This window comes from Callospermophilus lateralis, chromosome 5 (assembly GCF_048772815.1).
Source record: "Callospermophilus lateralis isolate mCalLat2 chromosome 5, mCalLat2.hap1, whole genome shotgun sequence".
Taxonomy (NCBI): Eukaryota; Metazoa; Chordata; class Mammalia; order Rodentia; family Sciuridae; genus Callospermophilus; species Callospermophilus lateralis.
The window spans coordinates 146381670-146525848 of record NC_135309.1 but is presented as its reverse complement, the minus strand read 5'-3'; the positions used below and the strand labels follow the sequence as shown (position 1 = coordinate 146525848).

Sequence of the window (144179 nt, the reverse complement as noted above, 5' to 3'; positions counted from 1 at the left end):
AGCACTTAACGGGTGCAAGGTTATATGTGATGGCAGTATCTATCAGAGATCAGACTCTTCAAACGTGAAGGAGCCAGGACACCTCCCCAAAACCTGACCACCTGCAACCTTACCCCAAGCGAAGTCTGCTCCAGTCGTGCCGGGCTGGCCTCCAAGTATCCTTTGCAGGATCCGCGAGAGCCCGCCCCTGTCCCTTCTTTCACTGCCCCAGCGCCCACAGGTCTCAGAGTTAGAGGCAGAGCGCAGACACCGCTGAGGTGGGACTTCCCCGGCGTCCCCCCTGCAGACCTGGAAGACTGGTTTTACCTGTCCTGCTCCGGAGGAGACTAGGGACCCAACTCCAGACATCGGAGGCGGCAGGTGCCCTTGGGTCTCTTCCCTCCCACTATTCTAGCTCCTCTCTTAATTTTTCTACCTGACATTCTGGAAGCCGCAGAAAGCAAGTACCCGGCACAGCAGCTGGTGGAGCACCGTCTCCAGCGACGTGTGTGAAACTGTTCAGCTCAAAACACAAACACCAGCCACTGACATGTTTTAAGAAACGCTACAGTTGGATGACTGCAGAACCAAAACAGACCAAATGGGAGGCAAGAAGGGAAAGCAATTGGCCCAATTCGGTTGGAGCAGCGGCTCGTGTTACACTCCCTTTGCCAGTTAGCGTCGTGGGCGTTTGTTGCTGTGTTAATTACAGTTCTTCCCGGAGTCGGAGGCGAGAACAGCCCTTGTGGAACCGTTTCAAGTGGAACGTTCCACCAGGAAGAAAACAACTGCCTTCCTCCCCAGCTGGGGAGGGATTCCACCAGGCAGCGCTCGGGCTGCAGGCGACCGCGGGGAGACCGCCTTCCGGGGCGTGCACTGCGCCACAGCACACCTGGCTGCTGCAGCAGCTGGAAAGCGACACCCGCTGAGGTCCGAGCCAGACCAAGCGCAGATCTGTTGTCCTTTTCTCCCTAGGGCATGCTGGCGCGGGAGGAAGCGGGCTCTTTTCAGTTTTCCTGTTTGTTTTGAGTTCCTGGGAGTTCCCGGAGTGGAGGTGGGGCGCGGGAGATAACCTCTTTTATCTTTGGATGGGCCGGATGAAAACACGTGCCTGAGGTTCAGCAGGAATCAGGGATGAACGTGAGATAGCGCAGCACAGTGGGGGAAGTACATGGCTTTACAGACCCAATGACCTGTCTCCAAACCCTGTCTCTGCCCCTCATCCAGCATTTGACTTTGGACAAAGTTGTTCCACTTTTCTGAGCTCCAGGGGTCTCATGTACTTACATGACAAGAGGCAACACAGTTTGTGGTATTGACTATATTGTATTCTAATTCTCAGTTTATAAAGAAGTACTTTTAAAATTGCCATTTCGCAGATAAGAAAGCTGAGTTCTAGAACTGTTATGAGGGCTCCAGGTCTCAGAGCTGATGAGTGGTGGAACCGGGATTGGAAACAAGGTAGCCTAGCTCCAAAGTCCATGGTGTAAAGACAGCCCTAAGCTGCATGTTCAATGGTAATGTGTGTGTGTGTATGAAGCACTTTGGAAAGAGAAGGCTGGTTGGTGGCTATTTTTGTTTCCATTTCTGAAAGGATACAAACATCAAACTGATCTTAGCCAAGAGGCTAAGATCTGAGAGGAAAGTGCAGAGCTGTGAGGGTCTAGGTGACAGACAGGGAAAATAAGAATGCCGGTCCCAGCACCAAGGCCATCTCCTTGCAAGCTGTGTCCAAGGTGTATACATAGTTAAAGAGCCAAGAAAATCACTTAAGCAAAGCTACAGGGCGAGGATGGCTCAGCAAGAAGCAGGACGGGAGTTGGGGTGGGGTGGGGGTGGGGGTGGGGGGGTGGCTGTGAATCTATATTAGAATCTCCTATCACCTGCCTGCTCCGTGTCACTTACTTACTACAAAAATACTGAACTGTTGGTTTTCCTACCATTTCAAGAATACGTTTTTCTCTGGTGCTATTTGGGCTTCTTGAGAATAAAATTCTTGGAATTGACTCAAATACTGCTATCCAAAAACCACCGTGTGCACTTGCAACTGCATAAGTATGCACACTTAAGGCTGGCACCAATGCCTAAGATAATATATGGGAAGTGCTTTGAAATAAAAACACTAGGTAATGATGTTTTAAAAGGATACAGTACATGTTTTGATTGTAATAACAATTTTCCTGACTGAATTCTGTCACTAAAACATGTGACTTTCTTGTCCTTGGTAAAGCCAGTCTTAGAATAGTGCAGAGACAGGGTGGGACAGGGTCAGCCCAGGAAACAGGTGTTACTGGGGGCGGTGTGATCTTGCCCATGAAGAATTGTCATGGAGGTGGGAGGTAGATATTTGGGGTCCAAAGAACAGCCTACTTATTTTCCACTGGGGCAATGCCCATTCCTCAGGATAATTTAGGAGAAGCTGGGAATCTATGCACTCTGAATAAGTTTTCTATGGTTGCTGTAACAGATTAACACAAGTTGGGTGCCTTAAAATAACCAAATTTACCATTTTACAATTCTGCAGGGTTAGGACTCTGACACAAGTTTGTCTTACTGGGTGAAAATCAACATGTCCGCAGGATTGTGCCCTGCCTGGAGGCCATCAGGGCAAACTCCTTGCCTTTTCTTTCCAGCTCCCAGAGGCTGCCATCTTCAAAGCCAGCAGCACTGGCAGGTCAGATTCCTCTTACACTGCATCAAGCTGATTCTCTCCTGATTTCCCTCATCCACTTGGAAGGACTCCTGTGATGACACTGGGCCTACCCAGTGTGTCCAGGATAATCTCCCTATTCTAAAGTCATCTGATTAACAGATTTAACCATTTGCATACTTAACCCCCCTTTGCAATATAATGTAACATATTCACAGGTGCCTAGGATTAGGGTGGGTATATCTTTGGGGGGCCCTATTCTGTCTGCCACATACCCCATTGCATTTGTAGCAGGAGTAGCTATAATTAATTCCTAAAGGTAGGCTTAGCTCTGACTCTGTGAAAAGCACAATTAGCAGGGACTTCTGGGCTACACAGATCTTGGAATCTCAACTCTGCCACTTACTAGTTATGTTAATTTGGGCCAGTTACTTAACCTTTCTAATCCTCCATCATCTGTAAAACTGCGGGAGAATAATAGTTCTTACCTTACTTGATGGCTATTTTAATTAAATGAGATAGTGTTGGAAAACACTTAGCATTAGTGCCCTGCACATGGTAAACACTCAATGAATGCTCTTGGTGATTATAATAATAATAAAATTATTATTATTATTAATTAGTGTTATAATAATCATTTATAATTAATTATTATTATGTGTCATGGGGATTGTATGGTGTCTGCCCTGTGGAGTTTGGGGAGGAAGGCATACATGAAAATATGTTTGGTTGGAGAGTAAGACAACACAGTGAAAGCAGTGTTTACAAGGATTAATCCAAGAGGCACGTGCGAAGATGGGTTGGTGGAAGGAGAGCCTGGAGGCAGGAGAACTACTGGGGAATATTTTCAGTGGTCCAGATAATACCAACCAGAGGAGATGTGATAGCAATCGGCCTGAGAAATGGGACTATATGCTGAGACACAAGAAATCAAGAGCAAAAGCTCCTGGAAGGTTGATGATGGCAATAATAGAATTCAGAAACGAGTTCAGTGTGTATTTTTCTGTTCTGCAAGGTGCTGGCAGGTCATCAAGTGGCAGATGTCCAGCATGCCATTGGGAAAGTGGAACTAGAACGTCAGAGAGAGGTCATCGCTGGACAATTAGGTTTGAAAGTCATCAGCAGAGAGATGGTGGCCAAAACCCTTCACCCTTTGGTGCCTACCGCACAGACTCACAGCTGCACTCCCTTCCTCTCCCCTCCCCCTTTCCTTATCTCATGGTTTCCTTTTCTCTCCATGTTCTGGGCTGGATTGGGTCCTCCTCAATTCCTCTGTGAGGCTTATCTCCCACACCTCAGAATGTGACTACATTCAAAGACAGCAGTAATTAAGTTCAAGTGAGATAATTAGGGAAAGCTCTCATCCAAAACATTGGTGTCCTTACAAAAAGAGAAGAGGACTGGGGTTGTGGATCAGCAGTAGAGCACTTGCCTAGCCCACGTGAGGCGCTGGGATGGATCCTCAGTGCCACATAAAAATAAATAAATAAAATTAAGGTATTGTGTCCAACTACAACTAAAAAATAAATATTAAAAAAAAAGAAGAGGAGAAGAGGACAAAGACATACCCAGAGGTGCCCATGTGAACACACAGAGGACAGATACTCACCTGCCTACACCTACCTGTTGCAGAAGACACCCAGTCTATGGCACTTTGTTGTGACAGCCCTAGCAAACCAATTCAGTCCTCCAGGGACCAGGCCTTTGGGCCACCTCCCATCAGAGCTAAAGTCACTCCGTATTGCTAACTTCTTCCTCTGTGTACATTTTACCAGGTCTGCTTCCCAGCCCTAATGCCTGAGTATGTTCTGGGTGGTATTCAGTAGCTTTCAGAAAGGTCATCCCTGTGATGAACTCGGTGCTCTGCATGTGAAGAGGCTCTACGTGGGGGACTCTGGCGTCCAGAGCTGAGCTCATGGGAGAAGGAGTTGGTTAGAGATGCCTTTTTAAGCACAGGACTCAAAGCTGTTAGAGGACCTCTGTGCCACCTGTTCTCAGGGCTGTCTCTGGCAGTGGATTCCTCCATGTGCCCATCTCTGAAAGCACACTCAGAACAGAAAGAAATGGGTTCCTACTCATTAGTAAGCAGAAAAATGGTATTTTATTGCACTTATAATTCATACAATTTCTTCTTCTTCTTTTTGCATTAAATAATAATTTGAATATCAGCTGGGCCCTGTTTTTCAAGAAACAAAGTATCTTAAGAGTTGAAAACCAAGTCAGTGCTTACAGTAGCCTCCTAGAAACCAAATGGAGTGATGTATTCTCATAACCACCCACAAGGGTAGAATAGCTAGTACTTAGAAATCCTTTGTTAGTTCAACTGGGCAGATTCCAAGTCCTGTCTCAAAGACTTCTGTGACAGTGAGATATTCAGACAAGGACTGTGTCCTCGGTGACTTCTGTATTCATTAGAGCCTGGTCTTTATGACGGATCGAGGCAGCGATTAAGAGGAAGATGCTTTTGAACTGTTCTCCATCTTTCCAGAGGACAGAGTGAGAGCAACTGGGCAAGAAGTCTTGTTCAAAACTGCCTGCTTGCAAGGGCCATTGGAAGGTCTTGTTCTCCTAGCTCCCTCTTCTGGGAGGCTATGGTATTACCCTGAATTTTCACTTACCTATATTGTGAAATGATTTGTTAGTGTGCCTGTTCCTTACCAAAAGCTGGGAACTCCTAAAGTACTCGGCTCATGCCTCATCTATCTTTGTTTCTCTGGGTGAGCCTCTTGCTGACACCTGGTGAGTCCTCAGTAGATGGCAACTTAATGATTAGCCAACTCTTTGTCGCGTGAAAACTTTTTGGTGTCTTATAGACATGTGTGTGTGTGTGTGTGTGTGTGTGTGTGTATCTGTCTGTCAGTCAAAGAGAACAGAGAGAGCTAGAGAAAGAGAGAGAAGGAAGGGAGGGAGAGTAAAACATGAATATGTGTAAGATTTTGTTATTGTTATTTTGGATATCAAAAGAAGTGTATAGATAGTGTATTTGAATAGTGTATTTGAATGTATTTAGTATATGTTTATGATGGAGACATAATTATAAACTAATTGACTAATAAAGGACTGGGAAAAACAGATATTTGCCAGAGGGAGAGATGTGACTTCCTCTCTGAAGATTTTTAAGGAAATAGACAGTTATTTCTTAAATGGGGTGTAGGTAACCTGCTGAATGCAGTGTCGCTAGGACTTAAGGGGTGATTGGAACCATGGATATATGCTGAATGGACAGTGTAGTTGCCAATCATTGGTTTCTACTCTGTGTCAGGTGCTCTGTAATGCTCTCTCATTTAATTCCCACAAATATTTATTTTTTACTAGTGCATTACATTTACACATAATATTAGTGTTCATATTGATATAATTATACAAGCATGGAATATAATTTGCTCCAATTCAGTCCCCAGCACTTTCTCTTTCTCTCCCTTCCTCCTTGTTCCTGTTCCTTTCCTCTACTCTACTGATCTTTATTTATTTATAAGTTTTAAAATTAGTGCATTATGGATATACATAAAGTTGAATATATGTACATAGGAAAGTTTTGTCCGATTCATATTCCACTGTTCCTCCCTTTTTCCTGTCCCTCCTCTCACCCCCTCAATCCCTTTCCTCTACTCCACTGATCTGTCTTCTATTACATCACATACATATTTCTTTAAGTGAATATTGTTTGCCCAATTTTATAGAAGGGGCAACTGAGGTGCAGAGAGGTTTATTCATTTGGCCAACCTAAAGTTCATGTTATGTGCTAGGCTCTGTGATACAACAGTGGCAAGACATATGGAGCCCTTGCTTTCATGGAACTTGTAATCTAGTAGGAATGAGAAACCTAAGAGGTAAGAGAGATGGTGTACTGGGGTGCTGGTGAAGTTAGGGCAGGGAAGTGGGCCTCTTCCCATTAGGAGCTCACAGTTCTGTGAAACAGTGAGGAACAAACAGCCCATCACAACGGGCTGGTTTTAAGTGCTGCTTTGCAGCCAGGTTAAATGCATGGTTATAAATGCTCTATGGGAGTAAGCACTGGGTGCTGTAGGAGCACGCAGAAGATAATCAAGGGGGCTTCTTGGAGGAAGTGAAATCCTTTGAGACCTGAAAGGTGAGTAAGAGTTGGCTAGGTTAAAAATAAAGGGAGGAAGAAGGAAAGTGTTTCCGGCAGCGGGAAGAGAATGTGCAAAGGCCCAGAGGTGAGAACTAGTTTGATCCCTAAAAGTTAGTACTGGCTGGTAGAGAGTGTGAGTGTGAAATCAAGCTGGAGAGGTAAGCAGGGGCTGGATCCCATGATTGTCATAAAAAGCTCAAACTTGATCTCAAGGCAATCAGGAAAAGGACAGAGGTAGTGTAGGAGGTTCAGTCTCATGTCATGCTGAAAGAAGAAAAGCTGGAGACTCACTTCTGTTTTTCTACTACTCCCTCCTCACCATGGGACTTTCCATTTTCTATTTCCCCAGCAGCCGCAGAAGAGGGTGTTCCCCAGCTGCTTCTTCCTCCCCAGTAGGAGATGCTGGTGCCAAAGAGCAGTTCTGCGGGAGCACTCTTGCCTCCTGACCACTCCCCACCCTTTTTTCTGTCTATTGCAGATCTCCACCACACCTCCTGGGGGTGGAGAAGATGCAGGCTCCACCTGCACCTGGGAGCCCTTTGCTGCCTTCCTCTAGCAAAAGCACCAGGAGCAGGTGTTGGGTGGGGAGGAAAAGAGCTCTGTTCTCTTCCCTACCATTTGTGTTCTTGCTGGGTGGATTCAAGGTGCATATGCCTGGGTTTTGTTTTGCATTGTTTTCCCTTGTACCTCCTGGCTGGAGAGTCACCATGGTGCCAATATTTAACTAAATCTATACACCATTATTTCGTATTTTGGAACCCCAAAATGTTAAAATGCTTTCATGGTAAACAAAACATTTCCAATAATTGCTCAAGAGAATTTGGAAAAACATGCTTGTTCCCTTCATCTTGGTATTTTCAGGGAGATGCTGTCTTTGCTCATCCTGTTCTTTTCATAGTATGTGGTGGCTCAGGGTGGAGACTATCCCAGACTTCTGAGTTTAAATCTTGACCCTAATGCTTCCCAATCAAATGACATTGGAAAGATTATTTGACATTTTGTACCTTTATTCCCTTATCTGTAAGAAAGATAATAGCAATATGACCTATTCATAGTTAGAGGGTTAAATGAGTTAATTCAGGTAGTGCCTCAGGGTGTTGCCTTGTCTGTAATAGGTTCTTCATAAGTATCAAGCTACTGAAGGTTCTCGTGAATTAGCACCAGTAACTTTTGATTTTTAATTTTTGAGATCCTGGTTGTCAGCTCCAAATAGATGTTTAGGAAAGGCTTTGGATGGATAAAGAGCTGCTCTTCATCCTGAGCATTCCCTCCACGGAAAATTTGTCACCATACAAAAAGATGGTAATAGGGCCCAGACTCTCCTGAGGATCAAAGAAGGAAGGTATAACTCTGCTTTGCTAAAGTTTTGGGGTTTTCAGAAGCATTTGCAAAGAACAGAATAATCTTCTACATGCTAGCACATGTCACATCAATCATCTACAACACCTTCTGGGCAGCACAATAGCATACAGCCAGTGATAAATTGCAGAACCACATATGATTTTTTAAAATGTAGATAATGTACATTACATAATTAAAATTCCAGTTTTTTTTTTTTTCCTAAGTCATAGAGGAATGTATACAGTCGGTGAGCATTTTATTGCCATGTGCCTGGCTTTCTTTTAAATCCAGGTGAACTTCTAGTGTTTTGAAGTAAGTTTTCCTTTCAGGTCAGTTCACTCTTTAGTTCTGAATATGTAAGTGACTTTTATTTTCTTCTGAAACAACTTTAACCGTGAAGTTCATGTGCAGGTGGAAGGAAAAGGCTGCTTTTTTGATTCTTCTAGACAGAGGCTGTCATAAGCAAGGTCTCAACAGTCTGCACTGCCTGGGAATGTGCAGGTGACTATGGAGACAGCCGTGGAGGGACAAGAATGGGCATATGGTCTGCATTGGCACAGCATAACAAAGTAATTAAAAATGTCTTAAAATGCAGAAACCCCCCAAACTGTAAAGTATATCATGGTAGATGTCAAATTAGCATTTTCTGCCTCTTTTTAACAATGCCATAATCTCATTAATCTACAGAAGGAACTAAATGCATGGACTCAAACCAGTTGGCTGGACATATGTTGTGCATTGGACTGGCCATTTGGCTGGATCAGATTAAAGTAGAGAAATCGCATATTTTTTTGGGCACTGAACACAAAGCTGGGCCTGCTTATTACTTTTTGAGCTCCCTTTTTAAAGTGATAGATTTCTAAGTGCCAAAAATTCAGTACCAACTTGAGTTTAAAAAAAAAAAAAAAAAAAGGCCTGTAAAGAAACTCCATAGAGGAAAAGGACAAAGGACTGGAGACTCTAGAGAAGGCTGTTGGACTTGAGCATTCACATGCACATTCTCAGCTTTGCACACGAGAATCATTAAATCTGCAGGATCCGGCTCTGGCTCACTTATGAGCAAGGTGGCTTAGTTGATTGTTTTATTTTGAATGGTGTCATGTACTATTGAGCCTTTTAGCACATTGCATTGTCTTAAAATCTTTTATTAATAAGTATGAAAATTTAAAAATCTTCCAAATTTTCTTGATAGCAGAACAAATGTATATTGTTTGCCTGCAAAGATACACCTACAAACGTTTCTTGAGCACATGGCACTGTCCTAAATGTTGTAAGAAAACAAATTTGATTATGCTCCTGTAAGTGGCTTGTGGTTAGGGCGAGTTCACAACTAGCTCTCCTACTGGGCAAGGGGGGCATTTTTAGGAATGTGAATGTGCAGTGTGGATTCAGGGAAGGGTCTGACCGTCTCTTCATATCTGGTATATTATTTGTTGGGAGCCGATGGGTTTGGGTCAGGCAAACCTTGAGGAAGGAGGTAGAATTTGAAAAGATGGGACTAGGATTCTGATAGATAGAGACGGGAAGGGAGGTGATTTGACATTGCTGGAATTAAGAGTGGAAGGTAGAAAAATCACAGAAAGATGTAAAGAAGAGAGTTGGAGGATGAGTTTGGAAAGACAGACATTGGGCACCGTTTGGTACACAGTATTCAGTGGCAGATCAAGGGGTGATTTGCTAGCTTCCGGTGAATTTAACAAATACATTTAATTCACATTTGCCTACCTCAGATTCACAGTATCAAGCAAGTGTAGGGCAGTGGGGGCTAGTGAAATCTCTTAAGCACAGGAATGACAGAAACTGGACCTGTTTTTTTTTTTTTTTTTAATTTTTTTCTTTTTGTAGTTGTAGATGGACAGATGCCTTTATTTTGTTTGTTTATTTTCATGTGGTGCTGAGGATCGAACCCAGTGTCTCACGCATGCTAGGCAAGCGCTCTGCCCTTGAGCCCCAGCCCCAGCCCTGGACCTGTTCTTTAGAGCAAGTAACAGCAGCACGTGAAGCACAGGATGTATTGTCAAGGGCATCGGTGAGGAGAGAGGAAGGCAGAACAGGAGAGGGATGAAGTCCTCACCTGAGGGAGGGCAGTGAAAACCAGAGGGGAGGTACAGCTAGAGTTACTGTGAAAACAAGCCACAAGAAGCCGAGTGGCTGCTGGGTGGGGCAACAGGATCACAGGACCTCAACAATGATCATTTAAAACAATAACCATTTGTAGGCAGACCAGTTACCAAAAAACCCCCAAAAAACAAAAAACAAAACAACAACAACAACAACAACAAAAAAACCCCAGTGATCAATAGAATGCTCAGTAAACAAACCTTTGCTCTATTTAAAATGACTTTTCAAAACCTAAGTCTTTCAGTTCCTCAGACTAAGGCAAAATACGTTGGAGGCAGTACGGGTGAGGCAAGAGGAGGATGGGGGCCCATGTTCTGTTCTAAACTGTCCAACACTGCACCCCAGAGGTTACAAAATCTTGTGAACTCCCTCGAAAGATGCAGCAGAAACCTGACATGAGGACCAGAGTTGGAAATGTCCCCTGGAATTGATGCCACACCTATTTCTCCACGAGGAGCCCCAAGAGTTTCTTCCAAATCTTGAAATCAATGTTTTCCATTAGTTTTACAAGAATCTTTACCAAGGTGATAGATGGGATGGAGAAATGTGTTCATAAGGGTTTCAAGCATTGCAGTTGTACTAGCTCTGTAATACCTCTGTATAGAATTTAAACCTTAAAGAATGTTGCTGGTGGTGTGAGCTTAACGCAGTGGAGGAAGGGGATTTCCCTGTACACAGGGTGTACTCTTGACCTATGTCCCAAATCTACAGTTCAGGTATGAGCCAGCAAGTCTGATTCTTAGGAAAGAGTAGTCATTTAATTTCATTAATCTCTCTTTTTGTGGCAGTAAAATTTTCTGAACGGAAACGAGACCTCTGAGACTCTTGACATAGAAACGGTAAATTAGAAATCTATCCATGAAGACTTCTCTGCCTTTAATTAAATGACACTCTCCAGGGGTTTAGCAGTGTATGGAGTAATAAACCCATCGTACAGGATGGCTAAATATCTGGGCTTTAGTCCACATTTTTTAAATATTCTTAGCAAGATTCTGGTGGTCTGTGAAAATATTCAGAACTGATTGTTTTAGAAGAAATACCTACTAGCATTTTTGCTTGATGTTGTGACTCTGAGATAGGCAAATGTGAATTAAATGTGTTTCTTAAATTCACTGGAAGCTAGCAAATCATGAACCATTTGGCTTTTTCTTCCTATGGGCAAAGAAGCTACAGAGGAGAAAGAGTCCTTTTTTTTTTTTTTTTTTTTTTTTTTTGGTGCTGGGGACTTCAGGGACTCATGACTAATGACTATGTTGGAAGCATTCAACAAAGCAGAGAGATTGGTCTGCTAGTGCTATTGAATCTTTTAAGGAATCCCCGGGAGCTCCCTGATAATTCAGGGCAAAAAAGCCTGTAGGGGCAGAGGAGTTGCAATGCATCCTGGAATTTCACTTGATACTATTCAGTCCACACACCTGCCCACTTCTTTGCAGGGAGGAATCCCCATTAATTATAGGATAGTGAAGGTGTGTGTGTGTGTGTGTGTGTGTGTGTGTGTGTGTGTGTGAGTGTGTGTGTGTGCGTGCATGCACGTGCTCTCTCGTGTGTATCTAGCATATTTTCATGCAATGTGATACAATTCCATTTCAGGTTTTGTGGGTTCTACTGATTACAATAAACAACAGAGATGCATCTTTTTGATGTTGTGACTGTCTTCTTTAAAGGTGTTGCTCCTTTCCTGTGATAGGAGTATTATGAATTTATTGACAGCTTGGAAAACTTTGAAGTCTTTAATATACTTTTAAGAAATGCCTTAATACATTCCATCTCTATCGTAGAAGAAAGGAACTTATGAACTCACTTTGCAGTTAAAGAAACCTAATTAACTGAGGCATTAAATGGGCTCACTCCTGGTGATGTTAGTGGCAGAAAGAGCCCAGTTTGGGGGCGTTAGATTGAGACATAGTTCCTGGTGCTGTGTTTGACCTTCCTGCTTGAGTCACCTTGGGCAGGTCTTCCAGGCTTCTGAGCCTCTGTTGTCTTGTATGTAAAATATATAATAGATGAGAGAAGACACGTAGGAGCCTAGAACAGTGTCTCATACATACTTGATGCTCAGTAAATACCAAAAGTTATAGCACCATTATTATTATTAATAAATGAGGGCTTCCCATGTTGGATGGAAACTCACTTTCTCTGTCAGGACAGGACGCTTGGCTGCTAATCTGGGTAATGTGCTTTAACAGTCCTTCCCATCTTATTCCAGTCTCCTTCCAGTTCCCTGTGATTCCAATCCTTTGAAATCTTGCTTTGACTCCTCTTGGATCAGAGTGACCTATGTGGATGTATTTGGACTTAAAGGACCATTGTGGCCTGTTAGTGAAGATCCCCATTTGGGGAATTGAATATTCTTGAGCTGGAAAGCAGCACAGACTTTAAGACCAGATGGGCTGGGTTTGAATCTTAGTTTCACACTTTATAATCTCATGAAATACAGCCCAAACGGTGAGTCTCAAAATCTTTAATCCTTAGATAAATTACTTAAACTCCTTCAGCCTCAGTTTACTCACAGGGAAAATGGGGTTAAAAATATTTACCTCACAGGGTTAGCATGAGGACTAACTTGTATTATATTAAATGTTCAGCTAAAAATTATAGTAGATAGCCCCAAATATTTGCTACAGTTACAGATTCAGTTATTCCTTATCAAAAATGCTTGGGACCAGAAGTATTTTAGATTCTTTTTAAAAATTTTTTTTTTTTAGTTGTAGATGGACACAATACCTTTATTTTATTTATTTATTTTGATGTGGTGCTGAGGATTGAAACCAGTGCCTCACATGTGTTAGGCAAGTGCTCTACCACTGAGCTACAACAACAGCCCTTCAGATTCTTTTTTTAATTTTGAAATATTTATATATATGTAATGAGGTATTTTGGGGATGGGACCCAAATATAAATGCACAATTCATTTATGTTTCATATACACCTATACTTACAGTCTGAAGACAATTTTGTACGGTATTTTTAGTGTGTCCCCCTAAGAATCTCTTCCACTGAGCTACATCTCCCGTCCTTTTTATTTTTATTTTGAGACAGGGTCTTGCTGAATTGTCCAGGTTGGCCTCAATCTTGCTATCCTCCTGCCTCAGCCTCCCTAGTTGCTGGGATTATAGGTGTGTGCAGTCTTGCCTGATAGTGTACCTGAATTTTCACTGGGACTTGTTATATGAGGAAAGGTATGGAATTTTCCACTTCTGATGTCATGTCTGGGCTCAAAAAATTTCAAAATATAATGCATTTGGGATTTCAGATTTTGGAATTAGGGAAGCTTAACCTGCATTACTATGACAATATGATCAGGGGAAAATTATTTAACCTTGGAGACTTAATTTTTAAAAATTTGTATAATCGAAACAATTATATTTGTCTCATAAGCATGGGCAGAATAGATGCAATAATGTGCATCAAGGACATGATACAAAGTAGGTTCTTGGTGAAGGGAATTGTCATTATTCCTGCAAATTACCTTCTTGCTGGAAAGCCCTCATTGGCCAAGGACATTCCCGTGGCCAGCTTCACGCCTTTCATTCTGTGCTCAAATTGAACCACATTCCCCACAGAATTGACATCTTTCCAGAGTGGATTCCATCCAGGTATCACCATGCAACCTAACCCCTGCCCAGATTCAGGCCTGTGTAATTGTTCTGCACACAGACATTGCTCCCAGGGCTCCAGTGGAGGCTCGGCCGGTGAGACCGCTATATTTGATTTCTGTAGGTCAACAAACAAACATTTGAAATTAAATAAGCATGTTAGTCATGGCAGGTTCAGATTGCTGCAATTAGCTTCTGTCTGGCCTGCTGTAGCAGCAGCAGGTCTATGCTTCTTATTGCCTGTGTAGCAAGAAAACACAGGTCCTGGAGCTCTGAGGGTGCTGCTGCTGAAAGCACTTGACATTGATGTGTCAGGACAGATGCTGGCAGAGCCTTTTCCCGTGCTGCTGGCAGGGAGTGTGGGGCTTTTTATTTTTCAGGCTGCAGAGGGTTTCAGAGCAAGCTATTAGGTGCAGCACTATGGATACGAAGATGGGCTAGGCAGTCTCTGATTGCAAGGAACTCTGATGGGGACAGGGGCATGGATGGCAGCCTGAGGCCAGGCAAACAATGATTACATCTTTCTCACGGCTTTCAGAATTGAGGCCACTTCAAGTTCAGACTTTTCACGGGGGCTTGCTAGGGTAATGCGTTGCCCTTTGGAAATGGTACATTGTTAGCAGAATCTGCTTCCGGTGCCCCGTGTCACTCTGCCTGCCCTTCTTCATCCAGGTTGGTTACCTGCTTGATCCTCCACCAGCTGCTCTGTGAATGTGTCCCAGGGCCATCTTTGGTCTTTCTCCTTGCACAGTCTCAGCTATCCTCTCGGTTCAGAAACTGAGCTACCTGGGCCCCTGCTCAGCTCCCCTTTCTTTCTGTTTCCTGGAAGTTTATCACCTTTTAGACTGAATTACAGTCTCTGTGTGTCATTACCCTGCAATCTGCCAAAACGGTGCTGCATTTAATCATAGTGATAATGATAATAATAATGATAATAATACCTTGCTTTGGCCAAATCCTTTTCGTCTTTCAGAGTAAATTGTATTTATCTCACTTTTCCCCCCAGAAACTGCTACATTGCATATTCATCAACCTCACCATGCATTTCTTGAGAATCTACCATGTTTGTCAGCCTTGGAGGTGCAAAGCAGCTTAATATATCCTGTCCTTCTGCCCTCCAGGGGGACATAGTATGGGAGATCAGAATAACTGGAACTTTGTATCCCTCCCTGCTATTTGATAATTCTGTGACTTTGATATTTATTTAACCTCAGTTTTCATGTTGTGATATTTCTATATCACAACATGAAAAACATAATTCAGGAAATATAGAAAATAAAATATAGAAATATTTTAAACCTGCGATTACATATAGCACTTATTTGCATCTTTGTGTACATGAATTGCCACATGTAATCCCCATAAATGTCACTATTGAATGACAAACACACCAGAATGTGCTGTGGTTGTCATCCGCATAACCTCCTACACCTTACCACAGCTCTGCAAGCTCTTCCTGTTTCCATTTTACAGGTGAGGAAACTGAAGCCTTAGAGTCTTTCTGGAGAACACAAAACTATTATTTAGAGAAGCTGGGGTTCAAATCCAGCTTCTGCTGTCCAGATACCCCGCTCTTTGCAGTACAGCCTCATTGGAGCATATTGAACACTAAACCCAGAGGAGCGGTTCAAACAGAAAAAACCAGAGGATGCAGAGAAGTGAACCCAAGAGATAAGTCATGGTTGTTTGAACATGTTCTTGGTTCCACTCTACTTAAAATTTTATGCTAATTTTAATGAGACAACATGTATGCTAATCTGGAATAAGATGCTTTTAAACCTGCGATTACATATAGTAAGATATTTTGCTGCTTTCAGCCAATGCTAGAGTGAGATATTTGTATTCAAAGTTTTGCTGGAGAAAAAGGGGAACATTTTATTTAAGGAGGAGTATTTTGATGCCAGTAAGGTCAAATATCTCATTTTGTGACTCAGTTTGCATTAGGGCCCTCTGGTGGTCGATCTTGGAATGATTATTCACTTAGTTAAGTAGAATTGAAGAGGAAAAAAAATCTGAATTTACCCATAATCTTTCTGACATCTGTTGCTAAAATTTTAACTTTTCAACCCTCAAATCCCCCCCCATGAGATATCTTTATAAAGATCCAAAAGTTTAAAAAGAGGTGACTCTTACATAAACATTGGTTCCATTTTCCTCTAATGGTTTGTGTGAACAATATTTTAAAATCAAGTGTTTTATGTTATGCAAAATTGATGTCAAGGAATAGAAATGGTGCCTAAAGATTTTCCTTTGCGTCTTTTCCACAGAGTAATTTTAGAGAACGGGAATGGGAATCTAAGGGTGGTATTGAAAGTAAATCGTGTTTCTGAGGTGAATGTCATTGAATTTTTCATATTTCCCTTTATTTTCCCAAGCGTGTCATCTAATTCTGCAGCCCAGGGGATTATCATGAATTATATTTTTCTGAAAGAGTTTATATGAGCAGGTGTCTCAGGACAGCCCTTCTGTCAGATGCTTTTCAGCCTGTTTAAATTTCATGACGAACCTTTGAGGAATGATTTTAACCACATTTTCTACCAGAAAAGACTCTAAGAACTTAACTTGCCACACAGCTGTTGAGTGGCAGTACTGGGATTCAACCACAGGCTCTGACTTCACGGTCAATGACTCTGTTCATGTTCAGCTCAACTCTCAAGCAGAAACAAGTGAAATTGGCTCTGCATTATGTTCCCTCAGGTAAGAGTAGCCATGGGGGTTAATGTGCTTTTGTAAATAGAGCCTCCATAAATCCACGGGGATGTCATCTCCTCAAGACCATAGAAACAGCAAGCTCTGCTTTGCCCCCTATCAATAAATTAAGATTAAAAATTCTGGAGATCTGTACTCTTGGCAGATTTACATAGTGTTATACCCGTCCAGCCTGGCACAGCCTCTTTCAACAACAGGAGCCATTGCTTATGGCACAGGTTGGAATTCCTAAGGAGAGATTGCCCTCAAGCTACTACATACAGACCAGCGCCTCACCCGCTATCACTCTTGGGTCCTGACTTTGTTACTCATTTGCTTATCACATGATAACCAGTCCTGGAGACTTGATACATTTCAGGGCTTTCTGATGAATGATGTTGGCTCCCAAAGGCAATTCTGCCTCCCTTTCTTGCAAAAAGTACTTTGTAGGAAGATTTGCAAAACTAATCTTTTTCCTCACTGATACACTGTTGATCCGAGGGCAATTAGACTCTTTGGAGGGCAATTTTGCAGTGGCTCTCCTGCAATCTCACTTCCTGGAATTTAGTCTATATAATTATTCATGCATATGTTCAAAGATATATGTACAAGAGTGATCATTGCAGCATTGTTTGCACTAGTACAAAATGGAAAAAACCCTCCTACTACTCATCAATAGCTTTCTGATTAAACAAATTAGAGCTACTTTATGTGCTTATGTAAATGGATGTTTATATTATAGAATCAAGCAGTTATTTTAAAAAATGAGATAGTGCTATGGCTTGGACCTGGCATGTCCCACTCATGTGTTGAAGGCTTGATTCCCAGTGCAACAGTGTTCAGAAGTGAGGCTTTTGGGGATTGATTGGCTCATGAGGGCTCTAACCTCCTAGGGGGATTAAACCATTGATGGACTCACAACTGATGGATTCACACCTTCCCAGGTGATGGAAACTATAGAAAGTAGAGAGCTAATCGAAGGGAGTGGGTCCTTAAGGGCATGCCCTTGGGGCATACCTTGACTTTAGCCCCTTCCTCTCTCTTTGTTTCCTGGATGCCTTGAGGTGAGCAGCTCTGCTCTGCTGTCACACCCTCTCCATCTTTGGGCTCCACCTTGCCCCAGTGCTATAGGCAATGGAGCAAGCCAACCATGGACTGAGATCTCTGAACCCATAAGCCAAAATAAATCTTTTCTTCTTTGAGTTGGTTTTCTCAGGTATTTGGTCACAGTGATGGAAAGCTAACACATATATATGTACGTATACATATATATTTGTTTCATAAATATATATGCATATATATGTTAATGTTCCCAGAGGATAGGCTACAATAGACTGTTCAATTAAAAAAACAAGTTGCAGGGCTGTAGTTGTAGCTCTGCAGTAGAGTGCTTGCCTTGGACGTGTGAGGCACTGGGTTTGATTCCCAGAACCACATATAAATAAGCAAATAAGGGCTGGGGATGAGGCTCAAGCGGCAGCGTGCTCGCCTGGCATGCGTGCGGTCCGGGTTTGATCCTCAGCACCACATACAAACAAAAATGTTGTGTCCGCTGAAAACTGAAAAATAAATAAATATTAAAAAATTCTCTCTATCTCTCTCTCTTTAAAAAAAATAAGCAAATAAAACAAAGGTCCATCAACAACTATATATATATATATATATATATATATATATATATATATATATATATATATAATACACACACACATGTATAATATATACAAGCTGCCGAGAAGTCTACACAGTAAAAAATATATAACTTTGTATATTCATAGGGAAAATATCTGAAATGATAAACACCGACCTAATAACTGTTTGGGGAGTGGGATTGGGCAGGAGAAAGGAGTAGGATAGGGTGGCAGGAGCTTCTATATTTTACTTATGAAATTCAGGATTATTTGGATTTTAAAAAAGAATAAGTGTGTGTGAATTTTGGAATTAGAAATAATGTTATGTATGTATGCTTTGTAAAAATATTTGAAACAGAGTCTGCCAATAATGCAGATGGCATGTAGCATTTCAGATCCATTTTATCAACTCCTCCCAGGACTCTCTGTCCCAGACGTAAGTCCCACATCTGCCTTGGCTCATGCCTTTCAGTCTTCCCTTGGATGGATCTGAACACCAAAGCGTGTGAAAGTTGGACAGCCATCAGTATTGGCATATAGCCTCTTTCGCTGCCATACTTCATTTTCCTATCCCAAGTTTTGCATAGGTCTTAACGGATATCATGAATAGAAATTCATGGTGGAGAAGAAAAGTGATACGACCAGTGAAGCATGGCAATAAATTAGGAAGCATAGTGGAAGAAAGTCCAGTTCAACAAATCAGAAGGGGCCCTTGGAATGTTCTCAGGTGGGAATCCCAGTCCTAGAGAAAGACTGGTCCTCAGAGGTGGACAGAGTGCTGTGATTTCTAAGACTGGCAGGGGGCGTCAGGGACATGTTGAGTAGGTGTGGCTTGGGGGCTGACAACACCATGGCATGATCTAAATCCTGGAGTCTGGGGTACCAGGTTAATAGACGAACTTCAGATACAAGGAATAAAATTACACAGGCGAGGCTTCAGGGAGGGGATGTAGAAGCTCTCCAAAGGTCTTTCTGCAGAAGGTCAGAAATGGAAAGGCCCAGGCTTGGTGCTGGTCCTGATCAGATAGGGGAAGCATGAGGGGCTTAGGTTCTGCAGAAGAACAACTCACGCAGAGGCCGCAGCTGTAGATGACTCGAGAGGTGGGGAATTTTGCTGATTCTGGTTTCTAATCACCCAAGTTTCTTGAAGAACTGAGTGTGGGTGTTGGGTGGGGTGGACGGTACAGGAATAGCTTCATAAGCTGCCCAACGGCTGCCATCAGGACTGCCTTAGTTAAGAGTATGGGTTTGGAGTGAGACCAGGTTCAAATCTATACCTTTCCACTTACTAGCTATGAGACTTTGGGGAAATTATCCTCTTTAAGCCTAAGGATGAAATGTATGAGGGAAGCCTGCTTATTAATGGCACTAGTGCATATTATCATTGGTGGAGATGAAGGAAAGAAATGCAGCAGTGAATGAATTTTCAAAAGGTAGATTACCGTTGGTAGTCATTTAAGATGTTAGATGAAGATATTGAGGGAATACTCCAAAATTTCTAGTTAATTAAAAAATAAGGGGCTGGGGCTGTGGCTCAAGTGGTAGAGTGCTTGCCTGGCATACGTGAAGCACTGGGTTCGATTCTCAGCACCACATAAAAATAAAGATATTGTGTCCACCTAAAAAAAACTAAAAAATAAAAATATTAAAAAAAATAATAAGGAGGTTTTTATAACTTCCATATTTTCCCTTCATTGAGATGAGTTATTAAATAAAAAGTCCAAATAAACATAGATTTGGACTGGACAATGCCTCTGAGCCTCTGATCTTCCTCCCAGGAAGGTAACAGGCACCAACCAGGCACCCTGTGTCAGGGAAGGGGCTAAGCGGTGTTTCTGCGGTCTGTATGTACTGGAATGTCTGCAACTGCTGCCCCAACATCTGGAGCCAGGTTACCCAGTGCAAATGGAAAATAGCAAAATGCAAATTCTGTGGGTCCAGCTGAGGAAAACCAAGGCAGAAAATCTGAGAAGGTAGATGGAAAGTGAGCTAGAACTAAACCCTGGACAGGGGGCTGCAGTGGCTTTTTATCTAGAGTTCCTGGTCACAGGTAGAGACAAGGAGATGGGAGAAGGCACTTTTGGGCCTTATGGGCCAGTCTTCATGTTGATCAGCCTAACCCTTCCTTTTTTTTTTTTTTTAAATTTTTTTTTTTTTTTTTTTTTTTAGTTGTTGATGGACCTTTATTTTATTTCTTTATATGCAGTGCTGAGATTAAACCCAGGGTCTCACATATGCCAGGCAAGCACTCTACCACTGAGCCACAACCCCAGCCCTAACGCTTTCTTTCCAAGAACCCAGAAGGGTGCCTGCTGTGACCACGGAGCCTCCTTATGCCTCTGCTGGATCCCATGCCCACTTCACTGGCTTCTTCTCTGTTTAGCTTGGGTCTCTCCCTCACTTCTTCTCTGTTTAGCTTGGGTCTCTCCTCTCTCCTTCTCAGAACCTTCAATTAAGCACTTGCACCTGAATCGTTGACTCAGGACCTTTTTTTTTTTTGAGAGAACCAACCCCAGACAGAAAACTTCACACGGCCTCAGTTAGCTGCAACTCAGGAGAAGATTGGCAGCTGTGTTTCACTCCTACGTCCTCTCACACACCCTTGAGCTTCTGATTAGATAGTACCACCTGGCATTCGGGATGTCCTGGTGAGCATGGGGCAAGGGAAGAGAGCCATTAGTCAAAATTCCACACAGATATGTACAAACTGTGGTCAGTGCTAAGGAAAAGCTCAGGGCACAGTAATGAAAGGGGACCCAGAAAAGGGAGTGCCATCCTTCTGGCTGCTGTGTGCAGAGCAGGCTAAAAGGAGGGCAAGAGAGAGCCACAGCACGGGAGCCGGGCAGAGGTGAGGGTGGCCTGATGGGAGTGGTGGTCCTGGAGTTGGAGAGAAGTGGAAAAATTCAAGAATCCTGTAAGGACCGTGTCTGTACTTGCTGTACCTGGTCTTCATCCTTGTTAGGTTCCTGTCACTGCTGTAGGCTTAACAAACCCCCAGAACAAAACCACAGTGCAATTGCATTGCTATGCTTGGAAAGTTTAGAGGAGCAAAAGAAACCTGAGCAGGGCTCTGTGGTCTAAAGACATGTGCCATCATTCACCAACCTCCTCCTTCCCCTTTTTATCTAATGCATCCATCTCCATCCATCCATCCATTTCAAATTCATGCCTATTTAAAAGTTTCAAACTTCCTCAGCTTTTGAAAAATATTGCTTAAAATAAATGTGCACTTGGTTGTTTCCCCTATCTCCAAGGTTTTCTGTTCCTCCTGTGGGGTTACCTCAAGGATAATCTGACCAGTGAACCTGATCCTTGTTCTTGACTCTGTAGGTGAAAAAGAAAGCTATTTGCACGTGTGTATTTCATGACGTTATTCACACATGAGGAGAAGATGAAGTGTATCAGATGCTGCCGCGGCCTCTGTGCAGGCAAAAAACTGGGAGTTTCTGGGCCTCTGCCCTTTTCTGCTAACCTTGGGCCCAACCAGCACTGATTCGCACTTCCTCTGAATAACACCACGGATTTGTCTGGGGCTGCCAAGCATATTGAACAAGTTTGTGTTTCCAAGTAGTAGAAGGAACTAGAGCACTGGGGGAAGTCCCAGGTAAGTCTAGCCTCAAGGCACCTACCATGGCTAAAGAATCCAGTGGACTGGTAGACGTTGTTCTAATCTGCCAGATCATTCTTCCCTTTAGCAGTTCACTGAACTTATTAACAAGTATTTACAAATGACATTGCTTAGAATACAGAGGGGTGTCCTTGTGGCCTGTTGTAAGTCTTTCTTATTTGTCTTGTCTATTGAAGTCTTTGGGATCCTGTAGCTCGCAGGCCTTTTGGCTGTTTTAGTTCTTTCCTCCAGACATGCACGCCTCTGTCCTCCAGTACTCGGTCCTTTTTATTTCTACTCTTTGTTTTTCTTTCTCCCTCCCTCCCTGTCTGCCTCCTTCCTTCCTTTCTCATCTTCCCCACTCCTTTATTCCTATTCCACCTGTATGATTGTTTTTCCTTTATTATGCTGTTCTTTTGCCATTCTTTCTTCTCTTCTCCCTTTCATTTTTCCCATGTCGTAGTCTGCTGCTCCAGCAGATTTGCCCTCCAATTACCATGCATATGACCATCTATTCAGTGGCAAAGGCAGCTCCTGTTCTGGCTTGGAAGATGACAGTACCCAGGGTATTCCCCGTGGAGGCTGAACGGTCTGACCCAGATAGCACTCCCAGTTGAAATAATCCTGGCTTGGGCCCTTGAGACTCACCAATCATTATGTTGTATTGGAAAGTAAAACTGATTTGGCAACCTCATTAGATTATAATCAGCTCAAATCTTCCCTTCTGGCTGCTTAGAGCATACCATGTGTCCCCAGGAGCAGCAGAGGGAAGAAAACCACCTCCCTTCCCTAGCTTTCTATATTTCTTCTAGGCTTTTGGCTCAAATTAAATCTTTACTCTGTTGGAGCAGAGAATGACTCACTGGCCACCATGCCTATTACTTTAAATGGGGTTCTAATTAGTTTCAGAAGCTACTAGGGAGCCCCAGGATGGCATCTGCAGTCCCTAGAGTGCAGTTCCAGGCTAAACACATACAGGCACGCACAGGCGCGTGTAGGCTGGGGGAAGTTTGGACCACAGTCAGTAATAGTAATAATAGCTATCACTTACCAGGTGCTTGGTAAGTGCCCGGCTGTTCTGTATTAACTCATTGAATCCTCAGATCAATCCTATGGGGTGTGTTCTATATTATCTGATTTTAGGATCAGGACACTAAGGCACAGAAAGTTTCAGTAACTTGCCTAAAATAATAGGCTGATGAGGGTCAGAGTCTGGTTGGAGCCTGGACAGACTGACTCCAGAGTCTGTGCTCTGATCCTTGGCTATAGCACAGGCTGTTGGCTCTGGGGAAATGCAGGAGTTTGGTAAAGAAGCCTGACCAAGATGATGAAGCTTAGGAAGAGTCATTTTGAAACAGAGAGAGCAGCTGATGGGTAAATTAAGGATTTCAGTAACAATCTCTTGTACTAATGTATGTGAATATGAAAGTCTAAATCAGGGTGGAAACGGTAACATGGAAACCTATCTGTAGATGTGAGAGTTTGGTGCGAAACACATATTTGAAGTAATTTGGGACACTGGAGTACTCCTCCTGAGAGCATGGTGGGACCATTGTCAGAAGTAGGGATAGCAGAGGTATCTTTGATTTGGTTGTAACCCTGAGATGTTGGCCTAATAAAGTTTCAAAGACACAAAGTAGATGACTCCTTGACCCCCAAATGCTCTATCTACAAAAAAAGAGATGCTGCTATAACTTAAACTAGATGGGGCGGCATGCTGGAGGTTGGGGCTCTTGCTAGGAGAAGTGAAGAGACCGTAAAGAAACCACCCTGCCTCTCTTTCCTTCCAGAGGCACACTCCTTCAGGGTCTACCTTCCCATGTACTAATGATGGAAAGTCTGGCACGTGGCCCCTTGGGGCCTGAGAAGCCCACAGTTCCCTTGGAAGTCCTTGTGGGTGGGGCCAGGAAATAGAAGCATGGAAAGATGTGCTCACATTTTCGCACATCTGTATATTTCCTCCTCTAGAGGGAAGATAGCAAAGTATGCATCAGGGATGAGGTGAGGGCTGAGGAGAAGGTAAATAACAGGACTTTCCACCTGCCTTTATTCTAGGTCTGGTGCTGGAGGGCAACGGGCCTCAGAGCTCAGCTTCCTGGGGTAAGGCTGGGAGTTTGGGGCTGAAACTCAGGCCTTGGGACTCTGCATTTTCCCTTGAGCAGCGTCCTCCTCTGTACCACAGCAGAAGTCATTGGTGAGGTGGGATTCAAGGATTCAGGAACTACCTTTATCAACTACGACTACGAAGTTTCTTTTGTCTACCCAGACTTCAATTTCTTTCTCTAGTTTGTAGAGTTCTAATCTGCCTGTTTTCCCATCTCAATAAGAGAATGGTGATAAATACCTTTTAGGTATTTGATGTGAAGAATCAATAGGAGCTAAAAAAACAAAGGCACACTCTTTTGCCTTTCCAAATATTCAGCACCTGATAAAATGATGGCCTGATGTCCTGTTCATAAAAAGCTCTCACCGTCAATATGCATATAAAAACCAAGGGCCATGTGAATATTAATAGTTTGGAGATGTAGGTGGAGGTATCTCTATTCTTGAATAACATATGTTACCACTTCATCATCTTAATTAACAAAGTTCTTGTAATTTTAGCAGGAGGTATTGCAGGGTATGAGAATAAGACCTGGGTTTATGTGAATAGGATTTTTTATTTCATCACTGAATCCAAATAGCGTTTTCCCAGTATGAAAACAGATGGTAGAGACTTTATCTGTGGTCAAAGGCATTATGTCTGAAAGTGAACCTTTCTTTGGCAGGCTGATTTGAATACATTCAGGAAGTGATTCAAGATATGATATGTCTCCTAGAACCTAATCTATGGCAGGTACTTTTATTAACAAAATTTATGTACTCAAACATAGTGACTCAGAGGAGCTAATTTTCATTCTGGCAATTCATGATTTTTTTTTTCTTTTTTTATCCATTGGCAATATATGTGAGGATTAGGATTGTTTTGGACACTCAGTCTGTGAGTCAGAGTTAGCCTGTTTCTCATATCCTAGCAATCAGAAGTTTGTCTTCTAATCTGGTTTTCGAGACTTTGGTGTATTGAAAAGAAATTATTTGAGGGAGAGAAGCAAATTCTGGCTTCCTGCTTAACTTGTTAGTCTAAAAACTATAATTTTAGTATTTCCAACAACGCAAAGTTTCAATAAGATATTGTCCTTAAAGAATGTCTGGAACCATAAATTACGTTGCAAACGTAAGGAAGTATTATTATCACAGTATTATCATCTCCCATATTTTCAATGGAAATTAGATGGTGAGGTTAACTCTTCCATGCTTCCAAAGTTAAATTGGGTAACTATAGTTTTGGAACCCAAATGAGGTGTTCACAGGGGAGTTTCTGAGGGCTATACATAGATGTGGGAAATAACTGAAAGGCATAATATATTTATTGTGACTTTCACTGTGGTCTACTTTCACTGTGGGTCAATTTTCTTCTCTTAGTTCATTGGTGAACTTCTTCTTTTCTCAGTTTCTTTTCACCTTCACCAATGTATTGACTAAAAAATTCATATAATAAAGGAGGACTGGGTAACCCATGCCAGCTCTGGGCTGAGAGCTCTGAATTGGCAGAGGTGATGTGTACCGGTGACATCTTTGCTTAGTTATTTAAGGTCTTACAGGTCTCCATAGGTCTAGGGGGCAGGCCTCAAACTCTGTTGCAATGAGACTCTCCTAGTTAAGGTTCAATGGCCTTGTAAAAAACCAACACAAAGATCAGGTTCTGATCCAGCATTCTAGGAACGGACCTCAGGAAATCTATAATCTTATCAACCTTCCAGGGAATTCTGATGCAGCTGGTTGAAAGATCACAATTTGAGAAACACTGTGTAAAGTCCAAATTCCTGGTACCTCAGGGTTCAAGAAAATCAATTACAGTTTTTAAAGAAACTACTTTTCTTTGTGTTGAAATAAAGTAGTTCCGTTTCAATAAATATGAACAAATGAATGAAGGTAGCGTGTCTTCTCTTCAAGGCTTTAGTAACTTCTGATTCCTCCTTCACCAGGGTTGGGGGATGTTAGGTGAGAGTAGCTCTGAGAGGGACATAGTTCATAGTGACCAAAGAAAACAATTAAGTGTGGATCCAAGCTTTTAGTAGCCTGCACTTGAGCCCCTTTAGTTGTGTTGACTTGTCAATCAAGAAGAAACAACTAAAGTCAGTCAATCAGCAAATAAACACAAAATCAGTATCCCCCCCAGAGGATATAAATGATGACTTAAAGCAGTAGGGATCTAGGAACGAGATACAGTGACAACTTCGAGAGCTGTGGGTTATCATGCCCCAGGAGCTATATGAACACAAGGAATTGTCCATCTCATAATGTTATTGTGTGACTTTAATAATGCTTTTAGATCCTTATTATTCTGAGGCTTCACTTGTAAAAGGTACAAGTGGGACACAATATAGATAACAGAACTGTGTTGTGGAGCCTACAATGGTTTGCCTTTGGCAAGCATTTAGAGGAACGTGGAGCTCCACAGAGGTTCTAAGTGATTTGGCCAACGTTTCTTGTGCACCTACTGTGTGCTCAGTCTAGGGCTGCTGTGGACCTGACTCATGTTCTGTGTTGACTACCAGCCAGACAGCTGCCTTGTATTTCTCAGAGCCAGACTGAGGCTGGCTTTGATTTGGGTGTAGCAGACAGATACCAGTGACTTTCTAGTGTCTGGGATTTCATTCTTTTAGGGGCCAACTCAATCTCTCAACCTGGAGAGATTAACACACCAATTAATTTTTGTAGATCACTGATTTCTAGTTCAACATTTGAAAAACATTAACTAAAGTTCTATTGACACACTTGAGAGAATCATCTAATTCCATGAGTTAGATGGTGGGAGAGAGCATCTGTAAATGAGCAAGATATGGGTTCTGGGAGCCCTAGGTTTGATATCAAGTCCCAGTTCTGTTATTTTTGCTCTCTCTGAGCCAAGTCTTGTTATCTCCAAAAAAGGGATGATTCTAACTATCTCCTCAGGTTAATGTAACAATCAAGAATCTACAAACACATAGCACAGTGCTGGCCCCTAGGAAACAGAAAGTGTTTTCTTCTGCTACTTGTCCTCACATCCGGGACCTTCATCTGTTTTGACAAACCTCCACATCAAGCAGATAGATAGTACATTTTGTTTTTTCACTTTCCTGAGATGGTAAACTGCTTAGGGAAAACTCTATATCTGAGTTTACTGTAAACTAAGCACAAAATATTCAATTTTTAAAAAACAGGGCCTTGCTGAGTTTCCCAGGCTGACCTTGATTGACCTCATGGACTCGCGTGATCCTCCTGCCTTAGATTCTCAGGTAGCTGGCCCCACTGCATCTGGCTCTCAAGTTCTAAAAAACAGGAATCGCCACCTTTCTGAGAGCTTGTCTTAGCTTCTGCGTTTCTTCTGAAAGCAGAGCTTGAGACGAGGGTCTGTGTGCAAGTAGATTATTGTAGGAAGTAATCTCGGGGAATTGGAATAGGGGATGAGGAAGTGGAGGACAGGGAAAGAAGGGAAGTTAACACTTAAAAAATTTTATTATCAGGTTTGGTCACAGTTGTAGGAAACTGAGGCCTGAGCCTTCTGGGAATCCTGGAGGGCCACCAAAAAATATCTCAAAATTGTGCACTCAGGGTCACGATGGGGACAGGCATGCACAGCTCCCACCCTTGAGTGGTCAAGGATCACCCTGAGAAGTTAGCTCCCTCACACTGACAGGTTTGAACAAGTTATGGGCGGTTCCCACAGGTGTCCCAGGCCAGGTATCTGAGAAGCCCCAGGCAACATGCAGCAGAAGTGAGATTTTGCTTGGGGGGTCGGGGGGAAGGAGTAAAATGTTAGGTTCAGAGAATGCGAAGTGGACACAAGCCAAGGCTAGCACAACACAATTGGCAGAAAACTGAGCGAACCCTTCAGACCTTTTGTGAAAGTAGCCTTTGGGAATATTCTTGAACTTCCTCCACATGGTGTCAGGCAGCCACACTGTTCTCTGGGGTTTCTGAACTCTAATTACATATAACTTAGAACCTGGTGCCATACTCTCTTCTCTGTCCTTTAATGTCTTTACATGTTTCAGTGGTGTCCTCCTTTTCCATGAGAGACACCAGTCTCCTTGGGTAGCTTGAGATTGACTCTTCCAGTTGCCTTTCGTCTAATCAACATCTAACTATGCTCAGCAAAAAAACCTGTTGACTTGAGCTTGCTTGGCAGATGATAAATCCTTTCTCTGTAAGCAGAATTGTGTTTTCAGGGGTCTGTGGAATCCTCCTACTCCCTAACTATTGAGACCTTCATCAATTATTGGAGCTGGGAAAACAGCATTTTTAAAGAGGGGTAGGGAGCTAGGAGCATAATGCCGGAGCCTCAGGGCCTTGTGAAGCAACTTCATCAGCAACTAATTCCAACTCTGTATTTGCTTCCATTCTGATTGCTTCATAGCCAGCAGCACTCAGAAGGGACACATTTAGACTAAACTCACAGCCCTTCATTGAACCTTTCTGTATATAATGAAACACGAATGGTCTAGTCCTTTCTCTGATTAACCTTTTCCATCTCTGTGGCAGCCCTGTAGACATCATTAGGGTATGTGTAGTGACTAGGATGTGTATTGGGTCAGGAAGAAATTGGCATTTTCTGGATTCTTTTTTAGATGGCAAAATATCCAAGTTATCTTCAGTGTTTCATAGTATAAACCTTGAGCCTCTTATGTGAGAATTACTCAAGGCTGCCACATTCGTTTGGGTGGCTTGTGTACTGCACAACTTTAAGGAGGTATTCACATCCTGGTCAATATGAATGTACCCTTAGAAGAGGGCAGTCAACATTATTGTGGTCCTGTCTGAGGACTCACTCTAGTTCCACTGGATCAGAATCTCTATGGAGGGAACCTAAGAATCTACATTTTAACAAATTTCATGGATCCCTACTAAATTTTGAAAAATTAGCGCTTAGGAGATAGGTTTTAAGAGAAAGATATACCAGAAGGAAAGAAATGTGGGAAATTATGTCAGCATTGATGCCATCCCCTCTGTTTCCCAGGCTTAAGGCCGCTTCATGGGTAACTCGGTGAATCATTGTCATTTAGAATATATTACCCCAATGGTAGTCTGCTCCTCTTTTCACTGCCCCAAGCAGGCCTCTCTTCCTTTCTTTTTGTGTGTTTTTGTATTCAGATTTTCCAAGGTGAAGTTCTGAGGGTGGGGTGTCCCCATCCAGTGTGGAGTTCTCCAATTGCATAGCATCTTGGCAGGTCTTCTCCTTGGCTGCCTCTGTCTAGGGCTTTTTCCATCTTAGATTCAATGACCATCAGCTATGGCATCTTAAAAAAAAAAAAACACCAAAAAACTACCTATGACCTTTTTCCTCCAGGGGCATCCTGGGCATGGACAGTACTCAGTATTTTATTCCTTGATAGGACAGGTAAAGGATGTAGTTGCTCAATACACCATCTAGATGTCACATCCTGTAATTATAACAGCTGACATGCACTGGATATTGCCTTGTGCCAGACATTGTTTTTTAAGTAAATCATTAGCATTTGTACATTTAATACTCATAAACACTATTTAAACTAGATGTATCATTATCTTCATTTTACAGGTTAAGAAACTGGGGCATAGAACTTGCCCAGCGGTTTGCAAATGTCTTCACAACTGGAACCCACATAACGTGGCTCCAAAACGAAACTGTTATTCTTTATGACTATTGGGGTCATGACAGAAGATAAGAGTGTGTTTATGTATATGTTTATGTGTGTGTGGTTATTGTTTTTATAGAACAATAACAAGAGGGATAATGCAAGACACAAATTAGATCAGAAAGGCAAGAATTTGCAGAAATCCCCAATAGTGTGTACTGGGGGAAGGAGTTGGAAGACAAGGACAGATGCCACAAAGCAGCAGGATAGGCAGGATTCTAGCAGGAAATCATGGGGGACTTCTCTTATCCCTTCATTGACTTCTTTTTTTTTTAAATTTAGTTTTTAGTTATAGGTGGACACAATATCTTTATTTTATTTTCATGTGGTGCCTCATGCATGCTAGGCAAGCACTCTACCTCTGAGCTACAACCCCAGCCCTCATTGACTTCTTATAAAGCAGTAGAAATGGAATGTAATTTTCTATGGGCCCTTTTTAAAACAATGCCACAGTAAAAGCCTTCCTTTGGAGCCATAAACCTCCATCCTAGCCAATACCCTTGGGGGCCTGGCTCTACTTGATAGACAAGGCTTGAGAATTTAGGATTAGAGAAGAAAGCTGGGATTTGAGTGTGTTTAAAGAAAGAAGAAAAAGGGGGTTATATATACATTACTAAAGAGCATGAAATTTTCACTAGGAATGTAGGAATAGAAGACTAATGTACCCTTAAGATAACTCTTAGGGTTCAAGCCCAGAACAGCTACTAAGTCTGTAATCCAGGCTCCACTAAGGATTGAGGCAGTTATTGCACTAATTCAGGAGGAGAGGGGCTATCGAATTACTAGAATGATTATCTCCATTTCCTTTCTTTTTTGTTTGCTGAGAGTGATCTGGTTTGCTCATGTCAATGTATGCTACACTGCTGGGCTGGTGCTGCCTCCTGAATCCTTAACTTTTTGAGTAAATATAATTTATTCGGGACCAACTGGGCCTTGGCAAGATCTCCTTGATGCTCCTGAAACTCAACCTTTTCACCCTCATTAGCTACTTTTCTCTTTCAATCGATGTCTTGGGAATTAACAAGGGAAACTTGATTTGGAAAGAGAATGGTACTTAGTGTCTCATGTTATTTGCAAGTCACAACCAGTTTCTTGCAGATCGAGAGTGATTTTGCAAAGTCCTGACTGAAGGCAGGGGGATGAGTAGGATGACCTTTGAGCTCCCAAACTCTGAGCTGGCAGGTGGACTGTCCAGGGGTGGGTTCTACCCAATACTTGGCACCCTGTGTGAATTGGATATTTATACACCCCCATAGTCTTGGTGCTGAGAGCAGATTTTGAAGGAGGGGGCTGTAGAGACACAAAGATGTTCTCTGTTTCAGGCAGAATGATTGCTCTAGAGATCTTAGGCATTTAAAGACAACTGAAAGGAAGACAAGAAAGGGGATATCTTGAAGAAGACAGACTGGTCATCCCAATGGAATTCTTCTGGCATATTATTGACTTCAAGGCAAAAGGCCATGAAACTGCTTTTTCTTAAGACAGTAAACTCTCTGTTTTTGGAAGTGAATGGAAAGAAAGGGTGTTTTGGTTCCCCATATCAGTTTCCAGAAATGAGTATATTGTACAATGTGCTTCAAACTACAATACTACTGAGTGTCATTTACTGTTACTTGGATGATTCAGAAGCCCCTCTGGGATATCACCAAGATAAACAGCAAATATCTTGTGCTGCAGCTGGGTGGAGGATCCATTTCCAGTGAATTCTAGTAAAGCATCAGAAAAAAATCCTTCCTCTGTTATAATATATTTTAAATCAATCCATCAATCAATCAATGGAAACCTATAGTTTACCAGTAACTGTCAAGCGATTATACTAGGTGTGTGGGGAATATAAAAAAATGTAAGCTGTGAACTCATTGGTTGCGAACAGAGATAGACTGACATAGGTTCTTTGTCAGAAATGAAGACTAGAACTCAGTATTTGGGGTTTTAATAGGTTTAGTAGATCTGCCCCAGATGTCCACTCCCTCTACCTTGTAATACACCTTTCTGTATCTGCACAGCCTGGAGAACTAAACACCACATTTCCCTGATTCCCCGCCCTCAGGTTCTGGATGTGGTTTAAACATCAGTCATTATGTTGCCCTGGTGCAAGGTTGGGAAGGCAGAGATGAGATGGAAGCCATGCCTTTTCTCTTTCTGTTTTGTTTTTTGTTTGCACGGCTGGGGCTGGAGCCCAGGGCCTCACATACACAAAGCAAACACCATTGAGTTTCAACTGGCCCTGGCATTTGTTTCTACTGCAGCACTAGGGTAAGTGTGTGGTATCCACGGGTGGGTCATGGGGACCTCATTCTGCTGATAAGAGTCGAGGCACATCTGGTCTGGTGGAGCCAGCTCCCTCTCCATGACAGTTCCCACTGTGGTGGCTTTCTGACTTTGGTAGCCATATTGTGGTTTAGGAAGTGGAACATTTCTTAATCTTGGGTGAGCCAAGAGCTCACTTGGTGACCCAAATCTTCATGTGGCTTTGGAAGCCATTTCTGAAACCTCTACCTTAGTCTATAACCTTGGCTGTCCCAATGATTCAGTGAGCTATTTAGTACCTGATCATAAACCTCTTTACGCTCAAACTTGCTAGATCGGCTTATGCTCTCTTCAGCCAAACCCCGACTTTGACTGTTATTGGTACCAGAAGGGTTACACGCAACAGACTTTAAAGAAATTGGAAATCTGGATTTGTTTCTTTCTGACTTGATTGGGTTTGAAGGGAGAATTGATTAGGTCAGTGTTAGACTATGGAGTACTGGCAGCTGCATGACAGGCAGTGGCAAAATAGTTACTTACGATATCATCCACAGGTTGTGTGGAATGAAGTGCCCAGAGAAGGCCAGGCTTGCCTGAGTGCCTGTTGACCACAGTGGCGAGAATAAGGAGTACCAGCCCTGTGGAGTTGGAGGACTGTTTATATCCATGTTGGGGAATTTAAGAAAAAAAAAAAGTTGTGCTAAGGATTTTGGATTTGTTGTTATGAGACCCAGTCAGAGGACCAGAGAGTGTCTATAACTTTCTAGACGAATCATTTCTTTCATGTACTGCAATACTGATGCATTCTAACTTCAAATGCAATTTGATCCTGTGGGTTGATGCTTAACATTAATGGCCTGAACTCAAAGAATGTAAATGTTTGGATATTAATTGGGAAAGAGTGGGACCCTGATAAATGAAATGGGGCCATTTGGGTGAGTTCAATTAAACTCCAAAACACAAACCCCTAAGGCCCCATTGTAACTCCCTGGCCAGAAGAAGTATCGTCTCTTCCCCAGTTGGAGGAAGCTGGTTCATCAGTAACTTAGAGACTTTGTAATGATCTTGTCAAGAAGATCCTTGCAAGGGGATGCCAGCAGCCTTCCTGCTCCTCTCTCCCACCACTCATCATTCTAGACCTATAACTACAGTCCATCCCCAGCTTGCCCCAGAAGGGTAAGCTTTAGGCAAATATTGAAGAACGTAAAGGGTTTGCTCATTTAAATCAACAAAAACCTGGAGAGTAGGTGTGGGGATGGATTGTTAAAATCTAGGCCATAGAGGAAGAAGCAAAAATTTAAATCTATATTGATTTATTGGTGTGGGTGTATTTCCTAAAGACACTGGACTCATTTTTCAAGTTGGTATAGCTGGGAATGGTTGTAACTCAGCTGATTGACTGTAACAGACCAAATGATGGCATACTTGGAAGGAACTTGAGGTGTCAAAAGTTTTTTGTATGACAAAGTGAGAGGAATCCAGATACCTAGGAAAAATAACAATTTGAACAGATATTTCAGTATGATTCAGTTACCCACCAAAAACGAACTTTTCATTAGGGCATTGAGAACACAGCTGTGAGCATCACATTCTTAAACAGTGTTGCTGTGGAACCCTCTGTCGGTCGGCGGTCGGGGAGGTTGGAGCTGCTAGAGTGGTAGAAGACAAGCAGCAATTCTTAAATTTCAGAAGCAAGGTAGAATCGGCTTCTGGTAGCAGGACCAGAGTGGCACTCTGATCTTGGCTAGTGGTTTATTGATCACTGAGTTTCTAGAAAAGAATAGATAGTCCACCAGGATGGCACTTGAGATTAAAAAAAAAAATACTGTAAATCTAGAAATCCTAGGCCCAATTTGAGTCGCAAGGATGAAGAGTCTGAAGGGTCAGGTGGAGCTGGGACTACTACTACTTATCAAAATAGCAAAACAAATTAAAATACTACAACCCTAAGGAAAATCACAGAGATTCGTGTGGGAGACCAACCTTGCACGTGACTGAGTTACACTCTCCTGCTGGGTGCTGAGGCCTCAGGCAGCATTCTGCTAGACTTTCCCCACCCTTCTTGGGTTCGAAGGACAGTGTCTCCTGCATGGGTGTGTCTTGCTACAGCCCCATGGGTGAAGCTATGCTCACCTGTTCCTTTGTAATATAACCCCTTGCCCTGTTTAGGATAGAATTTTCCATGGAAGTGTCTTGTGTGTGTCCCCTTCTCTTACTGTGCCCTTGGGTGTGGCCTACCCAGGTGTCAGTCAACCTGCTGACAGTGGACATCATGAAGATAGACTCAGCCCCCTGAAACCTGACCCCTTGCCTCATTTGAATAGCTTCTTCTCAATAAAAGGGGTCAGCACGTGCTCTTTCTCTCTCTTTCTGCAGACCTTTAAGGTCAGAGGAGCTGTCACAGTGAACCCAAAGAGAAAGGTATTTGTGTCTCTTGTGTGGTTATTTCACGCAGCCCAATTAGCTCAGTTTCCCTGGGGTGACCCCTGAGCGTTTTAGTGAGGAACGAAACCTGGCAGATTAGCATTGTCATAGAAGGATTTTTTTTTTTTTTTTTTTGGTACTGGGGATTGAACTCAGGGGCACTTAACCACTGAGCCACATTCACAATCCATATATATATATTTAGAGACAAGGTCTCACTGAGATACTTAGGGCCTTGTTGAGTTGCTGAGGCTGGCTTTGAACTCATGATTCTCCTGCCTCAGCTTTCTAAACTGCTGGGATTACAGGTGTGTGCCACTGAGCCTGGCCATAGAAGGTTTTATAAAGTGTCTGGATGGTGATTTCTCTTATATATGTATTCAACTAATGTATTTGGCCTTTAAGAAAAACTATGGGTCTTGGAGATTGACAGTGGATTACTGTAAACTTAATCAGATGATGACTCCAATTGTATTGGCTATTGCAGATATCAAATCAATTTAGCTTCTGAGCTAGTATGGAACTATAAAATTGGCAATTCTCTTTTTCCCTGTTATAGTTGGTACTGAATACAAGAATCAGTTGTCTTTTACCTCACAGAGATGGTAGTCCATTTTCCCTATCATCCTTATCTCTGGATTATGTCAACTGCCAGGATCTTGGTCCAATTTTAGTTTGCAGGGACACTGATAATCACACCAAGCCATAGAGCATCACACTGGTTCATTCTATTAATGACATCATTTCAATGATAAAATAAGTATGTGCTCCTGGTACATGATAGAGGACATTTTCAAAAAGTCATAAAAATATAAGAGTTTGTCACCTCGGTAAAGTTTATGGAAGGCCAATGGTCTGGGGCATTTTGAGATATTCCATCAAAGTTAAAGAAGCACAAGTTTGGCAGATATCTTTATTATGTTTAGATATGCTGTTCAGACTCATTTATTGAGTGAACCGTAAGGCTGAATAAAGTATTAAAAGGCTTTTCAGATGGTCCAGACTTCAGATCAAGAAGTGCTTTCACTCAGCCCTAAAAACTCAGCAGATCTAATGGCTGAAATGTCTATATTAGATAAGTGCATGAAGCCTGTAGCAGCCTCTCTAGGAGAATTACAATGCAGTTCCCTAGGACTATAGAGTAAAGTCATATTTTATTGTCAGTTGATTATTCTCCCTTTGAGAAATGGGTCTGGTTTGCATTTCAAGAGCTGTCCTTATGAGTTCAGTGTTACCTTATGAACCACACTATAAGAACAGCACTTCATTGTTGGGTGGTCTTGAAGGTATAGTGCAATGCCCGGCAGGGGGTTCACACTCCCAGGGCATCACCTATTGCTGGATCTATACCTACAGTTCTCAGGGAGAGTCCAAGGAGCAAGTTACCTGGGAAAGAAAGAAAATCAAGTCTGGTTAGGGACCCACTCACATGACACGTTTGTATCAGGCAGAGGTCAAGTGACATGGCATTCTAGCCTGGAAGTACAATGGGGCAAGGAAAACTTTCCACAGACTGACATTTCTACTGTCAGTAGAAAATCAAGTGTTCAGACCTGCAGGCCAACACAGATTTATTGATAAAGGCTAATGGGCACGGATTAGCTGGATGCTAATTTGGAAGGAAAAATATTGGAAGACTAGTATCAAAAAAGAATGAGGAAAAAGTATACAGGTGGAACTTGTAGGATAGGCACAGAATATGAGGGGTAGGCGTGACCTGTGTTTTTTCACAATAGGGCATGTATTGAAGAGAAATTGATGAAAGATAAGTTGGACATGTTGTCTTGTTTTGTCTGTATGTCTCTTTCCCCAGTATGACAGATTGTTTCATCACAATCAGATCTGAGTTGTGCACTTTTGTCAGGAATGCCATCTAACCAATGTTGTGTCTTTCTCAGTGCAAGGTATCAGGAGGCACACATCGTCAGTTTGTCCCATTGAGTTGGAATTTGAGATTGCCACTGATCATTTTTGGCAACTTGTGCTAATGAACCAAAGGCAAAAGAGGGGTCACTACTATGTCAGCTAGGTGATTAATCCCAATTAATGAGAAATAGGATAACTGTTTTTTTGATGGCATAGGGAAGAGTATTTATTTTTTTTTTTGCAGTGCTGGGGATTGAACCTGAGATCCCACATATGCTAGGCAAGTACTCTACCACTGAGCTAATCCCCATCCCCTTAGGAAGGAGTGTTTGGGGGACCTAAGGGATCTTCTGAAGCAACTTGAAGTAGTGCCATATTCAATTGTAAAGGTTATCTATACTAGCCTTATACATTTAATAGGTATATATAGATAATTTATGTATTTAACATGAACTTGTAATGGAAGACTACAGAAATCTCGTACAATCAGGATCACCAAGGGCTTAGATTATTGGACAACTCCACTAGCTAAGTAACCTGGCCCAGCTGTGATGCTGACCAAGGGTGAAAGTAACATATCGTGAGTTATGGAAGAAAAAGTTATAAGTGCTAATTATAGCCTGGTGACTGAAACGAGAACTATCACAACTACCAATATTTTTGTCCTTACTTTGCTATGTATATTTTATATGTATTAACCAGTTTCCTCATTTCCTTTCTATTTTCCTCACAGTTTTATAAGTGGTCTACTGATGGTGGTAAATGTTATAAAGGTAATTTTCACATTACAGAATATGATGAAATTGTGACTGAACTAGGGAAGTGATCAGTAACACCCACAGTTAGGTACAGAGACTTTGGGGACATTAGCTCTCTCCTTTTGAGGAGAGGTAAGTGTATTTTTTTTTTTTTTTGTACAGGGGACAGTTATATTGATATTGCTTGGAAGTTTAAATATGTGGAGAAGGTAACTTTGGATATTGAATAACTAGAGGAACAGGCTATGGAATTTATGGTGGATTGGCACTCAAGATCCATTCAAGTTTTCTTCTGGAGAACTTTCCACAACTGAAGAAGTTAGAAAGTAGAGAATTACTTTTCCTGGACTCTCTTGTAGCCAAGGTTTTGGATCCACGTAAGTGGAGACAAGGAGACTCATTTGTGCAAGGTCTGAAAAGCAAAAGTGAGATGTTCTTGTCTTGCTTTTTTTCTAGGAATCATAGTCATGAAGCTTTTGCTTTTTCTCCTTTCCTTTTTTCCTCCAGTAGCAGCATTAACATAGACAGTACTGTCTGGTAACTAAGTTGGTGGGCACTAAGCAGCTTACCCAGGCATCCCTCCTGCTGGTGTCCACCACAGTGTGTCTGTGCAACTTCCTAATGGGCAGCTTCTCCACTGTAGCATCTTCCTGATCAGAGAAAGGTGAGCTTGCCACTGAGCACTGATTCTGGAGCCAGCTGCTTGATGATCGCATAAGAAGCAGAAGCATCTTTGATACCATCTCTACGTGGTGGCTTTATGTTCCTGAAAACTTGACCTGAAGACCATTTCTTCAGCTTTTCCAGTGATTCAGACTGTAAGACTGAACACTATTAAGACACCAAGGGGTTAATGACAGTGGCTCTCAAACTCACCTGTCTTGGGGAACTTTTTCAATTCCTCATTCCTGGGCTGTCCTTGGACCAATTAAATTAGACTCTCTGCGTTTGGAGTCTAGGATTCAGTATGTTGAAAGCCTCCCCCGCTCCCCCAGGATTCCAGCGTGAGCTGAGGTTGGGAATCACTATCATCAGGAGGAGAGAAGGGTGAGTTAATTATAAAGTTATATGAATTAGAGTTGGGAAGAGATAAAGTATAGTAAAATAGCAAATTTATTATCTTACAATCAAAAATAAGGTGTCACTGGCTGAAATCAAGATGTTGGCAGGGCTGTCTTCCGTTTTGGAGATTCCAGGGGAAAATTGTTTTCTTGTCTGTTCCCAGTTTCTGAAAGTGCCTGCATGTCCCCCTTCTTGGCTCCCTCCCAACTTCAAAGCTAGTGAAGGCTGGTTCAGTCCCCACAGTGCGTTCTCTCTCTCTCTCTCTCTCTCTCTCTCTCTCTCTTTCTCTCTCTGGTTCTTTCTTTTCTGCTTTCATCTTTCACATTTCAGGACCCTCTTATTACATTGTGCCCACTGGGATAATCCCAGATAATCTCCCCATTTCAAGGTCAGTTGATTAACTTAATTCCCCCTTTAACCTTAATTCCCCTTTGCCATGTAACCTAACATATTCACAGATTCCAGGGATTAGCATGTGGATGTCTTTGAGGGGCATTATTTTGCATACCCTGAGGAAATAAGGGACAAAATCATGGGGGAAAACACTCTAGAGATTCCTGCTCTGTATTTTCCAAATCAGAAGAGATAATTGGAGGGCTCACAGCTCTCAGAAACTATTATGCTATTAATTCAGACATGATGTGAATTCTGGTACACTGTATATTCATACTTCTACCAGAAGCATACTTAGCCAGAACGAATTACCATGAAAACAGATAATTATTTTTTATATTTATATATCTATTTTCAGTACTGGGAATTGAACTCAGGGGTGCACTACTACTAAGCTACATCCCCAGACATTTTTTATTTTAATTTTATTTATTTATTTTTAAAATTTATTTTTTAAAAACTAAATGACAGCAGAACACATTACAATTCTTGTTACACATATAGAGCACAATTTTTTATATCTCTGGTTGTATATAAAGTATGTTCATACCAATTCGTGTCTTCATGTATGTACTTTGAATAATGATGTCCATCATATTCCACCATCCTTGCTAACCCCCTGACCCTCCCTTCCCCTCCCACCCATTTGCCCTATCTAGAGTTTGTCTATTCCTCCCATGCTCCCCCTCCCTACCCCACTATGAGTCAGTCACCTTATATCAGAGAAAACATTTGGCATTTTTTGGGGGGGATTGACTAACTTCACTTAGCATGATATTCTCCAACTTCATCCATTTACCTGCAAATGCCATGATTTCATTCTCTTTTATTGCTGAGTAATATTCCATTGTGTATATATGCCACATTTTTTTAATCCATTCATCTACTGAAGGGCATCTAGGTTGGTTCCACAGTTTAGCTATTGTGAATTGTGCTGCTATAAACATGGATGTGCCTGTGACCCTATAGTATGCTGTTTTTAAGTCCTTTGTGTATAGACAGAGGAGAGGGATAGCTGGGTCAAATGGTGGTTCCATTCCCAGTTTTCCAAGGAATCTCCATACTGATTTACATATTGGCTGCACCAATTTGTAGTCCCACTAGCAATGTATGAGTGTATCTTTTCCCCCACATCCTCACCAACACTTATTGTTGTTTGTATTCATAATGCTGCCATTCTGACTGGAGTGAGATGATATCTTAGAGTAATTTTGATTTGCATTTCTCTAATTGCTAGAGATGATGAACACATTTTTCATATATTTGTTGATTGATTGTATATCTTCTTCTGAGAAATGTCTGTTCAGTTCCTTGGCCCATTTATTGATTGTTATATTATTTGTTATTTTAGTTGTTTAGCTTTTTGAGTTCTTTATATATACCCTAGAGATTAGTGCTCTATCTAATGAGTGAGGAGTAAAGTTTTGCTCCCAAGATGTAGGCTCTATATTCACCTCACTGATTTTTTTTTCTTTTGCTGAGAAGCTTTTTAGTTTGAATTCATCCCATTTATTGATTCTTGGTTTTAATTCTTGCACTATAGAAGTCTTATTAAGAAAGTTGGGGCCTAATCCTACATGATGAAGATTAGGGCCTACTTTTTCTTCTATTAGATGCAGAATTTCTGGTTTAATTCCTAGGTCCTTGATCCACTTTGAGTTGAGTTTTGTGCATGGTGAGAGATAGAGGTTTAATTTCATTTTGCTGCATATGGATTTCCAGTTTTCCCAGCACCATTTGTTGAAGAGGCTATCTTTTCTCCAGTGCATGCTTTTGGCTCCTTTGTCTAATATAAGATAATTATAATTTTATGGGTTAGTGTTTATGTCCTCTATTCTGTACCTTTGGTCTACCAGTCTGTTTTGGTGCCAATATCATTTTGTTTTTGTTACTATTGCTCTGTAGTATAATTTAAGGTCTGGTATAGTGATGCCTCCTGCTTCACTCTTTCTGCTAAGGATTGCTTGAGCTATTCTGGGTCTCTTATTTTTTCAGATGAATTTCATGATTGCTTTTTCTATTTCTGTGAGGAGGAATGTCATTGGTATTTTGATTGTAATTGCATTAAATCTGTATAGTGCTTTTGGAAGTATGGTCATATTTGATAATATTAATGCTCAGGCTGATCTTGAACTTGTGATCTTCCTGCCTCAGCCTCTTGAGTTGCTGGGATTACAGATTTGTGCTACCACACCCAGCAAAATAGATAATAATTTTATGCTATTTTTCCTCACCACTTTCACCTGTTTGCAAAATTACATTTCTATGATTTGAAACTTCTTTTCTTTTGCTTGGACACCTGTCTCTATAGATGATAGGAAACAGGCAAACCTTCCAGTTTGCTGATCTATGGCTTCTTGTTAGGGATCAGCTGATATAGGGAAAGCTGATTGGATCCTGCATGTCTTCCTTCTTTCCTTCCTTCCTTTTTCCTTTCTTCCTTCCAAGAACCGTTCAATATTAACCAATTTAAAGTGAAAATTACTCTTTTGGCAGATATCTTCTTCATATCTGGTAACTGCTTACTAATGTGAGCAGTAAATGCATTGCTTCATATCTTGTAAATGCTCACTGCAGACTAACTTACCTAGTTTTTCTGAGGGCATGTGCACAGTTAATTTATCCAAGCAGGTTCACTGGGAAACTGTTGCTCATAAGAATAGTTCTGAAAAAAATATTTTAAAAAAAAACTTGCGGAATGACTGGTAATACCTGCTTTAAGTATTTTCCATGCCAAGAGCAAGAGAGTCTTGATCTGTAGTACAGAATGCCACAAGCTTAGCACTTAACTTTTGGCATGCTACAGGGGACTGTTTCTCTAGGAAATCCTGGGCTTTACCCACAGGTACCCTGCCATTTGTTCATCTGATCCTAAAAGCATCTGGACCCACCCTTAAACAGCACCTCTGACTACCTGCACAGAGTCCTTGGCTACAAATCGTTCTCTGTGTTTCCCTGGGGCCACAAGAAAGGGGGGTGTTTAGGCTGCAACCACCAGAATGAAGCTGGTACCTCTGCCTGTCCCCTTTTTGGCCCCACCCTCTTGTGCGCAGGGCCCTGCAGTCCTCCTGGTGACACCAGTGGCCCTTGCCGATCCCTCTCTCCAGTCTGAGTTGTCCTCCTGGGCCTGACTCCTGGGTTGCTGCTTTGGCTACTGAAAATTTCTTTGGCTAAATTTGAGGCACAATTATATCCCCTGTGGTGGTCTGAGTCTTAGGCCAGTCTTGACTTTGTGTTTTTATTTATATTGTTCCTGCTGCTGTTGATTCTTTATTCTAATTCATATTCTGTCATAATATTGTACATGTTGTTGTTGAAAAGCTTTTCAAATCCTCTATGGACCAATACAGGACACAAATAGGTAAAAGAATATTAATGGTTGCTATCTCACTCCCCAGGGAAAGGCTGGCAGTGAACGTCAGCTGTTTATTTCACTCCAACACACTGAAAGGCAGAAAGGTGGCACAAATGTCACCCATTTCACTATGGCATTCAAAGGAGGTCTTGGTTGCCTGGCTAGGAGGGGGAAGCTTCACCCTGTCAGGCACTCGTTCCAGATAATGCAGAGAGGCAAATGGCCCATGAAGCCATAACACAGGGATTGACTCCCAGGGGCACGTAGGGAAAATAAATCAGCACCCGGGTCTTTCAGTTTTGTAAAGAAAACGAATAGAGCTACCTGCATTTCTAAGCATGGAATATGTTTTCTGACATCAATGAAAACTATGACAATTTTAGCTCAATTGGCAGCATCTAACAACCAGATAAAAATGGTGCTTTTGGATTGTGAGTCTAGGGCATAAGCTTATCCTGAGGGAAACTTGTAAATCTTACCGGTCTGATTGTTGGTCTCTCCTTCTCTTCCCTTTCTCTCCTTCCTTACCTCTTACCATGCATCCCCCCTCACTTCTTCTCCCTTTCCTACTACTGGATGGAGTTTCCACAGGGCCTCACTGTTGTGCTAATAATAGCGTCGCTGCTATGTATCAAGTCCTTGCCACTTGCCAGGCGCTGCACAGAGCACCCTGGATACATTCCTCCCAACAACCCTCCACGAGGATGGGCATATTTGTGTAATGAGCTTGGTCTGACATAGTGTTTAACTGCCCTATGATATCCTTTGTCAGTCCTTTAAATATTAAAGCTATTGGTATTGTCAACTGTTTTTTATGCTTGACTTAAAATATATTGGTAAATATGATGCTGGTTACTGGGGAAAAATCTAGCAGGCAGACTGTGGGGAACTGGAGTTATGCTTTCTTCTCCTTCTCCTTCTCCTTCTTCTTCTTTTTATTCCTGAGCAGCAATTACTAGTGGTGAATGAAAGTTCTGGGACTTTCACAATTATTTCACGTTGAAATTTAACTCTTCCTTCCCTGTAGTAAAACAGATACTGGTGAGGTGGAGCAAGGATGAGTACGAGCTAAGATGTGTTAAGGTGATAAGTTTTGAGCTCAACTTCTCCTGGAAGCTCTAGATTAATCATCATTTTCGATGCTTAATCACACGAGAAAATGGAAGCACCAAGGCTCTGCACGGTGTGTTCCCTAGGCAAGACCTTCCAGACTGTCTCTGGAAGATCCAGCTTTTGAGCTGGAATAAAGCAGGATAAATCAGGATCGGAGAGCAGGCCAGTGGAAGCTGGGGTTTTAGTTCTGTTTTTCTTTCCTCCTCCATCGTCCATTACCTCTACTTTGCTCTCTATCCTGGTGATCCCACCTGAGTGCAGAGTTCTTCTGCTTCACAGGTGAAGCCCTGAAGGCTCCTTCAAAGTCAGTATCTCAGGTGCTCCAGGGACTGGTGACTGTTCCTCAGTTAGGCAGCCTGGTTGTCACATGGGGGCAGAGAGCCAACTTGCTCAGGCATGAGGGTACCCAGGGAGCGGAGTCTTGCATCAGATGCGGAAGCTCTTTCATCATGTTGCTCTGACAAGGAGGCTGGAACAAGCAGGGTGGTAAACTGATGCAACAGGATGGAAGGGGCTGGTAGCACTGGGAGTTAAGTTATCCTTGCTGAAGGAAGAACCTAGGGGAAGATTATAAACAGTATCTTGAGGCACTGAATTTAAATTACCAGCTGCACATTATCTTAGGACATTCCACTTCTTTTAAGATGACCCCAAAGAGTTGTTAAGTTGGTTAAAGTAATTAAGTTGGTTAAAGGAAAAATGAGGAGCGATATTAGAGAAGGAAGATTCATCAGAATGTTAGCCTTTTGCAGTTTAGTGAACACAATTAAGGTCAGGACAAGCTGTTTCATTGTTGCCATTGTCATTAACTTGTAAATAAAAGCTTATAATTTGTCATAGTGGACTGAATCATAATAAAATAAATAAATATGTAATATTTAAACAAAAAACACTAAGGAATATACTAATATACATATTAATGTAATAGCATAATAATATGCCAAGTTCTAATCCTTGGACCTATAAATGTTACTATGCATTGAGAATGTATCTTTGTAGATGTGATGTAATTAAAGATCTCATGATGAACAGATTAGTGGCCCTAATTTGAACTACAAGGCAATTTAAAATTTTTTTCTATTTGTTCCTTTTAGTTATACATGACAGCAGAGTTTATTTTGACTTATTTACATGAACACAGAGTATATCTTATTCTAATTAGGATCCCAGTCTAATGGATGTGTGCGATATTGAGCTTCACTGTGGTGTATTCATATATGTACACAAGAAAGTTATGTCAGATTCATTCCACTGTCTTTCCTATTCCCATTCCCCTTCCCTTCACTTTATTCCCCTTTGTCTAATCCACTAAACTTCTATTCCCCCACCACTTTTGTGTGTAGCATCCACGTATCAGAGAGAACATTCGACCTTTGTTTTTTTGGGACTGGCTTATTTCACTTAGCATGATAGTGTCTGGATCCTTCCATTCACCAGCAAATGTCATAAAGTCATTCTTTTTTTTTTTCTTTTTTAGAGAGAAAGAATTTTAATATTTATTTTCTAGTTATTGGCAGACACAACATCTTTGTTTGTATGTGGTGTTGAGGATGGAACCCGGGTCACACGCATGCCAGGCGAGCGCGCTACCTCTTGAGCCACATCCCTAGCCCATAAAGTCATTCTTCATTATGACTGAGGAATATTCCACACAATGTAATTTTTGTAAGAGGAAAGCAGAGGGAGATTTGATATACAGAGAAGAGAAGGTGATGAGACTGTGGAGGCAGAGATTGGAATGACGTGGCAACAAGTCAAGGAATGCCAGCAGCCCCTCACTAGAAGCTGAAAGGGGCAAGGAACAGACTCTCCCCCAGAGTTTCTGGAGGGAGCATGACCCTGCTGGCACCTTGATTTTGGTCCTGTGATACTGATTTTGGACTTCTGGTCTCTAGAATAGTGAGATAATAAATTTCTGTCGTTTCAAGCCTCTAAGCTTGTGGTAATTTGTTACAGCAGTCAGAGGAAGCTAATACACACACATAACCTGAACATAATGAGTTAGATTGTTTCAGGGAAACACAACAAATAGTTAACAGGGCTGGCCAGGGGGTTGGGAAGGGAGAGAAGTGGGTGTAGGCAATTTCTATGATTTATTTTGTGTATTTCCTTATCATTCAAATCTTTTATAAGGGAATACATTTAAGTACTATTTAAAAACATATGGGAAAAATAATTTAATATACCTCTCTAAAGAAATTGAGAACAAGTAATGGCTGCAGGACCTTAAAGGATTTTTCTAGCATGTTTCTAAGATGCAGCCTTGATTACTTGGGATTGATATGAAGAAGGACCCTGTTCTTTCACATGCTGTCATAATATGACCAGACATCAGATATCAGCCTGTAGTGGGCCATGTAAGTCTCACCCAGCATGGCCATTTTATTGTGAAATACCTATTTATTTCAGAGTTTTAACATGCACACAAACTCTTCCCATCTTTCTTTTTCTCCTATAACTAGAACAGGACTGTGCTATATATCATGTGGGATATAAAGAGCATATATTCAGCTCTTGCTTTCAAGAAGATTACCCATTAGCTAGGCAAGCTAAGTGAAAAGGAAGCGGATGATGTACAATAGAAGAGATAACACCATAGGCCCAACATTATGTGATTAGGTTCCAAAACTGTCAAGCATAGGAAGTGTTCTAAGGTATCACTGCTGATGCTGATTGCAACAGGGCTGGCCGTGCAAGTGTAAATAAAATGGAATCCTACCTGATTCTTCCACACCCAATTGTTCTGAGTGGTTGCTTCAGTATCAGCTCCCCCATTTTCTAATTGTTAACTCTGAGATGAATTGGCAAACATTTACCCTTAACATAAGACATGCAAATGGATTCTTACCAAGTGATTTTGCTGCTGGCTCCCATTCCTGCTGCAAACACTGGTGTGCTCAGCTTGAGCTGTAATATGTCCACACTCACCTGTCACTTGGGAATGCAATGTACCCAATATCATGTAGTCAGAGAGAGGCAGTCAGGAGTTCAGCCAAGCAGCCTGCTCCCCAAATGCGTGGGCTTTGGGACAGAGAGCGGAAACTAATACCTGTTGAATAATCTGCCAGGCACTCTGTTAAGAACTTTCACACACGTTTTTTCATTTAATCTTCACAATATGCCTATGACAACCCCCAGTTCTGTAAATGGGCTTTTCTCTATCCACATATCCTGAACTGAGCTCAGAGAACTGGATAAATAATACTTTCCACCAGGACGCAACATTCAGTCCAGTACCTGCGCTGTCCAAGGTGGCAGCCACTAGCCACACATGGCCACTGAGCACTTGAAACATGGCTAGTGTGACTGAAAAAGCCATTCTGAAATTTGATTTTATTCTAAATAAAATCAACGAATTAACTTAAATAATTGATTTAAACAACTTATTTGCATTAACTGAAATCTAAATAGCTACTGCCATATTGGACACCACAGCTATGCACACATGGAACAAACAGGTTCCTCAATCTGAAGCCCCAGCTGGAGAACAGGCTCTTGCAAAAATCCTGCAGGAGTGTATTGTTGAGTTGACAAGAGCAAAGTCTGATGGAAACCTGTACAATTCATTCCCAGGCAGGTTGTGACTCAGCTTTGTTCTCAAGTTGTCTCAAGGAAGTTATCATGCAATCAATCCAGGGACTAAACACATGGGTACCACCTATTGTATACAGGTGTCAGCTCCATTAAAATAACATCCACATCTATAAGGGAATGTGGGGGACATACCTAAGTGCTCTGTTATTGATTGCACTAAAATAAACCATTCAAGGACATTGAGGTGCTAACTGGGAAGAAGAAAAAATATCTTTTTTTCTTCCCTTCATTTCTGTTAAATTTAATTTTCTTATTTTCTTTTCCTGAAACTATAGTAGCTGTCAAGAATGTATTGCGGGAAGCCAAATTTGTCATTTATCTTCAGCAGTTGAAGAACTTTGATTTTTCTTTTGAGGAGTAGCGCATCTCCACTTTGAGGGCAGCTAAGTGAAAATGCACTCCTGAAACAAGATTTGTTCTCTGGCTGCCTTCAATATGTCAAAGAGACAAAATCGCACCAGCTTCACTTTGTAATAATTCCCTGAAATTACTTAGAATCCTCTTCCACCTACTTTTCTTGTCTCTATTATTTTAACATGTAGAAGTCACGAAGAAAATGAACACATTTACAATTTAGTGTTCTGCTTATACATACATTGTCAAAGTTAATTGTTCTAAGCAAAGTGCTTTATTTTTTTATTACAGTGATCAGGGCTTATGAACATGAAAGAAATTATGAAATTATGGCATAGTTCTACAAGTCTTTTCAAAACATTTTTTTTTGTTACTGGGGATTGAAACAAGGTGTTCTCTACCACTGAGCTACATCCCCAGCCCTTTTGATTTTATATTTTGAGACAGGGCCTCCCTAAGTTGCAGAGGCTGGCCTTGAACTTGTGATGCTCCTGTCTAAGCCTCCTAGTTGCTGGGATTACATATGTATACCATCATCAGGCCAAACTCCCATAGTTAGCTCTTTCATGAGCTGACAAATAATGAAAATACAGTCCTCACATGGACAATGACTATTCTTCAAAATAGAAAAATGAGCCAGGTGCGGTGGCACATGTCTTATGATCCCAGCAACTTGGGAGGATGAGGCAGGAGAATAAGGGAAGAGAATGAGGCAGGAGGATTGCAAGTTGGAGGCCAGCCTGGGAAGTTTAATGGGACACTGTCTTAAGATTTTTTTTTTTTTAAAGGGCTAGGGATGTAGCTCAGTGGTAGAGTATCACTAGGTTTAATCCCCAGTTACCACACACACACAAACATGCACCCACAAAAGTGAATGGTACCTTCAAAAAATTCCTTGAGGTTCCTTCTTGTTCTATCCAGTTAAAAAAAAAAGAAAAAAGAAAAAGAAACAAAACCAGATCTCCATTTGCAGAGAAGGAAATACTTTAATCACCAATCATTTAATGACTTTCGCTTTCCCAACACAACTGGAAATCAGCAATGTTGAATAGTCAACATGTCTTGTAAACCTTCTAAATTCCAGAGCCATCTTCAAGCACATGAGGGATCTCTCCAGGACAGCCATTTGTTCCTGTCATAGACCTGATAGCTACAGCTTGTATACTTGATGTTAACAATGGATAATGAGAAAACAGAAAAATATTTTTATTATCTTCACAAAGTTGGTAAAAAAAATAAAAGAGCGAATCTATAGCACCACGTTGCTCTGTCAATGTGATAAACATTTTGTCTCTTAGGATTCCTCCTGCCCTCCTCTGCCTTCACCCCCATTATGGGTGGATTTATCATTACAACAGTATTGCAGAACAGCTCAAGTTCACTACCACCCAAGAGGGTCTCAGTTACAACAGGTAACTGAGAGGGAAACGGTGTTAAGAAATATGAACGTTCCATAAACATTGGCCTGATTCAAAGAAAAGTATTTTCCAGCCGGGTCTGGTGGTGCTCACCTGTAATCTCAGCTACCTGGGAGGCTTAGGCAAGAGAATCACAAGTTTGAGGCCAACTTTAGCAATTCCATGAGACCCTATCTCAAAATAATAAAAAAATTAACAGATAAAAAGGATATAACTCAGTGGTAAAGTGCCCCTGGGCTCAGTCTCTAGTACTGGGGGCAGGGGTGGGGTGGGAAGGAAAGTATATTCTGTCTGAATCAGAGCCACCTTAGCAACAGTGGTTCTTGACTTGGGGAAGATATTTTCCAGAGGACATTTAAAAAGGCGTAAGTGTGGTTTTGGTTGTAACAGCAATAGGGAAGAATATAGGAGAAGGTGGGAAATGGAGAGAGGTGGTAAGGAGGGCTAGAGGGGTGGAGACCTACCAATGTTCCGTGTCTATGGGTCAGGGATGCCGAACGCCTTAGGGTTTCCGTGCAGTCTGGCTGGATGAACTGTCTCGTCCAGATGTCAGTAACACCTGTACTGAAGAGCACTGCCAGGGGAAGGGCACAGTGTAGTGCCCAAAGAGATGCTGACACTGGCCATTTGGCCATATGTGACTCATCATAGTTACCTATAACCATATTCATGTCTATTATTGTCTACTCGTCTATCCGTCTTTATGTCTATCTATATCTAAACTCTGCTAGGCACTGGGGTACAACGGTGAAAAAGTAAAGGGCACTTTTTGCCCTATGGAAGTGTAGCTAGTATGGGACAGAGTGCATTCTGCTCTGTCCACGGGGTGTAAAGAGAGTCCACGGGGTGTAAAGAGGGGTGCGGAAAGAAATCCTGAGGCAGATACTGCCTCTATTGAAGCTGGAGTTGGAGTCGGCTAGTTGAAGGTGGGCAGAGGGTTTGGGAGTGAGGGAACAGTTGGGGTAGGGAGGTGAGGTTTCCAGGCAAGAAGTGCCCTGTGTAACTGAGGCCCGGGGTTAAGAGAACACAGTGTCTTGGGCATCATGCAAGAAGTTCAGTGTGCTCTCACTTCTGTTCTGATGAGGTGAAAATTGAGAATATGGGTGGGGAGGGAAGGAATCTTCTATACAGATGGAAAATACATGTAAAGAGCCTGGCACTTAATAAGCATTCCAGTAACAGGAGGCAAAGAGTCAAATTCAGTTCAAAGGCTAACAACGTGCTCTCACAGTTGAGTTTAAAAATTTAGTACCAAGTTTTGTGATCTTGGGCATCACACTTAATCTCACCTCCAATAAAAGGGGGCAAGATGACAGCTGTTCTTGAGAGGGCCCACATGACTTGATTTTGACCCTATGAATCTTTCAGAACAACACCTGTGTCATAGTGAGCTCTCCACAAACACTAACTATTATTTCAGTGGAGCAAGCCAGGCAATCAATGATGGGGGTGGGCTAGCAGTACGGCTCCAGACTTTGAAGGATGAGGCAGTGCCTTGGATAAAGAGAAGGAAACCATTATCTTTTGAATGCTGAAGTGTCTGAAAAATCAACATTGAAGGAGTTGTTTTGAGGGTCAATATAATAAGATGCCCCAGTTCCCACTGTAGATTGTTATTTCCTTATTTTTGACTTTGTAGCAGTTTTAGTTAACCCAGGACCATGTGACAGGTGATGGAGCTAGGTGTGACTAGACTAAATCCTCTTTATTTGCCTCCATCCTGCTTAGTCCAGCTGCATGGAGAAGGGAGGTCCCAGGAGGGATTTGGGGACACAAAGAACCATTTTGGCTGGAGTTGGTTCTGGGACCTGGTTCTGAGGTGGGTGCTTTGCTTTGAATTCAAGATACCGGGGTGCTGGCTGCTCCATGACCACCAGATGTCAGTGCTGACGAAGAATTCTCCACTCAGTTTTCCTCCACAGCCTAGTGCTAGCACTCCCATACTTCTTGGTTTGGCAAGCAGTGGCTGCAGATATGGTTGTCTGCGAGAAGTTTAGGGTTGTTGTGTGGGGCGATTTGGGGGCGCTGGGTCAGAGAATCATATTAGCAGTACCCTGCACTGAATTTGGAAAATGTGTGGTGGAAGAACAGTTAGCTCCTTAAAAGTCAACAACACCACTTCCTAAGAAACAATTTCTATTTCAGAAATGAACCTTCGTGGAAAGTAGTCAGTTCTGGAAACCGAAAGGCATGTGGACTTTTGAAAAAATTATCAATTGGTTACTTGTTATTGATTAGCAAAAGCTTAGAGCTGTAGCTTTAAACTTGTTAATTGTGAAATGGAACTTATTCAAGGTATAAACCTATACACCTATAAACAATTAAAAAAGTTTCCTGAAACAATGTTTTAATACGTGTGATTAATCTCGTCTTTCATTTTTAAAAAATGCTATTTGTACCCTCTAACCTATAATTTGAAAAACACTGATTTAGGAGATTATCCCACAGTATGTTTTAGAGTAAGGACTAGGTGTGTTATGCTTGCCCAGAGATAAAGTAGACTCAGAGGGGAAACACCTGCTTTGAATGTAGATGTCTCAAAGTGCAACTTTACCTGGAGTTACTGATCCACTGAACCTCAAGTTTCTGGTATGTGAAATGGTATGAATCATGCCTACCTGGGATACAACAGGTTTTCAATGTATGATTTCCCCATCTGTATTCGAAGGTTTATACACTACATGTGCTGTAAGAATTCTGCAGTTTAACTAAGTGAGGGGCATTCCTGTTGTGGAAGGGAATTTCAGTACTAAAATCAGCAACTAGAGGAAGCTCTTAAGCATGGGGGACACTGCTCCTAGTTCCAGCACAGGGGTGCTCACAGGCAGAATGTGGGACTAACTGCTTCTCAGAGGTCTGGGGAGAGGAAGACAGATGAGTTAAGGCGTTACATCTCCAGGAGGCCCCAACAGCCCTGTGCCCCATCCTCACTCTCACTATTACTCATTTAATTGCTTGTCCTGATAGGTTCCATGCTTGGCTCATAAATAGCAGGTGCTGCAAGTATTGGTGAATTAATGCATAATCATGAATAAGCCCAGGATGGTGGTTCAGACCTCCCACCTGGAGAATATGCTCCAGGAGCCTTGTGAGGTGAGGGAGGAGCTGGAAGCCTGACTCCCTAATTTTCAAGGTAATAAACAGCAGTCCCTAGAGAATTGGGATTTGTTTTATAATGGAGCTTTTGTAAGCTTTTTTTTCCAGAGTCTGGGAGAGCCTCATAGTTCCCCGAGAAACAGGATAATTTTCCTGCACTCCAGCTCCTCTGGACCCCTAACTGACAATCCAGACATGTTTTCTTGTGATATATTTACACATAATTTTCTTCACGGGGCATGTAAATTCCTTGAACCCGTCTTGTGGAATAATGCCTGTTGTACTGTGATTACCCACCCCAGGAGTGCATTGTCACCGACCTCGCAGTCACCGTGGCAAGGTAGATAGCATTATTAGACCCATTTTGCAGATGAGGTGACTGGGGCTTGGAGACGGCATAACACCTCCCTAAAGCCACATGCTCACTGAACACCAGAGCTGGGACTCAAGCCACCCCACTGAGGCCAGCGCTGGTATGTGCACTCCTAGAACTCAGCTCACAGCCTGGCCTCCCTTCTTGGTCCTACCCCACAGCTAACTCCATGCTGGGTGTGTTTTGCAGCACTCAACAAATATCCGTTAATGGTTAGTTAGTTGATGTGACCTGGGGCTCTCTGATCTGATTCCCTGTAGACAACTAGGAGCCTGAGTTGCTGAGTCCAGGTTGGAACGGACTATTCCAGAATCCTGGGCCTGGCCGGTGGGGAGCATGACATCAGGCACAGAGGGAGGGGCAGGATGATACTTTAGGGGGAATGATTGACATGCAAACCAGAAGCTCACTGAATCCTTGGTCTGGCGGCTGGATGGCTGGGGAGAGAGCCGTGTGTGGAGGGGAACTCCATGCAGTCGAGCGAGGGCAGCTGATGAGAGAAGGAAGAGAAAATGGAGTGAAGAAAGCCCCTGTAGAGGACACCTGCAGATACCTGCCTGGATGAGAAGGCACAGGTAAGGTTGCTCCTCCTGGCTCCCATAACTGACTTGTGTTAGAATTCAACCCTCTGCAGACTGACTTCATTTGTCTTAAGTAGATCATTTCAACAGCCTGATGGAACTTCAGAGCTGGGAGGCACAATGGAAATGATTTGCTGCCATCCTGTGGCAAGAACTCTCCCCCTCTCTTTCCAGTCATATGAGAAAAACAGGGTGAAAGGAAAAGCAATAATGATACTAGTAATAACAAGAGCCAGGGGTGAGACTAAAAAGCCTTACAGCTGCTGACCAATCTGAAGTGACATGACAGTAAAGAGCCAGGATGGTGGGTTTTCAGCTGACTTTCAGCCCCGGGAAGAGCTATAGTTTATTGACTACTTGAACGTGCTGGGTATGAGCTAAGTATGACCCAATTCTGTCTCCACATATCTCTGATGCCATTTCCCCAGAGCAGGTTTAGAGAAGTGGTTAGTGTCCCAGGATGTCCAGGGCATAAGAGGAGGGGTCTAATTTGGACCAGGAGCCTCTGACCTGCAAAGCCAGTGCATGGGCTCATCCACCTGGAGACTGGCTGTCTCAGGAGCCCACAGCAGGACCAAGGAAGTGCCTGGTCTGCATGGATTCTGAGAGCCTGAGACAGGAATGAGGAAGTCTTTTCCATTCTGCTCACGTGGATTCCTTGATTTCTTCCTGCCCAAATGGGAATCAGAGAGGAGATGCTATTGCCTTCCTGGTCTCTGCCTCCCATGGGGCAGGAAATAATTGGTAAATGGTGAGCTCTTCCCTTATACGATTTCCTTGATCTTTTGGGGGATTTTGAAAGATTCCCATTATTTCTACTTTAAGCCTTTTCTTTTCTTCAGTTATTTTTTTATTTTTATTTTTTTTAGGAAATGACCAGACTTGACCCAGGCATGACCCTTCAGGGGCTAGAAGACTGTACTGAGGCTCCATTAGTGTCTGGCCTCTGAAGCACCCTCTCTCCTTCTCCATCCATAGTCTTTTCCCTCATGGGGCCTCTAAAGCACAGTGAAGAAGACCTGGGTGACCCGGGGCGAGTCACAATCTCAAGGGAGGAAGAAGCAGAAGAAATTATGGGAGAAAAAGTAGGCCACACATAAAAGTCCAAAGTTGTTTGAATTTCATAAATGAATAAATCTCAAAGGGAGAGATAGACAGTGGAAAATCAGTCTTTGAAAACTCTGTTGTGTGAAAAAAGAACCCGAATGAAGATTTCTTTGCCACCAGGCCTCATATATATATATATATTTTTTGTAATAACAACATAATATTTGGTGATGGAGAGTTGGTGTGTTTTTTGTCTTTTGTTTGCCAGATGTATTTTCTGCCAAGCCAGCCAAGGCCACTCATTTGCCTCAAGAAATTAGGATAACAACAGCAGAAAGAAATTGATAGTGTTCAGATTCTGATTCTGAAAATTGAATCTCCCCCCTTTCCTACCACCAGTGCTGGGGTAGGAAAACACTTTGGCCTCACTTGTGCCAGGCAAGTGCTCTGCCACTGAGCTACACCCCAGCCCTCAAAATGGGATCTTGATTCAAGGCAGTGGGTTTAAGAGCAGGTATTGTAGAGGGAGATTTTTCTAAATTCCCACATTTTCTTCCTTAGTTATCCAAAGTTGGGCCTGTTGGGTCAGACTATGGGGTTTTTACGGGGAGGTTTATGCAGAAAGAAAAGTAGGCATGGAATCCCCGACCCTTCCATTGTAAGGGTGGTTAGAAGAAGAGGGAAAGTTTCTGGCTCAAGAGGAAAGAGTTGTAGAAGCTGAGAAGGACTCTGTTTGTGGGGACCTTGGAGCCCAGTCCTACTGTGCTGGCTGCCAGAGCCAACATGGAGCGTGGCTTCCACATCTGAGACATACTTCTGTGAGGTGGGGGTGTCAGATTGAAAGCCAGGTATTCTGATAGGGGCCCCTACCTTGGTGGGAGCAAATTCCAAGGCTGGATAAAGAATGTGGAGAAGAGGGGCTGGAGTTGTAGCTCAGCGGTAGAGCGTTTGCCTTGTACACGTGAGACATTACATTTGATTCCCAGCACCACATATAAATAAGCAATAAAATAAAGGACCATCAACCACTAAAAAAACATTAAAAAAAATAATTTGGAGGAGAAAGAGAGAAGAGAAAGACTAGGGTATTGTACTAAAAGAGACTTAGCGTTTAAATAGAAAGTGTCTGAGTTACCCAAAGGAGGCTACTTCTTTGGGCAACAACTGGGATTGTTGATTGCGGGACAAGCTATTAAGTTAGATGTTGTCTTAGTCTGTTTTGTGATGCTATAACAAAATATCTGGGACTGGGTAACTTATAAAGAAGAGAAACTTATTTTCTCACAGTTATGGAGGATGGAAAGTCCAACATCAAAGCTCTAGCAGGTTTAGTTGTAGGGTAAGGGCTGGGTCCTCTGGAGGAGAGAAACACTCTGGCTTCACATAGCAGAAGACTGGAGGGCAAGGGACTCAATGCTGTATGAAGGCTTTTAAATAAGGGCATTGATCCCATTGATGACGGAGGAGCACTTATGGCTTAATCACCTTTTGAAGTCTCAGGTCTTAATACCATCACACTGGCAGTGCCTGGATTTTGCAGGAGCCATTCAAGACAATTAAAGGATCTCTTATAGCTCTCAGTCCTCCAGAGGCATCCCATCACATTTACAATAGAGTCCTCAGCCTCACTGTGTCCAGAAGACCTCACCAGATGGGCCCTCGGTCCCTCCCCGACTCCCCCCTTCTTCCAGCCACAAGGGCCTCCTCCCAGGCACTCCCACGCAGCTCACACCTGGGCACCTGAGTTGGCACTTGCTGTTTCTTCCCGCTCAGTCCACAAGCAGGTGTCTCACTCTTTTCAGATCTTTCCTCACACAGCACCTACTCAGGAAGCCTTCCCTGACCACCCGACCTGAATAGTGCTCCAGTTCCTCTAGGCCTCCGCTGGACTCAGTATTATCATAACATTACACTTGACCTTTGTCTTAGTCAGCTTGGGCCACCATAACAAAATGCCCCCCACTGTGTAGCTTATACCCACAGACATTGAGTTCTCATGGTTTGGGAAGTCCAAGATCAGAGCCAGTGTGATTGATTTCTGGTGAGGGCCCTCATTCTGTCTTGTAGAGAGCTGTCTTCCCATGATGTCCTCACATGGCTTTTCCTTGGTATACGCTCACAGCAAGATCTCTCTCTTTCTCTCTCTCCCTCTCTCTCTCTCTCCTTATAAAGCCACCAATCCTATTGGATTAGGACCCTACTTTTATGATCTCACTGAAACTTAATTGCCTCCCCAAATCCCGATCTACAAATACAGTTGCATACAGCACCCTAGATCACACCTGTATTAAAATGTAGCTCCATGAATGGAGAGACTTCATCTATATTGCCATCATTATGCCTGGCACATAGTAGGCACTCCATAAATATTTGTTAAATACATGAGGGAAGGAACTGCATTTTCTCTGTATATTCTAGAAGTACTGTGAGCAAATTTATGACTTTATTATGATAATACCCCAAACAAGCACCCTTTATCAAGCACATATTCATGCCAGTGACTCTGCTTTTGTTTTTGATATAATCCTCAACGATCCTTAGAAAATAGGAAGGATTACCACAACAGGGATGAGCAAATTGAGGCTTGGGAAGGTTAAGTAACTTGTGCAAGTTCCACTGCTCATAGGCAAAGCCAGGATTAGGATCCCGGTCTCTCAACTTCAAAGTGCATTTCTTTTTATATTCTAGACCCGAGGTTCTCAAATGTTAAGGTGCCTCAAAACTACCTAAAATGCTTGTCAAACCAGTTTACTGGGCTCTACCTTTCATTTTCTGCTTTTGTAGGTCTAGAGTGGAATCTGAGAATTTACATTTCTAGTAGATTCCTAGAGATGCTGATACTGGTCCAGGGATCACATTTTGAGAATCGCTGACACAGGCAACAGATTGCTTCAAGTTCCTTTTTCCTTCAAATGTCCAAGTTCTTTCTGGCTCTATAACCCTCCTTGAGTCCACAGTAATGAAATTTCCAGAAAATGCTTTGAGTTTCCACATAGTTTGGTCTGCTCTGCTCTGGGTCATTAGCCCTTTGCCACAGGGTGGCAGCAGCAGCCCAGGCACCGAGGGTTTGGCCTTGACTGCTCTGGACAGCTCATTGGCACCCTATCCCCTGGGTTCCCACTATGTGAGCGAGGCCCTGCCTGGCTCCCCATTTCCCTTGGCTGGGCGGAGGAGGGCAGAGGGAGGGGGCCGAGCAGAGGGGGAGGTCGCTGGCACACAGAAGGACAGTTTTGTTCTCTTGGAGACTCTGGGAGAGGAAGCTGGGTGGTCTCCTCAGAGCGTCGAATTGTACCCTTCACAAAACCACCACGCAGCGCGGAGCTGCTGGGAGAGCCAGGCTTCACAAAAGCCTTGGAGGAGAGTGGCCGGGGCTGCTGGCCGCCCCAGCGCAGAGGCTGGGCCCCTGGGCAAAGAGGCTGGCAGACTCTCCATGCCAGCTTCCAGGGGCCCTTGAGGGCCTGGGCAAAGCCTCCCTCCATAAGTTGTAGGTCTGTGGCTTCTCAGGAGTCCCTCCAGGGCACCGTGGGCCCCTTCTCCAGCGTCACTTCCAGGCCTCTTCCTCTTTTGTGAAGTTGGTTTTGTTCTAAACGTATTAAGAAACTTCCTGAGTGCCAGGAACGATGCTGAGAAATTAAATCTATACCCATATATTTAAGATCAGCCAGCTGAAGTTTAACCTGTCATTTGCTAAGCTTAGTCGAACCATTTAGCTAAGTCCACTTTAACTTAACATCTTCTCCAAAGCAAGGTTCCCGATGTGAAAGTTGGTTTGGAGATGATGGACTTCAACCCCTGGGCAGACAGATGAGGACTCTGGGTTTCAGGGAGGCTACTGGTCAGGGATCACTTTTTAGCTTGGCTATGTGAGTTTTCTAACAAAGGCTCTGACTTTCTCAAGTTTGTTTTCTACTTCTTTGGCTAATAGATCCTCATGGTTTCAAGGAAAGAGTGCCTCCCTGAGCCACCTCAGTTGCAAGGCAGGGGACTTTGGTGACAGTTTTCAGGCTTGAGTTGTTGACAAGAATCTTTGTGGGTTATGTTCTCCCCAGGACATACCAATAATCCATTCAGTGTGCTGGGCTGAGCTGACTCCTGAATGATCTTTATTTTCTCATGTGACAGCTGTCACCAGAAGCTCCTGGCTGGCAGCTTTCAGGACTTGTTTTGATCCCCTGAACCTACAGAGTTGAGAAAGAAATTCCAAAGTTGTCATGGGACACCATCTTCTAGTAGGTTCACTATCGTCTTTATCATGGCTGAGCATAAGTCTTATTGGGAAAGAGTTTATGATTTTATTTGGTTTCCTTCTGTAGAACCAGTCGCCTCTGCTTCTCATATCCCCCAGCCATGGCTGTCAGAAGGGACTTTTGTGGGAATGATTCCCATACATGGAGTCTGGAGTTCCCTGAAAACCTTTGAAAAAATGCCTCATTCTTAATTTTACAGTGATGGAAAAATGATCATTTTTGAATAGCACAATATGAAAAAAATATGAGTGCATTTCTAAAAGGTGCCCCCAAATGAAAAGAATGTGTCTCTCCTTGCAAAATGGTAGGTGTGTGCCAATTTTTTCAGCCCCGTAATGGATTAGAGAAAATATTTTATTTTGGGTGAGGGATGGAGAGGCAGAAGGAGTAAGAACGGGAAAGGAGAAAATAGGAAAAGGAAGAAAAGAAAAACAGATGTGAATCTTAAAATATTTCAAGCATAGATAACTGAAACATGGTTTAATTTATTTAAGACAGTTCTGTGAAGTCTTGAAGGTGATTCATCAGGCTTTTTAACTGTGGCCACAAGATTTACAAGCACAGAATAAGTGCTAATGCCCCCAGAACAAATACATAGGAAATGCCAGAGAGGAACTTTTTAAAGCATGTTTTTGCCTTTAGAGAGAAATTCAAAATAGGAACGATTATATTATAACGAAGACAACTTCCTAACACACAAGCTCTTGTATTATCTCCTTTTCACTTTATTTTTCAGTTCATTTCACTTGTTCATGAGGTTTTTCTGATTTGCAAATTAAAATACAGGACCCCCTGCACAGTATTTTGCATACTTACACCAACACATTATTTGTTATTTAACACTTAAGATTTATTATTTATCTGAAATTCAAATTTAGCGGGGTGTCCTATATTTTACCTGAGTACTCTACTTACAGGTGAGGAATTCAGTAAGCCATGAATATTTCAAAACTGAAGATTGAGACAGATAGCAGGTTTGTGGGCAGGATGAGGCGTGACCGCTGGGGAATGTTACCATCCCACCTTCGGAGTCAGTGACTGGGAGACAGAAGGGAAAGACCAGAATCTGCAATAAGATGCTGAAAGGTGGTGGGGGGAGAGCATTCCCAGAAAAAAAGGGGACTCCTTTGAAGAGACTGTTGCATAAGCAGAGAGAAACGTGAAATGGAGGCACTGAGGAATTTTAAACCTCCTGATGATTTTCTCAGATTACTCCCTCTCTTCCCGGCGGAATTTGGAATCCCAGGTCGCTCAGGGCTCCCTGAGGAATCAGCCCAGCGCGAGCGCCGGGCTCCCTCTGGTGGCCACTGGGAGCACCACTCTCCCGGAATCTGCTTAGTTTAACCCACAGTTTTTCATCTTCGCTGTCCCCCTTAGGACACTACCCACCAGTCCCCTTCACTCTTCTTCCTTCTTTTTCTGTCAGGTTATTCAGAAGGAAGCTGCCCTCGGCGTGACACCTTTCAAATGCTCTGGCCCCAGGACGAGGCCACACAGAGCTGGGCATTGTTGCCCCAGTTCTGGGACCACCCGGGTCGGAAAAGGGGAAGCTCTGCGGGCTCTGAGGCCGGATGAGTGACAGGAGCCTGGGGTCAAGTGCCCAGCGGGCTGCCCGGAAAGAGGCAGTGTGCTTCCGACCCCCAAGCGGATCGTCCCCACAGGGCGCCCCCTCCAGCAGGCAGCCAGCCCTTCCTCCAAGCTTCCTTCAGAACCACGCAATGAACGGCACTAAAATTTCTATTTTCAGCGTTCTGTGTAGAAAAAAGGCATAAAAAAAGGATTTAACTAATACAATAAGATTTTTTTTTTAAATTGAAATAGGGACGGTGATGCTGATAGGATGAATATAGGAAGGATACAGACCCTAACTTCTGAGAGTCTAGGATTTAAAAATTTTGTTAAATGTACCTAGAAACATTAAAAAAAAAAAAAAAGTTAACCTGAACATTTTTCATAGTTCCATTTGTGAACAAATCTCTGACTACCACATGTAGGAACCAGCGTAGGAATGACCAGCTTCTCACATCTGCACCGTAGGGATGCGGGAAATCTAACTTGAGCTGCGGAAGGAAACCCCTCACCACAAGAGAAAGCACTTCCTAGCTGTGGGTTGATCTTTTGTGGCACTTCCCTGAATGCTTCTCAGTGTCCAGAAGGTCCCACAGGCACACAGATATTGATCCCTTGGGGGCGGGGGGGGGGGGGGGGGCAGGTTTGGTTCCCTCAGGCAGAGTAGCCTCCTTCCTATACCCAAATGGACTATGTGAACATCTTCTATGCCTTGGAAGAAGGTAGGAATGTATTGATCAAATACAATGATTTGCCATTTCCTTACCATAAGATCCTATAAGGGAAACTGATGGAAATTAGAAATTTTGCCCTAAAAAAAAAAAAAAAAAGCAAATGCATAAAACTTTCTTCACAATTTTAAGGACTATAAGCTCATAAAGTCTTCACATGGGCCACCTAGGAGTCCATGAATCCTATTTTAGAGCCTTTTCTCTAGGTAGCTGCCCCTGCAGAGAGAGGGTCAGATTTAAGAGTGTCTATACCCAACTTCAGTCTGGAAATCTCATGATATTGTCTGTCCTTCCTTCCTTCCTTCCTTCCTTCCTTCCTTCCTTCCTTCCTTCCTTCCAGGACTGAACCCAGGGGCACTAAACCACTGAGCCACATCTCCAGGTCTTTTTAAATGTTTCTATTTAGAGACAGGGTTTTGTTACATTGCTTTGTGCCTTGATAAATTGCTGAAGCTGGCCTTGAACTTGCAATACCCACTCTCCTGAGCTGCCGGGATTACAGGCATGTGCCACTGTGCCCCATGGCCTGTCAATTCTTTACTAAAAAGCATGGAAACGTAGTTGTCCAGAAGTTGTTCTGAATGAATATCATGGCTCACTAGTATCCTGGCTGTTTCAAACACCCCTTCAGATTTTTACTTAGTTCTTTTCACAAATGGTACTAGAAATCAGAGAGATGGATCTCCCTAAGTTGAAGGCTGAGCAGGATATCACTTTTTGGGAAGAGCTCCACGGTGGCATTACACTTTTCTAATCCTAACATGGAAATAATTCCATTTATCTGAGAAATCTGAATCTGACCTGGACAAGTAAGTGCAGGATGTTACAGCAAAGCGTTCCCTTTACCTCCTCTCGTTTCCACCTCCCACTTTAGGAGGTGAGCAGGAGAACCTGTTCTTGCTCATTTCCTTGTGGTTGTCTCCTTGGCTGTTTCCCATCAAGATTTCACCATGTGGCATCCATACCCAGCACCCACTGAGCTCACAACAAGTTTCATGAGTGGAAAGTTAATTTTCCTTTGGGGAAAAGAATGACAACAACATGCAAAGATACTAATGTAAAACTATTTTTTCTTTATTGAAAATACTCCTACAAAGTCATGCTTCCCATTCCATACCGGGTGCATGGATATGCAGAGCCTGTGATGGGCTGGCAAGAGAATCACTCTAGGGGACCTGCTTTCATAAGAAATGGTTAGTATAAAAAACATCACACGGTATAACAGAATTAATCTGACGTGATTAATTTTTGCTCTACTAGTGTCATAAGATGACAGCCGTGTACATTAACTTTTGTAGTGTATTTTTCAAATAGAACCTTGACATTAAATGCTTTACTCCACCACAGCCTAATGTTAACTTTTATATGTGCAGAATGCTTGGGGTCTCTATAAAAATCTCTAATTGTATATCAGAGGATGTATGTCTAGATTTTCTGTTGGTTAGCGTAATTAAGTCCATTCTTCATCATTTTCTGTCGGAAACTCAAACACAGCTGGTACTGTCTGACAGCTCCCACTGAGTGTCTTTGACTGGAGATTCCTTAGGGGGTAAAAATTAATCTCCTCTAAACCTGGGAGCTGCCTTGCCAGAAACTAAAGCTCCTGCTCCCTTTTCTTGCGACCTCATCGACATTATTCACACCGATTCATCTTCTACCGTCTCTCCTAGGGACACAAACAAAACTAAAGCAAACCCCACTCCAAGGGGAAAGCTTTGAATGATTTGGCAAGTGCAATCCCAACACAAAGAATTATCTTGCTTACCCACTGCTAAAAACTTCTGATTAAAATTTTCAGATGAGAGACCACCCAGCTCATGGACCCACACTAATGAGCTCATTTGACTTCTTTAATATTTGTAAGAAGTCACTTTTTGTGTGTGTGTGTGTGTATACCCTTCTTTGGGAAATGATTTGGAACTGAAGAGAAAAAAATGTTTCAGGCAAAAAACAAAACAAAACAAAAATATCAAAATGAAGCTCTTCTTCTTTGTTCTTCCGAAAAGGAAACTATACTCTTGGTGTGTTAAAAATCCTCTTTATATAGTGTCAACCATGTTCTGTCCTTTCCTAGCTCTTTAGTGTTCCATAGTAAGACCACAAGAACACTGTTGCTAGTAACTACTCTTCTGTTTATTTTCTAAGAGTCTGTTCTGTGGTGGGAGACATCCTTTCCAGTGGAGTCCCTTCTGTTTGGGAAGAGTAGAAGAGAAGGGATACTTCCTCTGTTGGAAAGAACTAGGCAAATGGTTTCATGAATAATCCTACTCCTGGAATGGCCTCCTACCTAGTGACTTGTGTAACTGACATCTTGGACAAAGGACTGGGTGAACCACACGCATCCTTATCCTACATAGAAATGTTCTCTCCCACTAAGTGTCCTTTCTGAGAGTTCCATGCTCCATGGAATGGAACCTGGTGCAGGATATTCCAAGGGGAAATAGAAGTCAGGTTCTTCCATGATGTCACAGGAGGTGAGGGCTGGAGGAACTGTAAAGGCATCTAGGGGAGTCACCTATTTTCTAGGTGAGGACACTTGGCCCTAGAGATGAGCTGTGACTTGCTCAAGGCCACACAGCAGCTTCACTTTCTGTCCCTCCTCACAGCTGTGCTCTGTGTGATGTAGGTTGTCCTGCTACTACTAAAGTGAGGATGCAAGTCAGAAGAGAAAGGGGAAAAGCCCTTCCACTGTCCAAGCCACAACTGACTGCTGCTCATCAAGTTGTTAACATTTTGAGACTAGAAGTCAAAACGTTTTTTAAAATTTGCAAGTTGACTTAAAATGATTTTAGCTCACTCTTTGTTTGACCCCAGTACCTTATTAGGGTACTTATAGGACAATCACATTTATAGGATGGTGTGCCACATTCCTTGGTAAGATCTGATCAAGACTGTTTTTGATCCCAGTACCTTATTAGGGAAGACAAATATGAAATTATTTTAAATTTTCAAGTATGGGATGAAAATGAAAATTATTCATTTGGGCACTGCAAAATCCTCCCTTATTTTTGGATGAATATTTTCCAATCCTAGCAGAGTAGGGAGGAGAAAGGAGGGAAAGCGCTCACCGGAGACAATGAGCTATGATGAGATGGACATGGTTCTTAACAGTTTGCAAACACCTGATGCTCAAGACAGCATTTCTCGGTGTTAATCTACATCTTGCTTTCACTGTCGATGGGTTTCTCAGTGTCATTGTCCTGGGCAATCAGCTGGTATGGTTTCTTCATTTCATTCTCTTCGATCACTGAGTTACCCATTTCAACATCTTGGTTCTTCAGCTCATGTCTTGACAAGTGTTCAACAATTCCAGCTCCCAGGGAGTCACCCAGCACATTGGTGGTGGTCCGGAGGCGGTCCCTGTGGGTGGAGGGGGAAGGAAGGAAAGGAGGCTCCTGTGAGCACCACGAGATCTCAACTTCTACTGGGAACTCTCCTGGGAAGTCTACAGAAAGCCTCTCTTAAAATCCAGGGGGCGTGTCTACCAACTGCACGGTCACATTCTGGACATAGTAGCTATAAAAGTTGTAAAAACACATAGACCATCAGTGTCCAGTGACTAGCTGGCTATGGCTACAGTCTCAGCAGTGGGGAAGAACCCCTCTCTTTCTCCTTTTTAAAAATAACTTTTTATTTGTTTCTTCTTCATTTTTTTAATGTGGTCCTGAGGATCGAACCCAGGTCCTCACTCATGCTAGGCAAGTGCTCTACCACTGAGCCACAATCCCAGCCTCTCTCTTTCTCCTTTTATTTAAAATTTCTCTTTCCTCTGATTTACCTTCCATTATGCCAGCAGTTCTCAAAATGTGGCCCTGAGACCCCTGGGGGTCCCCGAGGTCAAAAGTATTCTATAACAACACCAGAATGTCACTTGTCTCTTTCACTCTCACATTCTCATGAACGCGTAGTGGGGTTTTACAGACTACCTGCCACGTGATGTCAAAACACGCTGGGGGCAGAAGCAGTTGGGATGACTCCAGCTGTCTCGTAATAAGACATTAAGGAGACTTACAAGATGTAAAAATAGGCCCTTCTTCCCACTAAATTTTTGGGTTGCAAATAGTTGTTTCTCACAAAGCAATATTATTTATATTAGTACATAGTATCATAACTTTCAAGTGAATTTAAAAATTTTTAAGTTGTTCTAAAATGATAAGAGAGAGCCCACTTAGATAAAAAGTTTTTTGTTTTTTTTTTTAACTCAAAAAGTTTCAAGTGTAAAGTTAAGAAACTCTGAGCACAGTAGCCTCATGCTACAAAAGTGCTGGAGTGACTGAGTGCTGACCAAAAGCCAGAGTCAGGCTGCAGGCTTCCTATGCACCAGTCCTCCCAGGATCAGAAGGAGGTGGAGGACATGAGCACCATGTTTTACAGAGATGGAGACGAGGGTGTTTGGGTAGCCTGCCAGACAGGGCCAGGACATGATCCAAGTGACTAAGGAACTAGTGAATTCAGCATTTTTTCACTCTAGAACTCCTCTGTGTTCTTATAGGTATTCACTTTGGGTATTCCAAGGACAAATTTTTCAAAAATGGAAGGGGACTTATGAGCCACAAGGGGCAGAGAAGTAAGCTGGAAGGGTAAGGAAGAGGGCACAGGGATGGGCCCTGGTGGTTAGGGTCTGAGGGTTATGGAGGGTACATTGCTTGGAACTTTCCCCAGAAACCAAAATCAATCCCATGAAGTGACACTAGTTCCATTTCCCACTATCTTCATGGCCACCCCTTGTTTTGGGGGACTCAGATGGGGACAGCTGCATTATATTACACCATTGGAATGGAAAGCACAAGGAGGAAGGGCCTGAACCAGTGTGTGGGGCCTGCAGTTTTGTTCCAGTCACTGTGAGGACGTGTTGTGCAATTCAGAAAGGGCCTTGCTGATTTATGTTGGCTTTGCAAACAGCAGGTTTCCCAACTCTGAATGACTTTATGGAGTGAGAAGCACAGCAGCCAGATGCGCCCCACAGTCTGATAGGGGAGTCAGTGCACATGGCATCTTGGCTTGGTGTCCAGATCACAGCCCGGGATCAGGCAATGAGTTCAGTTTGATTCCAGGCCAAACTGCCCCCTTCCTCCGAGTTCTTTTGACAGGTGTGCCAAGCTACTTAGCACCCTCAAAGAATGGTGGTGGTGGTGGTGGTGGGGGGGCCCTGCAACATGACCTGGAACTCAGTGGACAGGTACTCACAGGAACCAGTCCACTGCGATGATGAGCGTGATGTCGTCAGTGGGCAGGCCCACAGATGTCAGCACAATGACCATCGTGACCAGGCCAGCCTGAGGAATCCCAGCCGCCCCAATGCTCGCAGCTGTGGCTGTGATGCTGTAGAAAGAAAAATTGAAACAGAAAACATTTTTTTTTTTTTTTTTACAAATCTCTCTCAGTCGAGAGTACCCTGTAAAACTCATGGTGCCAGTGCATGATTTGTCATGTTAAAGCCGAGGATATGCTTCAGAAAAATGGAAATGTGTCTAAAAAGAGTCAATAAGCTAATGATCATACCGACATTTATCATGTGCTGGCCATGTGTCGCCATATGCTAAGATGGCTTATCTCATTTGTCCTCACAACAACCCCCCTGAAGCTGGTCCTACTATTACAGCCATTTTTAAACGTTTTAAATGTGGCTATGTTCTTTTTCATGTCCTTACAAGAGTTTGTAAGGTAGAAAATGCTATAGAATTATAGTACTAATTTGGTACTAATAAGTCCCCAACCCAAGTGGAGGGGTGTTCAAAGAGTGAACTTGAATGATTAATGTGGTCAGAAAGAAGATGAAATTTACCAATTCAAAAGCAAAGTGGGTGGTGAACTAAGTTCTGTAGCACTGTACTTTTCTTGTGTGTGGTGTCAGTGTGAACCTGCCAAGTGTGTTACCTGTCTGAGACTCAGTCTGTCAAATGTCTATTTGAAGAGTGATGTGAGAATGTGATAATATAGTAAACATTACCTTATATCTAAAATGGTAGTAATATAGTAATAAGACTGTGGCAGAAAATAATCACGGTTCCCTGTACTGTCTCCTTTCTACGGTTCTAGATGTTTTGGCTGGTTTATGGACAACCAGAATGAAGACTACACTTCCAGCCTCCCATGGACCTGAGGCCAAGTGGAAATGATGGATCAACTTAGAGGCTGGGCTACTTCCCCACTTCCCACTGGTTAAAATTTGGAGGTGGAGATGAGCCGTCCTAGACCACCTAGACAAGGGTAATACCCTAAGTACTTTGGCACCAAGCCTTGGTTCCTTACTCTGTAGAACACCTACCAGCCATAAGGGTTTTGTGGAGCAAGCTGAAAGAGAAATGCATTTCTGTCTTGTTTAAGTCACTGGTACTGTTGTCATTATTTTTAACTCTAACACATGCAATTGAACCTTTTTTTCCTAACTTGGAACTATTTAACCAACAGGCCAAGGTATATTCAAGAATAGGTATTATGGTTTGGATCTAGAATTCAAGAATAAGTGTTATGGTTTGGATCTATGGTTATTCCCAAAGGCTCATGCGCTGAAGGCCTGGTCCCTAGTGCTGCAATGTTTAGAAACGGGGCCTTCAGGAGGTGATAGGATCACAGGCTCTGATCTCATCAGTGTGTTCATCCATTAGTGGATTCCTAAGCTGAAGTCATCATTGGGAGGTGGTGGAAATCACATAGGGTAGGGTCTAGTGGGTGGAAGCAAGTCACTGGGGACATGTCCTGGAAGGGTGTATTTTTTCCCCAGCCACTTTCTCTGCTCTCCTGCTGCCATAAGGTGAGCAGCTTTGCTATTCCACACCCTCCCCACCATGATGTTCTGCCTCAACAGGACCAGAAATAATGGAGCCAGTGACCGTGAACTGAAACCCTGAAACCCTGAGCCAGAATAAATCTTTCCTCCCTGAGGTTGATTTTCTTAGCTATTTTGTCACAGTGATGAAATACTGACTAACACAGTGGGTTAAGGTACGTTGAGATGCTGATCTGCTACCCTCAGTGTAGCTAGACTGGGCCTGGGGCTCCCAGAACACCAAGGTCAGTCATTGACCTCTGGTGGCCTCTTTTTATTTCCAATTCACCCTACAACAATTCTTCTCTAATGGCATAAACATTTATACAGAGTCTAACATAACATTTTTAAATAAACGTAACACAAACGTGGGGTTACTGATATAGATTAAAAGAGAACATAAAACCAGATGCAAGGCATAAATCTGTATTTAATCTTGGTCTGGGAGAAAAAAGCTATAAAAGGCAACTGGGGAAATCTGAAGCTAGACTGGGTATTCAGGAAGTACTTTTAAGATTCTTACTACAGTGGTGAGGTAGAAGAATATCCTTATTTTTAGTTCAATAGTTCCAAGTTAGGATATATATGACAAATGATATACAGGTGAAATATTATCATGGTGGAGAGAGAGAAGAAGCAAAATGTTACAAAATGTCACAAAACTCTTACAAGCAGCAAAGTGTCTAAAAACAATTTTTAGATCTAGGTAAAGGATGCTTGTCTTGACTTTTCTATAGTAGGGCAACTTTCATAATAAAAAGCTATGAAAGGGAAAGCAAAAAGCTGACCTATTTTGATCTTCAAACATATCGTTAATAATAATTAAAGCCAAACTCCATAACAATGAACAGCAGAAGCCAACTTGGATTAGGAGGTTTAAAGCCCCCTGTTGCCATTTGATTTATAAATCCCTTCTGCCTAGTAACTTCCAGTAGGCCAAAGTGGGAGAGAGTAGTATTTGCATATACACACAGAGAAGCATGGGCTGTCTCTGGAAGGGTGCAGGGGAAACTGGAAAGTTACAGTGGTTGCCTCTGTGGAAGGAAACCAAGATTGGGGAAGGTATGGAAAGAAAATTTCCTTTCACGAGACAACTCAAATATAATAGTTAAAAATATTCTCCACAAAAATAAAATTCTCAATCTTACGTATCAGCATCATCTATCATCTATTTTATACGACCTGAAAACTAACCCCAGAGAAAAACACCAATCCAGTTTTACAGGTGTATTTTTCATTTTCCAATATTGACTATAATAACTAACACATTAATGCTTTTTAAAGCTGAAGAAAATTTGAGACTTTTAAAAAAGAGAAATATCCATACTATGTCTTCCATAGACATTAAAAAGAATGAGCTAGATACATTTATAAATGGCATATTGATAAACAAACCAATCAAGGGGCACACAGTATATGTGATATGATTAATTATAAAAAAGAAGTGTGAGTGTGTCTATGCAAAGAAAAAGTTCTTTTCAAGCTGAACATGAATAATGGTTATTTACAGAAAGACGTGGAATGATATGGTGGTGGGTATATGCTTTACTTTTTACTTTCTATACTTCTATACTATTTACTTTGTTATTAATGAGGGTACATATCTGTAATAAAAAGCTAATAAGATACCTAAATCTAAAAACAAAACTAGTCTTCCAATCTCCAACCTCCGGTACATGTGGGATCTTCTTCCCAACCGGTTTCCTCAACCAACCTTCATCACCTTGTCATCTGCTAAAGTCCTTCTTTTTGTTTGTTTTGGTTTTGCTTTTTGGTACAGGGGATTTATTCAGTGGTGTTTACCTGGAGTGGAGGGGTGCTTTACCACTGAGTTACATCCCCAGCCCTTTTGTAATATTTCTCATTTTGAGATAGGGTCTTAGTTCCCAGGTTGGCCTTGAACTTGTGATCTTCCTGCCTTAGCTTTCAGAGTAGTTGGAATTACAGGGATGTGTCACCACATCTGGCTTGGTGTTATGACTTGCATATGAAGTGTACTCCCCAAATTCCTGTGTTAATGTAGGAATGTCTGGAGATGAAATGATTGGATTGTGAGAGTTGTAACTTCATCAGTTCATCTCAGTTTGAAGAGAGGAGGTGGTAACTGCAGGTAGGTGAGGTGTGGCTAGAGGAGATGGGTCACTGGGGGTGGGCCCTGGAATGGTTCATCTGTCCTGTAGCCCCTTCTTCCTGCTCTGTCTCTCTGCTTCCCAGCTGCCATAAGGTGAGCAGCAGTCTTCCACCACACATTTCCATCATAATGTTGCACCTCATCTTGAGCCCAGACCAATGAATTTGGATGACCACTGACTAAACCTCTGAAACTGTGAGCCAAAATAAACTTTTTCCTCTCTAAGTTGTTCTCGTCAGGTGTTTGCTCATAGCAACACAAAGTCAACACACTTGGTAAAGTCATTCTCAAAGAATATGTTGTGTAGAACTCTCCCTGTACCTGATAGTAATAATCTGTCCAAAGTTCAGGTCAAAGTTGTTAACTTGAGCGATGAAAATAGCAGCCAAAGCTTCATAGAGGGCGGTCCCATCCATGTTAATGGTGGCCCCCACAGGGAGCACGAATCTGGTGATGCGTTTGTCCACACCATTGTTCTCTTCCAGGCACTTGAAGGTGATGGGCAGGGTGGCAGAACTGAGAACAGGACAAAGAGCATGTCAGCTGAGGGTTCTGGTACTTCTGAGTAAGTCTGTGTTTGGTCTTTTGGACAGACAGTTCCTTCCTCTCCCATGTCCTAACTTGAAGGGAACTAAGTCAGCACTTGTGTAAATAAGGGAGAGAGGTTAGGAACAGTGTGGCCCCTCATGGGATCACTTGGCAGCTCTCCTGCTTCTGGGTTCCTCTGCAATATCACTTCTGATTATCCCCCTTCCCAGCAGCCTGTGCCTGGTCATTCTGCCATTTCTCTCTTAGGCAGATGTCAACTGGAGAAGGGGATGACTATAAAGAGGAAAGGAAAGTTGACTTCCATCTTGTTCCCCTCCCAAAGTATATATAGCTAGCTAGTCCCTGAATCCCAAATGGATTCGATCAGCATCGGACGTGAAAAGGCCTATTTATTGTTCCTGCAGTTTAAAACCCAGAACAAAATGCCTCCACCTGCCTGCGACCCGAGGGGCACAGGTTCAAGGTAAAGTTTCAGACACTTTTCTCAGAGGGGTAAGCCACGCACCTTGAAGAGGTTCCCAGAGCTGTGATGAGTGCCTGCAGCAAGCCTCCAATGAAAACCCAAGGGTTCTTCCGGGTGACCAGGAAGTAGAGGAGGGGCAGGACGATGACGGCATGAATGAGCAGGCCGACGATGACCGTCACCGTATACATGGCCAGCTGCCCCCCGATCACCCCCATGTCTTCCATCTCCACAATCTTCCCTGCGATCAGGAAGAGGATACCCAGGGGGGCGTACCTGGGGGGAAGCGACAGAAGACACCTGGAAGTCTAGTTTCCAACAAGTGGTCAGACAGAGGGAAAGAGGGTGGATTTCCAAACTTTTCTCCCAGGATGTTATTAGGACTTTGTAGAAAGTGAGTTTCTTTCTTTTCTTTTTTAGTTATAAATTCCCCTGAATACTGCTGAATCAGTCTTTCCTCTCACTTAGAATTGTTCAGCATTTCTCCTTATACTGTACCTGGTCTTCAGATGCCACCCATTCCCCTTGCCCCCAACCTCTGCTAAGTGCCAGGACTGCCACAACCCACTGTACTTAGATCCAGACTTTGAAGCATTTTTCACATCATAACCTGCACCCCAAGGTAAGGCAAGAGTCACACAATACCATGCTGGTATTTCAGATTTGCTTTTAGCCCTTTATTCCAGGACCTTGATGATTTTTTTTTTCCAAATTTACATGCTACTTAGAATATTACTTAAGATTTTTCTTCAAATCATCTTTTTACTTAAGTAAACTTAAGAGAAAATTTTGTGTTATAGCGCAAATGGCAAAAAAACTAGTACCATAAATAGGAGACCATTAAATAATTTCAGAACTATTAAAATTAATAAGGTGTATGTGTGTACCACCACAATCAGCTTGTAGGTGTTCTGAGTAAGTAACTATTACCCACAGGCTGTTACTGCCATTTGTGAGCTTTCCGCTGCAGATGATGAGAGAAAAAAACAACTGACCACAAAATGACTTGTGGCACTGAAATAACCCTGGTTGCTCAAAGGCCCCACTGCCCGGTTTCCAACTCCGTTTGTATGATGTAAACTCACGTTACTAAAAACAGAGAAGCCAATCACCCTTAAGGAGAAAGGTCTGCTGGGAACTGCGGAAGACTTATTGCAAACTGAAAAGCACAATGCTTCTTTCAAATGTCCTTTAAAAATACAGGCCAGGAAATCACAGGAGTACCTGTTTTCAGAAATGCAATAACTCAATGTTGAATGTGTAGTCAAACATACAGCTAGAAAAGCTGCATGTGAGGTTCATTCAGTGACCTTGAAAGGGCTTCTTTCATACAAGAGGTGAAAGGTGGAGGCATTTTAATAATATGAAGATAAATGTCCACTTTCAACCCTGTCAGGATTTCAAAGGAGTCTTCCAATCGGAGGCTCCTGTGGAGACCACATTCTGACCCGTCTTTGTGCACAAGTTCATATCCATCTTGTGCAAACTTCTAAAAAGTGGATTTCTCTGGGCATTGGTGGTATTAAAGACAAAGGACATTTTTAATCATGTTGGTGAGTGAGTGCTTTTCTTAGCAAATAGATGCCTTCCTGCCTCAGGTGCTAAGGAGGAGTCTAGATGTTAAAAATACAGGATAAAAGATTAGCAGCCCCCACAAGAGGCCTAAACCAAGCAGAGGATTCTCTCCCTGCTGGGCAAAGTTTACTTCCCAAGGTCAATGTTCCATTTTGGATTCAGTCTTTCCTTTTGTCTTCTGCTCTTGGATTCATTAAAGGAAGTCTTGTTGTTGTGTCCCAGTGTCCCATGATTCTTCCCGAGTCCTTCTACACATTACGGCAGATCTGCCGTGTATGTTTCTTGAGGCTCAAATGTACAGAGAAGACCTCGATTTTTCTGATGATCTGGGGCCTCTGTGTGCCCTTCCCTCTACTGGGATGCTCTTCTCCTGCCACTGCGTGACTGTTTTCTCTAGGTCATCCATGTCTTAGAAAACAATGTCACCCCAGAAGCCTTTCTATACCCTCCAAGGCAATTTCATGCCTTCTCCCAGGCACCTGCTGTCTTATGTAAGTTTTTCACAGCACTTGTGACTAAAGCATATGGTTAATTTATTTGCATATTTGTTGTTTGTCTCTCTTAAAAGCATGACAAGATCCAGGACATCCTCCTAGGTTCTCTTCATTGCTGTATCCACAACGCCTGGCATTCCATGCTTGTGATATATAGATACTCAATAAATATGTCTGAAATGAATAAATGAATAGATGGAAAATGAGGAAAGAGGAATGGGATTCCATAAACACTAGGGTATCACCTTTTGAAAACAAGGAAGTAAACTTATTAAGAGAGACTTGCAGATAGGTTTTAGGCCTCTATGGGCCCAGAAATGCATTACTTTTCTTGTGCTTACTAGAGTGAGATCAATTGCAATTGGCCATCCGGCCTGGTAGCATCTTCTGCAGTACAGAACACATGTTGATGGCAATAAGCATCTTGTATATAGCTTTACAGCAAAGGGAAATACATACCACATTATCACTGCTACCAATCTCATGATGGCTTCGTTAAGAGAATCAAAGAAGTCTTTCAGGGCTTGCCCCTGTTCCTTCATGTTTCCAATCACAAAACCGAAACACATGGAGAAGACAACTAGCCCCAGGGCATTGACCCCATTCACAGATCCCGGAACTGGGACCATCTCCTCTGTGATCCGGGAAAGGGTCTCCATGGCCTCTGACACATTGTTTATCACGGCACTCACGAGGCTTTCGTTGGACTGAATGGGCACTTTAAAACTTCTCTTCTCATAGTTGGTTTTAAACTTAAAAAATAAAAAAAACACAACACGAATTAAAAGAGATTTTCATTTTTTTTAATAATTTCTGTTCAAATTTTCTATGATGATATACATTGCTTTATTTTAAGAACATAATGTTATAGAAAGTACCTTATTATCTATGCCTATATCTATGCATCCATCTATCGCCTCTCTATGTGGCAAACCCCTATTCCTCAACCCACATGCACACATGTGCACACAAACAAATACACATAAATCATAACACACACTCAAATACATAAAAAAATCATGACATAAAAGAGATAACTGGGTAAATATATTGAACCAAACACACACATGTGCTTTTGCTTTCTTTTGAAACCCTAATAAAAAGACAATAATGGGATTTTAAAAAGCCATAAAACCCAAATATTCACAATAGTCCTTTTACTTCCTGTGGGGATCGTGCTATGGGACCATGAACAAATCACCTAACACCTTTTCTCTCCTATCCCACAGCTGTCAAACAGGGATAACTGTGCTGGTTCTACCTCACAGGGCTGTTGCAATGGTCAAATGAATCATAACATATGAGAACATTTTGTAAATTTTAAAGAACTATGCTAAGGTTGGCTCAGTGACAAAGCCTTTCAGGAATTAGACTCAGCTGGGGATTTCAGTGGACATTAAAAATGAAAAATCTAAAAACACCACTGTTTAAATAATTCCTGATATTATCAGTTCTTAAGAAGAGGTGCCTGGTGAATAGTTGGTGTCGTAATCTTCCAGTCTGGGTCTCCAAGTTCATGGTGGTATTTCTCTTCTGACTCAAGAGATGGCCTTTCCTGGATAGCTTCAACATAAATGTGCCAGCTGGGATGCTGACAACATTGCTGTGACCACATGAAATAATGAAGCCCAACCTTCTATGATATTAATGAGAGTGAGATTCCTGGCCTTGACAGTGATGGTAGCAAAGCATCAGTAAGAGTAATAACACATGAATGTTGAGAGCCTAGAGGAAGCGTGACCAGACAGGAAGTGCTTGGCCATTTCTTTGTCAAAAGTATGTGGGAGACTTTCTGGTCCATTGGGAAACCATTATTCCCAAAAAAGGACATGGCTGCTGTCAATTCTGGGGATGCATCCCTGAACAACCCGTGGTACTGCTGGGAGTTTCAAGCAACAAAGGACATCCTGTTCTAGCCAACTCTCAAATATCTTCACACTGTTGGGTGCTTATGCATTTTACAGATTGTCCATGGTAGATTTTCAATTCTGATCAGCTTTTTCTATGATTCCAACTCTTTCTCCTTAGACACAGTTTGCAGCCTACTCAGAAACTGTGACCTCATTTGCATTCTGGTCTAAGCCAAATAGATCTGGGAAGATATATTTGCTTCCCCTTCAAAATCCTGTAAATGCAATTCCAAACCAAATACAATAAATGTTCATGAATCAGCACTTTTCCCATCTGAAAGATCTGGAAATCAGCATTTTGATATCACCCAGTGCCAGCTGACTAACTAGAATAGTCAGCCCCGTGGTGCTAGGGTTGGCTGGTTGTATTGAAAGAGGTTTGTTATTTATGGTTATAGTTGCTTTTGAACAAAGAAAGTTGGATTTTTGGCCTCTCTCTATTTTTTTTTTTTTAAAGGAAGGATTCTGTTGAAAATTTGCAAGTGTGTGCATGCATGACCTATTAAAAATGGTCTCGATAAAAATTTTAAAAGGGAAAAAAACAAAGGGGAACTTAAATGTGTAAAACTTAGTTCTCCATGAGGTCAGGGTTTTGTTTTGCTGGTTTTATAGATCTCAAGCAGAAAGGTTAGGGAATTACAACAGAGGTGAATTGACACCATCTGGAGAAGTGTTTGCAACTATTATTTAATCCAGAATGTCTGTTTCCCTTTTCATATTTTGAGCAACAAAGCTTTTATAGTCAAGTGAGCTTAAAATGAGCTTTTCTGATTTTTATTCCCTAGTAGTAAAATGTATCAATATCTACAATGCAGAAGACTAAGAGTTGCTTGGATGTGAGGCTAGAAGGAACAGAATCTCACTACAGCCTTCAGGTAGGTGTCTGATCACCTCAAATACTGCTTTTTAGGAAACAGAATGGAATATCAGGAAGATAACTGTTATCATCACAATGGATCTGAATTCTGTGTCTGCCATTTATTACCTGTGGGAACTGGTGAATGTTATACAACCCCCGCCCCTCCATTGTTATTTATAAAAGAGTGGCCTCTTCAGTAAAAGGAAGACAGAGATACTCACCATATTTTCATGAGGGCTAAATATAACATTAGTACTTGGCATACAGCAGGCATTCAAAAAATGATACCAGTCCTTTCTGATATGGTTCTGTTTTAGAATCCCTAAGGTCTTTAGTAGTGATAAATAGTCCAATGATTTTAAAATCAAACCCAGAAACTACAGTAGTCTCTTTAATCTTTAAAGCAAGCTATTAATGCAGTTTATATTGGAGTTTGCTTTGCTTCATGGACTTTCACATATGGGAGATGTGGGACAGGGAAAGGAAAGGGGCCACTTGATTAGCCCTCTTAACAATAATAAGGACTCAATGTGCTATCTGTGTGTAGACACACAGTGCAAGACTTCAAATACAAGGTAAGAACCATTTCTTGGCCCAGATTTTCTAGAAAACACTGGTGCTTTCCATCTGGTTGGCAAGAGAAATTTTCTTATTATGGAGAAATGAGGTTTGGGGAATAGAGGGTCCCACCTGGTATGGTATGCCAAAGAGGAATTTCAAGGGTGAATTAGTGGCTATAGAGTGTTTACCTGTTTAAAGCAGGCTTCCACCAGATTTGGAGGGAACATATTCCTGCAAAGAAAATAGCAAGCAATTGAAAAATTTCCCATAGGAAGTTTGCTCCTTAGATAGTTTCATTGTGTTGAAGGTAGAGATTTCATTGAACCATGCAGCAAATGAAGAAAGAGAAATTTTGGTGAATTTTATGACTTGAAATGAAGCATATGGTTATCCCTAAGAGGGGCCCATGTAATTCATATTTTTCAGGAAGTACCACATTCACCTTGACTGTCAGCTATTGGGATTCTTTGTTCAGCCACTATGCCATCAAAACCCTGCTCCAGGGAAGAATCAAAATGAGAATGGAAAACCTTTAATCATTAGCAGCATCGCTGACTGAGGTATTATTTAGTAGTGGTTATTTGGGTTATTGTTCCATGTGTCTAGCTCTGAATCCAAAGTTAATGGTTGGACTGTGAAATTTTGTTCTCCAAAAAATCCTCTCAAAGGCTATTGGGGGATGGAACATTGGCAATGAATCCCTGGAGGCTCTTTGGTGGTCAATGGAAGATGGTGCACAAAATCCGAACTTGAGGCTTATGTGGCAGGGTTTGTCACTTTCTCAGAGACTGTCAGAGCAGTTGTTTGAGTTCACTGTTAGGGAGGGGCAACATTCTGGCTACCCAGTGTGACACTGGACAAGGCATGGCACCCATTTGTGTCCTAGCTGACTCATCTGTTAAAGAGGAGATTAGATTAGACCCTCATTGGCAGGAAACATGACCCAGGCAGTTAGATGGGCTCAAGATTCCAAAACTTGGGGCTGGGGTTGTAGCTCAGTGGTACAGCGCTTGCCTAGCATGTGTGAGGCACTGGGTTCAATTCTCAGTACCACATATAAATAAATAAATAAAATAAAGGTCCATTGACAATATATATATATATATATATATATATATATATATATATATATATATATATATATATATATATATAAGGTTCCAGAAGTTGTATGTATCAGAACCCTACATTGGGTTATAAACTTGTTTCCTTTCCCTTCATATCTCTGCTCCTTGTATTTGCTTCTATAACCTTGATAGAAGTTTGTGTAGACGAGATGCCAGGATAAAGGCTCAAGCCAAGTGACTGGGTGGAGGCTGGATATTCATACACTTGTCACTAAGGCAAAAGGGGCCAGGAATTCACAGTGCTCTGATGGACTAACCATATTGGGGATTGCAAGAGCCAACTCTGCAAATCAAGGTAGAAATTACAGGAAAAGAGAGTGTGATAAAATACCTCTGATCCAAACTACCTGGGGTCAAGTTCATGGAAACACAGTGAAAAGCTTTAATTAACCTTATGAACTAAATAAAAACATAGTTATTGGGTGCCAACTTGGTTTGAAATAATATGATAGGGTGGCTTGTTAATTTCTGATCATTGTGATTAACTCCCTGAAAAGGGCTTTCAAGAATGGGCCTCAAGGGTCCGCAGGGCTTACATATAGATGGTGCAAAGTTACCCACAGTGGGAATTGGGGGGTGCTGCTTAGGAGACCCTCATTCCCCAAATCTCTTTGGACCCTAGCTGCCATAGACCTGCTCCTTGAGATGACATACAAAATCAATCCCTTGGGGGAGCTTCCTTCAGATGATCAAAGGGAGTCCTTCAGAGTGTGTATCTAGGACAGGCAACCTAGCCACTGCGCAGGTGAATTGTGAAGAAGGGAAGAGAAGGTTAGATTTGGGGAACACAGTTTGGATGAGGCTACTTGGTGGAGGAATGCAAAGCAGATGGGGGATGTAGAGGCCTCTGCTGGGAAGTCATCCACCTGCCCTTCCAGACCCATTCTCCATTCTTCTCTGTGTCACTGGGCCATGGCAGAATGATTCTTTTGCCTTCTGGTTGCCCACTGGGTGTGTCTAGTGGAATCACTGGTAGGTCACAGGGTAGAGAGAGAAAGTGGCCCATGAATATATTCTCCTAGCTCTCTCTTTGACGGATTTGGTGGCAGCTCCTTTCCTTCAAATAAGCTAGAGCTTCAATCCGAGGCCCCCATCCCAGGGCTACAGCTTTTTCTGGGTTCCAGTAACAGCTCCCTTCCTTTGTCTATTCATAGCCAGGATGGTAACAAAACAGCTTCTATCAGTCCTCTGGTGCCCAGCATCCCTTGGAGGTTCCCTTAACCCTGCTTGTACTTTGCAAACCCTCTTCAATGTTCCTTTTGAGTATAGTGTATGCTTCTTGCTAGGACCTGACTGATCACAGGGCAGGTGTATGTGAGAGAAAGCAGGAATGCACTAGGATCAACCTCTGGCTTGCTTTACCTTTCTGTGAAAGGTGAACTATTACCAAGTCTGCTTTGAGTATTAGCTAAGACTTGCTTATAATCAGCTACCCTTTAATGTTTTATTATTGATCTGCCAAATTCTTTCTTCATAAATAGTAAAGAGGAAAAACTTGGGAAGGCATTGACCAGACAATCTCTAAAGTCCCTTCTGGAACTATATTGTAATGTATAATGAACAACGAAACAGATCACTAGTTCTAAGTTAGAAGTCCAATGATTAGCCTAAAAACCAGCCTGAAAGAATAAGACTTCTGGAAAGTAAATTACTAATATTCCAAGGTGAACTGCACAGTGGAGAGAACTGAGTGATAAGATTCTGAATCCTAAAAGCAGGGCTCTCAAAATCTATCCCTTCTCCCTACTCATCTTACATCTTTTATATGAGCTCAGATATTAGATTCTTAGTTCAGTTTCTGTTAAAAAAAGAAGTAAAGACGTGAGCTTTGTTCCAAGCCTGGCAAGGCTGGTTCAGTAAGACACCTCTTTCAGGGTTTGATTCTCTTCCCCAAATAAGGGAGGCTAGTGGTCAGCATATACCCCAAAGGATGGGCCTGCAAGGACGTACCTGATTAGATCCAGGAAGGCATCTGCAGCGGTCACTTGTACAATTTTGCCTTCTCTGTGCATGTTTTCCTTTGTGCCCTTCCCAGGGTGGATGATGATGACAATGATTATGCCAATCACCACAGCAATGATGGTGGTCGTCATGTAATAGACTACAGCTCGCATGCCCATCTTCCCTGATGCCTTACTATCTAGGGCCGCCATTCCTGGGGAAGGCAAACAGAAGGAGAATTTCAGGAGTCAGATGAAGGAATTCTGCAGTGGAAGACAATGGAAACCACATTTCCTTCTGTACTCCCCTTCACTCGTCCCACCCGGCAGTATGTGGTAGGAGAACTTGGCCCCACATGGAATCAGAGGATCACAAAAAGGGAAGGGAAAAGCCGTAGGATGGCTGAGTATCAGTGAACATGTGATCACCCATTTTCTGCCCCAAGAGTTGATTCCACTTGGCCAAATAAAACCTGCTCGGATGGTTTGAGAGTGCAAGTCATTTCTTCCCCTGGTTCCTACTGGTTGAGGAGCCTACAGGAGGAGTTGTGAGTAGTGTGTGTGTATGTATAGAGAAATAATAATATAAAAATTTCCAGTAGGATAATCTAAATTTACTTCAATTTCAAGTATGTGGTGATTCACAGTGACTAACTGCCATTCGATTCTTTCCAAAGAGTGACTATTTTATTAATGTTTTGGGGAATATATATTTTATATGGTGTATTTTATGTAACACGGAAGTTAATATTCCCATCACCTGTAGATCTATCTTCAATTTGCATTTTAGGTAAACATTTGTCCTAAAGTCAAAGTTCTCACCCAGTTTCTCTGCTGGTTCATCTCATCTCATCAAATTAAAAAAAAAATTATTTTGGTGGCATTCTTCACATTCCTGCCCTGTTTTCCTCTCCTTGCCCCAGAAGGTCTAGGATACATCATTGTGAGTTAAAATACCCCTTCCCCTCATTTTCAAGACATCTTCAGAGTCAACTTGAGAGAAATTTTCATCTTGCTAAAAAAGAGGCATGACTTTGAAGGTGGCCGGGTAGGACTAGCTAGTAGGACACAAAGTAGTGCTTTTTGGGCTGGAAAATAGTTGGAAAGGACACAAAATTCTCAAAAGACTAAATCGTCTTTAATATGGGCTCTTCCATATCATTTGCCGCTTCCTTACTTTTCTTCTTTCTTTATCCTCCCCAATTCCTCTGTAACACTAAAATCCTATTATATCCTATTCCAATTAGAATTCATCAGACTCTAGGAAATAAAATGTGTAGGTTTTAAATTTTTTTTAAAAAAGACTATTTTCTTTACTATTTATAATTATGTTTCCATAATGTATTAAAAGATTATTTTAAATGCATTTAAATGATAGATATCAGATTCTAATGTTGGTTCAATATTTAGGTAGTGACCATGTCCACATAAACATACTTAGAACAATGTGAAGCATTAAAACAAACAAACAAACGAACAAACAAAAAAAAAATCCATGATGGCCAGGTAACTGGTTGGGTTTGTCAAAAAATGATACTGAAGATATAAAGGTAAAAAAATGAAGCCATGACTTTCAATTTACAATTCCATTTGTATTCAGGTCATACAATCTGTAATCTTCATAATAAGCATATACTTAGTATCTGGTAGGTTCTTGTTTTTAACAAGAACCTATATAGCAGATTTTTTTTAAAAAAATTAAGCCTAAGACTAAGGTTTTAGAATCAAGTTTAATGGAGTAGAAACTTGAACTCAGAGTTTATGTAACTAAATTTACTGAATGTTCTGCTCCTGAGAAAACCAAATGCAGCTCCCACAAATGAGGAGGCCAACTTGGCTTTAGTGCATGAACATAACCTCCTTTGTCCTTGCCCACTTTCTTGAAACCCAGGGCTAAGTGTCTAGTTATTGAGATGGCACCACTTCAGTAATGAACTACATTATAAATGGGCTAATCTGTTCTCAGCTGAGGTGTCCCCTCCCCCCACTTCCATTCTCAGATCCGAATCCTTTGAAAAGATCTTGACTTTCTGTGCTTGTGATAATTTATCCTTCCCATGATTGCCTGAACCAGTCACCACTGAAGCCTGCAATTCTTCTGGCTCTTTCCCTCCTGACCCAGGAGTGGTGGAAGCACAATAGGCCGGATATCTCTGCTAGGAGGTACCGGGGCCATAGTTTTCTTCCTCTGAGACGCTTTCTTTCCCTCCTCCCATTCTGTGGCACTGCTCCGTTCTCATGCCTGCTCATCTCTGATGCTCCTGTCACTAGTTTTGACCTGTAGCTATCAGAGACAATGCTAAATGATCAAGAGGGCACTGGAGAACAAAGTGGCAGACAAAGAGGTTCCGTCTCCCCCCCAACTCCCTGGGGAGGTAGACAGAGAAAGTTATCCCAGTATCCACAGCTGTTGGGCTATCAACTCCAGGAAATAAAATGTGTAGGTTTTACATTTTTTAAAAATGAAAACCAATACTGAAGTATTTTCTCCATACTTTCTATCCTGAAAAAGCTGAAGACAACCAGCACAAAGCATTCTCTTAGCCATGAGCACAGAAGGAGAACCAAGAGTAAATTGAGAGGCCTCACCTACTTCTACATGTTGGCCCTTTCTGTCTGAAAGAGAATAAGACCACAGTGGCTCTTGTTTTAGCTAAGGAAGAGCAGGGGTGGGTATCTCCATGAAGGTCTTTGTCCTAAAGGGGGCTGAGTCCCACACAGGATACTTGCACACCTTTGCTCCTGGGGTGCTCCAGCTTGTAAAACTAAAAAGACCATCAGGAACAGGGCCATACATCATCAGCAGGGATGCAAGGGCCTTAATACTGGGGAACCAGGAAAGTGGAGAAAGAACTCTGGAAGAGGAAACCCCAAGTGAGCTTCCTTTCCCTCACCTGAACTCCCTTTCCCCCAACCTTGTGAAATATGAGAGACTAAGCTTAGTGCCAGAAACTAAGCACATGTCAGAGGGTCTGGAGGCAAGGTTAAAGTACTAAATCACTTTGTAGAAAAGGGAATTTGGGAAAGAATGCCCTAAATGTTTGCAAAGGAGAAAGTTTGCATTGAGCCTTGTCACTTACTTTAAAATATATGGGAGAAAAGGGCACTGGGGCGATGGGGAGACAGGAAACCACTTGGGTATGGGGTATTTGTGGGAGTGTGTTACAACAACCATGCATTCATGCATTTATCTAAGTGTGTATTTGAGAAACACATTCCAGAGAGAGCAGTAAAGATAGGGATCTTGACTTGTCTCTCTCTCTCTTTTTTTTTCCATTGGGTCTGGGCTTAGCCCCATTCAAGACATCATGGCATCTTTATTAGGAAAACAACCTGCCATTGGAATCAAGACCTTCGTGAGACCCAAGAAATTCTATATTGTACGATTGCTACAAGTACCATGATGGCTCTTGCAGTCACTACAATGTGTTTACATGTTTTGTGTTAACCAAAAGTTAATTCAAAATACACAAAACATACAAACACATTGTATATTTTTGTATACTTGCTGGTCCACTGACTCACCAAGTTTTGTGGGTGATGGTACATGTTCATTCGATTCAATGACAATTCTATAATGCAGATGTTATTGTTATTATTTTACAGGTGAAGAAACAAGAAGTGAGAGAAGCTAAGTAAACTTCCCAGTGCTGCACAGTTAATAAACAACAGTGGCAGGATCCAAACCCAATGTCCAAGAGTATCCTTACCACTTTACTTCTTAAGGACAAGCAAGGAGCCACCATATTGTACTTGCTTGTTATCCATGCTGACTCTCTTAGCCTTCTGAAATTGCATTCAATGTTGAGATGAGCCACTTGGCTTGAGGAAAATTCTACGGAGGGTTGTCATTGTAGAAAGCCTCTGTCCAGTTCTTCCGCATTCCCTAAACATACCTGAAGGCTGAGCTGAGGAATGCTGGCCACCAGAAGAACTAGCTAGAGAGCTGAAATATTAGCACAAACTCTTCACCATTCCAGAGCATGCATGTTGTAATAGAGGGTGGAGGGCCATGGATTCTTGCTGGCTGTGAGCACTTGAGTCTTATTTTCCTTTTTTGGAAATCTGCCTATCGATAACCAGTCATCAAGCAAGGAACCAATTCTGCAAACCTATGATATGTTTACCAATGAGTTAAGCCTTGAAAGGAGGCTGAACAGGCTTTCTAGAATGTACAAGATCAAAACTTTGCTTCAAAGACTTAAATAGTTTAGGCAGCAGTCACTTGGAAGATACAGAAAAGAAAGAGAATTCTTTGAAATGATGATGCAATTATGTTTTTGTCTTTGAAGACAGTCTTTGGGTGATCAGTTTAGCACAACAAATATGCACCGAATTCATGGGATTTTTTTTTCTTTTTTGAGGGGAGGGGAATGAATATGTATGTGGAGCTCTGTAAATCTGTATTGTAAATTAGATTCCTTTTGGTATAATATTTGATATGACTTCTTGGATAAGTGAAATATGTATTCAGCCAAATATTAAAGGGTAATGTAAATAATTCCAAGTTACTAAGGTTCTGCCATTTGCATGGATTTCATTCTCTCATCTGTTGAAATATTTATGTCTTATAAATTAACGTGTTTCAGTCTGCCTCCTCCTATCCCAACCCCAACACCGTCAGCACCAATTCCTGTCTCTGGTTTGGAAACGTGGAATCTAAAGCGGCAGACTTCTGTTTTGAATTGTCTTTCCACTGATCCTCATGACATTCCATTGTTCTTCCAAGGCCCCTGGATCAGGCCCAGAAAGAACAGAAAGGGATAATGGCAACTGCTGATGCAAGAAGATTGTTCTGCTTCAGTTTTTATTTTATTTTAGATGTACTCCTTCTCCACAATGCAGTTCTCAAACATCATCTAATGAAAGCCGCCTGTTCTCAGCCCTCTTAGAATTTCAAGATGGGCACACTTACAACCCGGATGAGCTCTAACATGTACCGTATTCATGTGAATACAAGGTGATTTTTTAAATAGGAAAATGAAACTAAATCTACAATATACTTCATAATGACAGATTTACAAATAGGTCCCTAAGTCCTACGCAGCTGCCTCCTGCTGGATTTTGGGCACATTGTCACCCCAGAAAGGGGAAGGAGCCAGGGGCCAGAAAACTCCCAGAGGAAAGGCAAGAGAGTGAGAACTTGACTTCTTAAGGACAAGCAAGGAGACACCACAAGCGAATTACTTTCTTTTTTTTTTTTTTTTGATAATATGTATAGTTTTTCTGAACTACAATATTTTCTTCAACCCCTTTGTAGAATAACCACTAAGAAACTAAAAAGTTCTGCGATTTCATGGGTTCCAGAACCAAAGGTGAATACTTAAAAGTGAGATTCCTTATTGTTGGTAAAGAATAACTGTACAGAATCACTGCACTACAACTTTGAACTACAGTTCCTGAGCAGGTAACAGCCTCAGAACTTAATTAATGTCTTTATTTTTAAAATATTTTTTTATTTGTCAATAGACCTTTATTTTATTTATTTATATGTGGTGCTGAGAATAGAACCCAGGGCCTCACACATGTTAGGTAAGCACTCTGCCACTGAGCCACAACCCTCAGAATTTATTTAAAAGACAATATTCTAAGGACTTAAGGCCAATCTCAGGCTAAGAAAATGAAGATGCTGATCTCTGGTACCTGGACAGAAATCACATCTGGACAGAAATCGTATGAACACTGTAACAAGGGGGAAAGTTTTAGAAAAAGTTTCACTTTTTGGGATTTTGAGAATTTTTAGAAGCACATTCCTTTAACTTAATTTTTTTTTTAAAAAATAGCTCAGGGATTAAGAGTGTAGGCTGCGGAGTTATAATACCAGGATTCCACTTTTGGCTTTGGTACCATATGGCCTCTCTAAGCCTCAGTTCTCATCTGTACTATGGGAATAATAAAAGCTCCCTCGTAGGCATTAAAAAGGGGCTTCTGTATGGTGCTTGGACCCTGGTAAGCTTTTGGCAAATCTTAGCTATTATTACTAATTAAGCAGATAAATAATAACCATGCTGCTCACCACATATTATTTCACCTCTCTCAGCCTCTGTTTATCATCTAGAAAGAAGCTAATCATACCTAGGTGGCAAGATTAAACATAACTAAACAGTGTACAAAGGAGACCCTGGATAATGACAGTCACAGTAAGTCTATGTTTTCCTCTACTAGAACTTAGTGCCCAGGGAGCAGAACCATCTGTTTTCTTCATTGCTGTACCTCAGAGAACAAAACCAAGGAAGCATTAGAACAGCACTGGCACCCAGGAAGCCCTCTAGTTATTTGTTGATGAAAACAGTTGTTGTTGTGCTGGGTAGAGGCCACACACACTTATTTTTTTTTTAAACACTTAGATTGGGTTACTATATAGATTATAAGAACTAAAGCTGCTTTTTCTAAAATACTCTGAAATTTAGATTCTTCAATTTTGATTGATCTTCCCTCAATGAATCTAAAATAATGAGGTTCATTCTATCTGGAATAATGAGAGATATACCTTGTGGGGAAAAATAGACCAAGTACACATGGCCTCATCTGGAACTTCATTTCTGGACCTGGGAGGTCATTACTGCAAGGTGTCCCCAGGCAGGCCAGGAGGGTCAGGATGCTGGCAGACCCCTACTCCGCAACACCCAGACCCCCGTCCAACTGGCCCTTTGTCTTCCCTCTCCCACTCTTAAATTTTCTAACATATTTGATAACATATTTCTGAAATCCTCTGCTAACATATTTCACTCTTTCAAATGAACCTATGGAAGTAATTGCTATTATTCCATCTATCCATATGTTCAGAAGAATGAGTGAATAAACAAAAAAGTAAAAAGGAAAGAAGGGAATGGCACAGAAGGAGTTAGGGCTACAAAGTGCTTACTGTGCATGTCATGAAATCAGTTTAGTGAATCATGACTAGTATTTTTATTCATTAATGAAAAGGTTATAGTAGAAAATACCAGAGTGTGTCACATTTGATAAAGTACTATTTTATTAAAACATTTTTTCAACCCTCTGGGTATATGCATATATGTACCAGGTCACAGTGCAAAATGTTTATTATTGTAGGTGCAGGTTTGCAATGCTGGTATATACTCCCATTCTGATAATAGCCCAGGCTTTAAAAAGAAGCTATGAGCTGTGGTCTTCCCTTCTCATCATTTTCACGTCCTGTGTCCTTGGGCTGCCCACCAGACCCAAGAACTCATTTCATCTCACTGGGGAAGGCCAAGAAAATGAAGGTGCTTAGCACTGGTACCTGATCAATTCATCTGGACAGAAATCTTATGGGGGAAACAAGGGGGAAAGCTTTAGAAAAGTTTCACTTCATGGAATTTTGAGAAAAGAAGGCAACTTACTTTTATCAGTGTTTCCTAGTGAAGAATTAAATCATCTTCACAAAGAGCTGAGAAAGATCTTGTAGCATTCACAGTCAATTAAATCACAAGTATTTTCACATGGGTATTCACGTGGGCCAAAGTTTTTCTGACATATGTTCATCATATCATAGAACTTGCCATTTCATTTACCTAGAACACCACTCAGCTTTATAAGATTGAATGCCACAAAAATGACAAGGGAAAGTCTGTCACGAACTTGCCACTTGTGAAGGCTTATGATTTGTCAGGCAAACGGATTTTTAAAATTTGACCCTTAAAACTTGTCAACAAGTCTTTTTCTTTGAGCTCCAGTGTTCCCTAGGAAAATGAAGTGCAGAAAAGCAAAAAGAGAAACATTCTCCTTTTTGAAAGATTGTATAAATGGAAAAAAAAAATCAGTGGAGCAGACAATATTATTAGTGGCAGAATAAGTCAAATAAATCACTTTTTCCCTCGGTCTGGTAAAGGCTAAGCAGACAATTCCTTTTCTCTGGCTACAGCTGTCCTTTGAGAATGAACTCCCACATAAGGAAGCACCGAGGGGAAACTGAGGCCCAACTTCCATCACTGCTACCTCTAATGTCCAAGAGTGTCTAACGCCCTTTGACTTAACCTTTGGAGAGGAGACTGCCTGTCCTGGCCATCCAGCAGTGGTGGCCTCTGGGTCTGAGGTTTTGCTTCCCTCTGCACTAGTCTTGAACATTCAGTGGACTTTCAGCTTCACACAGCCCTGTGATGGTCCTGTCATTTGGCTTGCCAGGGAGCCCACCGCAGGGACTTCCTCTCAGTCTCAAGCAAGGTCGCCAGAAACTCTCAGAAGGGGCAACCCTGAAATTCTCTTCTCAGAGGCCCACAGCTGCCGGCGCGAGACCCACTGGGAGGTGATTTAGATACCCATTTACCCTTCACATTAGCCCATCCTTCGCTCACAGTATTGGAATGTGCGGCACAATATGCTTTTTTGAAGAGGAACCAGAGAGTAATTCATCTTCTTTATGTGTGCTAAGCAGAGCAAGAGGGAGAGGCGAGCGGGACCCACGATGAGCTGGGGAGTAGTGATTAGTAACAGCTGACAGCCTCAGACCAAGACCCTTTCTTTGGTTACCTCATTGTAACAGCCGAGCACAAAGAAATGACTGTCCTCTTGCCAAGACTTAGAAACCCAGGACCACAGAAAACAGCAGCAAAAAGAAAAGTGTGTGTTGGGCAGTGGGGACAATGGGCTGCCCAAAGCGACTCTTGGTCATACCTGTAAAGCTGGCTTTGCAAAGAAACCTCTGTCCTGCAGGAACAGGCACCTCCCTGCCAGGGGGGGCCATCCATGGACACCATTAACTAGGAGTGTTAGCATTAGTGGGGAAAAGTAGGTGAATTCACTAACAGAAAGAGCCCGCAGAGAGCAGTGAATTACTCTGGTTTAATGAGAGGAAGTTCTGTGAGGCCAGAGCCCCAGCCCCCCCTGCCTTTTTACCCCAAAAGAATCAACCAACCACTGGATGAATAGTTTGCAATTTCCAAAAAAGCCGTCTTTACTTTGGATTGTGTTTCCCGCAATGCGAAAGGCCTCCCCGGGTGACTTTCTTAGGAAGATGGTCAAGACAGCACGTTTCCTAGCTGGCAGGGTGATGAGTGGCCACGACAGATTCCACAACTGGGCTCCGCTTGTCGAAAGTCAACCGAAGGGCGTCTGGAGCTGACTGTAGAGCATGTCCGGCTCCCAGGGGGGCCCTTTCTTCCCACGAAGGGCCTGTCCCTCACAGAAGAATAGGGATTGGAACGAAAGCCTCAGAGAAGTTGAAAGCAACATATGGATACTGAAGACCAATTGGACCTGGCCCCGCTTCCAAAAGAACAGCTGAAGCGAGTGTGGCTCCAGGCCCAGCACTGAGGCCGGGAGGCAGTGGACTCCCGGGCCAAAGGAACTGCACACCCCTGGTGAATGGTTTTCTGCCACCTCTCCTCTCCCTCATCCCCATGCCTTGGCATGGACAGAGCCTGGAACCAGAACCCAACCTGAACACTCTAAACTGGACTGAGGTTAAGGGTGTGACTTAAGACTGAAGTCTTGATTTTTCAAAAAGAAGTATTTTTTATAAGAAAATAAAAAGAAACAACCAGAGGACACAACATGTTCACCTTATCTATTTTCTAAATTAAATCCAGAGATGTGACTCTTATCTACTTTATAAAGAATATATTTTTAATAAAATTCAGGTCCACATTTTGGCCAGCTAGGAAATAGTTTGTGCCAAATTAAATCTTTAGGGATAGAGTTGAGGGATGAGGAGAGGACAAAGAGAAGACTGTGGAGATAAGAGAGTAGAGAATGACGGGAGGAGAGAGAGAAAGAGAAACTGAAAAGCAGAGAAATTTGGGTGGAAGAAAAGTTCAATCGGGGCTTTCCTTGTAGTATATTTCTTGGGCAGTGGCCTACAAACCTCTCCTTTTAGCTCTGATTAGTTTTCTCAGCATTTAAAAGCGCATCAATTGTTCTTATCTAATCTATAAAGGAATAGTCACACCCAGGGAGTCAGAGATTATATTCTCCCAGCTACCTGAGCCAAACAATAGAGCAGTATCATTTCACAGAGTGGGAAAAAAAAAATTGCCCTAAACTATGGAACTGGTTGGCTTGCCTCATCTCTGCCTTGTGTGTAGTAGAACATTTTCTCCTTGGAACAGGAAAAGCTACATTTTTTGCCCCCTGGTCCAAGGGCAACAATGGAATTAAATTATTCCTGATAATCCACAGGTAGTGGCCAATACTTTGAAAACATTCTTCCATCTATAGAAGGGAGCTGTTTCTGCATATTCTACTTAAAAAAATTAAGCAAACAATGTGCTTGATTTCTTTTGCTTCTCAGCTTTATATTTAATCTTTTTTCAAGGGGGTATTTAGGAATTCCCAAAAATTCTACAAAAAAAAAAAATTGTGTATAGTCACTTACATCCAATTTCACATATCTTGAATAGACTTCAGGGATCTAGGAGTGTGTCCAAAGAAAAGATGTGGAAGCGACATTTGATGGATTTGAGACTGTGATATTGCATGGGATGGGTTGGTAAAATGGTTCTTTAACATGGGATCCAGGAGTAGGCAGTCAATGTTTGGATGATGAGGTAGTCACCAATGTTCGGAACAAGTACAACTAGTGGACGGGTATACTTGAATAAAATATGCTCACACTAAATGATTTTAAAAGAGGAAAGAGAGAACTGGGGCCATTATTGTTAAAAGGAATATTGATAAGATATTTATAAACTAGGTAAATGGAAACAGGGTGCAAAACATGAATTTTAAATGAATGATTCAAAGGGCTATAATGAAATGAGTTAGTGAGGTGTTGAAGTTATATGAAGGCTAACTTCTAAATGTTACTATTAATTGCTTCTACAACTAAAAATTTTCACTTATTCATGCATTTGTTCAACATTTATTAAGGCCCTCTGAGTGGTCTGGCAAAGGACATAATTAACACATACAAGGTACAGTCGTCCTTCCATATTTTCAGGGAATACGGATCTGCAGATCTCAAGGTCCTCATATAAAAGGACACAGTGTTTGCATGTAATCTACGCACATTTTCCTGCATATTTTGTTTTCTGTTGATTATGTACAATATGCAATACAACGTAAGTACAGTGTAATTAGTTGTTATATTGTAGTGTTTAGGGAATAGCAACAAGGAGAAAAAGGTCTGCACATGTTCAGTACAGACTAAATTCATTTTGTTCCTTGAATATTTTGGGTCTCTGGTTGGTTGAATCTGAAAATATGGAATCTGCAGTTACAGAGGGTCATTTATTACAATCAATAAGACTTAAAAATTGTAGTTGTGAAACTGTCCTGAACAAATAAAACACATAAAATTTTCTAGCTGAGGGGTTTGGGATGGAATTGGGAAACAAACTGGGAAATCTGTTGGTATGTACTGCAAAGAAATGGTTATAATCACAGTGAACTCCAGAGATTGCTTGGTTTGAACCCTGGCTTACTGGCATATTAGCTGTGACTGGTCAAGATATGTAACCTCTCAGTGTATTGGTAAATAGGGTTGTTCTCAAAATTAAATAAATTGATATATGTGATGCCTTAGAATAATAGCTGGCACATGATGTCAGTGATGTTTTTATTTAAAAAAAAAAAAAAATCTTTAGCTCCGAATGCTCCTTGGAACAACACTGTAAAATGTGAGAACTTAGTAAAATTAGAGTCTATCGCCAGGCACTATACTAAGTGCTTTATCTCTTTTGATCTTCCCAAATAACTCTCCCAGGTGGGGACTAACAATGGTCAACTTTCCTTCACAGACTAGGAGACAAGGAGGTTCAATCCTTCCTTCATGATTACACATCCAGTAAGTGGCACTGTTGACATCTAAACTCTTTTATCTTTTATCTTTCTGATTCTAGAAACTGCAAATCACTACACTATTGCTTTGGAGATTCTTTGCAAAATAAATAATTTCCACTGGGCTTGTATCAACCTTTGGTCTGCATTTGATCCACCTAATGAGAAACCGTGACAAAAATCTATTTAAATTCATATTTGAAAGGATATCATGATATCACACATATCATAGTAAAAAGGATGACATATATGTTGTAAAACAAGGCAATGATGATAAGTGGCTATTGTCACAGCATGGGGACCTCTGCACTGGAGTCAGCCTGACATCACAACATGATGGCTTTATTCAGAAGGTGGTACACTAATGGATCTCCACAATGGAAGAAGAGGGAAGAGAGCAAACTCAGCCATGTGTAATTACATATTGCAAAGACCTTGGTAATTCCTAGACCTCCCTGGCCGCTTGGTGAACCTGCAGCATCTCCTTCTTTCCCCAATCAGTCTCAGTTACCAAATTTTCTCTAAGTCCATCCATGATGGTGCTCACAAACTGCTAGGTTAGCTCTTCATCACTGGGCAGCTATTATTAAAACAAACAAACAAACAAACAAAGAACAACAACAAAACAAAACCCAAACTAAAAAGTGCTTAGAAAAAAACCCTGTAATCTCGTTCTTTATAGCCCATTTCCCTTGAGATAAATTTTTGTTTCTGGAGAAAACCAAGGAAAGCCTGGTTCACATTCCCAGGTAGACTTTGGTCCTCTTTTCCTCTGACTACATTCTTTCTCCAACAGGTCCTTATGTGTCATCACTTCCAGATGCTCCTTGGTCTGTCATGCCTCCACGGCCTCCCACATGCCCTCCTGCTCTGGTCCAGACCTTCTTTTTCTCAGCTTCATTTCCTGCTCAGGCTTACCCTATTCTTCCAAGCAACTCAGACTACTCAGTATTCCCTAGATGTGCCTCTAGTTTTCCTGTCCCTGCATCTTTGTTTCCAAGGCTTCCTCTGCGCTTGTCCTCATTTCCTGTAGAAACCCTACTGCTGGTCCAGCCCCTGAATTCCCACAGCACATTCTTTGTGGTTCTTGGCTTCAGAGTCTGCTTTGTTTTATAGTCATGTGCGTACCTGTCAGACTCTCTCGGTTTTAAATTTCAACTCCTTGAGGCTAGAGACCTGCAAGGTCCCTTTGTGTCTTTATTGCCAGCCCTGGTTAGCACATTGCCTGCCCCAAACAGGAGTCCAATAAATGTATCTTGGATTAGAGTCAACACCCTCTTAGTAGCTACTCTGCCTTGTCAAAGTCTCTCCTGAATAGGCTTGGAACTAAACAAATTATTCCCAACACAGCGTGACTGGTGCAGACTACAGTGAACTATTAATATTTCTACCGAGGAAGCATACGGCTAGATTCATTCTTTTTCAGCCTGCACTTCCTACTGTTGGTTCATATTAAGCTTTTAGTCCCATGAACTGCTGCCAAGCTCCGTTGCTCTCCATCCTGTAGTTGCACAACTGCCTTTTGAATCTAAAAGCAGACATGTACATTTATTCCCTGCTCAACTTTGTCTTGTTGGTTTCCATCCAGCATTGCAGCCTATTGGAGTCATTTTGATTGTAATCACAGGCACATGTAGTGAAAACCATCCTTTTTGGGGCTTATGTCATCTAAAAACACTCATAGCTGCTTTCTGTGCCATTGAGTTGTTGATAAAAATATGGAACAGGACAGTTTTTTTTTTTTTTTTTTTTTTGGAAAAGTACACCCAGGGTACTTCCCCCATAGTCATAGAACCTTAAATACTTTCTAGGTCTAAACGTTCAGCCTCTTTTAAATCTACTTCACTATTTTTATCAGACCCTATTTTATTGTCCAAGGTATTAGGAAGGCTCAAACATTTTCAGAATAACCAAAACAAATTGTATCAGGAATTCCATAGCCAAAAAGTTATTATAGGAAGAGTATTTCTGAAATCCAAAAAAGATTCCTTATAGTACATGGAGTACAAGAATAATTCTGTAGAATACCACAGAACTGACTTTACAACTCCAGGAAATAAAGTCTCTTTTCCCAAAAGAACCAGTAATATAACAAACATATGTGTTCCATAACTGACATTTTAGAAATATTCAGTAATTGCTAGCAGGTAAAATAAAAATTGTCACCGATCATAGAATGAATCTGCAGTCAGGATGATTATTTTGTCATTTTAAGGTGGAAGAGTACACGTGATCTGAGTTACAGTACCAATCTTCTCAAACATTTACAGCTTCAAATGTAAACCACACACTACTGTAGTTAGCTAATAACTGAGGAGTGACCATGTGCCATGTGCCAGGTTCTGCTCCAGGCTAGTAAACCACGCAGCATTGCCTTTAACTGGCACTCAATTATTTTTATTTTTTTATGGTGCTGAGGATCAAGCCCAGGACTTTGTGCATGCTAGGCAAGTGCTCTACCACTGAGCCCCAACCCCAGCACTGCATGCTTTTTAATGATGAGAAACTGGATTGGAGAGAACATAATCCCCCAGGAAATCTGCAAACATCCTTGGAAACCAAGTCTGTCATCAAAAAACCAAAAGTGAATGCCTTAAACAGGGGCTGATTCATGGCTGAAGCCCTTCAGGTTTGAGGAGTGAGGCCAAGGAACCCAAGAAGCTCAATGATGTATAAAATGACCCCTCAGGTTAGTGGTGAGGCCAGAATGGAATTAAGCTTCAAGACTTTTTGTCAACACAAGGCAGTTCAAAGTTCTGCTTTAGTGGACCAGCTTAAAACTGGTTGCATTATGACAGATGAAGAAATGGAATATTCTCGCCTTGGAAAGTCAGGTGCTTTCTTGTAGACTTTTTTTTTAACATAGAAAATACAGTGACTTCATTTGTTTACTTGGGGTCACCAGAAGTGGTTTCTCATTCAGAAACACCTGTGACTGAGAAGGACTCCGTAGACAACAACCAGCTGAAAGTGGGTGAAGTAACGCACAACACCTCTGAGACTGGACACCAATGAGTGACAAAGCCAGGAGTGGTCAATGACAATGCCAACATTGGACCTGAGCTATGACCCAGGAAACGATCTTCTCTGGGCAGACCCAGATGCAAGTGTGGTGAGGAGCCTTACACCAGATTCTCTCTAGCAAGGCAGCCAAAGGAGCCTCTGAAGCTGATGTTTTAGTGCTGACCACTGACACCAGTCCAGTGCCTGCAGATGCATGTAAGGGGTGCTCTCAGCAAGGTCTTCACCAAGCTCACCTCCAGGTGCTCCCAACCCCAGGCTTCTACAACAAATATTTTTATCACTATCGCTATTACTTCCGCTCCATAAAGGAGCCCTGAATGCCAGTGATTTCTCCCACAGATAGTCAGAGCTGTCACTGACTCAGAACCTTCTGGTAGCTCCACATTTGTGTTCCAGGAATTACCACAAATATGTGCAGCTAACAGGAGTGTTCTCTGCACCCCTGGGCAGGGGACTGTTCAGGTTTTCAGATGTCAACGTCTCATCTTTCTGCACAGTGGGGAGATCCAGGGCCTCGAGTCCAGGATTAACAGCCCTGGGACTTCCTTCCTCAGCACCTAGCACAGCTAACTGAAGGAGCTCAATATTAAATGAAGTAACAACCTTGGCTAGACAACAGCAGCTGAGCATGACTCACAAGGTGATGGGGAAAGGAAGGGAATGGAGCAAGCATCCACAGGGTAGATGCTGTCAGGTATTTTTGGCAAACCCAGTGAGAGCACAGATCCACATGAGGGTTGACAGGGGGAATAAAGGAAGCGGAGGTGTCCGTGCCCCTGAGAAACGTATGGACAGCCTCATGGAGGCCACAGCAAATGTGAAATGCTTCACAGATACTTGGGGGATAGATTTCAAAGGAGCAGGAGTGTAACGTATTTCAAATAAGGACATAAAAAGGGTAAAGAAGCAGGGTGAATGGGCTATCCATCCATGGGGAATCGGTGTGTAAGGTACACAAAGCGCCTTCATCTACCACTGAGTGTTTTGAAGCCTGAAAGATTCCAACTGGCTCAGCCACTCACACTGCATTTTCTGTGCATCCAAACAATTTTTGGTATGTTTCTTCACATCCCCTGGAAAACATGAGCTCCTCTCAGAGATATACTCTGAGTCTTCTGAAGTTTAGCTGTTGTAAGAAGACAGCATTAATATTCTCTTTATTCTTAGTTAACTATCCTGGGCTCATTCGAGGTACACATACTGCACCCTTATTGCGTGCCAGGAGCAGGAACTATAGACAGAAATACAACTTAATGTTTGCTCTCAGAGCTCAGGAGCCCAGGAGACCACAGCATTCCATCAGACAGAGTAGTGTCTGGGATGGAGAAAAAAGGGATTCGAAGGGCCAGTGGAAAAGGGGACTTGGGAAATTAATAAACTATAAGTTGGAGTTTTGGCAACATTGTTGGGGGACAACTGGAAAAACTCAATCCAAAAAGGAGGAGGGATTTTAGTGCCAAATCAGATCTGCTCGTGCATGTTTACCAGATTTGACTTGGAGAGCCAAGAATTCAGTAGTGGTGTTGTCAGAACCAATAAATAGGTCAGAAGAACTGGTGAGAGGTAGGTAAATGTGGAGCCAAAAGTTAAGTATTTATGTGAACATAGGAACACACTGGAAGCTTAAAGGCTGTTGAAACTCTAATCATGAGACACCAAAGAACCCATATCTTGAAAACTAGTAGCCTTCCCAATGCTGCCAAACACCTAGCTAGCATCTGTTCACATCTATTATGAACCATTTCCTCAGAGGGAACGTGAAGGAATTGCAAGCAGCTGTGTGTGTGTGAGCAGGGGATGCTGCTTCTACACTGCAGATTTATGTGTGAACAGATTCATTAAGTAATATCATTCCTGACCACGCATATTGCAAAGTGGGTGAGGAATTTAATCACAAAGCAATTATGAAGTCAAGAGGTCATAAAACAATGTAAAAAGCGCATCTTTAAATATGCATTTAAAAGCAAACTAGCAAATGAAACTGAAGTTGCACATGAGGTTTTCAAAGCTGTCCCTGTGCTCTCTGGTGAAAGCATTTCAGTTTTCTGACCCCCTCACCCAAACCATTTCACAGCCTGCAATTTACAGTAGTCATGTCAGTTTCTCCAATTCAACTTTTTAGAGGCATTAACTTTATTTTGTGCATCCAAACAATTTTTGGAAAACATGTGCATGTTAAGTTTCCTAAGAACTGTTCTTGGTAAAAATTTCTTCTGTGGTGCATTTACATCCTAGAATCACTGTGGGAGAAGAATAATAGAACCACGTGATACAGCAACATTAGTAGTACATAGCTGTATTGGGTTACTTTCTTTTTACGAAATTAGGCTCAGTTCTTGCTCTGTGGGTAACTATGGGAATTCTCTGAGGCCTACGGAAGATGTGAATCTAGCTCTTTGTGTCTGTAACTGTACACCTGTTATTGATGCAGAGGATGAAAAGAATACACCAAACACACATCGTGCTATTTTTAAGCTGTTGTACTCAGCTCTAAGGGAGGGAAAGATGCCCTTTCCCCCTTGAAAGTTACCAAGAGCCGGCTCTTCTGCTGGAGTGTTAACTCGGTTTCAAACTTTGGAGACAGATGATCCTAAGAACCATGGGAGAGCTAGTGTGTGTGTGTGCCTGCGTACTCGCCCATGCCAGTTGGAGCTGGGGGTGCCAAAATAAATCTTTCCACACATCCGGAAATGCCTGTCAGGGAAGCGAACTAGCTGGCAAGCAGAGAACTTCCATGTCATGCTCACTGTTTTCATCGGCAGGCTCACACACTTTCCTGTCCCATGAACTGCATGCCATGACTTTAGTGTGCATTCCACCAAATATTAACTGAAAGATTGAATCAGTGAATCTTTCCAGGAAAAGCATGGTAAAGCTCTCTTTGCCTGTTTAAAAAGAAGTAGCGTGGGTGTCTGGAGAGCCAATAACGCAGACTGGCAGTAAGGCACAATCTTTCTGTAAATCAAGGCCCAGATTTTTTTTTTTTTTTTTTTATACTGCTCAAGGAAGCAGTATAACTGTTTCAGACCTTGAAACTTTGATCCTTTATTCCTCCTGCAATAATCTCTCCAAATAATGTTGCACAGTATAATAATACTCTTAAAAATGAAAGTGGAAACATGTACATCTTATAAAATGACTTAAGACTCTCTGGAATCTCAAAGAATGACTGTTGATAGCCCTCGGGATGGAATGCTAATGAAACGATCCTTGCTTTCATGACACTTCTATTTGGCTGGTGGAGGAGAAGATTGACTATGGGGCCATCTCAGTACACTGCAAGGGCAGGGAAGGTTTCCAGAGGAAGTGGCATGCAAGGGAAGAGCTGAGGGTAAGGAAGGGTTTCAGAGGCAAAGTCCAGGAATGCAGGGGGTGGGAGAGCAGGAGTGAGAAGTAAGGTGGAAATACATACATGAGAGCCATGCCAAACACGCTCAGATGTTTGGCCTTCATTCCAAAAGCAATGAGGGGAATAAACTCAAAGCTGAGTTTTAGAAACATCATATGTCATTGTCATCTTCATTTTCTTCCTCCTCCTCCTCCTCCTCCTCCCACTCCTCCTCCTCCTCCCACTCCTCCTCCTCCTGGTACTGGGGATTGAACTCAGGGGTGCTTAACTACTGAGCTACATCTCCAGCCCTTTTTTGTATTTTATTTAGAGACAGGGTCTTGCTAAGTCACTGAGGCTGGCTTTGAACTCACAATCTTCCTTCCTCAGCCTCCTGAGCTGAGCTATTGGATATAAGCATGCGCCATTCATACTGTCTTCTTATAACAAACAGACAGACAAAATCCAACCAACCAACCAACCAAACAAACAAAAAAAAATAAAATAAAAGAGCAAGATCCTGAAGAGTAGGGTGAGGGGAAGGCAGGGAAAAAAAGTAGATTAGGATCAATATGGTGTTGCCTGGACCAAGGTGGAGGGGTGGCCACAATCAGAGTCTATATAAGGACAGTCCAGGAGCCAAAGTGGGGGGAGGGGGAAGGAATTGAAGGAGGAGTCCAAGTGTTTGACTTCGCCTCTAGTTTCTCTATTTCCTTTGATCTTTAAAATAAACTTTTTAATAGTTTTCCTTATTCTTTTCTTCTAAATCTAAAATAGCTAAATTCTTCCATGTTTATATTTTTACCAGGTTATATTTATTTCACATGCCCTCAAAGACTTCAGAATGATGAATCGGCTCCATAAAAATCTGAGTAACCTGAAAAGTTACTTTTAAGCAGAATTTTGCAGTCTTTATTGTGTCTATGAGCACCTTATGACTTATTTTGTAGCTCTCTGCTGTTCTGAAACAAAAGAAAGAATTTTTGTAGGCGTCAGTATCTATGGCATTGTTAAAGGCTGGCCCTGCCTAACTCAGTATTCTTTGGCCAACTGATTTCACCAGCCCCTGAAAGCTGTGGTTCCTGGGAACTCTTCAAGGCCTTTTTCAACTGCAGAATTCTGCTGCTTCTCTGGCTGTGGATCTCATGACCATAAAACACTGGTGTAGAGAACAAGGAAAAAATTGTTAAATAGCACCAGAGAGATACCTCATCACAATCCAGATTATGGAGAAAGGAGATGGGGCTCAAACTAGCACCTACAGACTGAAAAATGTTGACAAAGAGATTCAGATAAAGGGATGTGCCTTGATTCATATCAATAAACCATTTAACATAGTTCTTGAAACTCTAGCCAGAGCAATTAGACAGATGAAAGAAATTAAAGTGATACGGATAGGAAAAGAAGAACTCAAACTATCATTATTTGCCAAAGACATGATTCTATATCTAGGGGAGCTAAAAAATCCCACCAGAAAACTTCTAGAACTAATAAATGAATTCAGCAAAGTAGCAGGATATAAAATCAACACCCATAAATCAAAAGCATTTCTGTATATCAGTGACAAATCCTCTGAAAGAGAAACTAGGAAAACCATCCAGTTTACAATAGCCTCAAAAAACAAACAAACAAACAAACAACAGCAACAAAAAACCAAAACTTGGAAATCAACTTAATGAAAAAGGTAAAAGACTTCTACATGAAAACTACAGAATGCTAAAGAAAGAAATTAAAGAAGACCTTAGAAGATGGAAAGATCTCCCTTGTTCTTGGATAGGCAGAATTAATATTGACAAAATGACCATAGCACCAAAAACACTATAGAAGATTTAATGCAATTCCAACCAAAATACCAATAACATTCCTCATAGAAATAGAAAAAGCAGTCATGAAATTCATCTGGAAAAATAAGAGACCCAGAATAAATAAAGCAATCCTTTGCAAGAAGAGTGAGGCAGATGGCATCACTATACCAGACCTTAAACTATACTACAGAGCTATAGTTACAAAAACAGCACAATATTGGCATCAACAAACTATTAAAAGAGAGGAAAGGAATGGAGATTTAAAAAAATGGGTTGGCTGATAATAATAAAGGACTATCACTTGATTTTAAAAAGGGAAGAATGATTCTAGACTATGAAAGGCCTTATCCTGTATTCAGGAAAGGAGACATTCCACCCTCACCTCAGAGTTACAGGTCAAGGTAGACAGTGGACAAATTCACTCATAATTTATTCTGGTTTCCCCCAGTTTCTACTCTAGGAGGCAGATGCCTCTCAAATAGTAAGATAGACTGACATTCCTGAGCCCAACCTTCACATTTGCTCAGCAAAAATATTCCTGAAAGTGAAATCAATGTTCCTAAAAACTTTGAATAAAATTTAAATAAGTGATCCATGGCAGAGCATTTAAAAATTCATTTTTTTTCCCTTGGAAAACTCAAGATGGTTTTCAACTGGGAAGGCACATCTCACTCAAGTGTTAAGGAGTCGGGGGGAAATGAGCATCAGGGTGTCAGAATAGTCTCTAGAATTTTTCTAAAAAGCATACAGGTTTACACAGCCCTGTCTGCTCCCTTCATACCAACAGTGAAAATCAAACAGGAGGTTACATTCAGTACTATTAATCACTGCAAAGAGTGATTTTTTTTTTTTTTTATTCCTCAAATAAGCTGGGACTGGAGAATTTTTGAGACCAATTGATAGGGTTTTTCTTTAGGTTATTTTCTCAAAGTGAACCGTATCTTCTCTTTCTCCTTTTAACACAGCCAGGATTTGTTTTACAGCAAATCTGTTGCAATGAAGTTCCAAAAAAAAAAAAGAAAGAAAGAAAGAAACATCTTTCTAACAGACAAATTCCAAGTTACAGAATGGCCACAGCCCACTCCTCATGTGGCTCTTCCAGATTGGATTTGTTAACCAACAGAAGACAGAATTGTTTTTTTCTTTGGGAATCCTAAGAGTAGGAATTTATGCCAACTTTCCTATTTTTTTCCCTTAGTGATAGAGATAACAAAATTCTCAGAGAATCTTTCACTGATGAGTCAATCAGATAAATTCATTCATCCAGGATGGAGTAGTGAATTTTACAGTTAAACATACATAAAGTTTCTAACAACTGCCCCACACAGTCAGGAATGTTCATTACACACAGTACAAAAGTATGTATCTGTGGTGATTTTCTTGAATGCTTTTTTGTTCTCATACTTTTTTCTTCTATTGAAATCTTAAGTAACTCTAGAATCAAGGTCATTACTTCAGGGAGGGTTCATGAGAGATCAAAGTCCTACACTTTCCCCCATGAAGTCTTTTTCAGTGTATATGATTGAAGGGGAAAATAGTGAGAGTTACTCTCTTAAGACCACTTAGGGGCCTGCTAATACCTCAAGAGATTGTTTTCAAGTCTCACTCCCAATGAGTCTGCACTTTTTTAAATGTGGACAATCTGTACATGTAGAAATTGATATCAGCAGTTCAGTGTCACAAGAGGGCCAGGGGTTAGCCTGCAAGAACATTGTGATTATGAACTAAGCCCACTAAACTCATAAACACCAAGGGCAGCCAAAGGATGTAAGAGCCAAACTCTCCAACCTTTCTGTGGAGTATGAGGTGTTGTACAGATTTGTGTGGAGGTTGTACAAAAGTCTGCCTGATTATGGGGCAGAAATGGTAGACCCTGAAGATCTGAATGGAGGACTGTATTCCACATTATATTAATCATCAATAAAAAGTTTTCTTGGGGCTGGGGTTGTGGCTCAGTAGTAGAGTGCTAGCCTAACATGCATGAGGCACTGGGTTCGATCCTCATCAATATAAAAAATAAAGATATTATGTCCACCTAAAACTGAAAAAATAAATATTAAAAAAAAGTTTTCTTGGAACATATCTCAAATTTCCTTGAAAAGTTTCTAATCCAAAAACTTGAAAATTGAGTGGCATAGTCCTGTCTGTAATTTTTTAAAATTTCCTTTCAACATTGAGACAGTAATTAGAAAAAAAAAAAAACTTAACAGAAAGGTATTTAGAAGAATAAAACACTATTTCCTATGCATCTATGTACTGTGCCCTCAAAAAAGAAGCACAAACTAAATGGTGAGTTTAATGTTAATTAAGGCCTTGATTACAGGAAATATCTTTTAATCATAACATCTTTTAATTGTAAGAGGCATTTCGAACTCTCCAATTCTATACAAAATAATGGATGCTTCAAATAATAAGACCCTAAAATGCTCATTACAACTTGCAGCTGATTTTAGCCTCCTCCAAGTAAGTACTGAGACAAATTAAAAACGAGAAACAAAAATGTCATGAAGTTACTGCAATCAATGGTGACAAAAGAAACTACTGGAAAGTCTAACAAATGTGGCAACTGCTTTCTTTTCTCAAAAACAGATTTTATTTGATAAAATAAAATAAAATGAATACCAGAGTCTGAATGTTTGTTAAGGAACTGTTTGTCAGTAAAAATCTGACCTGCCTTTTCAGGTGCTGAAAATCTTTAACTGTGGAAGAATCATGGAACCTATCTTAATTTCTATAAGTGCCTTTCAGTGTAATGCGACTGAGAAGTAGAAAGGCAGAAATAACATGCCAAAGTAACACTGATTAAAGTTTCATTGAGGTATTTGTTCTCCCTTCCTCCATCTCTCTTGTGAGAAATGCTTGGGAGCATTTCAATTGTCAAAGGAAATACTCTCCTTAACAACAACAACAACAAATATAGATAAACTCAAATTCAAATATATGTATATGAAATGAAAACATTTGTTTGGAAGAATCAAAGATGCTTTACTCCACAGAAATTCATGGCAGCTAATTTTGCCTTTGTATGTTGAAAATAGTTAAATGATTTCACTGGACTCCTCTTAAAAGAAAGGTCGCATTCTGAATCGTGTCTGACTGAAAAGAGAAATTGGTCAACTGTGAGTGTTTGTTGAGAACTAGCAGGGCTGGAAGAGTATTTTAAGAGGAAAATGATAAAATTAGATTCATACTTAAAAATGCAAAAATAAACAACTCCCCCAAACAAACAGCCAAAATCCCAAAAGCCAACACCTCCCCCCGCATACACATTTATAATAAGATAATTAAAGAAAAATAAATGGAAAGGTATTTTCTAATGTGATGTCATATGAGACATATTTTATTGGAATAATAGGTACAACTTGACAATGGACAGGAGGGATTTGGAATAGAGATGGTTTCTTTCTTCCTTTTTCTTTTTTCTTTTGGTACTGGGGATTGAGCCTAGGAGTGCTTCACCACTGAATCACATCCCCAGTACTTTTATTTTAAATTTTGAGACAGGGACTTACTGACTTGCTTAGGGCTTTGCTAAGTTGCTGAGGTTGGCTTTAAAATTGCAGTCCTCCTGCTTCAGCCTCCCTAGTTCCTGGGATTACAGGTATGCACCACCATACCTGACCCGCCTTCCTTCCTTCCTTCCTTCTGACCTGGGGATTGAACCCAGAGGTGCTTTACCACTGAGCTACATCCCTGGTTCTTTATTTTGAAATAAGGTCTTGCTAAGTGGCTGAGTCTTGCTAATTTGCTGAGGCTGGCCTCAACTTTGTGATTCTCCTGCCTCAACCACCCAAATTGCTGGAATACAGGCTTGCACTACCAGGCTAGAATAATAGAGATGACTTAAAAATCAGAAACATTCAAAGAAACCGACTCTGCCTCTGACCTTTATACCCTGTTAGCACAATTAACAGCAGGTAAACAAAGTGTGCTTTTCAATTCTACCAACAGCTCTGCTTCCCTCACACCACACTGTACTTCATGGAATCAGGAATGACTTAAACCTGCAAGACTCCCAGTTATCTTTTTCTTAGGTATACCTCTTTAAGCATTATTCGCAGGAACTATTGAAACAGAAAGTTTTCAAAGACTTGAACCACATGGTGGAATTTCCTCCTTCCAGAGACCACATATATGCCATTACAAGGAGTTTTCCCTGGGAACAATCCCATCTTCCGCTATGGGGGTAAGTCATCTGTATTTACATGAACAAAGGCTGACAGACCACCGTGCCTGGGCAGCACGTGTGGAGGAGCTTTACTGCAAAGCTTAATTAAAGCAGAGTCGGGCTCTCTGCCTTCATGCAGCTTGTGTTCCAAAAGAAACTCTGGCACTGAAACACCAAAAGCAAGTCACAGGGTCAAAGAACAAAGTAGACAGATATACCAGGGTGTGGTTGAACAACATTTTTGGAATATTTTGCTTACTTTCTTTGAGGGTTTGTATTTTATTATGCTCCTTGTGTGGCTTTTTTTTTTTTTTAACCCAGAAAAGATATGAAAAAGCAAAATAAAGAGAGGAAATCAATTGTTACTTATAAAGCAAACCAAAACAACCAGCCCTTGTTATGAAGGATAGTCTATGCAATATTCGATCAGTATTCTTTAGCATTCCAATGTATCCTTGGTACTGAGGTAGGATAAAAGCAATAATAGGAAAAAGGAGACATAGAAGGAGACAAGGAAATAAGATTTCAATTCAGAAATTCCACATACTTTTTGCAGTCTGTCACTCCCCAAGTCAGTCTCTCCTGCAATCCTGTTACTCCCCAAATTCCTGGGAAATCTGTAAACCTACCTTTGTACTATTAATTAACCCCTCAATGAATAGATTAAGCAGAGAGAGATATGATATCTTGAGGAACCTATAATCCGGGGACTTTTCAGCACTATCTATTGATCAGATAATGATGGCCACATCAGCCTGAGGATCCTGAGGCTGACCAGACCCCCAGAAACTGTCTTGAGATCCCTGGACTGATATTGTTCCTATATACCTCTCCATACCCACCCCCCTACCAGGCGCCCTTTCAAAGAAGAACCTGGAACCTCCAAACTGAATTCTGTCATTCTTGAGATGGTCCACATTCTGTTTCAACGTGTACTCACTTTCCTAAATAAACCTCTATGTCTCTGACTGGCGTGTGCTGAAATTCTTTCCCTGTCACATATGACAAGAGTCAAGTTGAGCTTCCCCTTTTCTCCCAGAACTCCATGAATCCTTATTAGGAGACACCTCTTCTTCTGTGACAATATGACTGATAGTCCATCCTGTCTCTGGCAGGTGCACCAATGGAGATTTTGAAGGAAGACAACCTGTCCTCCTTGTCATCAACTTCAAAAGACTCAACCATCTTCAGTTTTCCCTTACCAACAGAGCTTTGTTTCTTGAAAGATTATTCAGTAGCTTAAATTTAGTTTGCACCAAAGAGTCTTTTGGGGATTTCTTTAATGAACACAGAGGAGTCACCTATAGTCACCACATAGATTATAGTCAGCCCTCTGTTTCTGCAAGTTCTGAATCCACCAATTCAAACAACAGCAGAGAGAACATACTCTGAAAAAATTTTATCTTTACTGAACATGTGCAAACTATTTTTGGGTAATTATTCCCTAAACAATACAGTATAATGATTATTTACATAGCACTTACATTTTATTAATTTTTAAAAAAGTTATCCAGAAATGATTTAAAGCACTTGTGAGAAAGTGTGTAGAATATATGCAAATACTATACCATTTCATAAAGGGGACTTTGAGCATCTGTGCATTTTGGTATAAAGGGGGTCCTTGAGCCAGATCCCTTAAAATACAGATGGATGACTGTGTTCATATATCTGAAAAAGGATGTCAATGCCTGTGCAAGAAGATGCTCGGGCTAGATCAGGAATAAAAATTAGCCATAATCTGTACCATAATAAATAGACTCATCAAATAAAAGTAAAATTTTAGCCTCTGCTAAAAACTCAAGACATCAGAGAGAAGTGGAATGAAACAACTGTGCAAATTATTGACAACGATCATCTTTGTAAGCCTTTATGGCCAGCTTCACTTTGGCTTTTCCTTGTTGATGTTCAAAAGGCAGTAGAAGTCTTTCCTTAAAACGCAGAGTTTTAAGGACTTGGGTTTGAGGTCTTTACTAATGCTTTCAAAAGGGAAGGTCCTCAAAGAACACAACCCAGAGGGTCTCTCCTCGAAGACACTCAAGTTCAAATAGCTATGAAAAGTAAACATTTACTTCCTTTTGGAATTGAAAATAACTGCTTTGGGATTACAACACACAATAAAAAGCAATATAATGAATATACAATTCAAATCTAAGGTAAAGACCTAAATAACTTTCAGCAAGAGAGATGTTCTGGAACTAGAGCTGAACCAGGAGACCAGGCAGCTTGTACAATTTACTTCATCCCAGTGAGATTCGTATCAGCAGGCCAGTCTTGGCATCCACATTCCTTGGAAGAAACTGGAATCCAGAGGTCCTCTTGCTGTTGTGTCTTCCCCTGCCCAACCCTGGCCTCCAACCATCTCCTTAGGGCAATCCAGGGGTGGCTGAGGAATGTCTCAACTTAGATATCTGATCACTGCCCCCAGGAATGCAAGTTCTGGATAATTCAAGTATCTAAATGACTCAGTCAGAAAGTAAATTTCAGGATGGAGAGAAAGCTATCCAACTCAAAGCAGTGCTTTGAGAATGTGCTTTGAAAGCTTTGTGTAAAAACTCTAACGGTGGTAGGCTAGACTGATAAGCAAATAACCATTCAGAATCCCCATTTTAAAAAACTTGACATTAAAATATTACTCCTGCCTTGTTTTTTTTAAAAGTTTTAATTGTGTTAAAGAACATAATAAAATTCACCCCTTTAACTATTTTTAAGTGTAAAGTATATTCAAATTGTTGTATTACTTGCCTTATTTTTAAAGTTAACTATATTTTTATTCGCTAAAACTGAGGAAATTAACACATATTGCACTTTAATATAATAAAAGGTTATAACTGAAGAGTTTAGCATCTATGTTTTAAGTTAAAGGATTTCAGCAATTATTTTAGTGTAGCCAAAGACTAATAGTTTGAATTTTACCATTTTTTGAGGTTTAAAATACACAATTAGAAAATCTATGCTACTTGTATTGGGACTTCTAAGTTTTTGCTAAAACACAAATCTCTTTAGATAAAAGCAAAAATGTTCTTGCTTTTTGCAGCAATGGGAACTGAACCCAGGTGTACTCTATCATTGAGGTACATCCCCATCCCTTTTAAATTTTTTAAATTTTGAGGCAGTCTTGCTAAACTGCAGAGGTTGGCCATGAACTTGTGATCCTCCTGCATTAGCCTCTCAAGTAGCTGGGATTACAGGCTGGTGCTAATGCACCTGGCTACTGTATATATATATACTACCAGGAGGATTGAATCCAGGGCCACTTAATCACCGAGCCACATCCCCAGCCCTTTTATTTTTTTAGAGACAGGGTCTCATTAAGTTGCTTAGGACCTTGCTAAGTTGCTGAGGCTGACTTTGAACTTGTGATCCTCCTGCCTTAGCCTCCTAAGCCACTGAGATCACAGACATACAACACCACTCCTGGCCAAAATATATTTTTAATGAAGTGGTATTGTACTGAACACTGTCATTCAATTATTTTCTTTTTTGAGGGAGGGGAGAAGGTTTATTCCAATAGTTCATATTAGGATAGAATAGCATTTTTCACTAGTGTTTTACTGCTTACATTATACTTTGTAACAAGAATTTAAGAATGCTTATTTATAGTATTAACTATGGCAAAGAATCCTATTTAAGAAGGACCGTTATGTGTGTGTATGAATATGGTATGATGAATCTCACTATATGTAACTATAATGCACCAATAAAAAGAATGATCTAACTATGATTTATGACAAGCTACACAGAAGTTGCTGAATAATCTAGTGTTCAGAGTTGTTTAAAAAGTGCAATTTTAATATGGGAAGAAATACTATAATTCAACAATAAAAAGACAACCCAACTGGGCTGGGGTTGTGGCTCAGTGGTAGAGTGATCGTCTAGCATTCATGAGGCACTGGGTTCGATCCTCAGCACCACATAAAGTAAAATAAAGATATTGTGTCTACCAAAAAAAATAAATAAATAAAATTAAAAAAGACAATCCAACTAAAAATGGGCAAAGGATCTAAAAAGACATTTTCCCAAGGAAGACAGACAAAAGACTAAGAGCACATAAAAAGATACTCAGCATTATTAGCCATCAGACTAGTGCAAATTAAGTCAGGAGATAGCACTTCTGACAAAATACCCGTTCTGACAAAAACATATATAGTAATATAATTATAGGTAATGACAAGTATTGACAAGAAAGTGAAGAACTTAAAACTCTCTTATGCTTGTGGGGATGCAAATAGTGCAGCCACTTTGAAAAATATTTGAAATTCTTCAAAAGACTAAGTAAGCAAAGTTACCATATATGACCTAGTAATTCTATTCTGTGCCCAAGAGAAATAAACACATATGTCTATAAATATTCATGGAAGCATTGTTTAGAATAGCAAATAACAAAACAAACATGATAACAATTCAAATATCCACCAACTAATGAATGAATTAATAAAATGTATGTCCATACAATGGGATATTATCCAGCCATAAAAGGGAATGAATACAGATACATGCAACAATAGGGATGAACTTTGAAAACATTATGCTGAGTGAAAGAAGCCAGCCACAAAAGGTCATATTAGAGGCTACTTACATGATGTTCAGAATAGAGAGATCTACAGGGGAAAAAAAGTAGATTGGTATGGGCTTAGTGCTGGGGGAATGGAGGAACTGGATGATGATAACCAAGGAATGCAGGGTTTCTTTTAAGGGTGGGTGATGAAAATCTAAAATCTATTATGATGATGGCTGTATACTTCTGTAAATATACTAAAAGCCATTACACTGTACACTTTAAATGGTAAACTGTAAGTGAAGGATTTCTCAATAAGCATGTTAAGAAATAAGTGCAATTTTGAAATAAGATAAATCTAGGTCTACCAAAACCAAGAAATGACTTTAGGGACTTCATGTAGATAAAAGACCCTTTTTTTAGAACTGTGAAATAAGTTTCCGCCTTATAAGGAACAAGGGGAAGCTCGTGGTAGTGGCAAAGTTGGCAACAAGAAGGTTTCTAGCAATTGAAAGTCTGATGAGCATTGCTAGAAATGCACCTTTCACATAAGGGAAATGGGCTCAGCTGGCATATATAGCACTTTTCAGGTGCTTGACCTCACTGGGAGTTAAGTTAAAGTTCTGGGGTTTATTTAATGGGAAATTATATAGTGACTTCAAGTCATGTTCCCATAGGACATCTGTGTTCTGAAAGCTGCATTTAAACATTTTCTGGTAAAATAAAATAATGATGCCTTGTGCCCAATCCAGAGAAAAAATTTAATAGATTAAAAACTAACAGATTGATTTTTTTCCCAATTATAAGATTTTTCATTATGAATTGTTACTCAGCCTTTTTTGCCCTCTACTTTGTCTGAATGCTAACTGAAAAAGGGCTTGAAAGTTATGAAGTGTTATAAGTAAAAGATTTCAGAAAATTTGAAATTGCCAATCATGCTTAGATTCAGTAGCTTCTACTATTTATGGAAATACTCTTAGTTTTGTTCTTAAACTAAATATGAGAGCCATATTTTGTCATGAAGAATATATCTATATATAGAACCCAATATGTAAAACATTTTTAATAGTACTTGAAAGAATGTTTAAAAAGTTTATTTGAGAATTATTACATTGATGTCTGACTCTTTGGGGTCCTTGCCAAGTGAATGCTTTTAGATGTGTTGAGCATAGGGTTCCAAGATAAGAATCAGGATTCCAGAAGCTATTAACGTTTCCATCTTTTTCTTAAATTTTCTATGTGTAGTTCAGATATGTTGGTATTAAAGATTTTTTGGGGTGTATGTGTGTGTGAATCCCTATACTTCAATTAGGGAACATTTTGAGATACACTTTCAGGAAGTTAGTTTAAGAATAATGAAGCTTCAGCTCTTAATACAAACACTACTGAGAGTAATAAATTCAAATTATAAATCAGCTAGAAATAATCTAATATTATTAAATATTCTATCTAAAGCATAGTTTATGCTCTAACAATTCTACTTTTAGTAACCCATCATTCAAAAGTAGAACATGAAGATATGTATATAATGAACTTAATTATAGATTTTTTGAAAGAGCAAAATATTGGAGGGAACCCGAGGATACACTGGTAAGGCATATTTGTATAGATTAATATAGTAGAATAACCACAAGATATTTTTGACCAACTAAAGCATACTGCAGAAAAACACACTTGATTCTGTCGTTTTTAACAAAATCATATACTTGTATGTAAGCTTTTAAAGAAGTTGTGAAAGATTAACAAGTCACATTTTCTAGTAGGTATTACGTGTCAGGAAATGTTCTCAATGCTTTAGAGATATCACTTGGATCATCCTAACAATCCAATGAGGTAGGTGTTGATTGCAATTATCCCCATTTTGTAGATGAAAAAATGGAGGCAGAGACAAGTAGTTTGTCTAAGGCTGAAGAACAATTCATAGTGAAAAATCTTACAATTGGGAAAAAAATCAATGAGCTGGGAAGTGGCCACGTTGGGATTTGAACTCTTCCCCACTACCACCCACGTCTTCTCTGTCAGCTTCCACCCTGGGAAAGGTGGCTCCCTCTGTGCTGGAGCATTTCACTCTTCACCTTATGCACATCAATATTTACGTGTCATTTTAAAGTACACTGTTTATGGCTTTTGTAACTACGGGGTCTGCTGTCAGGCAGGATAGACTGTGCTCTAGTGGATAAAACATGGCCCTAGTGGAAGCCTCCAATGTAGGGCAAGACACTGGCAGTGTGTGCTGGTGACACACAAATAATGGCAACAGGCACTCCACGGAGGGGATCCTTAGGTTCAGAAAGTTTGAACAACTTTGTGGAGGACTGAAAGTGAAGCTGGACCTCAAAGGAGTTGGGGAAAAGGTCGTTTGTTTCAAGAGGGGAACACACCAGGGGGAAGAATGAAGTGCGGGGGGCCTTAGGACATTGAAAGAGGAAGTGGGGTTTCTGTCAGCGAAGCATCAGGCAAGGATGCTGGTAAAGCGGCTTGTGAAGGCTGTGATGCCAAGAATTCATACTCTGTTCTTTAGGCCATGCACAAAATATGCCAGATAAAGACACAGAACCTTCCAGAAGCTTTTCTGAAGACTAAGATGACTTAATAACAAATCACATTGTGGTGCAGAAACAAAGAGATGGAAATGAACCCATGCCTCTGGAAACATGCATCAGCAGGAGGTCAAGAGAGGTTATTACACTGATAATCAAGGGGAGAGTAGACTCCTATTTTTTTTTTTTTTTTTTAAGGAAGCTTTTAAATTTTCTCTCTTAAGAAAAAAAAAAAAATTCAAAAATTTCTTCCAAACCAGAATTGACCCAAAATACAGGCTATCTTGAAAGTGAAGAAATTCACAGATGAGACTTTCCTATTCACAAGCCCTTTGGAAAAGCAGCAGCTCTCACTGAGCCTAGAGCCCAAGGCTCTGCTCTTTCAATGGAAGAACTGCTTCGTTTTTCAGTACAAGACTTCCCAAGAGCACCCAACTCTCTGGGATTTCACCGAGTTGCTGCAGTTGGTACCAAACTGTATTAAGAAGCACTGGGTGCAGATCACTGTCCCTCCCCAGTCACGTGGCAGCTGGAGCACCAGGGTCAGTCCTGGGACCACAGAGGATGGTGGAGCACCTAGAGAAAGGCACATAAGAAGCACCAGGAACCCATCTGGGGCTCAGGTGTGCAAGAGACACCAAGCACTCTCCTGAAACTGTCTGAAAAAGTGTCCTCTTCTGTTGCTCCTATAGCACAATTAGGACCAAGAGGTGAATCTCATAGAAGATAGCCTTTGGGTTCAATAGTTGAGACCTTCTAAAATGGAACCACTGGGTGGAGTTGGATGGCAACCCTCTAGGGGTACTGGAGAGGGGAGGGGAATAAGGCAGCAGCCCATGCTACTTCCACATCCCTTTTAGCTCAGGAGCCATGAATCTCCTGGACCCTCTTGAAAGAGACAGTTTGTGATTGAAATCCTGTCAAGCATGTCTTCTCTCTGACTGCCCGTCTGCAAAACCACATTGCTTGTGGTGACTTCTGCTGGGGACTTCACACAGGTCTCTAGCTCTGGTTCTTACTGCATTCAATGGTGAAATACTCACGTGTCAGGGGAAAAAAATGTCCTTTTTTTCCCTGCTCAGAGCCATTTGATGGCAAGACGGCCTGAGTACTGGGAGCCAGGGGAAGAGGGAAGGTTACAGTGTGCCTTCCCCCTCGGTTCCCTCACTAGGCTCCTACTGCCTTTCACCCTGGCGGTTGCTATCACAGAACCATGAACCAGACTGTGAACCTTGGAGGACATTTGGGTATCCTTAGATCCTAGAAATTACTTGGCACATAGGAAGCCTCCCAAATTGTTTACTGAATGAAGTTGTCTGTAACAAAGAGTAGACTTTGTCTGCATCTCACCAAAATCCAAATCCATGGAGGGAAAGCAGCATTTAATTTTCCAGATTTCCTTTCTCCATGATACAAAGAAGTTGGGGGATTGCCTTACCCCAGAGACGGATTCTTCCACTATATCCTACAACCTTCCCCAGTATATAGGCATGGCTCAGCCTCCCTGCCCACAGTGGGATCAGTTCTGCAGACACCATCATGCAAGACCAGCCTACAGGCTTCCAATGTACCGGACTGGAGCTTCTCTACAGCTGACGTGTTCCAAGTGGCCATGAGGTGTGTTCCAGTGTGGAGACAGAGACACAGTTTGCCTTAAGTGTTGGTGAGCCGTAAAGTCTCAGCTCGCGGCGTGGGAGCTGCATGTGGAATTCGCTGCCTGGCAGAATGCAGGGTGCCACACACTGGGGCTGAGCTTCTCAGGGAAAACTGGGCAGTTGTATAACCAATGATAATATTTGGAATTATGCAGCTGCGATAAGGAAGTCAAGTCCCATGCTGCAGGGCAGAAACCAATCCCCTCCAGTGGTGAGCAAGGAATTCTCTCCGTTTCCCATGTTGTTACTGGGTTAACTTTATGGTTTCTTTAATTTACCTTAATAGGGAAGTGGTTGCTGCAAGGATCATAGACAAACGAGACTCCTGGAATCTGCAGCCTTCATTATGTGCTCCTGAACTCAAGCTCTCTCTTCTTGCTCTTGCATTTTCATTTGCACAGTGAGAACGGCCAGAGGCCAGCTGACGGCTCTTAGTGCCAGTGGCTACCACTGCTTGAGCACATACTATGTGCCAGGCATAAAACCTCACACCCATGGGACCATCTTCACCCCTATTCTTCAGAGAAAGAAAGGGAAGCCTAAAGAAACACTTCCCCATCCAAGATACAGTTTTTATTCCAACACAATACGTGTGTGACTTATAGCCTCTTTCTTGACTGTGACTGCTCAGATTATCCAAACTGGCTTGAGCTACACACCAGAGCCTTGGCAATGCATCGTCTAAAATATTAAATTTCTCCTAAGTGATTTTGGCTCTCATTTTTGCAAGCCTTAAACAAACGCTCACAAGCTCAAGAACCAATTATTTTTTAAGCTCATTTTTTTTTTTTTTTGGCCTGTTGTGATCAATGAAATGACAAACTTCAGCCCACTCTTATTGTCGTTTCTCTAAAGCCAAAGAGCCATACTTTGAGGTACAACACTTATTGCTTTTACCTTCATTATTTTCTCAGGTAAGAGATTCCAGCTTGTTGGCTTTAACTATTGTCAAGTCACACATTCCATTGAGTTCACTGGTTTATAGACTTATAGCCTTTTAATTTGACACAGTATAGAGCTTGTCACACAGAGAGGTGATCACAGGCAAGCAGGTGTGTTGTTTGGTTTTTCTTTAAGAAAGAATTGTTTGTTTTACTTTGGATACAAAGATACATGGTTACTTTTCTAAGAATAAATGGGTTTTAAAGAGCTCACGTCTTTGGACATGTTCGGGTGGAAGTTGGATAATCTTTTGGACAGAATGGCTGGACCACATCAGTGTTTCCCCGAGTGGAGGAGATACGATGGCTCTGGTGGCACGGAAACCTTTTCTTAATTAAAATTAAATCATAGAGTAGGATAGTAATTCTTTTCATCTCTCCTTCAATTCTTCAGATTGTAAGAAAGACAGTCTTAGCTACTCGTCACCCTTGAACACATTTGCTTACACCTCCCTCTTTTTTCCTTTTTTTAAATTATGAGAGTGGCGGGGGGTGTTTGAGTTTCTCAGTGTCTTTGTCAGGCAACTCTATCAATTCAAAATTTCATAACACTGCTATTTACTATCTGCTTCACAAGAAAAGGAACAAGAAGTTCCCATTTTTGGTAATGATTTGAAGCACTGTAAAAAAAAAAAAGTATGTTAAAGTAGAATTAAAGTAAGTGAGAACAGGAATGGTGCCTAGGCTGGAAAATGTTGGACTAGTTGGCTTTGGGGTGAAGATGCCATGACTATGAAAATCAGATTTGGGATCATGTTCTTAAGACAGTCAATGCAGTTGCCTCGTCCTTCTTGTGGGGAGTTCAGAGAACCAGTGTCATTAATGTAGAAATTTGCTTACATAGATTGCATCAGTTAAGCCATTTGGGAAGTTTTCTTCCTTTACAGCCAAAGTGCATATTCTCGGGATTTCTTTTGTATTCAGGAATCCCCAGTGACCAGCCCAGGTCTCAGACAGTAAACAGCTGTGAATGGATGTTACAGGATAAACTTCATCTATTTTACCATCCCATTCCAACGTGCCCTCCTGAAGGCCCCCACATGGCTACTGTAGCTACTATTGATGCACCCCTGCCATCCCCTTTCACTTATAATATGTCCCACTCCACAGAGACGGTCTGCCAAAAGCTCCCCACTTCCAGACATGAACCTTCTTTTGCAATGAGTGATTGAGGGGAAATGCATACTTTGAATGGAAGAGGAGAACACACTAGCTTTCTAAAAAAATTCAGAAGTAAAGAGGAGGTGATGGCCATGTCTACACTGTACAACCAGATATGTTGTCTAATTGTTATCCAGTGAATTTCAATCAGGCGAAGTCAGCCAAACCAATTCATATTTCTGGCATGAAATATCTAGTTTGGCTGCTTATCCTGACCAAATCAATAGAAATTGGTGCCAAATCCCTGTTTTATTGTGTGGTGTGTTGGCACAGACATATTCTTCTTGTTCAAAAAAATAGGTACTTGAGTACAAATGTAGCCATTAGGCTTTCTCCCAGCTTCTCCCTGGCAGCTTCTGGAATGGTAATACACACCAGGGATGTTTGGAAATATTTGAATTTCAATTCAGGACAAGGAAATTGTGGCTTACAGGGGTCTAGGAGCCATTACTCACAAACATAGATGTTTCAAGTACAAAACTCTAGCTTAGATTTCATGGTTTCAGGGCTGGTTATGTAGCTCAGTGGTAGAGTGCTTACTTAGTATGCATGAGGTTCTGGGTTTGATTCCCAGGACTGCAAAACTCCACTCAGTGAAACTAAACATGACTTCATTCAATTAAATATATAACCTGTTTTCTAGAATCTTCCAAAACAGAATGCTTAGTCCAAGAAATGCAATAACAAATTAATGGAATTTCATTTCCATCTGTGCAGACCCTCAGGCATTGAACTTAAAATCATTAAGTTTTTCCGCTAGGAAATACTTTCTATGGGAGTGTGACCTCTGAGTTCTTACTATGATGTTCTTGTCTGGTGCAAAAAAGACTAAAACAGCTTCTAAACAATGTGGTCATACCCAGAAGATGGAGGGGAGAGGCTTTGCAATAGTTATGTTAAGCCAGCAATAAACATGGCGGTCAGTAGCTAATTTCACTGTTGCAAATCAATCTTTGGCATGGAACTGCCATTGGTTGTGTCAGGCAAAATATGAAACCCAGTGACAGCCTGACGGGTGAATGAACTGAGCAGTGCATTTCTCATTATTACCACCGACATCCAGACCTGAGTTTTGATGCTGAACTGGCCTGATAGATACACTTTGCTTGTCTTGCAGTGTTTCGTTTAGTGAATTATATCAACATTTAAAAATGCATCAACATTGATAAAGAGCTTTTAAAAATTTGGATCACAACATTCTCTAGAAAACCAGGAAGATTTGGCCCTTGTTGATATGTGGCAATGATTGTCAGGAGGTGATCAGTCTTACTTTTCAAGTCCCAACAGTGTCCTTGCCTCTCTTTTGTCCACTTGTTCTGCAGTGTAATCACTTCTTACTTATCATTACACTTGTCCATGATCCTTCTCCCATTGAGGAGAAATATTTCTCTGTATCCATGACTCAATCAAAGTAAGAAAACAAAAAGCAGACTGAAAGGGCAGCTTCATATATATATGTTACCATCTTGAAGATTGGAAGAGTTTGAAATTGTTTTTCCATCCTAACAGAATGGAGCCTTCCTTTATTCCTTCCCTAGGCAACAGGTTCCCCAGTAACATTTCTCAACACACACAGGGATCCTCAGGGGTTGGCTTAATTTACAAAAAATTCCCCCCTGCCATTCCCAATAGATCATACCCTTTGGTTTAGAATGATTTTACTCAAAGACATGAAGAAAATTCTTATTAAATCAATCATGCATTTTAATTGATCATAAGTATCTAAATTACTGTGTAGCTTGGAAATTACTCCTTTGAGACTAGCACCTTAGAAAGAGCTTTGGCAAAGCTAAATTATGGTCCTCAGGCTCCTTGTCTTAACACAGTCCTGGGTAAGAGCTAAGACTCTCTTAATGGTCCCATGTGGCAACACTCCCAAAATGCAATTAGATTACATTATAAAAACCATTTAATATTGGTTGTTTGAAGCTTATAATTCCTTTCTGTTTAATAATAATATTGTAAATATTGATAATTTTTTCAAGGTTTGAACAAAATTTCTTTTTAACCAAGCAAAGGGACTGCATCATAGATTTTTTTTTCTTTCTGCAAAATGATGCAACAAATTCCTTCTATAAAGTTGATTACTAATCATTAAAAACACCAAGGAATCCTACTTCAAGGTAAATGTGGACTGAGTCTGCTACAAAAGTAGCACTTTAAAAACTGTATCATTTAAGGGCTTTTCTCTTCTTAACAGCAACACTGTGGGTTTCCAGCACAATTATGAAAAAGCAGAAACCTCTTGATACTGGTTCCACTCTGGAAGAGCCAGGATAAGGAACCCAAGACCCTTTGGTTTGTGTCCAGGAAAATTATATGTTCTCAGTTTGGATGCCTCGCAAGTAGGGGGATGAAGAGGGACTCATTGTTCTACTAAATAAAACCTTGGATGTGGGTTCTGACCCATGTTTTATGCAAATAATTTGTTTCCCTAGAAAAATGGTAACAAAATGAAAATATGCCCTCAGGTCAGCATTGAATACAGTTTCTGTGATAAGAATTGAAGCTGCTACGATTACCCCTCCTTAGCAATGGATTAGACCAGTTTCACAAACAAGTACCCCAAAGGTCTACAGGACTGGTTTGTGTGCAATCCATCCTCTAATACAAGCTGGTATACATGAAATTACTTGTTTAGGGCTCTGGACATGTGGGAGCCAGCTGAAATCTACAAGGCATTGAGGAAAAATCTAACTCAGTTCCTGTCCAAGTAATGGTCAGCCCTCCAAGGCATGTGATAGAACGTTGCCTCATGACTTTCGAGTTGCACTATGAAATTTTCATTGCACAGAGATCTTGAAAGGAGATTATAAATATCTTTGAGAACTCCCTGGGAAGAAGGGGAAAGATGCTCAGAGACAGCTCACACAGAGGTGAAGTGGTCTGCCTAAGGGGGAAAAGAGAACAGGGTCTGTAATACCTGAGTTCTGGGCTTTAGCTATAAACCCAGAAACCATCCTGCTGGGGCAGTGTCTAAGGAAATTCCTTCTCCGAGTCAGAGATGTGCTATGGGGAGACAGAAGAGTGGGCAGGGAGGAATTCACAGGAATGTTTCTCTACCACTTCTTGGCTCAGTCTGTATTCGTCAATCAATATGCCAGTGACTCTAGCCTTTTTCCATGCAGGGGTGAACTACTGTCTCACTGTCATGGAAAATCGAGAGGTATCCTGCAAAGCCTCCACTGGTTAAAAATTCAAGTGGCAACTAACAAAATATCCAACAGGGAAATCTCCCACCCCCTCCCCACTCTCCCCCCACAATAAAAGGTAATGGGGGTGAGGGGTAACTGGAGAAGGAAATGAAATCATGCGGGTATACCAGGAAAAGACAAAGTGTTGGTGGCAGCAGAATTGGTGAGTGTGTTGTGGGCATTACCTCTTGATGAGGCTTCCAAGAAGGCTCCCGCTCAAGTCCTGGTGGCTCTGAGAACAAGCATTCTTGCATCAATAGCTAATAGGCTGTCCAACCAGATGTTATCTGGGTGGGATAAGAGGGTGAGAAAACAGACCTGTTGTACGCTGTTGTCAACTACATCACTGTGGTCAGAGAAAGCTGGACGTGTGGTGTCTAGCAGGGCACCTCTTCCATGGTGAGGCAGACCAGATTACATGGCTGTTTGAATCCATTTTTCTCTTGTGATTGGTAAAATATGAGAGTTATAATCATTCATGCATTACTAAAGCCTCCTTTCCATCATTTTGAAGGGACTTTATTTTTCTAGAGCAGAGCATGCATCCAGTAGAAACCAAACCGTTTGCTTTTCTAAGTGATCTTTTGCAACAAGCACACTTAAAACCACAACAACAACAACAACAAAAAACCAATATCAAAATCTGCAAATGGTACCTGTGACAAGACTGGAGATAATGAGCGGTAAGACCAACATCTGTAACATCCTCATCAGAAGCTCCCCAGGAAAGGAGAAGTACTTAATTTCCCGGTAGTTCATTTTGTATGGTCGGAGGGTAAATCCAAGGATTGTACCTGAAGGAAGGAGGAAAAAGAAAAAAAGAAAGAAAGAGAAATTGAGCGTTTTGAAAACTAAAGCAACAGTCCTAGAAAAATGAGCAAGTATTTGGCTGGTGGTTACTCATGCCTGACAAGAGTAAATTTATTCAATCAGCAAATATTTGTACAGATTTGGGAGCATCTATCTTTGCAATCATTATTTGGAAGGGTTTGACTGGATCCATGGCTTCAAGTAGAACTTACAAAAAAAATGTTTTGGTTTGGGCAAATGAAAAATTTCTTTGTCTAACTTGAATGCAGTAGTATTCATTTTGACATGGCTTGAGAAACAATAATCAAGAAACAAATCATGTCCTCATGAACAAGGTGATCTGGAAAAAAGAACTTATTATAATGAAGTTCATTTACAACAACAGATGTTAGAACTGCTGGTATAACCACTTATACAGGATAACGTGATTTTATTTTTTTTCCAATTAAAAAAAAAAACAACAAACAAACCCTTCCTGCTCATACTGCTAATCCGTTTTACCATCTCCTGTCTGCACACCACATTTTCTTCCTCTGTCTACATGGTCTTGACATTGCCTTGGCAACTGTATTATACAGACTTGTTAGTTGCTGGCAAGAGAAGACTTCAAAGTGAGCCAACTTTTCCCAAAAATTTCCCCTGAAAACTTGAGGGCAAATAGGGAAAAGAGAAAGCAAGTTCCTCCTTAGTTTCCCTTCTGTTCCTGGAACCTCAAAAATATTCTTAGAATGAAAACTTCATATGTAAATCAAATGATGCATGATACTTATTGACATTTTTAGAAATTAATGAAGGCACAGAACAAATTGATTCTTTCTCTCTTCCCTCTCCCTAACTTACTTTCCTTGCTAAAGAAAATTTCCTTACACCCTGAGGCAGGAGGATTGCAAGTTCAAGGTCAGCATCAGCAACTTAGCAATATCCTGTCTCAAAACAGAAATAAAAAGGGCTGGAAATGTAGCTCAGTTTAACGCACCCCTAGGTTCAATCCCTAGCACCTCCTCAAAAATTACTTATATCAATATAGTAAAATTTGGTTTTTATTAAAACTTGATTTTATATTATATAAAATATGTATTTAAATATGCATATATATATATATATATATATATATATATATATATTTTTTTTTTAAAGTCCTTGTCAATTATAGAGAAAAGAAACTACTCAGCAGTGAGTTACCTAAAAGCCAGAGATTGAGGGTGGGAATGGGGGAGGAGGAAAGAAAACTGGGGAGACACAAGAATTTCCAAAAGATGCAAGCAGCCCTTTACAGAAATTGAGCTTTCCTAACTTGTTATGAAATGAGCTATTTCTCTTATGAAATGGGACACAAAGTTCCCCGCAATTGTCACTGCAACTCCACTTTCAATTCTTGAGCCTCAGCAACCATGAAGTTATCCATTCTCCAACTACAGCCTGTGATAATCTAATAAGGGTCTGAATGTGTGTGACTAGAAAATACAGCTGACCCAGTTTTCAGAGCCTTCAGGAAAATAGTGGTTGTTTTTTTACCCACAGTGTAACAGTAATATACGCAAGAGGGCAAAGCTGCTTTGTAAAATGCAGGAAGATGGGGCAAAAGGCTGTATCAGGTCTGCCACTAATATAAAAAGGAAATGGCTAATGCCTACCGAGTTCTCACTATACTCTAGGCACTGTCTAGGCTATGTCTGCTTTAGTAATTTAATCCCTGAATACAACGCCAGGAGGTAGGTACTATTTTACCACCAATCTACTTATGAAAAAACATAATCACAGTGAGCTTAAAAATTATCCAAAGTCAAATATTCTCAAGTGGCAGAGCTAGTGTTCAAACCTAGTCAGTTTCCACTCTAATCCAACACTCTTAACACCTTGCATCCTTGTACCTCTTCAATAGAGCAAAGTCAAACATCATTAGTGCCTTAGCAAGTTTCTTTCTAGAATGTTCTGAAATATAGCTACATATATGGGAATCACAGAGACTGTACTTTCCCATATATAGTCACCATAAATAGCACCTTTAGCTGTCATAATGTCAGATCCAAGAACTGACTCAGGATTTACCGAATCCTTCCTCTGTCATTTAATACTTGGGTGGTTTAGTCTGAAGAACATCATGGTGAATATGTGAAGGCTGCTTTCCATCTAGGAGTAGTTTTTTAGTGCAATATTAGAGAAAGGGGACCAGTACCTTAAAGGATACAATTGTTTCAATCCATGTTATCAAACTGTCTTTCTATCAGTTTAATATTCCTATAGTCAATGAGAATTTACTTCCTATTCTCCCTGGAGGAGAATACTATTGTAGAAAGATCGTTAGAACAAGTCTACATGATCTTTCGCTAATGGGATATGTAAAATTATGTGATGTTTTCTTCTGGGTTTACTTAATATTTAATGATGTTGACCATATCTTCTGATTGTATTTTCTATAAGCATCCAATTAATCTGAATAGATTGAGTTTATGTATGCGTGTATACATGTTTGGTATAGACTCTTTATTTAGTAAAGATAATTACTGTTTACCTATGTATCAAATATTTAACAATTTTTCTAATTTCTTTATATTTATTATTACTTTAAAATACGCAGGTATTTTTGCAAACTAATGTGTGCATTCCTTTTTTAGTAGGTGATTTCTTCAAGAGTTATAAGTTTAGGGCTGGGGCTACAGCTCAGTTGATAGAGTGCCTACCTCAAATGCACAAGGCCCTGGGTTCAATCCTCAGCAAAAGTTATAACTTTAATTTCCTTCTCCTTTCACGTTTGAGCAATCTTTAACTCATTTTTTAATTTCTTTGCTTGTTTGTTTGCTTTGTTTTAAAGTACCTAACCTTTAATCATCCTGGAACTCAATTTGGGGTAAAGCATTTTAATCTGATTTTCAAAGTCCATTATGTAACACAGCAGCATCCACAACACATAAGAATTAATGAAAGGCTTTGGTTGAATCTTTCCTGCTTGTTCACGTAAAAGCCAAGTCACACAGAGATAAGTTCTTTATCTTTTAATAAAATTATGAGCAAATATTTTGCTTTATTTCTAATCAAATGTGATTTTACTGGAATTGATGTTTATTTATATTCAAGCATTTGTCATTCAATGACAACAAAAAATGTGCTCAAAAGCTACTAGAAACTCATTTTGGTTGCCTAGAATTGCTACATATAAAGCTATTAGGAATTTCAGACATCCCTCAAATGTCAATTTAAGGTCAGACTTGCTTTTACAAATTCATATCTATGTTTGTTATTAGAAATGCATTTATTCACATATGATAATATTTCCAAGAGCAGGTAGTATCCTGGTTGGTCTAGATAACCTAGTTAATTTATAATCTAGTAATAATTGATAGAATGCTGCTCTTCTAGTGATGTACATTGTGCAAACAAGAGACAAATCAGTGTGAATGAAGGAAGCAATTATTCCTTCTAAATAGTAGATATGCTTGATTCCATCTCCCAAAGTCTAACTCGTGTCAATGCTGACTCTACTTCCTCTGTGGGGCTGGCTCAGTCCAGCCTCTTTCTTCCTGGGGTGTTCCACTGCCTTCTCTCCTCTTTGCCCCCAAAACCACATTTACTCAGGATGACCAATTTTCACTTGAGTGAGAGGAGGGAAAGAAAGCCAGCACAGTGAATGCATTCTAGCAATGTGTCTGACAGTGCCTTAGCTCTCCAACCTGCTGAACAAATATCTAACAGAACAAAGGCCAGACAGACAGGGAGGCAAAGTCTCCAAAGGTAGTGATTTTTACGTGTGTCTCCTTATAGTCAACAAGCTGGTCTTGCCTGGAAGTGTCGTTCTGCCATCAATCCCTCTATTACGTGTCTGTTTCTTGATATTCTCCAATGCAGAACACAGTTTCTAAAAGCTCTTCTTTATAGTAGGAATAGTAGAGAGGGTTACATCCCTAATTTCAAAGGCACAGTTTTAGGTCAAAGGTTTTGAAGAGTGAAGTGGTTTAGAGTGCCAGCAAGTTCAGATATAGTCTGAATCAGTTTTGTTCCTGTGTATGCTTTGGTCTTTTTGCAGTCGGTGGGTTTGCCAAATGAGTCAGTTATCTTCTTGGGAAAGAGGAGATTATGTTGGGGAGCCTTTATTGTGTGTTAATGGTGGTGTTTAACCCTCATCCCAACTTTATGAGGTAGATATTATCATATCTATTTTAAAGATGAATAAATTGATGCTCCGAGGTCAGTTACTCAGCTCAAACTTACCCAAACAGACCTGAGGGATTCTAAATAAAACCAAGTGCTTTTTCTATTACTCTTTTAATATCTCTCAAACACAAAAACACCCTTGTAGACAGGGCCTGAGGTTAGTTTTCAAAGGAGCCTGGTCCCCAGGTGTTCAGCATCTTTAACCCTATGTTGTGCACACCCTTGAGTAATGATCTTGGGTCCTCCAGAGGCACTTGGCACTATAAGTGTGGAACACATAATAGGTCTTCTTATTTATGAAGGAGCTATGCCAAATCCCCTTTTAATGGAATGATTTAATTACGCTTATATAAAGTTTGTTAACTAAAACAGCCTGCCTTTCCCCTCCACTGCCCACATTTTACTCATTGGAAACCATGTGTAATAGAAGTGGAAAGGACATGAAATAAAAGCCTATTTCAGGGTTCACCTTCTTTTTTTTTGGTATCAGGGATTGAACTCAGGGGCAGTTGACCACTAAGCCACATTCCCCAGGCCTATTTTATTTTATTTTGAGACAGGGTCTCACTGAGTTGCTTAGCGCCTTGCTTTTGCTGAGTCTGACTTTGAACTCTCGATCCTCCTGCTTCAGCCTCTAAGCAGGGTCCGCATACTTTTAAAAAATATACATATATATTTTAGTTGTAGGTGAACACAATACATTTATTTTATTTTCATGTGATGCTGAGGATGGAACCCAGTGCCTCACGTGTGCTAGGCGAGTGCTCTACCACTGAGCCACAACCCCAGCCCCAGGGTTCTCATTCTTAACAACAGCACCTAATCTTCACTGGGCACATGGCAAGTGCCAGGGCTGCACTAACACACAGCCTCACAAATACCATTGAGGCCAGGACTATTATCCACATCTCACAAAGAACCAGAGTTACTGAGAGGGTAGGTGAACTACCAAAACCACACAGCTGGCGCAGAGCGGAGCATGGAGGGGTCAAGCTGCTTGCTCAAGGTCACAGTGAGCAGTCAAATGAGCTCTGTCCAGCCCCAGAACTCAGACTTGTTACACCCTATACTGTACTCACAGTCTTGTGATAGTCATCTACTAATTTAAGGAGCCTAAGTTAGATCACAATATTTTGCTACTTTAAAAATTCTCTTTTGCCTTAAGTTAACTAAACCTAGAGCTTAAGTTGGGGAAAGATTTTGTTGCTTTTACTTAATGAAGTAACATCTAGCTCTTTTCAACCCATTTGTTGAACAAATAAACAAAAGACATTTTTCTTCAGCTCTCTGTGCCAAGCCAGTGGTAGGGTCAGCCAGCTATCAGCATCAAATCAAGAGGAAATTCTCTGAATGCAAAGGACTGCTGTTTGGGTAAGCAGTGCAGTTTTCTGATTACATTCTAGCCCAGCAATGCAAAAAGGCTTCCCTGAAATGTATTCTCACAGCCCAGTCACAGACTTCTGAGAGTGCTCTTCACTCTGCCTTCCCTACCAATGAGAGGCAGCAGGGTGAGGTCTTAGCAGTTCTGTTTCCCATTGGTAAAGGAGCTCAGTCTCTGAAAAACTGAACTCCATCAGTGGGCAATTATTTGAAACATATTGATAGATGACCCAAGAGCTCATAAAAAGCTCTATAGCCACAACATCCTCAATGCAAAAGGACAGATCTTCATTATTGATTACTCTGCAAAAATAAATGTGTAGGAAGTGTGAGAGCTGAAACAAACTTTCCCAAATTTTCATCTTGGTGACATTATACAACACATGGGTGTCATGAGCGATCTTTAGATTGCCTACTTTGGGTTCACATTCTTTTAGCATTGTTTTTTATTTTTAAAAATATTTTGTTTAGTTGACAATGGACTTTATTTTATTTTTTTTAATATGTGGTGCTGAGAATTGAACCAGTGCCTCATGCATGCTAGGCAAGTGCTCTACCACTGAGCCACAACCCCAGCCCTCTTATAGCATTCTTGCCGAAGTATTTTAACAAGATTTCCAGAGTCTAGAAAATATCTTAATTAAGATGTTTAAGGTCATCAAAATCAACTGTGCTAGTTGAGTGCTATAAACAAAGATTAATTTTTTAATTTAAAATGTATTTAAGTTTTAAATACTTTTTCTCGCCTATGAAAAACTCAAGAAGGTATTCCATCAGGGGTTCAGTGTTTCCCTGGGGAATCTACATAACAAATACTTCTTTGGAGGATTAAATGTCATCTCACTTTCTAAACTAAGACAAAATATGCTCCCTGGAGCCTCAGGAAGAATACATGTTGGGCTTGTTTTTAAGGCTATACACACACACCAAGTTAAAACTTAAACATCCATTTTAAGAATTTGATACAGATTTCACCCAATAAAGCTATTGGAAATATTAAGATCCAAGAAAACATTTTAAGAGTGAAAGGATGAGACACAGTTGGTAGTGAAATTTAGATCAAATCAACCCATTTAACTTTTACTAAGTGTCGAAGTTTCAAATAGTAAAATCTTGTTCGTTTTTCCTCCATCCACAACTTTTGTCCTGAGCATACTGGCAGACCAAAGACTTCTAGAGTTATTACTCACAATGCAAAATGCTCCAAAAAGAAAAACAAAAGAAAAGAAAAAGTGGTGCCCCAAAGGAGCTCAGATGCTGAGAAGAAATTTAGTTTGCCACAGTCTATTGTTTGGAGTGAGCCTTATGTCCCAGGCACACACATACATATGGTGGTTAGTGTCTGTCTAACCTGAAAAATCTCTGGGCCTCCTCACCAGGCTTCTAGTGTGGAGTAGACATACTTCAAAGAGATGCTCTTTAGATGTTTGGCGAATAAAAGATGTTGGGATTCTAGGCCTATCCCTGCCTTTAACTCTCTGGGACCCTGCATAAGTCCTTTGCCTCCTATGCCTGGGGTATTTTTCTTTTTCTTTTAATTTAGAAATGAGGGCTCCATGGTTTGAAGATCACCATCTTCCAGCTTGTAACTGGTTCCCTGTTTCCACTTTGCCTTTCTGCAGCCTATTCCCAACACAACACCCTGAGGGTCCCTTTTAACACCCAAGTCAGCATGTTACTCCTCTGCTTCCACCATTGGCTCTCCAACTCAGATGGCATGGACATGTCATGCCATGCAATGTCTGTTCCTGGCCTGCTCCCATGGGCTCCACCATACCAAGCGCTCCCCTGCCCCTCTGTTCCCACTTTGCCTCCTTGTTGTTCCTCCATTAATTCAGATACAATTCCACTGAATGTTCCTTGCACTGGCTCTTCCTCTGGCCTAGAACTCTCTTTCCAGGTATTCACAGGGTTTACTTTCTTTAACACTTAGTCAACATGTCACATTCTTAATAAGGCCTACCCCAAATTTCCTTCTGCCTTAGGTGGCTCTATTTGGTTCAAAAGTTCTTATCACTTTCCAAAATACAGCATAATTTTCTAACTTATTATTCATTGTCATTTCTGCCTATTAAAATGTAAGCTCCCTGAAATAAGAGCTCTTTTTTTTTTTTGGTCAGTTTTGTTCACTGATGTATATTAAGCCCTTAAAATATTTCTTGGCACATGATAGGTGTTTAAGGTATTGTTGAATGAATGAGCAAATAGCATGACTTATTCTCTTGTAGATGACCAGCATCTGCTAGTGCCTGGCCCCCAGCTGCTGTGGAACACACTTCCTGAATGCAGAAATGTTTGCACTGTGCTCCCAAGTAAGTTCCCATTGTGCTTTGTGAGCATAGTAGCCTATTCTAAGGAACATCCCCTCTAATCAGAACTGTGTGACTCCCTTCTCTTTCTAATTATCTGTGTAAATGCATCTTGAATGAACTACACTTTCTTATAAGCTTAGGTCTCTGGATTCCCAAGGATAGCTTCTCATAAGGCACATTTTTTGAGTAGAGGGGAAAGCAAGCGGAATGTTCTTGACAGATCTGAACTGAGTTAGAGATGAGGATACTGAGCCTGATTCTGTCAGTAAATTAGGCTAGTCGGTACTTTATGTAAATAACTTAATCTTCATAACAAATTATAGAATTCAATATCACTATATCATTGACAAAGAGCAGAAGCCTAGAAAGAATGAGCCATCTGCATTGATGTGTCAACATGCATTGTCTAACTTAGATCTGCTAGTTTCCACATCTTCAAATCATATTATCTCTTTGGGCTTCTTTCATTTTTTTTTTTTTTAATCTGTCAAGTGGGAGGGATAGAGTGGAACAAATGGTATTTAAAACCCTAATGAGCTTGCCTAGCATGCACGAGGCCTTGGGTTCTCTACACATGCTGTCTGTGCATGTTAGAGGTGGGGGATAAGGTCCTCTTGAACTTTCATGCTCTCAGCTAAAAGTTCTGAGTTTAAAAGAATCATGTAAACCAAAAGCATTATAGAGTTTAGTTGCTTTATATGAATTCATCTTGTTTCTTCTAATGAATTCTAAACCCCTTGATAATGCGTAGGAGGAATACCTCATAAATTTGGCCATTTCAGTTATTATGGCAAGTATGCAATAAATAATTACTTGACAAAGCAAATAAAACTTTCTATTTCAGGATTTGGTCCAATTTGGAGAAGTCATAAGTCTGTCTCACACCAGCCTGATGAACTTGGTAGACCTAAAGTTTGATTGGCTGTCTTACAAATGGGAAAAAGACATAATGGTGAGTTTACCTGCAAGAGTTCTGCTGGTCCCTGGTCTTTCCCTTGAGCCCAAACTTCCAAGCATTTTCTGGTGAGAAGCTGCTCTGTGGTGGAGGCAACCTCTCAATGCTCCCCCACCTTTCTGTTCCCACATCCTTGAGAGATTTGGGTCCTGGCCAGGCTTAATCTTTTGTCCTTTGGTATTTCCTGTTGCTGGAGGTGGAAAATACCTGCTCCATCCTTGCTCCACCAGAAGTTCCCAGAGGAACCAGTTCTGGTGACTGGTGACCAGGCAGGGTGCAGACACAAGTCCACACATGTGACTCGGAGAGACAACTATGAGAAGAACCTTGGAGTTCTGAGAAAAGCCTGCTGTTCTTGTCCTAAAACTGTGAGGCTGAGGATGTAGCTCAGTGGTAAGCTTAGCATGAGCAAGGTGCAATCCCTAGCACAAAGTAAAACAAAAACAAGCAAACAGAATCTATGTGACATGACAGTTTAATTCACAAATAATTCGACAAGCCTTTTATGTGTCTATTTCCCTGTTATTAAAAAAAAAAAAAACCTTTCTAGAAATAGCAACTGAAATAATCATAACCTGTTGTCTTTCTTTTCTAGAGAAAAAAATATTGTTATGAAGGAGTAGAGACTGGAAATGAAATATATTAAAAGATTTCCAAGTTCTCTGCTGCGTCTTTGGCTCCTATGTTGCATGCTTGGGTGCAGCAAGTATGTCCCATCTCCATCCATTCCCTCTTGTTCCTTCAAAGCCTCTGTTTTGCTCACTTCTGTGTCTCCATGAGATACAATAATTAAGCTTGCTCCAATTTCCTGATTTCATCTTGCCCTGGCATCCAGTGGAGACCCTTTTGTACTCAGATGCTCGGGTTATCAGCTCAAGGATTCTGGGGAATTATCTGTGGTTAGGATGGATCCCCTAAGCTGTTCCCCGAAGAGCAAAGGCTGGCCTAGATGGCAGTGATCCTGGCTGCTGGAGTTTGATTTCTCTCTGGATCTCTTACATTTCAGTACCCTTGATAAGTTACTCCATGTTTCAGCTTCTAAACTTCTGATAAATTAGGGGTGAGGTTTTGGAAAAAATCTGTTCCATCTCTTGATTTGGTAAGAAGATGGTAGATGATAAAATATGTGAAAGTGCTTCAAACGTTGGACATATCATACTAATGAAATCTGTAGGTGTCTCTTCTGAGTTAGAGCTGGGCTCCGGAAGAAGACAGGTAGAGTACCTGCATCTGCTTCATTCTATCCTGAAACTGCATTTTTTCCCCCACTGAACAGATTTCCTCAATTATCTATCTAGCCATCCTGCACAAACCACAAAGTTCACTCATCCTTATCTCTGACAGTGGCGGCAGCAAGGTTCTTTTTTAAAACTCTCAATTGAGGGAAACAAGTTACTACAACCTCTTTGGGATACATGTTAGCAACACTTATGAAAACGACAACATTTCAGAGCTGGCAATTTCACCTGTAGGAATATATCTTACAGATATTATTTACCTGGGTGAAATAATTTTTGTACAAGATTATTCATTATGCCACTCTGTATAATAATATTTAATGATTGGAAGCCATCTAAGTGTCCACTGATTGGGCATTGCTTAAATAAATTATGGCATACCCATATAATGCAGTTGGAGAGACGATTAGAAACCTTTTTATGGGCTAATAAAGAATAATATACAAGAAATATTGCACAGAGGGAAATAGCAAGGTGCAAAGCAAACTTTGTATACCATGCTATCATTTGTGTACAAAAAGGGCAAGAAAATAATAAACCTGCACTTATTTTTATACTGATAAAATTCCTCTAACAGCACATAAGAAGTAGATTCTGGAGTACTTTTGAGGTTTTGTTTTCTCATGGGTGGTATATTTTCTTTTTATACCCTTTTGTACTTTTTGATCTTGGACTATGGGAATATATTTAATGCATAAGTAAAATATCAGAATATATAATCAAAATAAATGTTCTCAACTTTAAAAAATACTATAACGAATTATATTGATCTTATTCATTTCTGGGAGATTCCTGGATCCCTCTAAAAAGTCACTTCCACGGGATTGGTATCTCCTCATTTGCTTCAATGACAGCGTTACTTCGTTTGAGAGGAAATCCCTGATTGTGCTCAATTTACAATGAGTGGGTCACTCGGTGACCAATAGCTCTCTTTTTCAGGAGACAAGGAAGTGAATCTGAAAAACCTTTAAATGCAGTTGTTATTGGCTTATATGCTGCTTCCACCAAGTAGCCCTTGAAGTCATAACAACTGCATTCCCAACCTGAAAACTCCCATTATACATCATCTAGCAAAGGGGGCATGCTCTTTCTTCATCCTCATCCTGTGTAAAGCATTGCAAAGGCCTGGGGAGTTTGTTTACTGGCTTTCAGCTTTGCTCATAGGACTATTCCATTTGCCTTAAAAAAGCAAATATAAGAAAATAAAGATAAATAAATAAAAACTATCATGGCTTTGGTCTTAGGAGTCTCTTAACAAACTCACAATTTCCTTCTTGATGCCTTTACCTCCATATTTATCAATAAGGTAAAGACACCAGGAAGAGTCCAGTCGAGCTCATGTATTACTGGGGTTTTGACTTACTTGCTTTAATTTTGGAATTTCCGGCAGTGCAATATGTCTAAGAGCAGAGGCCATCTTTTCAGGGTAAGAAGGGCAGGAACTGCCCATCTCTACTCTCATTAGGAATAAATGAGCCTCCTCTTACAAGTTCTCTCACTAATAGCCCACTGTCTCCTTTCTGGGAAGCAGTTGCAGTGGGTGGCCTTGACTCATTGTTGGAGAACTGGAGAAGTCTCTTTGGGGACAAGAAGAACGGAGTTACCTTTGCTGGAGATAGGAACTCAGTCCTGAAATTCAAAACTTGATTGTGCCTTTCAACTGGTGGCTCCTATTGACCTGCAAATCTTTGATATGATACACAAGGGGAGATGGGGAGTGCCTTCTCCTATTCCCTGTCCTAATTCATCCAGGCCGTCTCTCCCTTTATCTGAACCTCTCTGGGGCTTTTATCTTTTCTTTTTGGTTTCAAAACATCTTGAGGACATTTTGCTCTCTCTCTTGGTTTAATATACAAAAAAAGGTTATGATATTTTAGATTTTTGGGGACTATAAAATTTTAGAAATTACATTTTAAATACACACAGTTGTCTCACTTTGCTGTTGGCATTCTAGTCTGGAACAGTTTACAAATACAAAGCAAAGGTATCTTTATACTATATAACTATACCAGGTGACTTCATATACTTCTCTGGATGAAGCCATCATCTCTGATGAACCATTTCTTGAATAGGCACAGAGATGTAAATACTCTTGACCAGAGGAATAAGCTCTGGACAATTTTGATAGCACTGAAGCTTAACATGAAACTCATAGTTACTTTTTATAACAATATGTATTATTTTATTTTTCAGTTGCAAAATTACCATATATACACAGCTGAATTTTAAAATACAGAAGAGTGTGACACAAATATAAGAATCAATGACAGTCTCATCATCTAAATAATGAACTTTCTCATTAGTACACAAAGTGCTTTTTTTTTTTTTCCCAGGGATCCCAAAACTCGTAATTCTTATACTTGATGAGTATAATGGCTAAACTGGGTGCCCCAGAGTTCTCTGTGTCTTTCCTTATCTCATTGTAGTGATACAACTCACCCAGCTGCCAGACCAAATACCTGACCATTGTCATACTCCAGTGTTCCATAAACATAGAGTACTCTAACACCTGGAACGTACCAGTCGGAACAGATGGCGCTTAACTCTGGTTGCCTCCTCCCCATGGTGTCCACTCTTCACAATCTCATTCACAGGAGTGTAAAAACAAAGGCACACAGTGTTCTTTCTCTGATTGATGAAAGATGGGCAGAAGTGACTTCTGCAGAGAAATGCTCCTCCTATGTCTTCAAACACTGGCTAAGAAATACCCATCATCAACCCCTGAACCAGGGACACGATGGCCTTCAAGTAGTCAAGGGGAGAGAAGGTGGCTGCTTGTTAGACTGCAGAAGCCACCTTGAATGAGTTGGGAGATCATCAGACCAAGAGAAAAGTTCTCCCAGCATCATGGATTGGAAAGAAAACACTGTATCTTATTCCACATGTTCTGAGGCTTTATGGGATGGCAAATGATACTTAAAAATAATATAATTTTGGAGTTGGCAGCAGATATGAGTCCAAATTTCCTTCACTGATAAGGAAATATGAGGCTCAGAGACTTAAATCGTTGATGGCAGAGCCAGGCCTGCAACCAGGACCGCTGGGCTCTCAATGCTTCTCAACTGCGTTCCACACACTTGTGGATATGAACCAGAAAGTGGGTGGACTCGCTGTGGGCTTACACTGCTACAGAGAATGCAATGGAAAAGTGTTCTGTGAACTGTAGCACCACGAAATGGAAGGTTCTGTAAACATACCCGCTTGTTTGATTGCCTACTTGAAAAAGAAATTGGAAATTTCTTGGTATCTGAATTATCAGGAAGAAAAATAGAGCAAAATAAAAGCCAGAGATAATCTTAGAACAACACCAAGTTTTCTGCTCCCTACTCCAAAATAACCGTCTTCACCAATTGTCTTGGAAACAGCAAACTTCCTCTCAATGTTCAAGCACTCCTCCTCTTGCTGGGCCCCAATGCTGATCAGCAATAGACCCAAAAATGCCCGAGAAAAGGAAGAAAAGGGACATGGTGAGCCCCTTGACGGGCCTCCAGTGGCATGAACAAATAATGAATTGGAGTATATTGGGATATTTATTGTAACCGTCTTCTTGGCAGCTCCCCACTTTCCTGAGAGAGGCATCTACAACCCAGTGCTCCCTCCGTGGGGCAGTCTGTGTTGTGATAACAGCTCCCTGGGGATTACTTGCTGGCTCTACTCAAGAGGCTAGGAAGGTAGGGGACAAGTAGTGACCCTATCGCTCTGAGGCTTTTATTTCTGCCTCCCAAAGCCCTTTACAACTATTAAGTCTCTTCCTACACTCTCTTGGCTTTCTTCTCTGGCCAGGGAAATACAAGCTTTTCTTCTAAACTTGAACCAGGTAAATAAATACCTTCTCCCATTCCTGCCCCCATTCTCTTCAGACCCCTGAGACTTGCAGTTCTCTGGAGGGCCGGTTTCACTGACTCAGTGCACTTTGTGTGGAGCACCTGCATTTGCATAGCAAAGATGAAGCAAAAGGCAAGGGGTTCACATTGTCTCTGTGCAGGTCACCTGTCAAGCATTTAAGAAAGCCATTTAAGGCTAAATGGCTTGTACATGGCAGAAGTGGGGTATACATTCTGGCAGAGTTTTGAAATTATTGTATTTTATGCTGGAAGGAAACAGAGGTTCAGCTCCAAAACTGAATCTGTGGGTTGTCTGATTCCAGAGCCCAAAATTCTGATCTCAATATACAGCCTCACTATACTCATGCAGTAGGAGACAGTTCCCTGGAATGCATTCTGAGAAGGTAGGAGAGAGGGCTGGGTTCAGTGTACCATGGCCAGCCCTGACAATTTTTCTGTATTTCTGCTTCATGAAGGAGAAGATGAAGCAGAGAGAAATCGCACTCTAGTCTATGCTCCTTATCTCTGTGTTGCTTCTCCAGAGCAAGGACAGCAAACCCACAGCTTCCTTTCTTCCCAGTCCTCTGCTCTAGGAGCTTCTGACGAGTGGCAGCACAGCCAAGGTCTGCTAATGCCCGTGCAGGGCCTGCCTCAGGGCCACCATCCTCCCCCCCCCCCCCCGCCCCCAGCTTCCTGAAATGATGCTCTTCCTTCTCATTTCCCAGAAGTGTTGACGAAACCATTAATCCGAACCTACAAAATGAACACTATTCTTTGGATTCCCGTGGTTCAACCTGTGTGAGATGCCCCTCTGTCAGGGGCTTCAGGAGCAGAGTCAGTGTCAGCATGGGTACCAAAATGTGCCTGCTCCACTTGCTCAGGCAGGCGCCAGTGTGGTCCCACTACCAGTTGGTTCAGCCCAGCTGCTGACAGTAGCTGCCCTGTTTACTTTGATGGGCTGAACTAACTTGTCTAAGGCACAGAATATGCTGTGGCATTTCTGAAAGATGACTGCTCTCAGGCATGAAGGAGATTATGCAGTAGGATAACCTGAGTCACTTAACTCCAAAGACAGTACTACCCTCGTTCAGTCCTGAGAATGGTGGGGACACCGTTGTGCAGTGAGCCCTCCTCCAAACTCAAGAGATCCCTAACAGAACTCATTATCTGCATGCACCCTGGCCCTCTTCCCTTCATAGGTGGCATCATCAACCACTTGGTCACCCAAGGCAGAAATCAGGACATCAGCCTGTACTTCACCCTCTCTCATTCCATCACCAAGTCTCACGTGTGACACTTCTAATAATCTTCCAATTCAACATCTCCTCCTTATCTTTCCTGTAGAGGATTCACTGCAGACATTTAGCTAACTGCTGTAATAAAACTAGGGTACTCCCTGCGAGCAGGGACCAGCACGCAGAACACGGTGGTGGGTAAGAATGAGAAACTTGTGCTCTAACAGATTTGAATGGACTCTAGGATAAATGTCTGAGATTTAGCTTTCTCATCTGTGAAATGAGAGTAATAAAAATGCCTCCCCACCTGGGTTGTTGGAAGGTCTAAATAAAGTTAAAACACAGCAGAGTTTGACACATCAGAAGTGTTAGCTATTATTTGTAGCAGTCAATATTATAGCTGTAATGACATATGAGGAAACCAAGGCTCAGAGAGGTCAAATGCCTTCTTTAGGACCACATGGCTATTAAAAAATGAATCCAAGTCCATCCTTCCTCAAAAGCCACACTTAAAAAAAAACAAAAAACATGGCACATCTGGGGTTCCTAATGCAGGTGTTCATGAGAAAATAGAACCTCGAAAGTACTAACACAAGAAGACACCATATATTCTGTAGAACAGTATGCATAACAGTAGCTCATTTAAAAAGCTCAGAGTTAATTATAAACTTCTCTATTTACCACCTCTGATCCTTGTAAATTCCCTTCTCACCTTATTTTTCACCCTTCGCTCCCACTAAACTACCAGAGAGTAGGGACTCTCCATTGCATAGCACAGGGCCAGATACACAACATGAAATATTTCATACACAACATGAAATAAACTGGTGAATAGCATTGAATTTATAAAAAAATAAATAATTTAACATTTATTTACCACAGAATACATAACAGTAGATGATATAAATGAGCTGAAAATACATTCAAACTATACAAAAACTTATTCAGAGGAAATTCTCCATTTACCCATTCCTAAGACATTCAGCTCCTGTCCTACGAGGCATACACAGTAACCAGTTTCTTGAGTGAGATATTATATAGAATTGTACTGAATTTAAGTGCAATTTAAATTTCCTACCAAAGAAAAATTAGAGAGTTGGGAAAATGTTTTATAAAAATATAGTCTGTATGTTTTCTTTTCTGAGAAGTCATCAGTTTCTCTTAAACCCCTATAAAGGGCAAGCTACATGTGAACTTTTTTGTTGTGTAAAAGGCAAGACCAGTAATGGAAAGAGATGATAGTTACTGTGTCTGTGAATGCCGTCAGGTAAAGCCACCATCCGATTCTATGCACTTCTATTTACAGATTTTTATCTCATGACCCATTCTTCATATTTGATCTCCCTTTGACCTCATGACCCATTTCTTCATATTTCTTTGACATGAGATTTTATTTTCATTGTGCCATCATTCCCTGGACGTGGAAAAGAGTCAGCACTCTGTGACTTAAACATGACAAAGGACCAAAAGACTTTCCTTTCTTTCACCAAGATGTTTGAGGTCAACTCTAAACTGTAACACAACTTACCATGGTTTGAAACCAGAATGTGTTTTCTAGAGAAAGAAAAACAGTGACCATTTTTCTCAGTATTTTTTTGGGGGGAGGCAAGGAGGTGTCAGACAAATGTCTGCAACATTATTTAATGGTTTCCCAACAAATTCTCTTAAAGGAACTTGGCATTAACCCTATAAGGTTTCTAATCTGCTCTTTTGTGAGCCTTAGTCATAGCAAGGCACACTCAGACTTTGTCACTGAATGCAATGTCATTGTGCAATGACATCAAATTTCACAAGCAGTCCTATTCTTAAAAGGAAGTGATATCAAAATAACTACAGTTCTCTGTTTTATTCTGAATATATAGATTCATATGCCTCTGCACGTCCTCCCTAATATTTTTCTAGTTTCATTTTCTATACATTAAGTGTGCATACATTTTGTTTGAAAAAGATAAAACAGAGTGAATGAAAAATTCACTCCAGGGGCTGGGGATGTGGCTCAAGCGATAACCTGGCATGCATGTGGCCTGGGTTCGATCCTCAGCACCACATACAAACAAAGATGTTGTGTCCGCTGAGAACTAAAAAATAATTAAAAAAAAAAAAAAAGAAAAATTCACCCCAACTCATAAGTTTTACTAGTACTTTTTACTAAAAATTATGAAAATTTAAGAATTTGAAAATGAAGTTATAGCTTTATTTCTTCTCGTACTGTATTTTGGGAAAGTAACTACTTCTTCTTCCTTGCTAGCATCTCTCCTGCTTTTCTTTCCTATGCTGTAGCTAATAAACTAAAGAGCTGGTGTTCAGACACCTTTTTTTCTCTACTATGTTGCCTAGGGCTGATGAAGACATGGAAGTTAGTGACCATCTAAATGGAGTCTTTGTTTCCACTGGACCCTCATGGAAGACACACCAACAGATAACTGAAGGGCTCTTCCTTCTTTCCTAAATCTGTTTGCTACTAAGTTGTCTGTTTGCTATTCCAAGTCCTTGGTGTAGACTCGGTGGTCTCTCTGACTGTCAATGAGCTCTTTTTATGTGTTTCTTTGTTAGTGCCTTCTTCTTGTTGCTTCTAACTCCTCAGTTTCCATTAGTGAAGCCAACCATGAGGGCGCCCAGCCAACGGGTCTACCCCGGCTCAAGCCAACTCGAACTGCCGTTCTCACAAATCGGAGGGAAGGCCTCACTGAGCTAGGAGGTGATCCCAGACCTCCTAGAGAAACTGGACTCAAGTCCTGGCATTTTCTTCCTTTACTAGGGGTGTTATTCATCTGTATTTAGGAACTTCCTGTTCCATCAATTTACCTTCCATGTTCAGGTTTCATTACTTTCTCTTCCTCTGTTCTTTAATGAAAGTATTTCTATCCTAGAGACTGAATCTTCTGCTGTTTACATATTTATTTAGTTTATTTATATTTTGCATGGCTGTGATTGAACCCAGGACCTTGAGCATTCTAGGTAAGAGCTCTGCCACGTTCTAGGTAAGAGATCTCCTGGAGCTACCTCCCTGGCCTTGTTCTGGTGTTTGGAACACCATTTTGAATAAGTGTTTCTGCATATTTTCCAAACATACTCTGGTACTTCTGAGCTCGATTATTACACATTTAGGATTGAAAAATAAATGAAAGTTTATTAAATGAATGAAGGATATGGCTTAATTGTAGAAGAATCGTAAGCTTTCTGCTGAGTTGAACTGGGTAAATCAAATACTAAAATGACGCTGCTACATGAGTGCATCTAGCAATGCTTGCTAATTGGCTTCCACCTACACCCGTGGCAGCATCGTCTTTATAGCATCTTTCACAAGATGTCAGCTCGTCAGTTGATCAGAAAGGCAAGCAGGGAATGGCCTCTGGCACTAGACTGAGTTCGACTTCCTTCTCTATCATTTAGTAGCCCTTGACTTTGGGTGAGCTACTTGAACTCTCCATGACTGGTATCATCAGTAACATGAGGAAGATTGTGAGACTCATACCTACCCATTCACTTCATGGGCTCGTTTGAGGATCAAGTGAACTAACATACGCAAAACACCCAAAAAGGAGCTAGAATAGTAGGAAATAAATATTTGCAATGAGTACTCTGCAGCTATTGCCTGGCTTGACAATGACTGTAACTCAGAGTGAAAAATGAGGGGGGCTGCTGCATTTTGCACTGGCTTCCAGGACAAGGACACAATCCTCAAAGGTCTCTTCCAGGAATACATTCAAATTTGGGAGCCTACTAAAGAAACCCATTACTTCTCTGGGTGAATCAGGACATGTTCTCTTTGAACATCATTACAATTAATTGAGCACTTATTAATCAACATTTACTGAAAGAAGCCAAAGATATTGAAATGGGATGTAGCTAAAGTCTTGTGACAAACTATACTTTCCTGTTGTATTTCTGTTTGTCTACGATTTATAAATCCATTTCTTTTTCTTATATAAATTCCATATCTTAGACAAAGCTATAACACCTACATGCTACAGCATTTTCTTAATTTTTTATTGTCATCATCTTTTAATAGTTGATGGCAATCTTTGCAAGCTTCAAGGTGGAGATTAAAACTATACATGAACACCCTTTTGTGTTGGTAAACTGGTAGAATTTTATGTTAGAGCAGTTTTTACAACGTGGTGTTGGCTTAAGTTTACCAACCTAAGGATTACTATATTAGTTTGGTTAAAAAGTTTGAATAAGTATTTTTTCAGCTATGTGTTAAGGTAAGTCAATGTCACCTATAAATAATAACTGAAAATTTCAGTTACAAATAAACCAAACCAAACAACATTTTATTAGTACTGATTGCTGTCAATCAGGCTAAATTAGTAGGAAACTGCAATGTTTCAAAAAAGATGTAGCTGGTTATGGCAGGCTGTCTGTGGCAATGGATGAAAGAGGTCTGTGTTAACATTTTCTCCAATTTGCCTTTCCCAGTTGCTGGGTGAGAGAGTGCAAACACGTAAAATATTGGGCCTTATGTTTAAGTGTTGATACTCAGCTCCAAGTCAACACCAGCTAGAATATAATTACCATCAGAGACTTGTATCTCATTCTGGGTGTACTAATTATATAAATTAATTTTAAGCAAAGGTGACATTGTATAATGATTACATTTTGACCACATCTAATGTGCTTGCTCGCTTTGTTATTATTTAACTGCTCATGTCTAATGATTAAATTGTCCCTCCTTAACTTCTACATGAAATGGGAAGACGTTGGAGTTTTTTTCTCCTCTCCACACAATCAGCTGATTTGCATAATTCTAAAGGATGCTTCTCTCAGATTCCCATGTGTTTACCATGTATTGCTTCAAAGATGCCAACAAACTAATTTGTGTGGAAAAAAAAATCTTCAAGTTCAGAGGAAAGCTGGGCTATTCTTCTGAATAGCTACAATCAATCCATCTGATAGTGTTCCCAGGCAGCCAGATGCCCCAGAGAAACAAGATACAGGTTTCTGTTTGTTTTGTTTTATCAAATGACTTACCCACAATGACAGCAGTGACTGTGAGCAGCACAAAAGCATTCCGAAACAGGTAACTTTTGACATCCTCCTTTGTGATGTTCTGCACTTTCTTCTTGGCCAAAAGTGTGCGCTTGCGGACTCCTTGCTGGAATCTCTCCATCCTGCCCCCAATCCTGGGCTCTTCTCCATTGCTTTTCGTCATATTTTACTTTTCTAGGAGAGTCTCTTCTTTCTATTTCAGGGTCTCCAAATTGCCTCCAGAAAGCCAAACCTCTTTGGTCTTAGAAAACACAACTACAATGGAAAAGAAAGAGACAAGCATTATAGCCTTCAGGGGTGAGATATCAGTCTGCCCACATGGTAGGTTGCAGGCAAACTGCATAATCTCAGTAGAAATCAAAACCTGGAAAGCTACAACCCAGGCTTCCTTTCCAAATGTGTGTATTTTACTGGACTAAACCATATGTGAAGAATGGGCATAAATTCAGAATATAGGGGCAGAAAATTGTGTTTTATTTTTTCAGTTTTGTTCTTCTCCTTCAGTGAGGCAAAAAATTATTTTTCAGAACTGGTTGTGACACCCTACTCCTCAGAACCTAGACAAGTGCCTCACAATATATACACTTGATACACGTCCAATTGAACTGAACGCACATGAAATGCCCAATAATTACTTAGTGATACTCATGTTGTATACACAGTTGAAGAAAGTTGAGGTTGCTGTTCTAAGTAGTAAAATAACAGGCTATTTTCTTCATTACGGATAAAAGCACCTAGTAAATACGCTCACAGAAAGGATGCCCGTGCCTAGAAGATATGACAAATACGTTTCACTAGTTTACAGGATAAAGTTTAGACTTTTTTTCTCCATGAAATAAACAAAGTGCTCCAGTCACTTCTATAAAATTTCTAAAATCATAATCCATTTTCATTTTATTACAAGTAGAAGTACAAAGTCACATTTGTCTTTGGGGCAAACACATTGGAGTCTTCTGAGGAAACTATCACTGTGTTTTAAAATTTAGGATTTCTGGAACAGATGGAGAGATGAATCCAATTTTCATTCCAAACATTACAGTGTGTGGTTTCTGGCTTCTTTAAAGCGCTCTTAGGTTATTCAAATACAATTAAGCAAACCTTCTTCCTTCTGGAAATCAGCTGTTCTGAAAAACCGAGGGTTTCCTCCTGCTGCTTAACGAGCCTTCTAAGTCATGCCTTCCCCAGGATCAATCTGAGTTGAAAACCGGGGTGCAGGGGGACCTGCGTGTCTGGTAGCGCAGGCAGCCAGGAGTGTGTCTGTGGGGGAGGTGACTGGAAGCCAGGGGACTCCTCGCAAGCTTTTGGCAAATCCAAAGTTTGGAAAAAAAAAAAAAAAAGACTTAACAGTTTGACTTTTAAATAAAATTGCAGGTTGGGGTCATTGATAATAAGACCTACAGCTTTTTTAAAGACTTCACACTAGATTAAAAGCTTAGGGAGAAGTGAAGAAACGGAGAGGGGAGAGGGGAGGGTCCAGTTCTTTTTTTTTTTTTTTTTTTTTTTGAACCAACAGCTCTGATTTCCTTTACCAGTCTGTCACTTTTAAGCAGACCAGCTCCATAATCTTGGCTCTTTTTTAGATCTCTGATCACCATCTATCCCCAATCTACCCCGAATGACTCAACTCCAAATTTAGAGAAGGATCCGCCATAAATAGACACCCCACGCTCACACCACGTTCAATCACTAACGTGGACTTTATCTACCAAAATGGCTAGCTTTTCCTCTCGGCACTCCTCCGCTGGTGAACAGAATACATCGGCAGAGAAGTGGATCGAGAAATCCAACCCAGTAGGCCTACAGGACGTCGCGCTTACCTTCTCGGATCCTGTAAGCGGTGGAAGGCACCTCAGGCAATGACAAGGTGAATTCCCCAGCAGGTACAGCCGAGTACCGAGCGCAGGGCGCGCGCCAGGCGGGCCAGCCCTGACAATATGCATGTGCTCTGAAACTGCAACTTACTATCAGGCAACTTAAGAAAAGGGGAGGAGCCTGCGCGCGGGAAAGGGGAGTGGGGAAATGAAAACGGCACGGGGACCAAGGGGGAGCCCCGAGGTTTCTGGAATATTGATTAATTTTGGCACACCACAAGCATGCTTGCTGGCTTTGTTTTGCTCCTTAGCCCACTTTCACGCTTTGTCAGTTCACTTGCATTAGAAATGCAAAATCAGGACCAGGAAGAATTGAAAAATAAATCGCGCCTACTCTCAGGAAAACTGGAGTCTTGATTAGTACATTTCGAAGACTTTTTCTAAGGCTAAATTTAATTATCTCACATTATTGCAGGATTCCTACTCTTATGGGAGTCGGAGAGTGTGCTCTTTTGCCTGGTAGTACAACTGTTAGGAAGAAGTGCCTCCTTTTAGAATTGGGTTTATAATTGACGTTTCTTGGGGAGATCTTAAACGCAATCAAATATAGAGAAAAATGCTTACTACAATTCTCTAAACTTGTCTAAAGTTACCGAAAACACAAGATGAGACATGCCTCTATTTTAGCAGTTTAAACTCCATTATAACAAATCTAATTGAACTCAGGCTGCCTGCAAAGCAAAGATTGAAAAGGTAAGGAACACAAAGGGACTAGGATGTTTGCCAAACTCTAAAGTAAAAAGCATTTTAAGACCAAGAATGCAAATGCACACTTGAAGTCTCGTGATTTCAAAAGATAAGCTTCTATTCAGATACCTCAATTTTAAAGGATGCTAAACACCCCCACCAACCCACCCACCCACCCACACCCACACACCATTTTTAGGAGTTAAAAATTGTCATTGCCTTGAGAATATAACCGGCACTTCTAGTCCATTTTTTTTCTTAAAAGAAAAGTAAATTTTGAAAATAGGATAATCAAAAAACAAAAAAAAAAAAAATTTTTTTTTGAGACTGATTCATTCCCCAAACTTAAAACTCTTTTGGGAGGAAAAAAATAGTTCATTAGAAACCAAAACTCATACCAAAAATCACAGCCAGAGCTTTGTGTTCTTGCTCACTAAATTCTCCATGCAAAATCTCAATTCTCGTGTCTGTTATCCAACACGAAAATACGTGTTTTTGTTCCTCATTAGCAAATCAAGGGAGTTGTAATGAAACGTCTCCTGCCAGCTTCAACTGTTCATGTATGCGGTTTTGAACAGCTACTGGTTGGAAAGGAATGGTGAATCACGTAAATGACTTAAATTGACAAATTAGCAGCAATTATAACAATTTTCTAATTTGGCATCATTTTAAGAGTTTATTGAAAATGCATTCTCTTGAGAGTCTCAGCTCTCATGATCTTTCATTTTCCCTCCTGGATCATTTAGCATCTGCACTCTATTGTTCAACACTTAATAATACAATGTCTTGCCCTGAGTCCTTCTTGAAACTGTGTTAAGTTTTGGCTTCTCAACAAGATTGTAAGCTTTTTGAAATTAAGAACCTGTCCTATGGCACGTAGCAAACATCAAGCAATTCTTTGGAATGGCTGGCATAATACAAGGATGTGAAATAAAATACTTTTTGACCTTACGTGTTAAAAACTAGTATTTTTGATATTGGTGCTCTTGACTTAGATGCCTGGAGAAGATCTCATGTCTCAATACCATGACAGTTTTTAAAAGCACTTTATTGACTGCATTGGGTCCTACCTGAGCCACTAACTTAGGACCAATTTGTTTTTCCTTTTTGTGGAAATGATTTCTATTTCAAGGGAGCTTGAAAGAGAGATATAGATGATTTTAAGTGGAGTTTCAAGCCCAGGGGCATTTTCATTTTTTTATTTTTCATAAGCAAGGAAAAGAGCTGGAACACCACACTTTGGTTAGTGCAGAGATGCGATGATATTCGTTTCCCTTCTTTCCCCCCTCTAACCCCTAAAGTTTGGTTAAACACCTTTTCATGATTTCAGTTTGTGCAAACATTATGGGAGTCTGGTGTTCATTGAGAGGGGAAGTAATTCACCACTGAAAGTTTTGTTGGCTGTAATAAAACCTAATGAGAAAATAAGATGCAAAGAGTCCCAGTCAGTTCAGAGTTCATCTGAATTACAAGGTTTTAGTCTAGAGGAAATATTGTGAATTATTTCTTTTAAGCACCGTTTTCTTTTTTTTTGGAAAAATGATAGCAATAATGTCCTGGGAGCAACCTGGGCTTACTCAATGTGTTTCTGTCCACCCCCACCCATCCTACTTTATAGGTAAGACTCTTAAGTTTAAAAACATTTATTTTTCTTCATAGAAACTCCAAATAAGTGAAAGATCCATAAATTATGAATAAACCTCTGTATGCTCTATTTCATTTAAAGCTCCTTGGGGTGGGGGTCCCAGAGCCAGGGAATCATTAATGTTGGGATTCCAGAATAAAAAAACCCACAAACAAATAAACACATGAAACAATTGGTGTTCCTTTTGGAAAATCTGCCAAGATTTTTCTCTGAACATTCTATGACTATATTGTAGACAGGTCTTTCCTTTGAGAAAAAAAAAATGCTGGTATAACAAGAAACAATGGAATTTAACCCATCCAGAAAGGGAGCATCCTCATTATTTGGTTTGAAGTATGAGAGATCATGATGGATAATAAACAATTGCTTTTCCTAATACAGTACAGGAGAGTTAGACTTCAACTTCATCACTTAAAATGAGAGAATTCTGATAAAATTGAATTTTTTGAGCAAGAAAATGGATTATGAAGACATTTTAGCCTTTATTGAATGTTTTCTATTTTAATTTTTAATGTCAGGAGGGATTTTTCTCATTCCTTTTTCAAATAGCAGGCATTTTAGGATCACCTGTAAGGAGTGTCCATTCTACAACTGAGAAATTGTAGAATCTTCATATAGTGAACAGGACCAGACTTGATCCCAGGGTGTAAGGGTGGACCAGCTAGAGAGAGCAGGAGGTGAAGTAGTACTGCTGGTTGTTGGTCTTTCTTTTTGTCTTAAAGTTTTTCCTCCTTAAATATGAATGTGTGAGTGTAAAATTAGCTCACACACACATGCATACACCCATGAAAAAATCCTCTAGGAATTCTGGTGAGTTGGATTTTTATCTGACTAGGCTTTATTTTAAAATCATATGAGGATGGGTATGGATTATGGCCCAGTGGCAGAGCACTTGCCTCACACGTATGAGGCACTGGGTTCGATCCTGAGCACCACATAAAAATAAATAAAATAAAGGTTATTGTGTCCATCTACAACTAAAAAAAGTTTTTTTTTAAAATCCTATGAAGACAACAAAATCTAACTGTATCCAACTATAGAAATTAATTATAATTAACTCTAATTAATTAGCTATAATTAATCTTTATCATATTCATTCACTCATTCATTCTCTCAACAAATTGTGAGCAATCACTGCTCTGAATTCCAGTTCCTTTCACAAACACACTTCCTATCATTCTCAGGCCATGGACCATAGGAGGATCTCACAGAGAATTATGGGAACTCTGTGCTGAGGCCTATTTAACAGTCAGTCTACCATTAAGACTGAGGGCAAGCTAAGGAAAAGCTGTGGGCCTGGCTCTCTGCTGTGTGTGCAGTGTCTAGCATGGTGCCTGCACACAGCAGACACAGTGCTACGTGGCCGGGCGAAGTAGGGGTACATGCTGGAGAATAGGCAAAGAGAGCCCCCAAACACCCAATTAAAGACCTTGAACTACTCCTGGGCAGTAGGGAGTCACAGAATTTAAGCATGGGTGTGAATATAATTTTGGAGAAAACTCTCCAGGCCCTTAGGTGAGTGAGATTTGAGTTAGAAAGACAAGGGAGAGGAGAAGCTAAAGAGAATCTGCTTTTTAAAGAAGATTTCACAATTGTTATTGTTATTATTATTATTTACACTGTAAAATAATATTTTCCCAGATGCCCAACATGAGCCAAACCTGTGTAGGACCACAGTCTTGGTTTGTTTGGGAAAGATCATGGAAAGTCACTGGAGTTTAAGCTTTCAGCAGAGTGTTAGCAATGATAGTCACTGTTTTTATAGGACTTCATAGGTTTACTAGTACTTTCACACACATCACTTAATTTAATCTTGGTGACAATGCTTTGAGGTACTTCTGTCATTACTAGTCCTGAACAACCAGACGTAGAAAGGGAGGTTCATAGAGATTAAGCAGTTTGCCTAGGAGTACAGTCCAACAAGACAAGAGTTCTCTTTAACCGATCTTAGAACTCTGATTTCTCATTTTTTCTCATCTCATAAAAGACGTAGCTTTTATTAAAGATAGATAGAAAAGAAAGTAAAGAATATTAAAAGGAAGGCCTCCTGTCTGTTATTTCTTCTGGGAAGTCAACTCTAAACTCCTTCCACTTCCCATATCCAGAAGGGTGGTTCCCCCTCCCAGGTGCTCCCAAGGCCCCTGGATGTGAATTTCCAAAGTCATTACCACACTGCCCTTGTAGTTCTCCCTCTTAGTCCATCTGTGATTCTAAGACTTGAGAAAAAGACATCAGTAAACACCAAACTTAAAAAAGAAAAAAAAAAGTCAATGAGTTATTTTTTCATTCATTCAACATAAAATAGACCCAAGTGGGGCAGCTCTGATTGAATGGTGAGTCCCTTTCCTTTCTCCCAAGAAGTCCCTTAAAACAACCCCTTGGTCCATGGATTCTACACATCACAGTTGAAAACCAGGAATGAATGAGGAAGTCGAGTCAGTCTGTGCCGTAATTCCTTAGTGCCGAGTTCAGGTTTAAAACTTTATATTTCCTTAACTTCTGGTCCCATGATGTTTGCAGCCGCCAAACCCATATGCTCCCCCTTCCAATTCTGAATATCATCCATAAAATTAGGTTAGACTTAGATGATTTTTCTCAAGTCCCTTTCCCAACTCTAAATCATGTCATGCCAATAATGGGCTTGCCATATCCTCTTTGGTCTATTTAGTTAAGGACACAAATTTTTATATACACTCAATGATTAATAGTTTCTCATTAGGTTTCCCTGCCACAAATTAAACACAAACATAATACAGTCACCAAAGGAAGCTTATTGAAAGGCACGGGTTTTATGAAGCACAGCGATGACATGGGTCTTTTATAACTGTTTGCTGGTATAGAATCATAATTACAGCAATCAAGTCAGATACACATCTTTTGTAAGGAAAAAAAGTAATTATAATTTAAAAAGCACACAGCTCAAAGTTGCCATCACAAAAACGACTATTATAGCAACTATTTCGCATTTGGACATTTTTTTGGCAGAAGGTCTGGGCATTGTTTATTGTGAGTCAGAAACAGGCACTGAGAAAATATGCAAATT

General features: G+C 41.0%; 1 protein-coding gene across 1 annotated transcript; it reads right to left on the bottom strand.

The window, feature by feature from the left end:
• Nucleotides 1-60687: 60687 nt before the first annotated feature.
• On the bottom strand, nucleotides 60688-138873 carry Slc1a3 (solute carrier family 1 member 3). Its single transcript, XM_076857380.2, has 10 exons — nucleotides 138751-138873; nucleotides 136916-137188; nucleotides 116695-116832; nucleotides 78023-78227; nucleotides 75134-75176; nucleotides 72075-72367; nucleotides 69589-69822; nucleotides 68856-69050; nucleotides 64822-64956; nucleotides 60688-62994 (listed from the first exon to the last, which is right to left on the bottom strand). The coding sequence occupies exons 2-10, from the start codon at nucleotides 137094-137096 to the stop codon at nucleotides 62790-62792; spliced, it is 1629 nt and encodes a 542-aa protein (XP_076713495.1). The 5' UTR covers nucleotides 137097-137188; nucleotides 138751-138873; the 3' UTR covers nucleotides 60688-62789.
• Between the last annotated feature and the right edge of the window lie 5306 nt (nucleotides 138874-144179).

What these genes read in the sequence shown, in the direction of transcription:
- Slc1a3 (XM_076857380.2), bottom strand. Translation starts at nt 137,096, where the DNA reads ATGACGAAAAGCAATGGAGAAGAGCCCAGGATTGGGGGCAGGATGGAG. An exon ending in TATCTCCAGTCTTGTCACAG is followed by an intron (nt 78,228 to 116,694) that starts GTACCATTTGCA and finishes TGCCTTCCCCAG; the next exon opens with GAATGGCGGCCCTAGATAGT. An exon ending in GGACAGATTATTACTATCAG is followed by an intron (nt 64,957 to 68,855) that starts GTACAGGGAGAG and finishes TTCTTTCTACAG; the next exon opens with CATCACAGCCACAGCTGCGA.